The following is a 118,189-nucleotide window of genomic DNA, read 5'->3' on the forward strand; positions in this document are numbered from 1 at the left end:
ATATTTAACAGCAATTATCAATGAGGTATATGCAGGGAGCAAACTGTCAGTGTGGACGGGTATGAAACATCGTGACAGTCTGGTATATGGCAGGAAGCTTACTAAGAACTTCAAAAAAGTAAACGAAATGAATGAAACATGATCGTGCCATGCACGTATACCTGCAGTATATTCCCATATATGATTTTGGATCTAAGATACTTATTTTCTTAAGATTTGCATATTGATACTGCCAAAGTGAATAAAGTATTGTGCTTCTCAAATCAATCGTTTGAAGAAGCAGCATCACATGTAAAACACTCCGCAAAAGGACAAAAAAGGATACGTTTATACATGTGCAGAGGATCATTGGCAGCACAACTTAGTCCTCAGTCATAGGATGATCCTGGTTCTTTTCTTCTTCTTTGTCCTGATTCTTTTTTGGTCAATTTGTAAGCATGACTTATATGGAGGAGTTGAACAAAAGAAGACAAGTGCAATGTTATCCACTGAGACCCCTCTCTGACTTCTGGACATATTGATCAAGTCCGAAAAACGGACCTTTACATTTGGTCACTTGAGCTCACTGCACTGGGACACAACTCAGCTCTGAGGTGTTTAAACTGGTCTTTACCCAGAATTGGACATCTGGCCACATACAAAAAAGATGCCAGTTGCTTTCTTTAGTTATGTGTGTATGTCATTAATTGCCTATTTTCAAGGAAGCATAGCAACTGTGCATGCGGCGACCATTGAAGAGTAAAGTGAAGCAATGATTTCTGTTAATACATGTCACTTGCTGCATCTAAATAGGCTTAGGCTAATGAGCTACCAACACTAAAAATCCTGGAACTACTAATACATGTGATAGCTGTCATCTGGACAATAACTATCCATACGAAACATATAATCAGCCCTAGGCAATGTAATCATGCCCACCCAACGCCCCGAGGTTCATCAAGCCTGCAGTAACATACTGTACATACCCGAAAATCTAAACCACACAGAGTAGAAAATAGTAAATAGAGCGGAGAAAGCTTTTTGAAGAGGCTGTTAAGAGCTCAACGCATTCTCTAATTATAGATCTCACTTGCTCTCTTTTGAAGAGACCTGTAAATGGGAGCACGCCAAGGTTTTAGATTACTACAAGCCTTATAAAAATGAGGAAAAGTAGCCTATTGTGGACCACATCGCAGCAGTACAGCAGCTTTTTTTTTTTACCTCCCCTCTAATTTCACTTAAATGTAAAACATAAAGCACTGATGAACTCTACGAAGATAAGGAACAGTCCACTTAAAGACTTCCACCAGTAACACATCATGTGTCAAATGAGAGGGGAAAGAAATGCTCAAGAAAGTGTGAAAAGATTGCCACGTATCTGAGGATTTGAGCATGAGACTGCATGTCCACAGGAAACTTTATTGCTCACATTTAGATAGATAGATAGCAGGTGTTGTAATCTCCCGTGACATTTTGCCCTCTGGTTTATATGACTGCAAGCGCAATCCTGTAGGAGTGTGTGACAGTGTAAACTACTGCATGTAGCAGCCTTTGTTCTTCTACTCACACCCTTTCTGGAATAAGAAAATAAAGCGATGAAGGTCAGTTGGAGAGCAGACTGCCAAATATAGCCGCTGTGTTCATGTGAGGGCCAGACTCTCCAGAACGACAAGCCCAGCTCTGACCATGCCCTGTAATTGAGGAGAAAATAAGGACAGAAATTATATGTTTATTTTTGACAACAATTTTAATCTTCTGTGCTCTCCTTCAGAGAACGAGACGCCCACAAAAAGGCGCTGAGAATCTGTCTTACTCGAGACTGAAAGTTGAATTTTTTGAACTTTTTCAACGAATGAACGGAATTCTAAAATGAACCTGATATACCTGACCTCAGCTGCAGTAAAATCTATTAAAGCATAACTTCAGTTTATGAGCCTCACACAGTTAAATAACACATTACATAAAACAACTAGAAACGTCTGAAATAAAAGCATATTTTTCCTCACTAAATATAGATTCATTTCCCCAAATTCTTAGGATTGGGATCGATTAGTCTTTTCACTCTGTGCAAAGATTTTTTCCTCCTCCATGTGTTCACTGAAACACTTTTTTAACCTCATTTTAAATCTAACTTACACATTCTTTATATTTCTATTATGATGTGTATGAAAATATGAAATATGTGAATTTATGCAAGAAAGAAAATGCATCAGCTAACAAACAAAAACAATAAAGCCTAAATGGGTTTATGATGGTGCATTGTTGAATGTAGCTGTTAAAGAAAAATAAAAGCTGAATAGTTTTCTGGAGCATTTGGCAACATTTTATAAAGAATCTCTGCGGAGTTGTGAGTCTTGCTGGTCTTTTAATATGGGTTACAGCAGTTTTAACAACCAAAAAAAACCCAAAAAGACCACTGCCATTAGCTTCCATGCATGCAGCAGCTTAAGGACAAATCTTTAAACTGGTAGGTCAGCTAACTCAGGCCAATACATATTTCCTCTGACAGACTTTCATCCCAGACCAGAAAATCAATAATGACAAACGCCTTTGAAACACCGCCGTCATTGGAAAAACTTTATACTCTTACATTTTCAAACTTCCTCTTTAATTTTTGCTTCTTTTTTATCAAACGTCTTACTTGAGGAAACTATCTCTGCTCGTCTCTCTCCCTCCTCCCTCGTGAACCCGCCGTTTGAATTCGTTTTATTTGATGCGATAATCTCTTCTTTATTTTATTTAATGACTTGATCCTTTTCTTCTTCGCTTGTCTCTGTAGTTCAGTCTCTTTAACCATCACAGTTAATGTCTAAAAAGGCAGTTAACTGCATTTAAGAATATTGAAAACAGAGTGAGGGTTGAAACCAGAATAATAAAATCTCGGATGGAAACCACAGACTTGGTGAGCTTAATTTTTTTTTTCTTTTATTTGATTTATGTGGCGCAGGCCGAGGCTACATGTTCTTTTGTTATTTTTCCTCTCTCACAGGAAAACGGAGAGCGCTTTGGTCGGGTTTTCACTTCTTATTTACAGTAACGTGTCTAATAGCAGGAATACAATTTACAGCAGCGTCTTTAAGGAGAAATCCGGCGAGATGCTGTTAGCTGTAGTCTTTCTCCCCTCAGACTCCATTGGACTAATCCCAGTGGAAAAAATAATGCCAGTGAAATTGAAATAATGTCCGCATGGTGATTGATGAGTAACCCATTCATGCATTTATCTTGAAAAATGATTCGACACCCTCCGACTGGGGAGGTGGGATGTCCTCTTTCTATCCACCAATCTCCGTCCATTCTCCTCCATCTCTGGGTTTTTTATTGCCTCTTAGCGAGTCTTCAAAGAGCCCAGAGCCTGTAATTAGGGGGCGGGCTCCCCGTGCCTCAAAACACTTCCCCGCGTTGGAGCCCAACTTCTCCCAAAGTGTCCCGGGACTCAGAGCTGCGCTTCTCCCGCTCCCCTCAGCTTCCTTAGGATTTTGTTTCTCAGGGATGGCCGCATCTATTCTGGAGGTAGGGAATGTAATTGTAAGTAGATTTTTTTTTTCCCCTTCTCATTTGTGTTTCTCCTTTTATACAATCGTCAACGTTTTATGATGTTAAAATTCCAGCTGAAGTTTGTACCAAAAGCTGTGGCGAGGAGGTCTTTGACGTCTGAAGAATAATACATGAATGACCAAACCTGTGAAATAGCGAAATGAAAATTATGATTTGCATTAATGGATAAAGATCTTAGCTCTTAAAGCTGGATAATTTGAAACAAGTTAAGGATGAGCTGCTGACAGAGTTTGACTTAGTACCATGAAACTTTACCACTCACATCTTAACCTGCGCTCATCGAAGGCTTTTTAACTCTATTTGATAACAAGTTATGGCATGGCCATGAGAGGCTCAAGATAACAGTAGGCACCGTAGGGGTAAAGAAGAGATCATAAACTCTGTGATGAAACATTATTAACCTGAAGACTCAGCTAACTCCTGGGCTTGTTGGAAGAAAAGGTGATAACCACTAATAACTTCTGAATGGAGAGGCTGCAGTTTATGTCTGAAGTTATGATCATATTTGAGCCACGGTTATAGGAGAGCCTGGACTGTAAAAGACAACTTCAAAACATATTTATACACCTATAGGATTATCACGATGATAGCACAGCAAGTACAGTAAACTTTATTGAAGAAGCACTGTAAAGTTCTACAGAATTATTATAGGATTACAATGGTGATCTAGTTAAATATGCATGTACAGTGTGTGATAGCAGCAGCAAGATGGACCTCTGAAATGCAGTGTCAGTGACCTGCACTGTGAAAAAGGGACACACTAGAAAAAGTATTACTTTAAAGCCAGATATACCCAAGAATGTGCTCACTTAAAATGTTTTGATTTCTAAAAGGGCTAATGAATGCTCTAAATGCTCCCATGAAATGTCACGTCATAAACTCAACACTCAACATGATGATAAACAGACACAATCATGCATTCAAATCGGTCGTAAACGTATGTGACGAAACGTTTGGCAAGATATGTGTGTTTGCTATAACTGAGAAACAGTTAAAGATAATAGCTCAGTGTGTATACATGATTACAATATATTTTGTTTTTTTTATGTTGGATACTGTGAAAACAAAACTTCACAGCAAACATGAAACTAAAGAATGAGGGCTTTCCTCCTTTGCTGAGCAGGGCAGAGCTTTCCCATGCACAAACATTCAGTGCTTTAAATTGCCCTGACCACTCTGAAAACGAAGCGAGCAGGAAAAGCCAGTGGCGGTGGCAGTCAGACATAAGTTTTTTATTAGAGTTGACACTGACAGAAGCAGAGGCAGCAAGCAGCCATTTCCTGCAGACAGACAGTCTTATTTTTCTCCCTTGTCTCCTCCTCCCCAGGAAGACGCACGCTATGGCTCCAGTCCTCTGGCTATGTTAACTGCTACCTGTAACAAATTTGGCAGCACAAGCCCCGTCAGGGATTCAGCTACACCCGGGAAGACCGGCAGTACTACTCCAGTAAAGAAGCCCTACGCCATGACCTCTGACCTTCAGACAGCTAAGAACGGGCGGACCGCAGACGGCACTGGCCTGGCGGACTCCTACACTGGCTCCTTCACTGCAGCTGGAGGAGGAGGCAGTGGGCTGCTTACCCCCACTGGAAGCCCCCCTCCTTCAGCTGGAGGCTACACTACAGAATATAACCCTTTTTCCCACTCCTTCCAGACCTCCGCCTCCCAGGACCCCTCTCTTTTAGTGTCCAAGGCCCACGCTACGGCCGACTGCCTCACCAGTGTCTATACCTCGCTGGATATGACACATCCCTATGGCTCCTGGTATAAAGCTGGCATCCATCCTGGCATTACTGCTGCTCCAGCTAATGCCACGTCCTCCTGGTGGGATGTCCACCCCAACTCCAACTGGTTGTCAGCAACCCAGCCCCAGACGGACGGAGGCCTCCAAGCCTCTCTGCAGCCTGTGGCACCCCAGGCCTCCCTTAGCCCACAGCTGCCCAGTTACAGCACCGACTTTACGCCACTCAACCCAGCTCCTTACCCTTCTGTGGGACTGGGCTCCTCCTCGCACCTCCTGCAGCCCTCCCAGCACATGCTGCCCCAGGACATGTACAAGCCCAAGCCTGTGCCAAGTGCAGGGCTGATTGAGAGTCCCATGGGCCTAAAGCCTGCCAGGGGATCAGGGAGCTACAGCGGAGGAAGTGCACCCACCAGGTCCTCATGTGACTGCCCCAACTGCCAGGAGCTGGAGAGGCTGGGGGCCTCAGCTGCATCCCTGAGGAAGAAGCCGGTCCACAGCTGCCACATCCCAGGCTGTGGGAAGGTCTACGGCAAGGCCTCCCACCTCAAGGCTCACTTACGCTGGCACACTGGCGAACGGCCCTTTGTTTGCAACTGGCTGTTCTGTGGGAAACGTTTCACCCGCTCAGACGAACTGGAGAGGCACGTGCGCACCCATACACGGGAGAAGAAGTTCACCTGTCTACTGTGCAACAAGCGTTTCACACGCAGCGACCACCTCTCGAAGCACCAGAAGACCCATGCAGATTCTGCAATGCAGGGGAAAGCTGTAGCTGTGGAGGGAGAAACGGATCCGCGGAGTGAAGAGACCACAGAGCTCAATGCCAGCGCCGTACCCAGCAACCCTGTCACTGACCAAATCGCCAATGGAGATGAGAAGACTGGAACACCTAATGGAGTGGAGAACAGTAGTGGACTATTGGAGATCTGACTTCATTAAGTCTTCTGTCCAATTCTATTTTGAGACATGGTGGGTTTGTTTGTTTATGGTGAAAAACTCACCTTTTAATAAAAAAAGACAGTATTTTGTTTCAAGACGTACAAAGGATATCAAACTGTCTTTGAAAAGACTTGATATGATAAACGACTAAGCATGTTGCAAGTAGCAATCTGGACCACACACACGTGCCAAAGCCTGCAAACATGCGCCAATGGACAAATGTGTGCAGACAGATACAAATAAACACAGAAATAAAAGTAACCAAGCCAGGATGTACATGATGACAAATATAACAAGCACATGTGTACGTACACATGTGCAGAAATAACCAGGAGCAAAGGTGCAAGCATATATACTGCACACACACACACACACACACGCTCATACATACAGCATCACATTTGCTGCCATTCAAACGAGACAAACCACTGGGGAAATTTAATCTGCAAAAGCAGAAGGAAAAGAGCTCTGAAGCCACAAAAGGAAAGTAGTTTGAGAAGGAGACTTATGGTTTAGAGGGGGGACGATGGAGTTTGGGCAATGGATGCCTAGAGAAAAATCTGATTTACAGCTGTACTTTGATACTTTATTCATTATTCTTGAAACAATCATTGGACAGTCTTACTTACTGCTTCTTGTTGCCAAAGACATTTTGTTGTAAAAGGTTTTGCATTTCACTTTGTTTGCTGTTTGCTTCTTTCTATGTCTAATTTAATAACATATTTACATAAATAATCTAATTTATGTCTTAAATTATACACATGGAAGATTATCTTGCACGCTGCGGGACTTATAATGCGTGACATAATGCAAGATGGTTGAAAGTTGGCCAAAATGAAAATAAAATACATTAAATTAAGATTTTTTTTTCTTATTTATTAGTTATAATGTGTTTGGGGTTTTGTTTTTAGAGATTTATTTATAGATCTTGAAGTTAGATGTGTGTGTAAACTATTTCTCTATAATCTTTTAATTGTGAAGTCTTCCACACCTGGCAAAGTAATGATTAATAAGGGCTTCTCCTTGTTTGTACATACTATATATTTACAACAGTATATAGATATTGTTAGGTGTGTTATTTTTCTACTTTATACGTATTTTCCATGTTTTGTGTAACTTTCCATGACTACAAAAAAAAAAAAAAAGATCTCTATGATGCATCAGTTAAAAGAAACAAGCATAAGAGCTTAATCTGTTGCTCGTGGTGGAACTGAACTACCACTGTTTTGTTGTGAAATGAGTGTATAAAGATACTGTAAATAGTGATAAAGCATTAAACCTCGTAAAGGTAAACATGCTGTAAAAGTTGTGGTGTGGAGCCATGACAATGTTGGTGCTTTCAAAAGTAAAGAAATTTCAAAAGCATTTTCTTTGCTGGTGTTATTCGTGTGCAATTGCGTTCTTAAAAAACAGTAGTAGATCTTGGACATCAACATTTCATCCTTTTCTCTCCCCAGTCACTGTCGTTCTTTTCATATCTTACTATATTTCCACCTCGCCATGGCCAACCAAATACTTTCATTATCTTTTGCAGCACAAACAAAGCCGTCCACTGAAGTGAAGTCTTAACTCCACACAATGACCCCTTTCAGAGAGCCACTGTAGTTACACTCAAGACAATTACTCCACTCTCCAGCTTGAGAGGGGTAATTACTGAGTGCGATGCTCCAGCAGAGCCAGTAGAGAGGAGAAGAGGGGATTAGAACAGGGGAGCTGTGGCTGTATTGTTTATTGAGGGAGGCGGTCAAACAAAGGACCCCAATTAAGGCAGGATGCAGGATGAAAGACGTGATGTGGAGATACGAATGAAGAGGAAAAGCAGTGCTGACCATTAAGTATACTTCACAGTCTGTCAAAAATCTCTGTAATTGTTCTGTAACTGACATTTTGGTGCCTTTGTGCAGAAGCTCAAGTCACAACAAGTGGCCCTTGTGTGTCTTGCGGGCCAGTTTTCTGGGGCCAGGTCACGCAGGCTAAACTGCAGACTAATAAAAATACTTGAGATGGGTGGACTGAATTAAAAGGGAGATAGCCTCAGTAATAAAGCGTACAACAGATGTGCTGTGTTCTCCAGTAGTGCCAGACAAAGAATTATTCTGTGAGAGTGACATGAAGATGTTAATAACCAGCGTGGCTAACAGGTGATGGGTAAAATAGATGATAAGAATATAAAAACAGGAATGTTAAAATTCTTCTCCACAACATCCTTTTAAACGCAGTTTTCCCTGTCTGAAAAAAAGAAAAAAATTGTTACTTTTTTTTCAAAATATAAAAGTAAAGAGTTTCATCACAGAGGTGAAGACCTGTACAGTCGGAACCCCCCTGAAGCTACTGACTCTCCTGTTGTAACATTTACACTTCCCAGGCTGCATGGTTCCAATTTAGGGCTTCTAATGAGCTGTAGTTGAGGTCAATTTATATAAAATGTCCCGGGGCCGACTCTGTCATCACGGACCGACATGTTTATGGTGGTCTGAAGTGGGCGCACATTTGAGTCCACAACATAAAAGGCAAACGGGGGGAATGGGGTATGGGTAGGGTGTGTCAGGACAGCGGGTGAGGTTGGGGAGGGGAGGTGGGGGGTGAAGAAGACGGTCAGTGGCTGCTACTGGTATTTTTCTTTTTTAAAATACACTTCCTCAGCAGCGGTGGTGGTACACTGTAGCCTTAACTTTATTTTTACTTCTTTTATTTAGAAAGCCAGGAAACATTAAGTGTTGCTTCAAATAAGGTCATAAAAAGAAAAATATACATGAAATGACACACAGGGGCAAAAGAAGACGCAGGACAATCTGTTCCATATGGTTTGCCCACATGTACCCCTGCACTCCTTTACACAGAATTAAATCACTGCAGTGCACTGACTTGTTAGGGCTAAATAGGTTATTCCAGAGGATCCCAGACACACCTGTTAAAGCCATCACACAGCCCATTTCCGACCTAACGAACAAGACGAAGCAATTTCAAAACATTCACTCGAGCAGTGTTTAGTTCAGTCATGAGACTTGATGAGTTACATAAACTTTTGCTTAATGAATTACTCCAGGGCATTCTGAGATCCCAGCTGTTTAAAATGAGGCTCGTGATGATCTGTTGGACAAAATGTTAATTAATCTCCTTTTCCTGTTATTATCTGGTCCTAACTGAGTGGTCGAGCAAAACAATAGACTGTGCTCTGACATAGCCACAGGCACAAACCTCACCAAATGAGTGCAGGGTGGGGTGGGGGTTTGTGGGAGGCATAAAGCAGGACAAAAGCACAGGTGTCTGCAGGTGTGACTAGGTCTCTGCAGAGTGGGGGGAGAAAGGGAAAAGAATGTCAGTACGCCCAGAGGCTCAGAAGTCAGGCCTTAAGTAAAAACAAGATAAGGCTTTTTGGCAAAGGGGAAAGGTGAACTGACCTGGGTGAACCATAACGTGACCTGAAGAGCCCAAGAGGTCAGGCTGAATAAAACAGGTAGTGAAGAGGAAAACATAACAGATAAGAGAGGGCAAGAGGTAAAAAGGTCACGCTGTCTTGCACATGTACTTTCTGTCTATTGCACCTGTATCATTTTTAGCCATCATTTACATTTGTCAGGAGTGAAAACAACATGCTACAAAAAAGAACAATCAATGTGATTAAGTGTTTTTTTTTTCTTCATTTAAGTAGTAAACTCAGCACACATTGTGGCAACATGGCTGATGCAACAGTCTTGTATCTTGCAGCACTACCTCCTATCTCTCCTCACTGAATCATTATCACATTGGTGATGGAGGTCAGACCACCCTCTCACTTTTGACTAAACAAAAAGCAGTCTGAGTGCCTTGCATCATCGAACTTGGAGCGCTTTTCATATTTCCAACTCTAACCATACAACACCACAGCCTCTGCTAGCCTCGAACTGCCTTTAAAGTTTAAAGGGAGTCCTCCCTTGCTGCCCAGCGCACCAAATGCGGCTCTAAATGAGGCCATTTTGTTTATAGGAACTGTGGGAGGGTTGTGGGTGACTCTGTGCCCCTTTAAAAAGATAATATGCTTCCCATTTAATGGCCTCCGGATGACAAATTGCTTCCAGGGGAAAATTAAGTTAAGAAAATTGCATGTGTGACACGTAAAGAGATATCCACTCAACTTAAGATGTTTGACATCCATAATTCAATTATACGCAGCGGTTGTTGCAGTTAGGAGTGTTTTAAATCACTACATTTGCCCATAAAGCATGAAGGAATAAAGTACCTTCTTTGACTTTTTTATCAGCGATCACAAATATTTTACATCATATAACATTAATGTGTAATTTACTAATTAGGAGATATTGTTCATTATCAAATCACATTTCATACTTAAGTTCACTTAAGAGGACATATAGTGAGAGCACATACAGTAAAGCCTGCATGGTTTACTTCATTTTAGCCACAATGCAAAGTTTTCTTTCATGGACAAGAGAAATAACCATATAACTCTTGGAGATGGTCGGAAAAACGCTTGGCCAATTATAACCTAATACCCTTAAAAATATCTAGAGCGCCCATAAACTGTTCTTTCCTTTAGAAAATGCTTACTATCTTGATGGTATTCTGACTGACATACAGCCCAAACCATTCTTGTTTGCTTTTTTTTTTTTTTTTTTTTTTTTTAGTTCAAGCCACTAAATACTTCCTTGGAACATTTTAAGTGAAGGGATTTGAAAGAGACAGTGCAGAAAAGGGGTGGTGAATATGTAAACGCACAAAATCCTCAGGAGAAAAGGTAGCAAAAACACAATCAGAGAGACCTGCCACTAAAAGCACAGCGGTAAGTGAGAAATGAGAAGGCAGCCAAATAGCAAATGAATCTGGATTTGGATCAACAGAATGAGGAAACTGAAGAGAGGAAAAAAAAAGAGTTAGAGAGAGAGAGAGGGAGAGGGAGAGCGTCAAATGCAGGAGAACTGAGTGATTTGGGTTGGAAGCGGGAGCAGGGAGCCAGGGTTGGCAGGGTTTTGGTGGAGGAGTGTGGTGGTTCAGAAGTCCTCCAGCGCGAGGCGCCAGTGTGTCCGGCGGGGGCCCTGACCATGAGCTGCCTCACCCCCCCAGAGCCACGGCCACAAACCCCCTCTCCCTCTTCACCACCAGCACCGCCACCCATCCAACCCAAAACCCACTGGCAGGCAGCGCTTCACTGAAGCTGCTGCTGCTGCTGCTGCATGTTTATTTAATATTCTGAAGAAATTGAAATATCTTTGTGGCTTAACACACATACATACACAATTACATATCACTCACCCGCACACACACACACACATACACGCACGCATACATTCACACACATTACCACCACAATATATAAATAAATAAAGTAAAGTAATAACGTTCTCTTGATCTGTGGCCAAGAATAGAGTTGGAGAAAATCTTTTTCAAATGGTGTTTTCAGAAGCGTAGAGGGAGGAGCGTGAATGTCTGACACTGCATGTTGCCTGAGCAGGCAGCATGTCTCAGACTGACTCCAGGAGAAGAGAGAGAGCATTACCAAAGGGGTTGACAAACAAGAAATAGTTCCCATGTGACAGGAGCACTGTAACTTAAAAATAAACAAATCCAAATATTTACATGTGCTGCTGGATTAGACGTCCATCAAATATGGATTTGATCAAAAAGTAAGCTAGTCATGTGCTAAGCAATTTACCAACTCTGAGTGTGTGGTCTGTGAATGAGAACATGTATATGAGGTGTTTGTGAAGTGTTAAATGAACAAATGTGCGTGCCAGCCTTTTTCGGCATATGTGTGCACACACGCACACATCCATAATGAGCCTCTGATCATTACAAAGCAATTCCTTCAGACAGAAATCCCTTAAACAGCCTCTGGTTTTTGGGCTTCATTCTATCCCCCTTCTGTCTCCTCTCTCTCCTCAACAGCCACCAACCACTGCTGCTGCCAAAAATAACACAGGAGCGCCACTCGAACCCGCGCCTCACCACAGCACAGCTCGGCCGCAAGAGAGGGATCAAAACACACACAAAAAAGGAAACACATCATATTGTGGAAGGAGGGGAAAAAGAGCATTCATACAGCTCCATGCTTGAAGATATCTCTGATGATTTTGGCAACCGAAGAACCGCACACAAATGCCCCGGGCCAAAACAGGGAAAAGGAAAGTGTGTTTGTGTGCGTGTGCCTATGTGTGCATACATGTTGGATGTAGTGTTACTTTCGAGACGACATTCATTTCTGATCTCATTCAGTCAGTGCTTTAACCACAAGCTCAATAAGAACACTTACATTATCACGTTAAAGGTCAATAAATTAGGGCTCGCGACTGACAAATGAAGGCCCACTGAACAAAGCAAATTAACGCTGAAAGCATGAATAATGAGGGGGAGGACTAGACTCTGGTTACAGATAAATCACAGTGCTTTGATTGTAGGTTTGGGAGTTCAAATCGGAGACAACTTTACTCATTGTCATGGCCAGTTCACTTTGTGTTGCACTTGGCAAAATGTGCTTATCCACACTGACACGCTGAAGCCAATGAGCGCAGCCATTGGAGTCCAAGCTCGATTTCAACAGTGGCCAGCAGGGGTTTACGAGCAAGCCATCACAGGATTAATTGTCAAGCCACAGAAATAAAGGAAATGATGGAAAGGTGGAAAATGCACTGAAATATTTTATGGAAGTGCTGCTACATTAGTTGGGCAGGAGGTTCAGAACTTGTGGATCCAAAGGATTTTAAAGGTCTGCACGACTCCTCTGGGTATTCACCGCGGGCATCATCCAAACTAAGCAAAGAAACTCCACCAAAATTAGAGTTGTCGGTCCGTAGCCTTATTCTGTAATTACCTGCATCACCATCACCACATTTTGCTTGAAACATTTCTACCCCTCCACACACAACACACATACTAAAGGGTAAAGCAATGTATAGGCTAGATAGTCATATTGTCTTTTCAACAGCGTTTCACTTATGTATTCCGATTTCACTGTCGTTTTATTTTGTTTTCACACTGTTACACCACTTTTATTTGTAAATGACTGTTTTTCTTCATTTTCTTTCATTTCAAATTTGTTTTTACTTGCCTAACTCTTGTGTTCAAACACAATAACCAATTTCCCATGTTGTCATTATTATTACTGTTTTAGAGGGGTTTATATTTCTAAGCTTTGTTATTATTAGTCACCTCACAGTTAGTCTGGGTCCAAACTCTAATGTTTAGATTTTAGGATCATCAGTTTACCAAACTCGTGAAATTTCCCGTGTTTTCATGTTGGTCACACTAGTTCATCCCCACTAATATAGTGGAATGTTAGGTGCCAGGCAACCCGGTGCCACAGTGTACAAAGTCCCAACAAAGAGGCTTGTCATACGGGCAAATCGGTGATGTATTATCGCCCCCTTCTGGTTCCAAAGAAATATTGCACATTAAGGAAAGCAATAAAAGTTAGGCCAGGCAAAACAAATTCTCCCGAGAACCTCGTGTCTTCTAGAGAAACAACTACATTTACTCAGGTACTGGCACATTTACTCAGGTGCTGGCACTCACTCGAGTACCTCCATTTTCTGGTACTTTTTCATCCTCTAGGACTTAGTGGAAAACATAGATCTTATCCTTTTGGTTCTGTATTTACGCTGAATAAATTATTACTGTACTAGACAGGTACGCAAATCTTAACTTTACTTACCAGTTACTTCAAATTTATGCTCAACCATAAATGGAATTCTACTTTTGATGTTTACGTTGTGATAGTGTTACACTTTTCCACCACTACAAAACTAAATTCTCAATTTAATGTAAATAATTTTTCACCTGTGTCTAATGTTGTGATTAAACCATCGTCCATGAGGTCGATGCATATAGATACCTGGATAATTACCTTTTGCCCTGCATAGGGTTTGTACCTGGATTTGAAAACTCAGTGTCGGTGTTTTCCGGTGTACGAAACGAACTAACCGAAGGGCCTATGGACCAATTACAATTCGAGTTTCACGGGGTTCCGTTTACGTCATCTACGTGCGTCGAGAGGACTTGGTTGCATGTCGAAGCGAAAAGGGGGCTTCGTCTGCTCTTCACATGTCGTTGCCTCATTATCTGTCTGGAAAAATACCGTCAAATGAAAGCAAGTGTCTGTTCTGGTGGGGGGATTAACCATCCGAAACCGATCGGCTCTGTCTGCGTGAAATAGGGAATGAACGACGAGACAGCATCGGACAGCTGGAAGAGAAACTCCGGGTGCTCCAGGTGAAGCCGCACAGAAGCTAAGCCACCATAGCACAGTGGCTAGCTGGGGTGCCAGTGTCAGAATTAACCCTCTATATTTACAGATTGTGTCGAGTGTCCGCGATAACACAGCAAAACTTAATTCTGACTAAAACACTGACACTTCGCCCGTGTAACCACTTGTTACTGTTATCAGTTAATAACTTTTTTTGTTTTGTTTACTACTATATATTTACTGGTTTCCTGATGTACACAGTTCCCAGAGGACATGTATAAACTTAAAAGCAATAAGCAGTTCTGATTATAGTTTTTTAGGAACACGTAGCTAAAAGTAATGCAACCTCACTGATTTAAACTGGGGGAACAAAGTAATAGAAACACCTGTCAGTATAACACAATGCAATTCTACAGCCTGCAAAATGACTGTAAAATTTAATCAACATGTTTCTAAAAATGAACAGCAAGGGAGGATTTCACGCAGGACTGTTGAAACAAAATGCATTAGTTTTTGCAAGGTTTTCTAAATAAACTGGTTTTGTATGTGCTACCATGCATGTCTGACTGCCCATCTTTGTACTTTTTAAGTGGTTTAATTACCAGTTGATAAGAGTTTATCTAAGATCAGTCAGATTTCTGTTGCAACGATATAAAGGTGGTAATGAGAGCTGTGGTTACTTTCAGAGTGAGTTTTATGGATTCAAGCAAGCTGCTGAATCCCGTCTATTTTCTATTGGGATGGCGGTTTTGAATGCTCAACCATTTGTAATGTGGATGTACCAAGTCCTGGCATCGGTTTAGTGCAGTAATGATAAAAGTAGTAGAAAACATGTCTAAATTAAGCAGTCATGCAACAATCTATATTATGTTTCTCAACGAGAACTTCTTAAGTCCTTTGTAAGTGATTCAACAGTTGCTCAGCGGTCCTCTTCACGCGTTTTTATTTTGTTTAGTATTGAGCAAATGCTGGCTGTGAATCCCGGAAAGACGCCCATCAGTCTGCTGCAGGAGTATGGAACGCGGATAGGCAAGACCCCAGTTTACGACCTGCTGAAGGCCGAGGGACAGGCCCACCAGCCCAACTTCACGTTCCGCGTCTCCGTCGGAGAGATCAGCTGCACCGGCCAAGGGCCCAGCAAGAAGGCAGCCAAGCACAAAGCAGCTGAGGCTGCTCTGAAGATGCTCAAGGGAGGCCTTGGAGGTCCCGCTGGAGTTGCCGTTGGAGTAGACGGGTTTATTGGAGTTGATGGGTCCACTGATGGAGACGGGTCAGTTTCCTGTTTAGTTTTTTACATGTCTTTTTGCTGTCTCTAAAGTTGAAATGATGCAAAGACAGCCACGATGTGATTAAAAAACATGGCCAGCATCAGCTAATGTCAGCATGTCAACGTGTTGAACAAATCTGAGACAGAGATCTGTGTGGTTTTGTTACTTCTTCCTCTGTGTTTTATCTCATCTTATGCTCAGCTCCCAGTCAGAGATGAAGACCTCAGGCAGTTCTCAGCAGTCTGAATGCAACCCTGTAGGAGCTCTGCAGGTGAATAAATAATGATAACTACTGCAGTTTAAGGCTTTGTTGTGCTGTTTGGCTTGTCTATTAATAAATGCCCTCATTGTCTGCTCAGTCTCATTAACAACTTATGCACTTTTTTTAATCCTCAGAAGTATTTTCTTTGTGTTTTTGTGCCAGGAATTAGTGGTGCAGAAAGGATGGCGTTTGCCCGAGTACACAGTCACCCAGGAATCTGGTCCAGCACACCGCAAAGAGTTCACCATGACCTGCAGGGTCGAGAGATTTGTCGAAATCGGTAGAACACATAATGTTTCATTCTTGGAGATGTGTGCTGTGTGTGTTTATTGGTGTTGATTAAATCCACTTGTTGCAATGTTTAAACTTATGTTAACATGCCACATGACCACTGTCCTCATAAATACCATGGAGTTGGCCATCAGTGATGAAACATTTCAGCACAGAAACAGCTCATTGAAACTGAAGAAAGTTACATGTACTGCCTTCTAAAAGGATGCCAAATAATTTCTCACCGTCACTGACCTACACTCATAGGTCTAATTTATAGTCCTATGAGTTTTTATAGACCTATTATTTATATTATCGTCCCATTTAACAACATACAAATATGCTTGCCAAATTAGAGCAGATATGCTTATCAAAGTCTTAATAAGTGAATATCAGTTACTCAGTATCTTGCTTCTCTCCAGGAAGTGGAACCTCCAAGAAGCTAGCGAAGAGGAACGCAGCAGCTAAGATGTTATCACGTATACACGACGTCCCGGTGGACCTGAGGGCCAGCAATGATGCTGATGCAGAAGATGACACGTTCACCATGGTGAGAAATAAACAGAAATAAACTTTTATCTGTGCACCAGCCTGTGAAGATCCTGCACGTTACAGGAAAAGATGCACAACACTGCATAACATGTAAAAACCCAAATACTTACCACATCCGGAATTATGGTCCCTTAATACATGCAAATGCTGTATTTGCATTACATGGTGCTTAATCATGTCTGCCATTTTCAGTTGTTTGTCTTTCAAATGTTATGCCGAACACAAAGGCAATGTACCTGGCACCATATTAGCTTTTATCTTACACATAAGTCTTATTGGCAGATAATAATAATAACTCCGTCTCCTCTGCACACACAGCACATGGGGAGCAGAGCTGAGTCGGGCAAAAGTAAAGGCTTCAGCTGCACTTGGGACTCCCTGCGTAACTCTGCTGGAGAAAAGATCCTCCAGCTCCGCAGCCACCCTCTGGGCATCCCCACTGACTCCAACTTCTGCTCTTTGCTGAGCGACCTGTCCGTGGAGCAGCGCTTTGACGTCAGTTACCTGGATCTAGGTGAGCACACAGGCAGCAGCAGTTTAACAATGAAAGGTTAAAAAGAAATACAGAGTCAATAGACATCACTGGTTACATGCACAGGGAGTTGCATCTTAGTTAGGAGTATGTAAAGTTAACAAAAGAGGTGAGTTTACACCGTGCATATGATGAATCTCATTACAGTGCAGATTATTGTGTGTGTTGTAGACGCTGTAGTACGTGGTAAGAGCATTTTCACATGTTGTTTACACCAACACTTTCACAGCATTATTATCTAACAATTAATATGCCGACATTTCAACAGGAAGTTTAAACTTAGACTCGTAGCCTAAAAGTAAGAAAATACTCAGAAAGTGTTGAGCACAATTTAATCTATAAGGTTAAACATTGTTTAGAAAATATTGCCTTCATTGAAAGAGACATTTGAAACCGTTAATCACATTCTTCAGGAACATCTTAGACACAACTGTTAACTGGCGTTGTTGACATTAGTTACAGATGCACATTTTTTAGGAAGAAACATTTGAATAGGAAGAGATGACATTTCAGAGGAAACGGAATTAAAATATGTACTGACACTTAAAGCCACCAAGGACTCACTCTAGAAATAGCTCCTCTATGTGCATTAATAGAATAAAGATAAATAGTTTAATAACGTGGTGAGAACTAGTGAGAGTGTATGAAAGTTTAATTAACTGGTGGACTACCTGTGCACATCCCTACCACAACTCAGAAAGGCAGTGGTTCAGTCCGCAACCCCTGCAGACATTGGGTGCCAAATTGTGGTGAACACATGTGCTTTGAGTGGTTGGTCAGGCTTGAAAAAGTACTACATAAATCCAGTCAGTTTACCATACCCCCAACAAACGGCATGCTGGGTGCTTTCTGTCACTGACAACTGGTATGGAGGAAGTAGCCCGCAGCTGCATGCTGTCGCAGTTTCAGTATTCTACAGTGAATATTAATGATCAAATTACAATAAATGTATTAGTTCATATGAAAATAGTCAGTAGTTGCAGCCGTTACATACTGAAGAGTATTAAATGTTCCGAAATGCAAATATAAGATTGTACCTGAAGTACGGCTGGAATGTGGCTTGCTGGCACATTTGTAGTTTTGTTGTAGTAACTGTTACATTTATTGCAAGAGAGCATGAAAAGGCCCATAACTGTGGAGCCACTCGTAGGTTTATCATGTTGATAATATCTGTCAGTGAAATGACGGTGGAGGGTGAGACACATCATCTACATTGCGAATGTTGTCCTTTAACTCCAGAGGCATTTTCACAGCAACGGTGTTGGTGGAAATATATTTATAGTCAAAGTCTGCTGAATTCGGATGTTGAAGCAAACAAAACAAAACCAATGTTAAAAAAAGCAAAAACACTTGAGATATTTTGTAACTATGTCCTCTTCTTTTTTGTTTCAGAGGAGCGTAGTCTGAGCGGCCTGTGCCAATGTCTAGTGGAGCTGTCCACACAGCCAATCACGGTGTGCCACGGCTTTGCTCCAAGCATAGACGCCGCTCGAGCCAATGCAGCCCACAATGCACTTCAGTACCTCAAAATCATGGCTGGAGGAAAGTGATATCATCTGTCTCCTCACAGACGTTACCTCGTCACTACCCCACTACCCATCGCCGTGACAGATTTCCACTTTGGATGAAGGAGTCACTTTTGCGATGAGTTCAAATAACGTGAATTACCTCAAATCACAAATTTGGAAATAGAGACATTTTCTGTCCCCAGATGAACCCCTGCAGCTTTTTTTTTTTTTTTTGGTCATGTCAATCTCTTATTGTTGCCATTGAAGATTTAGCCCAAAAACTCATGCACTTGAGATTTTGCGTTTTTGTCAGAAATTATTTAAAAATGCTTTTTCTGTCAGTGTTTCACGTTTTGTTTGCTTAGCATATGCAGCACTGTATTTTCCACAAATCAAAAGTTTAGAAAGTCTTAATATTATATCAGTAATGGTGCTCTCGCATGAGTTCCCAGATAACTGCAAATTCTGATGCAACAACAAGTGCAAAAGGTCAAAGGGGTTTGTAGAAATTGGACCACGGATTCGCCGAGTATTGGTGCTTTGTTTAATCCCATCCACGGTCATGTCTTGGATTAACAGAGGAAAAATTTCCAGCCGTGAGCAGAAACATGGAGAGAAAAGGACTCTGCTGATTCGCTGTCAAAGGATTATTATTTTAAAGACTGCCCCGTTTTCAGATGAGCTTGAAGGAGCATTGAAAACACGGCAAAACATCTCAGACTGTCATCTGTGATGTTCTTAATGTTGGGCCTCTAAGATTTGAATTTTGGACATTTTTTTTCCCGGTTTAGAACTCACCATGTTATCTTTTTTTAACAGTATGCACTCAAATAAGGTTTAAATTTAGAAATTGCTCCTGTCACTCTTTGGTGTTCCTAAAGGAGAAACTGAGAGGAGTTTCGGTAGAATCGGATGACAGAATACGATGATATGAACTGTCTGGTAATGTGTGCAGTTTTTCCCTTTTATAGACTTTCTTTCAAGATCTGGCCTGTTTAGGAAGGTCCTCACAATTACAAACACCAAGAGGGAAAACTCACACTATGTCTCTTTGGAGTGTGAATTTAAAAAAATATTGCTATTAAATTTAAAATCAACTTATTGGTTCAGTTAACTCCCGAATGTGCAAACCACATTGTAAAGTTTAATTAACTGCTTTAAAACTTTTTCTGATTACATTTCTTTTAGCACACGGACTTTGCTTGAAGAGCTTCACCAGTCCATTTTAGGGTAAAACAAACAAGGTAAGGTAATCAGGTCTTATGATAAAGCGTTGCTCAAACTATAATCATTAAGCTGCTAAAACCTTCATTTGGACTTTCAAATGTTGTGCTCTCTTTTTCCTTTATTGTTTCATTTCTAATTTTAAGCGTTGCCATTTTTTTTCTGTCAGTGCGACTATGATTCCCGTTGTAACATTTAAAAATCTTTTTTCCAGCTACCTGTTGTGTTGTGCTGCACAGATTCATTTCTGCACAACTTACTGTACAACTTGCATACAACTTGCATATGGGTACATACACTGCCTTGCACTCATTTGAAATCAGTACTGAAAACAGAAAACGGTTTGCACTACATGAAAAGATGTCCTTTGCACAATGCAGGCTGACCAGGTTTCTGTTCGTCTCTTCTCCCCAGTATACATACAGTGTGTTTGATGTAACCTCATTCTGTAAAAAGGCTGATCTGCATAATCTTTTTCCTGATTAGTGAAATAAGGAACTGAACCTCTGATTTTAGTGAATTTTAGGTGCTGACACTGTTGACGTCAATGCTGACATTTAGACGTTTGAGACTTTTTGTTGTGGTGGTAGAAAATGTTGCCCAGAACAATGAACTACAATGTGAGCTCCATGTGAAATTGAATTTGTTTCCAATAAAACATTTTTGTAACCTTTACTGCCAAATGTTGTCATAATGACTTCAACATGCTTTCATTTTAAGAAGAATTAGAGGCAGATTCCTTCTGATGTCAGTGTTTTTAATTTATCTGGTTACGCAACTGACTCGCGGAAATGTCTCCTTTTGAAGAGTTCCCTGTGTTTGTTGTACTTTGTCCCCTTTTGTGTTTTCTGTCTGTAAGTGTGTGTGTTTATGTGGCTAATGGCAGCCCCCCTTGAAACGGAGGTTCATAAGGGGCACTCCCGGTTAAATAAATAAATAAATAAATAAAATTCCTGATTGAATTACCATTCTATTAAAAAGTTGTCCCCACAGTATTACATCAAGACAGTTTCACGTTTACCGATTCACAATATGCTCTGTTCAGCGTCGGGTGACCCAGTCCAAAGAAATCTTTTGGGCCTGGTTGGAGTTCCTTGCATGGATGCACTTTGCTAATCCTTAGTTGAACAAGTTCAGTCTTCAGTGGAAGAAAAACTCCACAGGCGTGAAAACATTTAATTGGAGCTCTGGCTTTTCTGTCATCTGTTATGTGAGGGACTGACTTCTTCGTCCGCGTAGCCGCTGCTGTCTGACTGCATGCTGTCGCCTCGCACCACTTCACCTGCACAAGGACACACACACATACACACACACGCACACAGTCAGGCAACAACTCTGTACACAGCTGCTCAAATACAGCTGCAGTCTGACCTGAATAGAAACACAGGGGCACACACAGTATGTTTCTAGTGACAGACACACCTACTCAATGACCTGTATACACACATCCTCACACATTCATCCTTTTCTACATGCATTTGTCTCAACTATTCAATTCCTCACATCATGTCTGCCCTCAATGCAAGACTCCCTAATGCAAAATAAACTCCCTAAAGTCAAATATTCAGGTTTAGAATGAATTTTTCTCTCACAAACACACACACACACACACACACGCTGTGTAAGCACTGAGGGACAGCGTTCTGGATGCAGCAGCTGTGACAGTGTTGACTGGCAACATCCTTTTCTCACTTTTAGAGATGTTCGAAATGGGTGGATGCTGTTTTTGTTGTTAACTTGCTGTTAACACTCACACAAATAAAATATAAATATACCATGACATACCATACCACACAGTACCTTTGTACTGACGTTTTTTCAACAGCGGAGAAGTTCTTATAGTTCTTGTAGTCTCTGATTGTCCAAAATCTTCCTCTTCTCCACTATGCACCTTTGGAGACAAAAGGCATGAAATATTCATTATTTATGGTTTACATACAAACACACTATTTGTATGTTTGATTTTTGTATTATTGGAATTTAAATAAATGTGAAAAATTATGTATTGTTTTATCAGTGGTTTGGTATTAAAAACAGTCTAATTCATGTCATAAATAACTAAATACATTACATTTGGATTGATGTAACTTTGTTATTAATATTGAAATTTATACAGTAAAAAATAAAAATATCTCTTGTGTCATTCAGCCCTAAATGACAGTAACTGCACTGTGCAATACTGTTGTAACTACTGTACCTCCTCCAGCTCAAAGGAGTTAACCTGTTGCAGGTTATTCGAGACCTGCCCCAGGTTCTGATTTGCCAGTGGATTGAGGTACTGGCTTTTCCCCTCGTTGAAAGACTCTTCAGAAGTCTGGACGGTTGAAGTATGGCTGGAATCCGGTGTGTTCAGAGAACAGGAAGAAACATCTTGCTCCTCCCAGCCAGTCACCGTGATGTAGCACTGGGCGAAGCTACCAGTGGAGGCCATGACAGGAAGTGACCTGGTTGCACCTGTGTGAGAGTTCTCATCAGGCTCAGAGGCAGCCGTTTGCATTTGTGATCCAGGACTTGGTCTGTCTGAGGGTACTGTCTCACAGCAGACAGCAGTGTATGTTTTAGGACTATGAGTGCAGAAAGGTGTCTGGTGTACGCTCTCAACTATCCGTGGGCAGATTAGATCAAATGTAACCTTGGCAACTGGTTTCAGATGCGCAGTATCACTCTGAGTTGAGCATGAGCTCAGCTCTGGCTGACATGAAAGAAACTGATGATCTGCTTCTATCACAGTTTCTCCTGATACTGACGACGCAAGAGATGTTCTTACACTGTGAGTCCTACTGTCAAGGCCAACTGCTTTGATGCTGTTTTCATCGGCATCAACATCATCTGTTTGTTTACTGCCCAACATCTCCCGATGACAGACTTTTATTACATTGTGAAGTGTCTCTGTGTCCATCGTGGTCTGCTCTGGTCGTTCCTCTTTCCCACCGTCACAGGATTTATCACCGCCCGTAACCAATCTCACACACACAGCTGAATTTCTCCTATTATAGTCACCCAAGTCCAACTTCTTGGACACCCCAGTCTTGACATTATCCAGCACTATGTCCACGACATCAGGGAGGCTGGACCTTTTTTTGGGTGAGGGCTGTGGAGAGGTGGAGTCAGACCCTCGTGGAGAGCCCGTGTAAAGACACATCTTAGAGACGGTGTCCTTCAGTCTCTCCACAGGAGACCGTGGTTCACTGCGAACGCTGCTCCTGAAGCGTCCAATCCTCTCCACGGGCGACGAAGAGAAGGTAAACTCTGGTGTTGCCAATTTCTGGAGTGGAGTGCGGGAAACGTGAGAGTAGAGGGAGTAGAAAGCGTTGGCCATTGCTGTGAGCACTTGTACTTGTCTGAAGCGACCTGTAGAAAGAATGAAATGTCAGTTAATACATGTAAAACTGATCTCATTTGCTACATCCCAGAATTATTTCACCTGATTACGACTTCATGGTCTTACTAGCGAGAGAGAGGCTGGGGTCTTCCTCTCGTATCCGCCGTAGCTGCGAGTCCAGGAAGAGGCGGAAGTTGATGCCCTGAGCCAGAGAGGGGAAAGTGAAGAAGCGAGGAGGGATGCGAACGGTGACCTGTGGTTCATCGCAGCCGAAGCCAAGCTCGTACAGCGTCTCCTCTGCATCCTCCGAGCACAACTGCAGAACCTCCGATACACTGGTGCGCAAACGAGGGGGGGAAAAAAGGAGGGAAACAGTTTCTTTTCTGTTAAAGGCTACTGAAGAAAAACTGTAATTTGGAGCTTAAGTTTAAAGTTGTAGTCAAGCATGTATGCTGCTTATTATTAGAGTTACAAAGTACTTTGCCATATAATGAAACGTGAGACAAATAAGCAGTGCATACATGTGGAAAAAAAGAATGAAATACTATTAGATAGAATAAAGACATAAAAAGACATAAAAACTGAAATGTTAAGAAGGAAAATGTATCTGGAAAGCTGTGACTTGTCCAGCAAGTCAGTCTGCTTATCAGTCTTAATACCTACAAAATAATAAACCTTTTTAACGTGTCAAAGCCTCACCTTGATGCAGTTTTACAGGTGGAGGAGGAGAGGCAGCTGGAGGCCATGCTGTGGCCCAAGTTCAGCGATGGCAGACAAAGTGTCTGACGAGGTGTGCTGTGGACGAGACGTACGACAAGTTAGAATGAATACGACCAACAATCAGACCGGATCAAACAGTAATTTTAAGTAATAACCTTAATAAGAAAAGCAAACACAAAGCCTCGCGGATTTACATTTGCTCGAGGAACAGGGCGGCCACTGACCTGCTGCTGAGTCTCTTGTGACCTTGATTGATGGAACAATGTCGGACGAGGCTTCATGGTCAACAGAGTGAGGAAAAAGAGAAAAACAACAATTATCCATTCTTTTAAATGTTATATCGGGTTTACAAATTCAGAAGGCCGAATCTCTTTGAATACTCTTTCAAAACTTAGAAGGTGTCCACATGATGGACTGTACTTTACCCAGCAGTCAAGTGATAAATGAATGCCATCATGTCTCATTTACACCTCTGAACCATTTCAGCAGAAAAGCCAGAGGTGTGAACACAAGCTGATGACATTAGAGCAGACGCTGCTGTGATGGTGTTGGTGGTGGGTGGGGGAGTTAAACTGTGCATGCACTGTGGGTGTAGCTAATATGCGACCAGAGTGTGTGTTCTTATGCAAAAATAGGAAATGGAGTCCAAAATACAGAATAACCGCTGGTAGTGCAACGATTAAAGCAACTTGGATTCATATTCACTAACATTCACTAATACTATAGCACAACATTCTTCATGTCTTGTTGTTTTCATGATTAACGCAACTAGAAGACGACAGTTGCTACTCACCCAGCTTCATCCGTAAATTCTCTACCATTCAACACAGACGCTGAAACGAAGAAGAACAATACGTTGGCATGAATCTGAATTCATATGTCATGTTTAGAAGACATATAAATGAAAAACAGAATTAAAATTAAAATCATTATGTACTTCATTACCCTTCTGTAACACCCAGTGATATCACCCTTAACCTGTAAAATAAGGTGTTGTTTTGACCTTACAGTAATTATATTATGGAATATAACTTCTCTTCTCATGTAAAGACTGTACAAGTGGCCCTGAAAGGCTATGTGTGTAAACACAGTTCAACTTCATATAAAATCTTTCAGGAGTTACACATCTTGAGGTATTAAAAAAAAAAATAAAAATTTCACACCCTACACTTCCGCTTCTCCAAAAATATCCTCCTTGGCAGGAGTACAGTAACATTGCATAACACTGGACATCTCTGTGACATAACACAAATGATATGCACAATGCTTCCCTCTCTGTGTCCTCGTCACCACTATTACAAAGCTTAGGTTTGTTGAACATTCATGATGCAACCCTCATTTTCCTGCAGGGACATTTCCTGCTTTGTTAGTTCTCTTGTGTGTGTGTGTGTGTGTGTGTGTGTACTTACCGTCAGCACCAAGACTCAGCTCATCATCAAAATGGTTAGTTTTCAGGCCATACTCTGAAGAAAAGGCACGCAGTCAATATTTAAAGTCATTTCATATTTAGTATATATTTAATATCTTAATTTCCTGAAAATTATCTGCTAAAAATAAAAAAAAATCTTCTCTTGATTTACATGCTGACAAACTTTAACTTAAGAGATATTTTCAATGTAGGCCTTTTACTTTTAACCGTCTATTTCTATACTGCAGTAATACCACTTTTACTGATGTAAAAATAGGTTCTAGACACTTCCTCCACCACTGGCCATGTGGCTGGATATTGGAGTTGATCTGCATTCACAGTACTACATGCAAACACTAAATATGCTAAATACATCGCAGATACCAAAATTGACTGATTGTAAATGGGACCCACTTGTTCATGACAAGGCCAGGTTTCAACTCATACTCACCGAAACTCAGCTGACCAGAGTTTTCTGAGCAGGCCTCTGACCTGTGAGATATAAGCCAACATGACACGCTTAAACACACACACACACACATCCGGTCAGCGACATTTGCATGCTTCTTCCATCAACTAAGTGGCTTTGCATAGATAGCCTCATTTGCAGCAAGATAGCAACCTTGCTACAGTACACGCTTCTTAGAGCCACTTAGATCTGTTCCCTGATCAGCTCTCAAAAGGCCACTGAAGTCGATCAACTTCCTCTTAAAACGTTCACACGCAGAGCACCATTAAGGCCAACACCTCCAAACCGATCTAGTCATTTTCATGCTGAGTTCTCAGAATTGTTAGCCATCACGCCACCCCTATCACTGTATTCTTTCTTAGTGTTGGGAGCCATTTACATGCTGACACTCTGCGCGTCACCGACTGCCAACAATGCAGCTTACTTTTCAATGCCTGAAATAAGGGGCATTAAATAATGTCTGTATGTGTGCTGACCTTGTTCCTCCAGTCAGTTTGATAACAGCAAGAGGGAACTGATATTTCCCTGTACTAATATAATTATTTTAATTACTGTAAACCACAAACAAATTCTGAAAACGTCAAAGAAATCAAGTTGTCTGTTTTCTTGAAAAAAAAGAAAAAGACTGGATGGCTTGCTGAAACGTTTCCATCTATATCTTGTTGGTAACATGTTTTACTATAATGCTGTCTGCATACTAACACTGTGGTTTTAAAGAACTTGAATGAGCTTGTTTTTCCAACTGAGCTGTACGTGCATCATGTAAGGCTATTGTGGTGAAAACAATACTGTCACTGCCTCACCACAGCATCATCCTGAAACACCTGACCTCAGAGAGTTTCCACTTTCTACTGTTTGTTTAACCAGTTCCGAGTGAGTGACACCTTGTCCTTCAAGACCCTGTTGCTGCACTAAAAACATCATCTTACACAACAAAACAAAGTAGCAACAAAGCCAGCTGACTCACCCGCAGCCCAGGAGCCAGTTCTCAATCTTTCCTGTGAAGCATCCTGTGGAAATTACACAATTTCTGTTATGATAAACTGGGCACAAAATCTCTCACTACTACCTAAAATCAATACTTGATCCTGGACATCCTGGAGCTCAAAGAATCTTTTCTTTCCTAAGCCGGGACTCACCGTCGGAAAAGACATCATCGTCTGCTATCGAGGTAGAGGGGAAGATGCACGGCGGTCCTTCAGAGTCCAGCTCCTCCAGAGTGGGCCACTGGCGGCTGCTGTTGATCCAGGCTCGCCGCCTCACTGTGGATGACGGGCTCTCCATCGCCTCAGTTCACGGACAGCTGGGGAACGTGGTGGGGTCGAAGCTACAGACACACAAAGACGATAAAACATTTTTCAACTTGGTGCAAAAGGCTGAGCCTGATAACATCTTGCACCATTTTTTTTTTTATGACTTCAGCTTTTTTTTATATATTAACAGATCTTCCTCATAACTTACATGCTTTGACAAGTTTGGCAAGTCTTTGAAAAACTGATACTGACATTTTTTATGTGGATTACCTCTGAGGTAGATGCTTTTCTCAATTACTGCCTTTAAATTTGTGTTTTCCAACTAAAAACATTACTGAACTACTGATTAAGCACGACCACCTTTTGAAAGCCAAATATCAGTCCAACCATAATATGAAACTAGAACAAACACAACAACACTGCATCAAGTTCCTGTTGAAAGTCGAACGTATGTTAACTGTAAAAATAAAGATATAGTTACAATTAAATATTATTTCTTCAGGAGAAGAATGTCAATGACAAAACATAAAAGTGCCAAGACGAACACATCAAATGTCTCATGGTGTAATAAAATATCTGAGCAGGATATGTTTAAACAAGGTGCATACAGCAGAATAAAATGATAAATAACTCTGTATACGTTCACATTAACAGACAGACATATAAACAAAGTGACAGATAGAGCCACCCAAAGCCACTGCTACACGAAGCCAGAGATAAATGAAAAGAAAACTTGCATTATAGCCTATTAATGAATGAAAGAGTATTTTGAGAAAAGATTCTTGTATGTCAATCATATATGAAATAATATTTACATTTACATTTATTTAATTTAAATCAGACGATGTGTTGTGTTGTGTGTAAAATGACGATGAAAGAGACCAAAACTGGTGCATCCAGTTTGTGTTAATTGTAAAGTTTTTTTTTTAGCTGAATTAAATCGACCGAAAAGCAGTAAATAAACTCGACACAAAGAAAAGCAGCCTTTACCTTCATCGATGCAGTAGTTTCACTTCTGTCCCTCTGGCGCTCTCTCGTTTCCTGTTGTCGCAGGTTGAGGTGTCTGAAACGTCTCTGCTGCTGCTGCAGTCTTCAGCAAACCCTCAAAGTGCCTCCAGCCTGCTCTGTTCTGCCTTTGGTTTACCGATGATCACGACTTTCTGGTAAATTCCCTCTGATTCACGTCCACGTGTGTGCTGGAAGCTGCGCGGATACGCACTGTGTGTGAGATGTGTGCAGACTGGTAGGAAGTGACTTTGCATCTCATCTGAAATACAGCAGTTTAATCAGCGTGGGACGCAGCTGCGGCACATCCTGCAGAGGCAAGAGCACGCTGGGGCGAGCAGCTTTCTGGAAATGTCACGCGTATGGCTGATTACACAACACAAAATATCTCTATTCACAATAACTTTATTCTCAAGGCAGACAAACAGGGTGCAAATGGCACGCGCAAAAAAAAAAAAAAAGTTAAATTATGAATTGAATTCAAGACCATATTCTCAAACAGCTTTTACATTAAAATAATCTGATATCATCATGTCAGGAAACACGCAGCTTAGAGTTAATTAATCATTCACTGATGTTTTATAGATCAGTTATAAACAGACTATAGACAACTTTTCAGTTGGTCCTCCTTCACCATCACACTTATGTTGATCTCTTTAGTTTGTCATGAAGCGTCCACCAATGGCCTGTTTGACCTCTTCATTACTAACACCTAGAAATGTCTACTTTAAGGTCTATTACCTGTCGTTAAGGACTTACTGAGGTGACTGCAGACATAAGGGCTTAAGAGAAAGGGAGAAACTCATGACTAATGACTTGATTTTATTAATCATTCAAAAGGTCAGAGAAGCTGTTTCAATTAATGCTTTTTGTTAAATTCCAACCTACCACCTATGAGAGTGCTGTATGTTTACTTAAAGTTTATATCTGACTTAATGTCTTTGACACATGCAGTTCCACGTATTGGGTTTTCTGAGGGTCTTGTGAATAGTGTCTTGTAAGGGTGTGAGGGTCATTCATAATAATGCTTAAAGCTGATCTGAAAAGCATTCGTTCATGTTGATAAAGCCATTAGTTACAACTTACAGACCCTTATCAGACTCTTTAATGGAGGTAAAACAAAAATGGTAGACCATCAACCTGAGCTTTAGTGGTGATGGGGAGGAACTAAGGGACAGTGGAAGGAAGTAAGTACATGAAATACTGTACTCAGTGGTGATTTTGAGGTATTTTTTTTTCTATTTCATGCTACTTTATAGGCCCACTACTAGCAAGACTTATTACATCACTAAATGAATTTGACAGTAAAGGTTAGTTGTTATTTTCTCACAACAGAAAAAAAAACTTCAAACATTTAGTTTAAATAACAATGTCATTAAGGACTGAAATCCATTTGTTTGCATCAACTACAGTTTCAAGGTGCCTGCAAACTGTCATGGCTTGTTGGTTGCACTTGAACACACTCCAAGATGAAATATCTGCAGTGAAAAGGACCCAATATACATACAAAACAGTGGTACACTTCCAGAATATGTTACTTTAGTATGGATTAAAATACCCCAAAATGTATATATTTTGTATTTATGTATGTATTCTGTAGGTTTGCTCCAACCGTTTCATTTTACATATACAGTGACAATAAAGATGTTATCTTATATTATATTATATTGCATTTTATTATATTATATAGGCATAATAACACAGGGTACATTCTGCTGCAACACGCTATGGTACTCCTACTTAAATAAATGGTCTAAACACTTTTTCCACTGCTAAAGGGAGTTCCTTCATCATGCAGAGCAGCCAAGATGTGATATAGTGAAAAAATACAAAAACAATTGTCAGTATTAACTGGGTTTGCATTTGTTTGGAGGGGCAGATGGGAGAGAGAAATGGGAGAAACAGTCACAGGTAAGACTAAGTCAAATAACATCAGATTATGTCACTTCAGATGGAGCTGGGTGGATGCAGGCTTGGCCTGAGAATGGACTCCACCCTCTGTCCTGTTTACATGGGCACATGTGCTACTTCACTGACAGCCCCCTCGTACATCCCAATAATAAAAGCCCTCCCACAGGCAAGCCATTTTCTCCTCCCAGCGCGGTTACAGCCAGTGTGTGAGTGTGATGGGGTCTCTTCTCCTCCACCCTGAATGACTCCTCCCGCCTCCTTGCCGTATCCCAGCCCACATGGCGCCACCAGGGAGTGGCCAGTGGCCACGGAGGCAAGACTTGAATTCGGAATACGCCTTCCTCACTTCTCGCCTCCTTGTTCAGTGGGGCAAAAGCAGATGATGGGACATGACATCGTCACAGTATGAAATGATATGACAATATCACAGACGGAGTCAGGGGAAATTTCAGCGTTTATGTGAACAACACTTACTCATGGCGCCTTTTATGCGGAAAACAGATAAGCAAACGTCAATCATACTCAGTGCTACAACCTACCATGCTTGGTCCCGCCCAATTGCCCGCATTTGGTCCAATTGCATTGGCTGGCTGATTCTCTTTGGCAGAAACGGCCTTTTTCATTGGTAGGAAGCAGCAATCCTTCGGAAGTAGCTCTCAGAGGTGTGCGCTTCTTTTCATGTAGGACAGGGCCGTATAGTATAGTTAAGAGGTGTCACATATTCACAAATTAGGTTGGATTTCTGCAATGCAAAGTTCATTCTTTCATACCGTTACGTAATGCGATCCAATTTCGGCATGTTGTTTGCTATTGTGACTAGCGGAGTTTGTGACAGTTGTGTGTTACAAGAGACGTAGTTATCAGTTATCAGTACGTCAAATTGCCTGTTAAACGAAAAGGGCGTGCTAGATTTGTTTTTTGTGAAATACCTTTGGGTGTGATAGTTAATGTTAGTTACTAGTACAAACAGCAGGTTGAAAGAACTTATATCGACTAGAAGAGCTAAATCAAAAGCACACAGACTGGCGTTGGTTCTAAATGAATACTATGATGAGGAACTAAACCTCAAAACTTCATGGCAAACGCATTTGACTGAGTACGACCTGGATAAATGTGAATATTCTCATACAAGCCACATTAGTACTTAGAGTGGTGAGCTCTGTCCGGAGACGGGCATTGGTTGGTTATGGTTGAAATCTGGTAAAGGGGACATGAATGATGATATTGTGTTAAACTGTAATGTCAGCGTTTGAAATTTAGCAGTTTTAAAAGCTATCCGCTGGTCTGTTTTCCTGTTCAACGTTGGTAAGCTAACCAGGTACTTAAATCGAACGCACCCGTCTTTCTCCTTCATAGGGGGAGGCCATCAAGTTTCTGTGAAGTTGTGAAAAGTTGTCAACTCGAAAAAAGCCTAGAGAAACTCCTCCCGTCTTCAAATTATGAGCAGTAAGTGAACTTTTTCAAACTCAGAAGCATGTTTTGAACGTAGTGTTAGGTTAACAGTGAACTCGGAACACGTGATTTGAAATGTATTCCCTGTTGTAAGCATGATAATATATTGTTTAGCTAGCGTCTCAAGCAGTTTAAAAGTGTCCAAGTACTTCACTGCTAATTGACGGTAGTTAGCTAACAACATTGAGCCAACTAACTAAAGCTAACCAACTGCTTCAGTCACACAACTTATATTATTTGAAAGTACCTGCTCATACAAGAATTTAACTTTGTCCAGTTCCCGTGCGCTAGCTAACTAGTCATGTTTAGTTGAGCAACTGGAAATATGGCTGGCTCTGGAGCCAGTATTTAACGCTAGAACTTTTTCTCAACATAACTTGTGGTGAGTTCATGTTAGCTTAGCCAACGCGCTCGTTGGCCTGCGAGTACTTTCTGCATGAATTTCCTTGAATTTCTTGTCTCAATCGCTTCACGTTTTTACACAGATCCCTACAGTTCAGTTATTTTGCGAGCTCGACCATGCGTGATACGTTTGTGTTAACATGTTTTCCCAAAGTAGTTGAATCTAATGCTAACTCGTTTTGATGGTCTGCCGTTTCAGCGTAACTTTTTTTTAAGATAAGTCATCTTGCAAATTCTTCTTCCGCAGATCAGCAGCAAGGTGAAATGGCCGCTGTGGAGAGCGGTGGAGGCTTCAGTCAAAAGCGAAACACAAATTCACAAGTAGGTTAACTGGATTTGCGGTTGTTATCAAATCGGAAGACTGTCATCCGAGAAATATTAGCCATACTCCCCACTCATATCCTCCTGGAACTCTTATGTAGTCTTGATTCGTTTGTTTGATTCTGTAGTTCATTTGTGTCTGGACTTTTATGGGTTGTTGATTTTCTCACCAGAGCACATGTCGCTGGGGTGGGGAATGGGCAGGTAAATTTCGCCCACACGGGGTGTTACCGTCAAACCCCGGCACTTCATGTGTATTTCGCTCGGCCCATTTGGCTGGCCTTGGAGGGGGTGGCTAGAGGAGTGTGTCAGTTTATAGGGCAAAATAAAGTGTGGGAGGGAGATGGGTGGGTTTGGGGGGAGGGGAAGCCGATCCCGCCGTTGCTTTGGAAAAAATGTAGCCCCTCCCTCACTCTCCCACCCTGCTTCCCCCTGGACTTCTCCAGCTCCACTCTGTGTGAAGTGCTGAAGATACTCGCATGACGAAAAATAGGTTCTAGTATAGCGCTTTGTGAGTGTGACTGTATATCATTCACAAAGCCAGTGAGCCAGGTTATTTTGAAGCATTTTTTCCTTTTACATTTTAATCTAAACTCCATCTTGTGTACACACACACATTTGTCACAGCTGCAGTATTAGCATGTATGTTAGAGAGTACGGTGTATTTTTACTATATAAGTTCCTATATTTTCTTTCAGGACTCACAGCAGCCATCTCCTCTTGCCCTGTTGGCAGCCACTTGCAGTCGAATTGACACTCCTGGGGAGAACGATTCACCCTCAGACCAACAAAACCAGCAGCAGCAGCTGGACCTAAACCAGGGTGTATTCACCTCTAATGCCAATGGCTGGCAGGTTATCCCCCTGAGCGTTCAAGCATCCTCAGGCACTAACACCATCACCACTGACTCCTCAGGAATGATGACAGGAGGAGACGCTGGCAAGAGCAGACAGGTGCTGTCACCATCAGTAGCTGCTGTAAGCAGTCAGGGACAGCAGCAGCAACAGCAGCCACAACAATATGTAGTAGCTCAAGCTCCATCGATGCCAGGTCAGCAGGTCCTTACCACCATATCAGGTGTCATGCCCAACATTCAGTACCAGATTATTCCCCAGTTTCAGACAGTAGATGGCCAGCCACTGCAGCTGGCACATACTCAGCAGGATTCTGGTGTGCCTGCAGCTGCAGCACCGGGACAACAGTTTCAGATAGTGTCCTCTCCTAATGGCCAACAGGTCATAGCTGCAACCAACAGAGCTGGTGCTGCAGGAAACATTATAACGATGCCCAGTCTCCTTCAGGGGGCCATCCCCATTCAAAATATAAGCTTAGGCAACAGCGTGTTACAAAACCAGCCCCAGTTCCTGGCAAATATGCCTGTGTCGCTAAATGGAAACATCACTTTGTTGCCCGTCAGTAGTGGAACAAGTGGCACAGGGGGAGATGCCGCAGGTGGAGGGGATGCAGGGGGAAACCAACTTACGCAGCAACAGCAATCACAACGGCCAGTGGCTTCCAACAGTGGAGCAGGTTACATGACAAGTGCGTCCACTGTTACCACGCAGACTTCCACTTCTTATGGAATCACCCAAACACAGAGCAGCAATGGAGTGATGACGGGAACATTCCAGCAGAACACAGCATCTGCACTGGGTGTCCCAATTCAGCCAGACAGCAGAGATGGGCAGCAACCACAGCAGATCCTTATCCAGCCTCAACAGGTTATCCAAGGTGGAACACCCCTCCAGACTATCCAGGCTGGAACTGTTGCATCCGCTGGCGGTCAGGTATTTGCAGCTCCTACACTCAGCCAGGAAGGGCTTCAAAATCTTCAAATTATGCCAAACACAGGCCCCATCCTCCTGCGCACTGTAGGCCCCAACGGCCAGGTGAGCTGGCAGACCATTCAGATCCAGAGTCCAGCGGGCCCACAGATCACGCTGGCTCCAATGCAGCCTCTGCCCCAACTAGCACAGGCTCAGGGAGCTGCCGCAGGTGGAGGAGTATCTGTCAACACTGTGCAGATCCCAGGCATCCAGACCATAAATCTCAATACACTTGGAAGCTCCGGGCTGCAGATGCACCAGCTGCAGACTGTTCCCATCACCATCGCCAGCACAGGAGGTTAGTCAGTATATATGTGTATGTATATACACAAAGATATATATATATATATGTATGTATCCTTATATACTTTACAAATTTTAATTTGCATTGCCTTATACTGTATTTGACAATTTTCAGACATGATCAGATAAGAGGTCGAACAGAAGACAGACAGACAGACTTTTAATGTCCAGCAAATACAGTACACAGTAATTGTTAAGCAGTAGACTAACTGGCAGTTGGGCTGAACAAATATGTTAAGTAGTCCACAATAGGCTGTTAAGCCTTTGCAGACTTTCCCCCCCTGATGTTTGCCCTGAAATGCAAAGTGTCCTTTATCTCTGCATTTGATCTCTTTTGCTCTTTGTGTGTCAAGTGCTCTATACTGGTTTAACCAGTTCAGTTGGCCCGGTGATTGCCTGAGCTCTTTACTGTATTGCATGTGTTTGTGTTGTTTTTTTTCTTTGTGACACTGTAGCCATGTGACCAACTCGAGAGATGGTCATTTGGCCACAACTTCTGTATCACAGTAGGGGTGTAACCCAACTTCTCCCATCTTATAACAACCTTTATCATGTCTAAACCCTGCTCAAGTTCTGTTGTGGCCATTTCTCCCACTAAGTTTATAGGGTTGCCTGCCCAAATATGATCAAATAATAACATATGACAGCATTCATTGATCCAGTTTTTAATGTATGTATTTTGCTTTGTTATCCTTATTACTGTATAAACTCACATGCTTGGACTGTATGGACTTCATACAGTTAAGACTAGCACACATTGGTAACTGGTTGACTCCTTTGGTGCACATGTTGTTTTTAAAAGCAGTCATTAAAGGTTCCTGTGCTAGTGTGCAAAATCTGTAATTGGAATACATATGAATATGAATATTCTCTATTCCATTGCTACAGGAGAGCAGGCCTTACAGACAGGCGGAGAAAGTTTAGATGATAGCACAGCTATGGATGATGAGGATATAAGCCCACCACCTCAAGGACGACGTAACCGCAGGGAAGCCTGTACCTGCCCCTTCTGCAAGGATGGAGAAGGACGGTATGTCACTGAACCATGTCATCAGGCACACCCTACACTCTAATACAATCCAACATAACTGTTCTGCCATAAATTAAACATTTATATGTTTTAGCTCAGGCTCATTGTTAGTTGTGTGTCATGCTGGAGTGCATCATGTTGAGTTGTTTGTAATATAATGGAAACACTACATTTCCATTTCAGCTACGTGGTAGGTGGTGTCCTCACTGAGAACCCAGTAACTCTCCAAATCTGATGCATGTTTTTTACATCTAGCAGTGATCCAACTAAAAAGAAGCAGCATATATGTCACATTTCTGGTTGTGGGAAGATCTATGGCAAGACATCCCACCTGAGGGCCCACCTCCGTTGGCACACTGGAGAGCGACCCTTCGTCTGCAGTTGGTCTTTCTGTGGCAAAAGATTCACCCGTTCAGATGAGCTTCAGCGACATAAGAGGACGCACACAGGTGACATTGAGGATTATAATTTAAAATTAGGAGACACACATCACACAACCACAAAGTGCCTTAATGTAAGAATAATAAAGGATAAGATATGTGCATATGGAAACATCTTACAGACAGGCACCACATATTAGCAACATAGCTTTCTAGGGAATCTATATTTTTTTTCGCTCTTAAGGTCTTCTGTGATATTAAAGGAAATATCTTTTGGACAAGTATTTGTCATTGCATGGCTTTGAGAAATTGTGCTTTTATTTTGCTATTTCTTACATTTTATGGGCCAAACAAATTGAGATAATAGTGATCACTACAATAATGAACATAAGCAAAGCTTAACAACACCCCCCCCCCCCCCCCCAAAAAAAAAAAAACAGCACTATAGTACAATGCTTAAATCCTTCCTAAATGGCCAGTAGTCTGTTGTGGTCTGATAATACTGCAATACATTATACATATATTTGTCTCTGCTTTTCAGGTGAGAAAAAGTTTGTTTGCCCAGAGTGTCCCAAACGCTTCATGCGCAGCGATCATCTCTCAAAACACATCAAAACTCACTTAAACAAGAAAGCAGCAGCTGCCGCCGCTGCCAGCAATGTAGGCTCGACTGACACTGCTTCCCCTCAAGCTGGAACAAAAGTTGAACCGGGAGCAGTTTCAGCCAGTGACCAGCACACCATCGTCACCATGGAAACCTTATCTGTAGAGAGCCTGGCTCGATTAACTAACAGTGGGATCAACATGATGCAGGTGGACCTTCAACAAATCAACGGCAACAACTATTAAGGACGGTGGAGGAGCAGGAAGATGGCCTTGGTGGATGATACATTGGGACATTTGGGAGTAAAAAGGGCATGTTTGACTGCAGATGAGCAACTTCTTCTCAAAGCGAGGAGAGTCAGGAGAGGTGGTGACAGATGCAACACCAGCAGACACTATTCAATATGAGAACTGAGGCAAGAATATGATATTCCAACATGCATTTAGATATCTGCAGCATTTAGGGGTCGGAGTTGGATTAAAATGTTAGACTTACCATGAAATCTTATTTCCCCCAAATGGAAGTGGCAATGCACTAACATTTGTTCCACAAAAGGACCGATTCTTACTTGATAGTCAGATTAGAGGAAAACACACAGATCAGCACTTTCAGTGTCATGTTGGTAGCAGGTATTATTCTCTGTACAAGTTTCTTGTGTAAAGAGATGACACTACCAAGTCAGACTCTCACCCTTGTTTCCATGGCTGTGAGCTTCGCTGCTTATCCCTTTTAGCCTCAGGTGTCTCCTGCCCTCTTAAACTGGCCTGCTGTATCAGACATCATGCCCTTCAGGCTAACTGGCCCGTTGTACTAAATTCACCCCTAATACTGAAATTGCAATGACCTTGAGCAGCAAATATCTGGTTCTCACATTTCTGTTGTTGTTTTAGAAGAACCCAGCAGGTTCAAACTAACAATCCTAGTGTCATACAAATAATATGTAAAGGGTTTGAGGGCAGACCATTTAGAGGAGGGCTGGAATACATGTGGTAACGAACAGGTGAGAGCCAGAAGCACTAATAAGTGTGAGGATATAGGTGTGTCAGGACACTGAAATCCTGAGAATAACTTCGTAACCTCTTATGTAGGTACACTCATTCAAGCCATCATGCTTTGATGTATTTATCATGGCAAAAACATTTTGATTTTTCTATGTATGTATGTATATATTTTTTGGCAATGTTAAGCCTGCAGAAATTCTTAGCTTAGGCAGGATCCTCTTACATGTTTGCAAGAGATTGCCTTTCAGTTGTATGGACCTCTCATGCACAATCAATCTTAATCCTATGTTATTACTTTTATATATGTAGATGAAATGTGCTAATTTACAAGCCTTTCAGTCATAGAATAATGCATTCTATATAGTCCAGATCTTCCAGTATGTTTTTCTGTGGTACACTTATCATCTGAGACTTTGCCTTGCAGTCCCTTCAGTTTTTGTTTTCTTTCTGTGGAAAAGTTTATCTTGTTCTGTAATAATGTCCAGACAGCATAAATATGTAAGCTCAATACCAAAGGTTCATACTCCGTTTATAAACAAAACTATGAAATCTTTCTTTGGTCCATGAACTTTGTAGTAATTTTTACTCTTGTAAGGTATATGTTAAAGTTCTAACTGGAAAAGATCCAGCTTGAGGCAAACCTCGGACACACATCCCTTTGTTGTCCAAATAAGTTGCAAAATGTGTTAAGGGTCAAAGTTTTTCTGAAAATATGCGTCCTACGTGTTGAAATTTTCTTTGCTTTTGAATTCTGCTTTAAGAAAGAATTGTAACTTGTATAATGTCAAAATGTACATTTAAAAGCCCTCCTTGGAAACTCTATCAAAGAAATTCTTTGGACTACAAGTGCTCTTATTTTTTTTTTTTGCCCCGTTTTAAATAAGGGATTTTATATTGTGTGTGTATACAACTACTGCAAATGCCAACAGCTGGATTAAAATTATAAATATACTCTGCCATTTCTTTGAAGACTTGTGATCAAAAAAATGTTTTATTCATTTAAAATCACATCACAAGGACTAAAATAAAGCATCAAAATTTTAGTACACAGAAAATAATAGAAACAGTTTGAACATTTGCTCCCCTAGTGTTGACATCACATCTCTACATCGTTGTCCTCATTCTTCAGTTTGTTTTGGAGGCTGTAAGGAGAGTAATAATATACACGTCAGAGTGCAGAGTGCAACATTTTTGATAAATTGTATTGGATCCTACCCCTGGAATGCATGATGTGCTGCCTCTTTTTTCTGCAAGCACCGCACCCTGGGCTTTGTGTAGCAATATGCAATATTTATGTTGTAATGGAAACATACATGTCTGTTAAAATATACATGGGTATGTATGTTTCTATTACAGAAGTCAGAACCTTGAGAACATCTGAACTGGTCAAATAAAATATTATGATGTTGTCCCCCACCTGCTGAGGTAAGAGTGGACGTCAGAGAAGCCGTGGTACTGAGCCAGGGGGAAGAGGATGCCAGTTGGGCAGCGGCCGTCGCGCTGGCGGCAGAAGCTGCAGTTACAAATGCCACGACAGGGAGGGCACTTCCACTCCTAAAGAAATAACCACATGGATGAACAGTAAACTGACTGGAATCAATGAAAGACCCTGACTGCAACTTTCTTGGCTCATTCCGATTTCTGATTTCTTGAAAGATTTCTGAAGCCTCTATTTTCAACTATGGACAACAGCTGATCACACAGGCTTGCAAATTCCATAATTTTCCTCGTAACTGCTTTGGTCTTTTCACCAAGGAAAGAGAGGAGAGGCTGCTGGCTTGTGTCTGGCACTGAGCTCTAGCTAGCATTAGCTTTAGCCGCTTGTCCTTTGCTTCTTCAAACTGGGCATGTTCAGCTGGGTGGTGGGGTTTGCTTAAGTTTGTTGTACTAAATATTTTTGTGTCCTTACAGTTTACTTTGGCCTTATGTGTATTATAAATTGCGAGCTTTGTGTCTTTTTCACTCACAGTGAACAACTTGGTAGTGTGTGGCTGTGCATACAACATGTGGTGCATATGGTAAAAGGACCAGATTGGAATTGGAAATACAGAAGACTGGCTGACTGACTCCGGCCCCGGGCCAGAAGATCAGTGCAACTCTAAAAAGTACATAAGAAGATTTTTTTTTTAAACCAACAGTATTTAACTTTACAGTACAAATGCTAGGGCACAGAACTCAGCATGGGATGAAGGGGAGTTGCACCCCCTAATAAATCATTTCTAGATAGATTATTTAATGAAAAATATATATTTAACAGAGGATAACATCACTTGAAATAATTAAGACATAAACATGACACTTTTTGTAGGTTTAGTTTATATCCCCCATGTATCCTGCTCCATGGTCTGAATGATTGCAGACTAGGCATACATCGCAAGCTCGATACCTTTTGGGTGAAAACAAGCACTATTAAAGTGCTGGTGATAAATTATAAAAGGAGAAATCTGTGGCATCAGGCCACCTGCAGTGAGGATCAAAACTGTGAACTGAAAGTTGCTGGTAAAACAATGTCACTTCTGCATGACCTACAAGAACAATAAATTGGCAGACATTGACTAGCTGCTGTTTACCTTGCTAAACTGTTTGATGGTGAAATGCCATACAAAATGTAGTCCACTGATCAAAGTGTGAAAGTACAGCAGCGTTGCTTAGGCAACCAATTAAAGTTGATGCTTGAAATGGAAAGTATGAAAAAGCTGTGCTTCTACTGAATTGAATATCTTTAAGTCACAGGTAATGTGCCACTCTCAATGTGGATGCAAACCCTGACCCTAACTTGATTTTAATAATGTTCACATTTCACACTTTTAAACCAAACAAAAATGGACTGATAATCATTTTTAAACTGCATCTGTATTAAACCCTGCCCTTGCATATATATTATGTGATATACAGAGATAGAGGTGTGTGTGCTGGTCTGTCAGCAGTCTGACCGGATCAAGCAATGCCTTCTTGACATCCTCTCCGTATCGGTTCCTCAGACAAGGCCCACAGAACTGACCCTGAATCCCTCGGCAGTCCTCACTGCGGCAGCATGTCTTGGTGTCAACAGTTTTCTGACGGCACTGATGACATGTGGAGCCCTGAAAACAGACAAAGAAACCTCAGAGATAGTGGACCGGTATGTTTACCTTCTTATTTATTTTAAATTGCATCTTGGTAGATTTCTGGACTTCAGTAAAGGAAAAAAATGCCATCAGGTACTGGCTTCCTCTAATAATAGGATCCTGTGAAACACATTGTTCCATGTATTGTATAATTCCCATATATTGTACTGATAAAGAACTGCAGAGCCTGGCTGAGAAATTACTGTGACTCTGTTGTAGACTTTATCCGTCATGTTATCTGCGACCAGCTGAATCTCATCCTCCGTGATGTCCTCCACAGGACGGATGACATGAGGTTTGCTCTGATTGGGCCGTGGCCCACCTCGGCGCTGCGGGGCTCGGCGTACCTGGAACAAAAATAAAACAAACAAAAATAACAAATTATTTAGCTTAAAGTTTTACACAGGATAGAGTTTAAGTTAGCTAAACACAGACCAACACAAATTCTAATACAATACAAATTACAAACATCAAACAGATCTCATTACTCATCCCAATCAGTTTTGGTGAATACATCTATGCACTTTTTTTTTTTTTTTTTTGAACAGATTTACTGCACAAAAATGTAACCCTACGAGGATTAAACCAAAAGAAATCTTGTGACATAAAATTATTTTTCAAGCCAAGTCCTATTCCCCACACCCCACACATAATCATTGCTGCTATTTGCTAATACAGTCACCAAGTTATAGAGGCTTTAACCTAAACTCTATGTAAATACTAAAGACAATAGCATTTTAAGGAAAGAAGATCCTTCTGAACTAATTGTTTTTACATAATTTCAGTTCTGTTTTCAATATATGAAATAGAAATGTTTCTCTTTGTTTGCAGGGCTTAACTCAGTTTCAGTTTTATAAATAATGAACCATCTACATAACTTTTCTGTGCACGTTTGTATTTATCCAATACATCACTTTTTTTGTAAAACAATAGTTAACTCACTCTTATTTCTACCTGTGCATGCATGATGCAGGAAGAGTCCCTGACTGAGATGAAATTACAGTATACCGTAACACATTTGTGTATCCCTTTTTGCCCCCTGATGCTCTGAATAACTTGACAGGTTTGTGACTAATCGCTTTTTAGAAGAAGATTGACTGTATTTGTAGATCGGGTGGTAGCCTACATCCAAGTAGACTGTGCACCTACACAAATCAGCTACCGGTCACCTGGTAAGGTGATTCCCAACACCTGATACATGTCCTATCTGGAAACCAAATGACACAAATCTGTCAAGTGACGGAGAACTTTAATGCCAGTGCATGAAGAGCCTTTGTGACTCGTGAATCTTTTCCCCAATTTCAAATTTTTCAGTCCTTTATAAAGGGCAGATCTGACCTCCAGCAGCTCCTCCTCCAAGCTGAGCTCCAGCTGTTCCTCCTTAAGGGCTGAAGAATCCTCACCTCCGCCCATAGAGCGGGTCTGTCTGCGAGATGCCCGCTCGGGGTTCTTCCTGAACTCTCCTCCAGAACGTGGTGGACGCTGCAGGCGATGTTGAGTAAGAGCACCTCAGCACATACATATATTTATAAATATTATTATTCTGAGCTGTACTGAATTCCAAAGACAACAAAAAGGATGTTGGTCACCTTGTTAGACGAGTTTAACTTAGACTTTGAGAAAAAAGGGGGGGATTTTTGTCTACCATAACGTGTTAACAATGAACAATTTCCTTTGGGATTTTTCATCATCTTTTACTCACAGAACTTCTCTCTTTAGTCTTCTGTTTGTCTGCTTGTTTTTTCAAAAACCCTGCACCTCCTGGCATCTTCTGTAGGTCTGCCATCAGCTGAGCCAACTGTTAGAATAAAGGATAAAGTGTAAAAGTGTAAAACAATCAAGCTTGCAATGTTTTTCTTGTGACACAATTAAAATCATTTATCATTTCTGGGCCTAATTTTTTGCACACTGCCATCCACAGCAGCATCTCTGACAGCAGCCTTACTGTAAGCAATACGGATAAATATTGTAGACCTTTCTGTGGAGCAACATGCAAAGAAAATTGTTTGTTTGTTTGTTGGGAACCGTGGGTATTCTAAGGCGCTAATTTGGGGAAAAGTCACGCTGGTCGTTACACCAGTCAGTCAGTTTCCAAATATCGCTTTACTGTATATGACTGTATATTTCTGGTTTACCATTGCTTTATTGGCCTTGATGTTCTGTTCTCTCTTGGCCAGGAAAGAATCGGCTACGTCTTCTGCTGAGTCAGATCCACGCTGCTCAGACGGAGCCCGCTGATCCACTGCTGTCCCTTTATGTTTGTCTTCAAATTTAACACGTCTCATCCTCTTTGCTTGACTAGTATTGTCCGTCCTCATAGCACCTCTCTTTTTTGCCCTCGGTTGTTCTTCCTCCTCAGCCTCCTCCTCATCCTCATCAGTAGACTGCTGGCTATAGCGAGAGGGGCGGAGAGCCACCCTCAGTCTGAAGGTGTGGGTGCCAGACGTGGCTTTCTGCTCCTTGGGAAAAAGTTCATGCTGGCCTTCATCTTCATCTCCCATACCTGAATTCTGAAGGACAAAAAGAGAGATCACATCTTATGATATGAGTGATTTAAGTTAAACATAATTTTGTTTGTTACATCATAACGATAGTCAGTCAGATGCATTTAAGCCAAAATGACAGTCAATTTAAACTAAGAAATAGGTTGATGTCATACTTACAGTGTGAAGACCTTAATTTAAGTCAGATTACTCACCTTATCGCAGAGGTCGCTGATTTCGTTGTCAGAAAAGCCGTAAAATGTTCGCTCATCTTCAGATTCCTCGGCAAAAATCTCAACTAACGCCAGCTCTGCTGTGACGGACTGCATCCCTAAACCTCCTGTCTGAGGAGAGATATGACAACAAAGTTCCCTTAAAAATATTCAGGTGTAAGTTAATACGTATTTCACCTGATAAATGAGTAACTGTTAGGCCTGCTTTTACTCCAGGTGACCGTGAGATGCAGGGATTCACTGTCTTCTGAAGTTTAGCTCGGTCAGCTCGCGCCCAGGTAACCTGCCCAATTAATCTGATTGAACATCATGTGATTGTTGTCTATGGCAGCACGAATGCAAAGACGCCCACAATGTCACTCCGCCCTCCGGGGGAGACCTCAATACCTAAACATGCAGCATTTCAAGACACAAAAAATAGTGCCAGAGTATTCCTTACCTTTTTAAGTGTGTTATTGTTGTTAGGGATTTTTGAAGTGAAATGCACACATTTAACAAAAAATGCATCCAAAGCTTTTGTCCAAGTGTTTTGTGGGTGAAGTGAAGGTTTAACTGGGGTGAAAAGTGAAAAATTAAAAATACTCATATTGACAAAATTATGTTGTTTCAGTCAATATGTAGATGTTAAGAAACATTTTAGTTTGGCTCTAAGAAAAAGCTGAGAAAATCAAAATTCAGATTTTTTAAGACAAAAATATGAGACTATAAAAGTCTGCAGTAGCTTTTTGAGTCTCAGCTAAATACTAACATTAGCATGCTATTATGGTCATAATGACAAAGTTAAAATTCTGCTGCTAAGCTGAAATGATAAAACCGTGATCATTGTGACTGATCACTTGACTGTCTTAGTTTTGTGTGTTAGCATGCTAACAAACACAAAATTCAGCTGAGGATGATGAGAATGTAATGAGTTTCTAAGGTATTTGATCATAAACCAAATAAAAATAACTTTGACCTGACAATGGTGCAAGATGGCAAAGTCGGGAGGATTCATCCTCATGAGGTGATCACCTGACTATGATCACTTACAAAGTAATTCAAATCTCATAATTATGATCTAGTAAGTCTAATCTAATCATGACAAAGTTGAAATTTGAAAAAGTTATAAACTTGGATTTTAGTGTCTCAGATTTCGACTTGAGTATTTTTACTATTGTCTTTCACATATTAAAGATATCCTCTAATTTTCCTTTCATAATTTGGCTTCCACCCTTTTTAAGGACTACAATAAATGAGAAGAAAAAACAAACAGTCACTGTATGTTGTCAGTGTCTCCTTAATTTGTGTGGAACCTCTTTGCTCATTTGAGTTTACCTGTGGCTCTGAAGAACTGAGTCAGTTGCAGACAACAGCCTACTTGAATGCGGGTGATATTGCTGGTGTGGGAGATGATTATGTTGTTAAATGTTCTATATTCCCACAGCCCATTATACAGGAGAGAGTGTGTGTTGTACATGCAGGTGTGAGGTGGTGGGAGTTATGCTGGGAATCGCAGAGATCTCCTCCCACATTCCCAGGACTGATAAATATTCACTTTCTGCCTGGAAGTCTGACTTCAGAGTGACCATGATCCTAAAATCGTGGCGGCTGCTTTTGGCTGTGGGTGAGTGCATTTATTATTAAAAGAACATTTTCCTCCATGCATTTCAGTCTTTTGGTTTTTTTTCTGTGACAGCTTTTGATTGGTTAAAGGTCTCTGATTTGCTCTGTGACAGCTGATGGTAATTAGTTGCTGTGTTACTGAAGCATTGTCTGATGTGATGCGAAAGTGGTAGTTAAAGTGTGCCTACTATAACTACTAAACCTTAAAAATGAAATAATCCCCTGTTAGATGATGAAAATTAAAACAAAAATAGATTTTAAGATTTAAATATTAAGTATTTAGTCACTCATTTGATACAGTGCCAACCCACCGTACAAACTAGACTTTCGTCATTACAGGAAGTTGCAGACTAATATAGTCATGAATATTTCTTGCTTTTGCCCTGAATGAATGCTGTATAGGTCAATAAACAAATGATTCAAAATGCTTAGAGGAAGAGATGGGCGCACTATCAGTATATGTACTGTCACTGTCACAAGTGCTGATGAAATGTTCCTGGAAAAGGTGTTTCTTTAGTGGATATCACCACCATCACATACGCTGGGGAGCTCTTGAGGAGAACATATGATTTGAACAGTAATTCTCTCAAATTATTTTTTGAAGAAATTTCTCCAACAATGTAACAACATTAAACTGCTGTGTGCTGAGGAGTATTTTGTCGATCCTGATAAGATGTACATTTAGGCTTGTCCTTGACTTACCCAAAAACAAATCATAGAGTACACAGTCATTACATCAACTTTTTTTTAGTTTTACTTGTAAATACAATATTAGATTATAGAGAGGATAATTTATTTTTGTCCCATTAAATCACATTTACAGCAGCATTTTATTCTGTCCTCTTCCTCCCAGAATGCATCTTTATACGTATCTCCAGTCAGTCTTCTCCACAGAAGAGACAGTGTACATTCCAAGTTACTCCCCAAGGTGACAGATACTCAACTGCTGGCAATGTGAGCGGGTCAGTGCAGCTCTGTGAGAACACCCGATGCTGTGTGGGCTATTATATGATTGTCAATGGAAAACCAAAGGTTGACATTCTTGGTAAGAAACTATAAATTAAGCTGTGGTTTAGTCCGACTAATCTGGATTCTGCTCTTGTAGTCAATAATCTGACTAATATTGGTATGGACAATATAATAAAATTGATTATTCACTGTAATGTATGTTACACAGTATGTAATAAATATGGGTGAGGCTGCAGACTTATTATCCATGTTTTTGTAATTGTCCATTACGTTACTGATTGTTGCAGCTTGTGATATAGCTGAAAAGTCTTGCCCAGATGCAACATGCAAGGCACAAATACGTTTCAGTGGTCGCGTCATTAAGTGTGTGTGCAACACCGACCTCTGCAACAGCAACATCACTTGGGCCCCAGAGTCAGAAGAGCCTCAACTCACCCGCTATTCTGGAGGTATGAAATTATAAGATTGCTAAGTAATAATAGAGTATCATTTGCGACCCACATTTTAAAACATGTCTGTTTTCTGTACCCATGCACTTCCACCAATGTCTTCTTCAAATAATCCACCTTTGACTACCTTTTAATTTGAAATTTGACATTTGGAAGATTACAGTGATTGTATGTGTTCTCTCTTCTACCATCACTCAATTGTGAAATATGGACTGGCTGAAAACGTGCATGTTTTGTTTTTTTAGGTGATATTGTGAAAACTGCATTAACTCTGGTAGGAATGCTGCTGGTCCTGTGCTTCATGATTGCTGCCAAATGGATAAGCCTCTCGAAAAGTAAGGTCTTTTTTGTTTTTAGCATCATAGCAATAGATAAAAATGTTTGTAACTATAACTGGATTCAAATCAAGATATGTATCTTTTTTCCCTTAAGAGGTTAAAAAGATTTATACCATATAGCCTCACTGGACTGGAGAAAAACATCCTTCAATTATGTTTCCACGTTTTCTAAACACAGAGTCAATTCTCATGATGTCTTTGACCTTGGAACCTTTCATTCTCTCTGCTGGACTGGCCTTGGTGTTTATCTCTGCTATAACACTCCCTTTTACTCCCTGTCCTTTGTTTGTTATTTTTCAATCAGATTTCTGTGACTTTCCTGTGGCTATTCAGTCAGGCAAAGTTTCAAATTAAAAGTTGCTTTATTCACTAATTTTCTGAAGTTTTTCTGACAGTGGGATCTGGACTTTCAAAAATAAAATATGTAATTTATTTAGGACAGACCCCTAACAAACATGCAAAATGCATAATGATAACTAGAAACTTAGATGCTCTCACGCCTCCACCATTTAGGCAGTCAGTGCTCAATACAAATCCCAATGTTCAACCAATGAATGTATGGAGCACTGTTTAATTCAAAATGAAACAAAAGTACAAAATTTCCATTACATGTCAAAATGGTGTCTGCTGACAACCCATGTTGATAAATTTCAGCAACTAAGGTCAGCATGCTATCTCTGACATCTGTAACCTTCCTATCTGCACAATGGCTTGACAATCTTGTGCTTTTGTTTTGGCCTAAAGATAACCACACCCCTCATTTGCATATTAGAAATGGAAATAAATAGAGAATATGGCATTATGAAATAAAATTCCTGTGAAATAATTAAATGTAATCATATGAAAAACATCATTTTGAAATAATTAAATGTATTTATTTATTGGGTTTATTTCATAGCCATATTTATTTATTTCATTTTGAATAAAACAGCTCTCCATAGAGTACAGGGGATGGAATCAGAAAATAATCTGATTGGGAGTAAACTATGAATTATGGACTTTTTAGTTGGCAAGCTGTTTGTCAGACTGTGGCTCTCCCACTAGTGAGAAACATTAGATCTGCACATTTTCTCAATCCATATTCCACACACCAGATGGTTAGTTTTTGTTGGCTGGATGTGGACTAAGGCCTGACAGCTGCTAATTGCTGTTATAGAGTCAGATCACCTTAAGTGAGTGTGCTTCAACGACAAGATCTGTCTGCTTTCATTATTTCAGAGAAGAATCCACCCTCCCTTGATGATTACAGTGCCTCACAAGTGTGTTCCTGCCAAACAACAAAACACTCTGAGGTTGATGTTACTAACATTGAACTACAGCAGGTAAACCAAGCCATTGAGTGGATTTATTCTGTATGACCAGCAATGTGCAAAATTTTGGTTCATCATTCAGTTAAGTGTTCTCTCTTATCATGTTCTGTCATTTTACCTGAGCAGATTGTGAGCCATGGAGATTTTGCAACTGTTTGGCAGGGGAAATACCAGGGGTCCATGGTGGCTGTGAAGGTTTTCCCTGAAGGGTGGAAACAGAAATTTACTACAGAGAGGGAGGTTTATGAGCTACCATTAATGAAGCATCCTGGCATTGTCCACTTCCTGGGCGCTGGGTGGAAACCAGATGGAGGCAGATGGCTCATTGTGCTGCAATTTGCTGAATGTGTAAGTGACAGCCAGACATTAAAGAAAAACTGTGCGTTTTGCCATTCTCAGAGAGATCAAAAGGACAGGGAGCAGAAGAAACAGTCAGGTTCAGAGATTTTATGAGCAACTGAATAAATAATTGTGAACTTAAACAATTAAAAAAAATAACAACTAAAGTTTGCTCAAAGCTGCTATAAACAATATTTTATAACAAAATCAAGTGTGAAGACAATGTGTCATGAATCACAATGACAACTCTAGCTGTATGTATAAGTAACTGTTTGCTAACCAGTTTACCAAATTAATCTAAAATATCTTGGCAAGTTGTTGAATTTCAAAAACATAAGGGCTTTTTATATATATTTATATATATATATTTATATTTATATTATAAACTCAGATTGAAAATTTAAATTTCCAGTGTACAAAAAAAAAAAAAAAAAAAGATTTTCGATTGCTCAGATTGGTCAGTTGGTCATTTTCATATCTAAACCTCAAGTCAGTTGCTAAAATTTGACCGGTGAAATTCATAAGTAAATAAAAAATCAGTTGTTTTGTAAATTCAGATTATTATGATGAGGGTGGTGGATCCCATGCACAGTACTTTTACATGAATTATTAAATGTGGTACATTTTCTACAGTCTATCACACCACATTCTCTCACACTCATATCCTTATTTCCTACCTCAGAAGTCAAGGTAATTTATTCATTTATCTTTATAGCCTACACATGTAAGCCTACACATATACACAAAGTAAATAATATTAGGATTTTTTTAAATTTGCATCTGGGTAATTATGAACCTCATCAGCAAATGGTGATGATAAAATAATCGATATCTTTGCATTAAAAGTTCAGCATCTAGGCACCAAGCATCATTGATTTAAACGCAGAGTCTGCCTCCCCTCCTCTGGATTCCATTTTGTTCATTTAATTTTCCAATGGCCAATGTGGCCGAAGGCTTCAGACTTACATAAATAACTGAACATAAATAACTGCTATCCCTCTGATTTCAGGGTTCTCTCCACTCTTTTCTGTGTGAAAACACCACCAGCTGGATGTCATCACTGAAGCTGTGCCAGTCCTTATTGCAGGGACTTTCTTATCTCCACTCTGACCTTCACAGATATGGTATTGGTTTAGGATGTTAATTGATGATTGATAATGAGGATAAAAATACAATGAAGATAACTGTGAACAAATGTGCGTGTGTCTGTGCATGCCATAGCCTACATATGTAGAAAGCGTTCCTGTATTACCATGTGGATATATCGGCACATTACACTTAAAACGTGATCAATACACTGCACACACTTCACTACATCATTTGTACAGTATCAAAGGTGAGTATTCTTCCAGTTTTGAGTTTTGGTTTAAAAGAAAAGAAAGCATACAAACAGCTGATATATTAAACAGATTCACAATTATAATAGTGAAGCAGGCTTCCTAGTTGAACAGCATTGCAGCGAGGGAAAGGAATTTCAGTCGTCTTGGGTAGTTGCTGCATCTCTTTCCGGCCACTAGGAGGCCCATAGGTTTTATGAATGAAGTGTGAGTCTTTCTTGATTCATGAAGTCAACTGTGGTAAAATATCCAAACAAATCAGAATCTTCTTGTATCTTTTCTTGCAGATGCGCATAAACCTCCTGTGGCCCACAGAGACTTAAGCAGCTCCAATGTGCTTGTGAGAGCAGATGGTACATGTGCCCTGTGTGATTTTGGATGCTCCACCATCCTGCGTTCTTTTTCAGGACATCGTGGCAGACAGAGCCACACAGCAAATATGATGGTAAGATCCAGGCCACAACTTAATGTTGTTGACTGACGGTACAGTGAAATCATAAAAAAGTGAGCAGTCATCTCATTATGAAAATTCAATGCAGGCAAAGAGAACAATTGAAAAGCGGTACCAGTTCACTTTTCTGTCGATCTACAGGATCATGCTCAGCGGGGCACGCTGCGCTACATGTCTCCTGAGATCCTGGAAGGATCTGTGAACCTGAAAAACACTGGGAGTTTCATGCAGGGCGACATCTATGCTTTGGCACTGCTGCTGTGGGAGATCTGGATGCGCTGCTCTGATTTATTTGAAGGTGAACTTCCTAGATTAGATACATACATACTAGAGTTAAGTAGGTACTCAGCTGAAAGAGTGTCTGGTACAGATAATTCATCATCAGAGTAAAATGTATTAATATTGATATTTGTGATGTGGAAACTCTCACCTTTATTGACATCTAACCATTCTGAATTATGAACCTTATTCATAATAATAATTGAAAACTAATAAACCTTCAGTTAGTTTCTTTTGCAGTTGAGCTGTGTACCTCTCTGATTCGCTTTGACACACTTCACCTGTGTTGTCATACTAAAGCTTTCTATTCATATATTTTTATATTTAATTTAATATTTCATATTTTTATATTTAATTTAATATTTAATATTTTTATATTTCATTTTTACTTACCTATTTTTTGGTAGCAGGGACATAAAGAATTTCACTGCACATTGTACTGTGTATAATTGTGTGTGTGACAAATAAACCTATCTTGTATCTTGTATCTTGTAAATGGATGTTTGGATTCATACAGATGTCTCCATCTGTAGGCGGAATTGTTCCACAGCATCAGCTACCTTACAAATCTGAGCTTGGAGCCAATGTAACCAAGGAGAGACTAATCCTGTATGTGTGTCATATGGACAAGAGACCCTCCATACCTCAGCACTGGAAACTGCTTCCACAGGTATTCTTGCACCAGACACTTCTTATTTGTATGTACAGTCTTTTTTTAGTAGCAATCAAAATAAATGTACTGGATAGTTTCCAAAAAAAATGATCACAGTATTTCACAACTTTCAGGGATCTGCGCTGGAGGAGATCCTGACAGACTGCTGGGACTGTGACCCGGATGCCCGACTGACTGCTCAGTGCATTGTCAACAGACTGGTCTCTCTTCAATCTTGTCACAATCTCCATATCAAGCATTTACACTGTTCTCTTTGTGTCACTAGTGTTTAGCTTTTTAGTATATTTTCATGGTTTGAACTGTGTAAGTAGCCTCTTGACTTGGGCATGTTTCCATCACTCTCTTTCTTTCTTTCTATTTACTATTACTAACTCATTAACTGGGTCAATGAATTGTAATCCAGGTACATTAAAGTCTTAAAGTGTATGCACAATGGCATAAAGGGATTTAATGTTTTTGAGAAAGAGCAAAATTCAATACTTCATGCTCAGCGTCAGGTTTGTTTGTACTGTTTGCATAATTTTATGTAACTGATATCTGATTTTGCTTTCATGTTTAAACAATATATTTTTTTTTTACTGCACACATTTTGACTTGTCAGAGAAGAAAAATTAGGTAGGACTAATACCTTTAATGGTGACTCTGTGTAAGTACTCCAATCCGAGCCAGGGAGCTCACATGAGGGAATGTTTTCTTTTTCATTGAAAATTTTGCTGGCTTGCTGTCACACTGTCATGGCACAGTAATTATATGTTGGGGTGACTGTATCTCCCCTAATATTCAACCCCCCCTCCCCATATATTGATATAAAAATATACATTAAAAAAAAATGTTATGACAGGTGACCAGAAATCACCATGTGGATTAATCATTGAGCCTCTAATATTACAGTATACTGACAGATCTGCATGGTTTGACTAAGTGGTGTTGCTGCACCCCAGCAGATCAAATTTGGTCCCATCAATACAGACTCCATGGTCACCTGAATACAACAGTTAAAATTATTAGTTAACACCTGTGGAAAAAAACTAAAAATGTTGCATGTTGATTGGTTTGGTTATGTAGGTGCGACAAAACAAATCTTTGATTTTTTTTTCTTTTTTTTTTGGTTCAAATGAAATTTAATAAAACTCTAGAAAGCCATGTGTTGTATATCTTTTTGTTTACATAATAGGTGTTCCATGATGTAATGTGTGATGGCGGAGTATGAATCATAGCATTGTCATGTCGGGATTGTATATGTGTCATGGGTAAACCTCTCTTTAACACACAGTATCTCATGGTTGGGAGTCAACACGTGTTCCATTATGATCGTCCTTTGTATTAAAGGAACTGGAAGATCAACTTATCACTCAAAGTTTCCAGTACTGAGGCCAATAATGTGCGTAGTCTTTAACATTGGGCGTGGCTTCCTGATGCTTTTTTTTTATTACTTCCGTGCAGCTCAATGCGGAAGAGAAAACAGGGAGCTCAGTATTCCTGACGAACTTGACCAAACCTGAGGCAAGTTTGCAAGGTAAGCATCACTGACAAACAGCGATTATATGTAGTTTGTGTGGAACAAACCAATACGTAACCACAATAATTCGACGATTTAGACCTGTTTTTGTGGTTTCTGTCATGGTGCCTGTAAAGCAGAGTTAAAAGGAGAAAGTGCTGCGAAATGACTGGTATTTGTTGAGACATTAAACCACAGTTTAGACATGAGCCGCGTTTCCACTCAAGTGCTTCCTGTACCCTTGTAACACGTAATCAGTACAGGCTTATCTAAATCTCACTTTTGTTTTGCATTGCCACCGCAGACAGTTATTTTATATTTCTGTACGTTGAATACTTTTGGTTTTTGAAATTTTTGTTGGACTCAACAAGTAATTAGAAGTCATCCTGTTGACAGTTGATACTGCAACATAAAGGCCAGTCTACTGACAAAAGATGTTACAGTAGTGGAAATATTTATTGACATTTTTGGGAGCTTTGGTTGAACATTTGTATGCAGCATATGTTACACATAACCCACATACAGTGTTGTTACCTTCTTAATAAAATCATCCCTTTTACATGTAAATTAATTTTACTTCATTAAATTTTTATTTCATTTTAATTTTGGTATTTACTGTCTCACTGTTTCCTCAGGAAGTTTGTGCAAGATCTGAGGTGTTTGAATTGTTGGGTCAAAAAACAGCCATGTGGCCAAATCAAGGTGAGATATCGTACATAACCTACAATGTAACTATTTTTTTCTGTAACCTTGTTAATAATGCAATTGTTCTGAAGGCTAAGTTTTTAAGCTTTTATTTATACTAGGTCCTCCCCATCCGGTGGGCCCACCAAACCCTGTCTATCCTCCTGGTTACAACCCTGCATATCCTGCTGCACCTGCACCAGGAGTCTTCCCCCAGCCTGGCCAATACCCAGTTGGTCTGAACCCACCTCCCATGGTACCCAATGCACCTCCAGGGGCAATGCCTTATGGAGCTCCAGGACCTCAACCTTATCCTATGGCTCCAGGTGGATATCCAGCATGCCCACCTGCAGGTGTTTACCCAGGTCCATACCCACGCTCTCCAAAACAGGGTCACCACAAAGGTCATCATCATCATGGAGGAGTAAATCCCATGACCGGAGCGTTAGCTGGAGGATTGGCAGGAATGGGAGTGGGGTTGGTCGGACATAAAGCCCACAAAAAGATGAAGAAGAAGATGAAGAAAGCGCATAAGGTGCACAAACATGGGCACCATAAACATGGCAAGGTGAGAATGGGTTTAAAGATAAACCTCGCAAGTTGTTTAGAATGGCTCCTCCTCTCCTTCAGGTGAAATATCAGTACTAGATAAAAAAAAAAAAGGAACTTGAACGTCCCTACACTATTCAGGCCCCAGGCCCCAAATTAATTTCCATAAGTGCACGCACACACACTTTGACCATGCAACAGAAATATAGTAGTATAGAAGTGAATACAGCCTAGCTAAAGAGACACAGTACTCTGAGGAATCAACATGGTTTACATTCTACTAAAAGAGGAATACAGACTTTTATAATTAAGATTAAGTATATTGCCATGTCACATTAAAGCAAACAATAACCAATCACTACACTGTATTATGAAAGATGACAATGGCTTGTACAAGCACAGACAGTGTGCACAGTGAGTAGCTTGTAAATAGTGCTTAAGGAAAGTGAAGTCATATGCTCTCTATATTCCTTGTGGTAAATATAGTGCTGAAACTGCTAATATATAATATAATAATATACTATTTTTTCTATTAATCAGTTAGTTTGGTCTTTAAGGTTCAGGTTCCTGGGGCCAGTCAGTTGTTTCAGCTTGACTTAGATATATATGCTTTGGGTAAATATTTACAGAAGGGATGAGAAAAGAAAGACAACTTGAAATTGTATCAGATTTTAGAAAGTGATTCACAATTGCTCAGCCAGTTGGTCATGCCAAACTGTGCCAGCCTCGATTAGTTTAGTGTATAAACATATCGGTGGCAGTATGTGTCACAACTACAGATTTTAGCCTTGCTCTGTCCGTCTGGGTTTTGGATTCAGTTAAGGCTAGTGTTGTAAGTAAAAGTAGTTGAAATCAGCATCAGCTTTAAAACCACAGATAGGATGACCTCTAAAGGCAACTGTGGGACACGGCAAGTGGGTTTGTAAACATAGCTGTGCATGAGAATACAAGAGTCAGGTTTAAGACAATGTTACATCTTCGGGAAAACACCTTTAATTCATCTGAACCTCTCGAATACAGCTTTTAAAAAGCCCTATTAGAATCCAGTGTGCTTTGCCTTTCACAGGTGTAACACAGGTGAGATATTGGATATGTTTTAGGCTTGGACTAGCTTGACATTTTTGAATATGGTTGAACCTGAAAAGTGATGGTCAACTGGATGGCATTGACCTTTATAAATGACACCTTGACACTTCACTGCAAGTACTGCAAATGCAAAAAAAACAAACAAACAAACAAAAAAAAAAAAACAAAGTGTGCATATAACACCCACAACACAGTTAGCTCTTGTTGCTATCAAGTTTAGATGCACCTATTTCAAGTTGGTGTGAAAGTGTATGCCAAATGCATTTATTTCAGCAACGGATTTCAAGATCCTTTGAGGGTAACAGGAGGTGATTCTCAACCTTTCACCTAATTAAGAAAGGCTTAATTACAAATTTTGCAATTATAAAATGCAGCTTAATTGAAAATAAAAATGACTTGTTTGTGTTTAAACCTCCAAGATATTATATTGTGGATACATAAATATTTTTCTTTTTCTCTCCACAGTCCTCCAGCAGCAGCAGCAGCAGCAGCAGTGACTCAGACTGAGCTGTGGTTTATTACAAGGATTTCACAAGGGCACCCTGACTATTAACAATAATAAACACTGAAAATTCATACTTTTAACAGGTTTCTGTGAAAATGCGGTGTTTTCTCATATCTAGCATGGAGTCTATATACACTAGAAATATGTGCATAAGGTGTTGCCTGTTAGCATCTCTGCAGTGTTTTGGCTGTATTGTCATTCCATTTTGTCTTTTCTTTTTTGCCTTTTTATTTTTTTTTAATGGTTTGTGGTTTATGTTCTGTACACTAGTGTATAAACATCTTGAAATAATTTGTTGAGAATGTGCAATCTTTCAATTTAGACCTACTGTTTTTTCTTTGTTTATTTTCTAATTTTATATTCACTGTTGCATATGACTGCAACGTTATTCTACATTGCATTTATCTACACTAAACCTAATTATGTTTAAAGGATCTTAAATTAATCCTGCTCATTAAACTGATACAAATGAAACGTTGCATGATACATGTGTCGTTCTTTGGATCTGCATTAAGTTATGAACCGAGTTGCAGTGCACTTTATGCCCACTAGTGTTCTTATAAATAAGTCTTTTATTTAAGTTTCAACATACGAGCATATTAGAATTAACGGTAAAGCATACACCTATTTGATAATCGGTTATTGAACACATACCAACACGTGGGCTATCGGCTATTTCCAATAACTTCCTATTGTGACGTTTCAAATCAATGCAACAATGTTTCTGTTATACGCAATAACTCTTATCTTTAAATACTATCCTGTCATTTAAACTGCCACATTGTAGCATAATGTCTCACAATTGTGTTACTACAACTTTTTCATAGATGTGAATTTGGGGCATCTTCGGGTCATGTCAAGATGGGGGTTTGGGTTAGGTGAAAGGGGAAAGTTCAGAGGTGATAATTTTGTTGTCTTTGTGTAAAGGAGTGGAGCTCGATCTCACATCACTCTTCCCTCTTCCCCGAGTCCTTTCTAAACTCTCCCCCGGGTTTCTACCCTCCCGAACCTCTCCCCTTCTACCCTTACAACCCCAACCCTCCCCCCGATCACTTACCAGCACACGAATCAGGTGAGTTCTGTTTTGATGTTTTGTGTTTCTACATTTTTGTTGTGATCAGAAGTAGCGGAAAGAAATTGCGCTCAGCGGCTAGCCGCTTCTTGTCCAGCATGCTAACAGGCCGCGTGATGATGAGCACGCAGTCTCCGTACAGAGACATTTGGCTAGCTTAGCTAGGTCAGAGGAAGTACGCTTTAAATGTGGCGTTAATAACGCCTATCTGCTTTTTAGTGCCTGTGATCTATCTAAAGAAGACCAAACTACCACGACATGAGGGCTGCTGATATTTGGTTAGCTATTAATAACGTATTTGGCTAACTGACTAGCTTTGCTAGTTAGCGCTCTCATGCTTCATTCATTTCCCCAGCACGGTGAGCGACCGAAGTGCTAAAACGGCTAACAGAATTACAACCAGCTTTAATAGTTAAATGTACTTCTGTAAACCAAACAACACGAGCGAAGTAAGAACTCAAATTTATACATTTTATACTCAACATACTTGTCAATGTATTTCAGGAAATATAGGTCTAACTGTGGTAATGAGGGAATTATTGCACACACATTTGTTGATAAACTTGATCCAGAGCTAATGACGAAGTCATCGTTAGCGTACAAGTCATGTTTTTCAGTTAGCATTGCGATGGATTCAGTGCTAATTTACTTGTTTGAAGTCAGATAACTTGGGTAGGAGCAGCATTCAGATGTTTGAGAATAAATGTACGCGCGTGTAAGTTTGTTGGCACTGAGAAAGTGAACCGATTTCTATGATTCATCGAGATACGAATTGGTTTTCATTAGCATTAAGGTTAGCATTAGCTGTGACACACATTTATCATATTCCTTGTGATTGGGTTCGTTTTATGTGCGACAGGGTAACTTGTTAAATGCAAAGCCAAGCATAGACATCATCAACGTATATTTGCACTTTTTCATAGAAATTTTAATACGCATTAAGCCATAGGCTGTGACGTGGTCTGGTGTGATTTAACAGAATGTTAAAGTTTGTCATAGAAGAAATTGCTGAACAAAATGGCTAAATGGCATCCAATGGTTTTTAATACGATATTAATACGATAGATATGTTGCCTATCGTAACGGTATGTTTAAATAATCTCAGTAGGTCAGAAAATTGCACATTAGACTATGCTTCCATCTTAATATCATGAATGTAATTTTCAGTCACAGTGGCATGGAATGTTGCTGTAACTTAAAACTGAAGAAAGGTATATAGCTTTTACCGGTTCGTTGACCATGTTTCAGTCACCTTTAATTGACCACTTGTATATAAAATGTACATAAAACAAGAGGCACATAGTGTATTAATTTTGTTATTTCTGATCTGCACGCGTCTCCATGTTGTCTTTTTTTCCCTTTACAGAGTTCTAATTCTGTCTCGTCTCTTGATCATCCTTGGTATATGATTTCTTATCTGCTTTGTCTGTATGTCCCTTTAGATCCATCTCCGTGACAAAAGACCCCAGTTCTGTACAAACAGCTAGATCGCAGTTATGGACTCCGGTGTGATTGAAGGAGGGCTCAATGTCACCCTTACCATCAGGCTGCTCATGCATGGCAAGGTGAGATCACTCATCAGCTAGTTGTGCCAGCAATACCATTTTTAGGGCTTTGAAGCTTCAGTGAGAATTAACCACAAATAGTCAACGGTGGGGGTTTTCGCAGATTGCAATTGTATCTTTTCATTCTCCCAACAGGATTCAAGGAGCTTTATTGTCATTTCACACATGTAGAAACATGAGGTGGAAATAAGTTGGTTTCCCTGGTCCCGGTATAAGCCCAATTATCTAACAAAATACCTAATGCAAATAAATATAAACAACACTATATAAAAAAACAATCAGAACAGGCTGACATAATTGGTCTATGATCTAAAGCTAACTAGTTATCTCTGTTCTTCTGAACACACAATCACATACACACAGTCCAGGTTTCTCACAACAAAAGTGTTTTGGGTAAGGTAGCTGTCCTGATAAATCTTGATCTCCATCAGAGCTGTCTAAATATTTTTTTCAGAAGCTAAATGATTATTTCTTTTTCCTCTGTCTTGTCAAGCTTATAACTACCTATTTTAGTTTTGCATTTAGCATTTGCTGCAGTGACATCACTGCAAACATAGAAACATTTAAACCACTGAAAGAAGCCTCTGTAATCACTAAAGTAATATGTTAAAGAAAACATTCTAACATGAGTACAATAGATTTAAAGGTCTGGAAAGTTTGTGCTGCTCCATATAATTTGAAAGGCAGTATAGCCAATAGGATCCAGTATATTTGCATCAACATGTCCATGTCGGTGTGAGTCTTAGATCCTAGAAAGTAATCCATTCACATAGATAGTGGGAGAATGAAAATTTAGCCTATTCATGAACGTGGATAACCTTAGAGCCACCACCTTAAGCTATTATACTGAGAGATGAAGACAGGAGGGGAGACATCAGTGACTGTCCCTGCCTCAGCCTCTCGCTCACTGGACTGCATTTGTGTCAGCTGGGCATAAATTCTTGCAAATACTGTCATGTGTGTTTGTATCATGTGTGCACACTTTGTTTTTCTTTGCGCCAGTTAATGTACTAATAGAGGAGCTCAATTTCTCTCGCTTTATTCGTCTTTTGCCTCTTTTTCGGTGTAACTGATGCAACATCTCCTTTGAATTCTGATTTGGACGTTGATTACCATGGCAACAATCCAAGATTCTGGTCAGCTCTAATGTTTATTGAAAAGAAAGTTTCTTTGATGTGATGAGAGGCTAAACTCAGAGATGGGTTCCTGTACCTCAAAACAAAATGGCATGGTGTTTTTGCGTGTTTTACAGAGGAGACCGTGTTTGTCTTATGTTTAAAAGTGTTATTTTCCAAGTCAGACTCACTTTGGTAAATATTGATATATATAATCAATATTAATTAATATTAAGTAAGTAAGTTCTTGTTTACTACTATTTTGTTGCAATTTAAATATTTCAGAAAACATATATTTAATTTATGCTGTTTTACTGAGAGAAGAGTTATACTCCCCCATTATATCCTTTTTATGCATTCAGAATTGCAGAGAGGTTTGCCTCTCTGCTTTCCTCTCTGAGTGGTCACAGATTAAATAATTTTATCAACAGTTATTTCTTAATTTCTGTCACTCAGGAGGCATGACATTGCATTTGGCATTGTCACTTATCCATCTGGCTTTCACAGCAGCGGTATAGCCACACATTTGTTGCATCTTGATTCCCACATTGGCCTGTTGTTATTGTGTTTTCAAATGCTGAGATGCCATGTGGCATGAAGCGGCTGAAATCTGACACTGAGGAGTGAGCTTATACTGTGAACATAGCAAACTGCGATATATCCAAAAAGCTATCCTTCCAAAGCTCTGCTAGCTCATAGTATCCTAAAACAACCCCCAGCACTAACTAGGAATTAGCACTTTATAGATACAGTGTGCTTGATTGGATCTCACCATGGTGAACAGCACATCTTCAGTCTGTGTGGGATTAGACAGAAGCAAAAGCTGCCTGTGGTGAAGACCTGTGGAATCTTAAACTTCAAACCTTTTTTGTCACTATATTTTTACATACGCTGAAATTCTTCTCTGCATTTAACCCATCACTGATGGAACACACACATGCAACATGCACTGAAACACACAGGAGCAGTGGGCTGCCTATTGCTATTGAAGGTTTTTCCATTGTCTAATAAACTAGGAAAGCTGTAAGCTAGAGAAGGTAGATGGGTGCAACTCTATGGTAAAAAATGGCAGGCATTAAAGATTATTAATTAACCTAATGGGTATCTGTTTTTTTTAATTCTAGGAGGTTGGAAGTATTATTGGAAAGGTAAGCTCCTGTTTAACTGAAAATTTGATTGTCTATTTTTATTTGAAGGTTGTTCTGTTTTAAATTGTAATGAGTTTACTTCGATGTGTATTCTTTGCTAACAGAAAGGTGAATCAGTGAAGAAGATGAGAGAAGAGGTGAGATCTTTTTCTTTCTTTGTTCTTTACCCTAGTTATGGCAAAGTACAACAGAGTGTGATATTGTAATTGCTAAGAGGCCACAGTTAACCGATTTGCAAAGTGTATCTTTACCATAAGAAGTTTTACAAATTTCTTCTCTGAATTCCTTTATTGTCTTTTTGCCTGTAGAGTGGTGCTCGCATCAACATCTCTGAGGGCAATTGTCCTGAGAGGATCATTACTTTGGCAGGTCCAACCACCGCCATCTTTAAAGCATTCTCCATGATCATTGAAAAGCTGGAAGAGGTAGATCACAATTTATGCTGACTAATAGACTCACAGGTCAACAGTAATTGTCTCAAACATGAACTAGATTAACATGCATGCTCATATATTTTCCAGGACATAAGCAGCTCAATGACAAACAGCACAGCTACCAGCAAACCCCCAGTGACCCTTCGCATTGTGGTCCCTGCCAGCCAGTGCGGCTCCCTCATTGGGAAAGGTGGCTGCAAAATCAAGGAAATTCGAGAGGTATGCTTAGAGTAGAGAATAAAGTACAAAACATATGAAACAAAAGCATGCAAGTAGTAGCTGACTGTCATCTTTCTACCTGTGACATTTCCTACATCAAGCACACACATCAAACAGCAGGTCTTGAATACATGTCTCATTTTACTCCGGTTGTGTATTGCAGTCAACTGGTGCTCAGGTTCAAGTGGCAGGAGACATGCTCCCCAACTCCACGGAGCGAGCCATCACCATCGCTGGCACTCCCCAGTCGATAATTGAGTGTGTAAAGCAAATCTGTGTGGTCATGCTTGAGGTAAGTGGAATTATGTGGCAACTGTTAAGTTATAAATTAATTATGTGAAGTAGCGTAATCTCTTTGCCCTAAAATATTTGAACACTTCCCAAAATAAAGCTGTACATGTGCACACACTTCGAGCAGGGCTGGGCCGCCCTATATGTTCACTATGGCCCCTGACTTTCCCTCATGTCAAAGTGGGAGTCAGTGCTTGCAGCTTTGATTAGAAGATGAAACGGAGCTATCCTCCTTGTCTTGAAAAGAATAAAAAAAAAAAAGGACATCCAGAGTCTGAATTGCTGTCTGGTAAAGTTGTGCTCTATCATCTCAAGGCTGATGTCAGTAACAATAACAGAAACTCTAAGTTGATGTGCTCGCTTGCAGTGCGTCTCTCTCTAGTTCTGTCTGTTTTGCCAACCTCACTAGACAGTGCATCTCTGTTAGTCTTGCATCCAGGCTTTTCTGTGACTTTATGGCTGAGAAAGTTGTGGGTGAAATAATAAAAACAATTTATTACTTTTGATAAATGCCAACGGGCGGCAGTGTTTATAAGCTGCAGTTCAGATAAGATAACTGTGTTGCGTCTGAGCCTGCATTCTCATGCATGTACACGAAATGAAGCTCAAATGACAGGACAAAATGAAGCTTTCCAGCAGCAACCTCTTTGGGGACCAGGCAGTCCAGACAATATATGGACTCCTCATAGGTGCACATAATTTTAAAGCAACAGTGATTAACTGGTATTTCGGTAAAGGTTTATTTACAACTCTATAGCCACTAATTACCAGGCAGCAGAATCAGAGCTCAGTATTTTATTTTTTCCACATTTTACAATGTGGATAGCCTCTTAATCTAGCTGTCTAATTGTACCAAATTGATGCATTTAACTTCATAATGTGCAAAAATTTCTGCTGGGGAGGATGCCCCTGGACTCCCCCTAGATTGTCCAAGGTCCTTCCATCAGAGTTTCATAAAATCCTTTGGAAAACACTTCACTTGTATTTTATTTGTATTTATATTTTAAAAACCATTCTACCACTATTAAGATTTTTGAGCAATTTTTGAAAAATGGGTAGTGATGTAATTGCACATTCACCTGCTTTCGTTTCCTCTACAGTCTCCCCCCAAGGGTGTCACTATTCCCTACCGACCCAAGCCTTCAGGATCCCCCGTCATCTTTGCAGGCGGACAGGTATATACAACACCTCAGAAGCATACAGGATCCCACCGTTTTTATTCATGATGCTTTGGGGAGTGGTTGTATTGAATGTATTAGATTGTACACGTACACATGCCCAATGGAGTGGCATCTTATCGGACAAGATCGCAATAGTTAGAGAAGCTGTAGGGAGTATTGAAGTTTAGAAGAAAACATTGAAACTAGTTGGAAGAGAGTATCGACAGCTTTAGTAGTCTGATGACCATACAGCCAGCCTGTTACGTGGCCTTCTCTCTCTGTGTGTTTACTCAGAATTTGCTTCATTGTTTTAGTGGTTTGGTGGCTTATTTCCCACTGCCGTTGGTCTGGACGAAAATGCTTTCTGATTCTGGTTGGCTTAACATTACAAGGTCTTTTATCTCACTAAATATCTTTGAATAGAAAATTTCTCCTTCTGGTTTTCCTTAATTCCACTATAATGGATCTAAAGATTTCTCTTTTCCCTCCCAGAAGTGTGGAGACTTTGGACAAGACATACATGATATTCTGAAAAGATTAGTTTAGAATAGACTTTGGTGTGTTAGTCTTCAGAAGCTAAATATGTATTAGAGAGAGCTGAAGAGGTAACTTGACCAAACTTAAAATCAGATGTGAGGCCTATGAAAGCTTTGTTTTCATTTGTTTCAGGCATATGCCGTACAAGGACAGCACGCGATTCCACAGCCAGATGTAAGTGCAGTAGACATTTTTACATGATCCCCACCACTCCCATCCATAATTACAACTGTCCTCTTCCAAAATGTGCAACCACCCACCCACCCACCTACCCACGCCTTCTTTTACAGCCTGTAATTGTAGCTGAACTTGCCCCTATTTGCTGGCCTACTATTCTGATTTTGTGACCATTTAGAGAGCAGCACTGTTGGTGCTTGATGTTTGTATAGTTCTGCACTTAACTGGCAGTTGGTTTTTAATTAAAATGACATTTGCTGTTTGTGTTTGTCCAGACTCTCCACTGTTCCATCATGAATAATAATCTGTTCCTCCTGCTCATTCTTTTCTGTTTTTTTTCTTTTTGTTCTGTTATGTTTTTACATGCCTCGTTCATTAGCCTGTCCCGGATTAAAATGTCGTTCCTTCTCCCTCCACTTCAGTAACTCTTCTTTATAACTTTGTGCTCTGCCCCTTGCTTCTTGACTCAAAGAATCTTTCTCTCTTTTTTTTTTTTTTTTTTAGAATGAACTTTAGATGTTCCATTAGGAGCATTGGATGTCATAGATATATTATTAGGATTACCTGCCACTCATTATTGGCAACAAAGCAAGGAAGTACCACCCAGATATCATGCAAATATGGTATCATTTACACAGTTTAAATTTGTGTTTAATTTTTCCTCAGACCATTAAGCAGTTTATACACAATTAGTTTGTGATTGCTTATGGTATTTTTTTATTTCTGTATATCAGGGTCACACAGAAAGCTGTTGTTGCTTCTGTAAATTTTGCCTTCCAGCTACAGAGGTGATAACTGTTGGTCTCAACTCATGATGTGTATTGAGAGCTTCCTCCCTTGTGTATTATAACTTTGACTTTACCCTGAAGACTGCAAGAAAGCATTACCAAGAGATGCAGCCTGCATTTTGGAGGAATATCTATGGGGTACCCAACATAGACACATCATAAAACACACTAACTGTCAGACACCAGTAATCGGTGTAGAACTTTGTGAAAGGATAATACACAGCAGTGTTGAGTGGGGCTTTTCTGTGTTGCTGTCTGTACTGACTGTCATGTTTTTGTTCTGTTTTTCCCTCTTCCTGTGTTTTCCATTTCCTCCATTTCTCTCCCTGTCTCCTCTGTCACTCTCACAGTCTTCCTCTGCTGCTATCTCTCCACAGCTCACCAAGCTTCACCAGCTGGCTATGCAGCAGAGCCCGTTCCCCATCGCACCAAGCAACCAGGGATTCACTGGTATGCAGTGCAACATTTGGTCAACTTGTCTGCCTTAAAAGTCAGAATTTCTTGGACACAACCATAAAATCATCTATTGGTTTGGTCTTTAAACATATTTGACTCATGTTAAGATAAGATAAGAGAGACCTTTATTAGTCCCGCAGAGGGAAATTCTCAATATTATAATCCAACACTGAAAACACTCCAAACCAGGAAAAATGAGGGTAGATCTTAAGTAACTGGTAAATATGGAAGTGCATGCAGTGAAAACACTGAATATACTCATGCTCTATCTGTCATATCCTTTCATTCCTATAATCACTAGATTAGTGTTAGTTTTATTTGCTGTGTTCATTGTCTGATTCAGCGATATGATCACTCCATATCTAGGACTTCTTTTGGAGTTTGGATGCCTTTTGAAGCTTATTGGCTCAATTCCTTTTTGGATTGGTTACTAACATTTGTTCCACACACTGTGACCCAAATATTGCATGTATTGCATTTTGTTTTGGTTGTTTCTGTCACTGAAGCTTATCTTTTTTTTTTTTTTTTTTTTGTAGGGATAGATGCCTCTGCTCAAACCAGTTCCCATGAGATGACCATTCCAAATGATGTAAGTGCATCAAAAAGTCAAAGTTTTGTAGCCGTTAAAATGTTAAAGTTAAGGCATGTTTTCTCACTTACCATTCATTCAGCCACGAAATGGTTGTATCTTAATGATAAGGCAGGCTGTTTGATGGAATCAAAAACATAAACAAGTTTCAGAAAATGACCACTCATTGTGTGGAAAATGCTTCATTGAGGCTTTTTAATGACAAGTTGTTAACCTTGACAGAGCATGTGATCATTATGTCATTTATTGTCTGGTAAGCAGTCCTATCACTTTGCTACTCCTCTCCGTTACAGCTTATTGGGTGCATCATTGGCCGCCAGGGAGCCAAGATCAACGAGATCAGGCAAATGTCGGGCGCCCAGATCAAGATTGCAAATCCTGTGGATGGATCGACTGACCGCCAGGTCACCATCACAGGCTCACCTGCCAGCATCAGTTTGGCAGAGTACCTCATCAATGCCAGGTGAGATAATCCATTATATAATGTGTTGGCTCCCAAAAGGCCACTCAGTCACAGGCTTTAAAAAATCAAAATACTGCAGTAGATATTTGTCTGCATCAGTTTAGTCTGATGAAAGAAGATATAAATTTTTAAAAAAAGTTTATTCATTTTAATTTTCACAATACTGCAGTAATCTATTAATAATATAACAGAATATTTGTGTGCCTGCTATCCTATGCAAATACATAACAGGTGTAACTGCTGCATTGACTTTTCTAATTTGGATTTGTTTTCAAACATGGTTAAATTTATATTTTTTTTATTTACTTGAGTTTTGACTCCTGCTACTCATCACTTTGGTGTTGCTCACTCTTTGTCAGCCTGCATGTGTTTTCCCCCTTATCTTGCTGCTTACTTTGCTCTGCATTGATTCATGAATTTTTTTCCCTCATTTTTTTGAATTTCTGGATTGACCCTATCACTTCTAATGAAGCTTTTTGTCTTGTGTTTTGATCACAACCATGAATGATTCCCCCCCACACCCCCTTCACCCCTCCCCCAACACCCAACCTCCAACCTCCCCACCCATTGCTCACCAGCCTGCCCTGTGATCCATCCCGACTGTGTTGTCCCTCTCTCCTTGTCTCTCTTTCTACAGTGTAGAGTCCTCTAAACCTCCTCCCTCCTCCTCCTCCTTGAACCCTGAACAGACCAGCCCGTGCCCTCCCTCCACCTCTACTACTACTACTACCACTACTACTACTACTACCACCACCACCACCTCCTCTGCTGCTACTTCCTCCTTCTCTTCCTCCTCCTCCTCCTCCTCCTCTTCCTCCTGTGTGGTGCCCCCCTCAGCCTCCATCCCTCTGTCCTTGTTGGCTCCAGGGCCGCCTCCTCCTTCCTCTTCCTCCTCCTCTTCCTCCTCCTCCACTGATTCCCTGCTCCCCAGCTCTCCTGCCTGTGTGTCGAGTCTCCTCAGTCTCAAGCCCCTCCCCCTCCTGGCCCTCCATGTTGTCAGCGGGGCCAGTAATCCCACACACCCAATCCCTACTGAGCCCAAAATCGCCCCAGAGCTGAGCTCCAAGTCTAAAAGACGAAGGCTTTCCCCTTACTAACGAAGGAAATATAAGTCATCTGCTATACTGACAATGCTCTCTGTTGTCCGTACCTGCACTTGCTTTTGTATCTGGCTGTGCCACGCCACGCTTATACAGAGATCAAATTCGCACACACTGGTGTTACGCAGCCAGAGGGATGGTTGTGGCCATATTTATAAAATAGATAAATGTAGCTTGATTTGGGCTGTCTCTTAAAGAAATGACATGTTGAGTGCATTATATTTTTAAATGACTTTGAACTTAAGCATGGACAGTGAATACTGACACATTTCTCTCTTTGTGTAAGCTCTGCTCAGGTAGCGGCTCTCTTTAAGATGTCACATTGTATTCATGGGATTAGTTTTGTTTTTTGTTATGTAAGAAGCAATTTTTATTTCAATTCCTAGGAAATCTGCCCTCAGGTATCAAAGGCACCAAACCACCCTTTTTGGATCGTATTATTTTTGAAAAATACTAAAAACATTCAGCCAGTTAAGCTCTACTTTAAAGGAAAGGTTTGGCAATGTGAGCAGTGCTTATTTGTTTTCTTGTTGAGAGTTAGATGAGAAGATGAATACCGGGGTTAAACAAATGAGATACAGTGTGTTAATCAGTGAGCTTTGGAGGTACTAGCGGTCAGATTTTGTTACTTTTGGACAGAGCCAGGCCTGCTGTTTCCACGTGTTCTTTATGCTAAGCTAAGCTGACGGCCTGTTGTGGAGCTTTTCATCTGTCTCTTGGCAAGAATGCAAGTGAGAGTGTTCCTATGATGTTAAACTCTCTATTTGACACAGCATCATTAACAATCCATTAAGTTTTGGTTTGAGATCTGTCTCTGAACCAGCTGTTGATTGAAAAAATTTATCATTGACAAGGGGAATGGCCAAACTTGGCTGATCGTCTTTTTTAATATATATATATATATATATATCTATGTATATATATCAGAGCATAGATTTCCTGTTTAATAAATCCAGTTGTTCTTCTTATCTAGCATTTTATTATAGTCATGTAATGTACAGTAAATGCTATTTATCTTGTCTGTCTGATTGCATGCCTTATTCTCTTTTCTTCCTGGTCTCCCGGGGTCTTTGTCTGTTTCTCCAGGCTTTCCTCTGAGGCCACAGGACTGGCAGCCAACTGATAAGACACTGCATCTGCACTAAATCTCACTTTTATATCATCGGCTATCATAAAGCAGTCAATGCAACTTATCAATTTAAGAGTTTATATATTATACCGCCTCTTCCTCATTTGAAATCATGTAATTTGCCTCTCATTTGATCCGCTGAGTTCATTATTTATTTTCTTTGTTTTGGTTTTAGTCAAAGGAAGCAAACAATTAGGTTTTTAATTCCCTTTTTGAGTGGAGTTGGGAGGTTTTAATGATTTGTTATTAGATCTTTTTTTTTTCTTTTTTTTTTGATGGATCCCTTGCTCTCTTCCCTTTTTCTTTCTTTACTATCACAGAGGAGTAGAGTTGGAAAACTCTGAATAGGCATATAGATTTAGTTCTGTACAGTCAGTTTTTTCTTTAAAAAGGACAAAAAAAGGAAAAGGAAGACAAAAAAGGAAAAATAAAAAAGTATCAAAAATAAGAATAGAGTGACTGTTTTATTCTGTGATTATATACACGGCCCCCCTTTTCGTCACCCAGTTCCATAAGTCAGTCTGTCAATTTTATGTCCATACTCACTTAAAAGATACACAACATTCTCCCCCTTTGTTAACTTTCCAAATGAAGTGCTTGTAACATGGATTACACTCGTGTCACTGAGAGTACGTAGCTGTACCTGCACTGTCACTGATTATATTTGGTTTTGATAAATGTTCTAACACTCACAACTGAATTTATCCAGACACTTTAAAATGTGTATTCCTACGCCTGTCACTTTTCACCCCTCTACATGTCATTCCTGTCGTCTCCCCCCCCCCCGTTCCTGAGATCATGTGTGGATATTTTGCTGGGATGGGAGGTTTTGGGGGTTTGGGCTTGGTTCTCGGGGTTGAAAGCAGAGGGTTCTCCTCGCTTTTTTTGTAAAGACTGATATATACTAAAAAATGTTGGAATATTTGTTTTAAATGGAGGAAATATTTTTTTTTAAACTACCAAAGGGGGATTAACTCCTGGACACTGACTGATCTGTCTATTAAATGTGATGAGGCTGAAAACTGAAATCACTGAAGCTCTGGAACTAGACAAAGAAAGGGTTGTGAGTTAACACTAGTTTCCTGGTCTTTGCTTTGCTCAAGTCAGAATTTATTTTTTATTTGCAGGAAAGAAAAACTTTTGTGCACGTTTTTGAGATTGTAGACCTGGGTGCCACAACATTGTTTAAAAAATACAGAAATAAAGATGTGAAATGCTCAAACCACAACTTGTCTTGAGAGTTTTATCACCATCTGAAGAATACTGAACACATACTGAGATTTTACTGGTTTGATTTTATTTTAAATTGTTTCTTAAATATATTTATTGTACAGTTACAATAATGCAGTATAAAAAGCAAACGTTTCAGTTCATACAGGATTGTTTTGGTCAGCATTATGGGAAACATAAGTACCTCCACGGTCGAGACACTAGAGGGCAGTAGGTTTGCTTTTGGCAACATTTTCATCCTGCTGGAGGATTTCTTGCTTAAAATCATGGGGGTGCAATCGATTTAAAATTATTGAGAAACTTAAAGTTAAAACTTAACACCAGTTTAAAAAAAAATACTAAAACAAGCTGCCATTTCTAGCTTATTGAATGGAACCTGATCAGTCATAAATTAATAAAACAAGGTGTGCTGTTGAACAGTCAGATTGATCCATGTGCACACAAGAAAGCTTGTCAAGGGCCACAAGTACATGAAAACCAGAGTTTTATGTATCATACTGTCCATTATGAAGGTGCCTAGCTGCATTAGTGAATAACTTGGACAAAATTTCATGTGGTGAATAACCTTTCTGTAAAAAAATGGATTTGTAAATGTTAACCTTTTACAAGTAGGCAAGAAAAGCTGATAATTTGAGGTATAAAGTTTTCGGTCACCCAGCCCCACCCCAACATAATTTCTGTCATATGATGTGAGCCAGATTGTTGGCAAAGTTTGAATTAGGTCAGAGAAGAAAACCATAAATGCAATTTTATTTTACAGTGGTTCCAAGATCTATTTTGGTGTTTGTGTCCCTGTCAACCACATGCCTTCAGTCAGTAAACTGGAGTCTTTCAATGTCTGCCAGAAACCTACAATCTTAATTTTGTTGCATTATTTTCATTTGTGGATAGATCTACTATTTCATTTTGATCTGAGTCAAACAGCAATCAATAGGCTGTCTGCACTTCCACAAGCATGCTCCTCTGATGCTATATACACCCACTGATGCTCACAAAGGGATTTTCAAACTGGTATTGCATTTTAATACAATAGACACTGCAATACTACTACAAAAAAGCCTGTCTGCCCTGAATGAACTCAACTGTGGTTCTTTTGACCTGTGACAGGGTCAAACAATACCAGAGCAGACATATTGCTTTTTCATTGTTCACTCTTTTCCTCTTTTATCTGTATTTTGATGCTCAGACATGAAGAGCAGCTACAGTACATTCTACTACCATAAGCTTTTTTTTGAGGTTCAAACAGAGTAGCGCCACCTAATTAGAAACATCAGCACCTTTAAATTATATAATCTCACATTTTAAAAAATTTGTTCATTTTACAACATCACATATTTACATTTGTTAAAACAGGAGTAGAAAAGGAAAACAAAATCTATGACACAAATATAAATAAAAAATGTAAACACAAATGACAACTGTAAACATTGTTTTTGATCGATGACTTCATATTGTAAAATAACAATAAATTATTCAGTGCATAACGTTTTGAGAGGAGATCCAGTATGACACGATGATCATGAGGAAATTGTACATTTCATCAGTTAAGTGCAAGCAGCAACATCAGTGGCTGTCACAGTCACGTTGACAACGGAAACAATAAGATAAAATGAAAGCCCTGATGGGATTTCATGATGTGAAATAACATGACACATTTTGATGACGATGAAAAAACAAATACAAATTGACTTCAGAGATGAGAAAAGACAATCGAGTAGGTGGCCTCCGACCGAGACCTCTGTCGCTGAGGTGTCATTTGAAGTGTTTTTTGCAAAGCTCATCTTGGGCCAGCGGCTATGGAGGGACTGGAGCTGCTGTTAACCTTCAGTGTGGCTAATGTCCCATTTCAGTTTCACATCAATGTGGCGCTTTCATCTCTAAAGGAATAGTTGAATTTTCCAGGATATTTTTTGAGAACTCTCACCAAGGATTTCTTTTGTGTTCCTGCTTGTGATGAAGGACATTGGCCTTCATTTCCTGCCTCTCTGCAATGTCCCTGATAAGGACTTTCTGTATTCTGTGGTCTGTATGAATCAAAGAGGCATTCACAGACTGGATCTGCCAGTGTTCGAGTGGGCTCAGGTGTCAGATTTTCACCAGTTGTTTGGAGGTTGGCTGGGCTCTGCGCTGCCTGAATGGTCCAGCTCTGCACTGTCACAGTCAGAGTCATCATACAGGCCCTAATTTGGAGGAAAAACAATAAATTATTAATTTGAGTTAGAACAGCAAGGAGACTCTTTGTATGCCTCTATATATCTATCCATATCATGTATTCCCCTTCATTCCCTCTCTGCAGCCTACCTCGTAAGTATGGTCATTACTAGCAAGTTGGGTCTTGACTTGTCGAAGAATAGCTTCCTTCTCAGACAACCCGTCAGAGCCCAGCTGGGTGGGGTCAGATGGGTCGGCGGGAATCTCCGAGCCCTGAGACAGCAGGTCATCGCTCTTGTCGTCCAGACGCTCGTCTGTGTTGGTGCTGACCACGTCTGGCGTGCCGCTGTGGGAATGGTCGGTGGTGTTTCCCTCCTCGCCGTCCGAGACCGACAAGTTCTCTGAGCTGAAGGTGGACAGTGACTGACACTTGGTCATGGTCACAGGACGCCTGAATGGGAATACATTAGGAGAGAGTACATATACAGTATATTGACTATTACTGACTTGTTGTATATTAAAAGGTTTATTCAAGATTGTGTTATAAGTTAATAAGTCTCACACTAGCATAACTATTGCTAATGTTCAAACAATGACATCTAATCAGACTAAATAAGCTGTAACGTGTGTGGATGTACCATAGATGTGAGAGGGTTTCAATATGTCATTTTGGATTTGTGTCGGGAAAATGAACATATCAAGTGTTTTGTATGGATACACAGATAAAAATGTGACTAGAGTAGGTATTTGATAATTATTTAATTCTTACCTTCTTCTTGGCAACTCCACTTCACTGTCTACCTCTCCTTCTTCTTCCTCTGATGACACTCCACGTCTCTTTGGAGAAAAGTAACAGTATGTATGAAACCTCAGTATTTCCCAGTGACTATGCACACAAATTAAGCAATTAACTACTAATTAATAGCCATGTACTTAAACACTTTAATCTAGTCTTTCTACGTATCTATAAAAATTTGTACTGTACTTAATAGAGAGATGGTGATTATATTTGGCAGAATATATTCAGCCAAGTAGATACTATCAGGATTTCAGTGACACAAAAATAGTATGGCATGGCATTTTTCCTTTGTTTGACATCTCTATCTCTATCTCTCTGGATTGTACAGCAGGTTCAGTTAAGATGGAGACAAAAAAGTAAAATATTGTGCTCAGTGTATGTTGTTTTACTGGCAAAAAAAAATGAAAGGTCTGATTTCCCCAAAGCCTTTCACTAATTAATTTTAGTTCTCTTTTAATTCTTTTTTTAATCTTTTAATTCACAATTAGACTGTTAGTCTCACCTGACTGCGTGTGACAGCTGCCCTGTAGAGCAGTGCTGCAGGTGTGAGGCGTTGACTTCTGGGTGAGCGCGTGATCACCGTCCCGTCCTCCTTCTCCTCGCCCTCGTGGGAAACACGAGGATTCCCGAGCACAGACGCCCTCCCTGCAGTCGCTCCCCTGCCACACGGCGAGTCAGGGCTACTGGAGAACGGAATGGAAGCTGCATCCTCACTGGGTGTGTCACTGCGTGGAGGTGTTTCCGCTAGATCATCAGTCCCCACACCCACATCTGGCCCCTCCTCCTGCCCTCCAGTCCTTCTACTCTCTCCGAGCCCAGCTGAGGCGCTTTGGCTGCCCGCTCTGTCCAACCCTGGCCTGACCTGCCCCTTCCTCCGGCCTTCAGCCTCCAAGGTGGTTGAAATGAGATCCGGGCTTGAAGAGTACATTTTCTTCAGCAGCAGATCATGCTGCAGGCCCCTGAGGGCTGCACTGGGGTCCAGACGCTGCTTGCTGCTAGGAACAGATGTGGTGGAGTTGACCATGGCTAATGAAGAGGAGAGAGTGGCTTTCAGCTGAGCCAAGTCCCCGGTGCTACCTTTACCGGCCTTCCTGTAGCGGGGTTTTCCTCGTCGTGAGCGGCCTGGTGAGGTGGAACCCTTGTTGGGGATTGTGACCTGGGTCATGGAAGAGTCTAGTTTGGGTAGGATGACCTCTGACTTCAGTAGGTCTGGCCTGAAAAGGACAGGAGCAGAACTGATAACAAAAGAAGGGGGGAAAAAAAAAAAACGTCACTGGCTGTGGCTCTCATCCTACTGAGCATTTAACAGATTAACATGTAATCTAAAAAATTATTACTTTTTTTTAATTAAAAAGTAAAATGTTGTTTTAAAAAGGTTAAATACTAAATACAGGAATCAGTTTTTAGCAAACATTACTCAAACAGGAGTAAATAGTATACTTGTTGGGGACTATTTTCAGTTGTAGAGTAGGTGTGCTAATGAGTATTTACAGCCATAGGTCAGTGTTTACAGGAGGCACTCAAAATAAACTACATTGGCCTCCCTCATGGTAATAAAGGAAAATGTCACCCAGCTCAGCAGTGTGCCAAAGTGATGTGGTGGCTGGAGAGCAACTTGATCAAACCATCCACGGGTGTATGCTGAATGCTCAAAATGTAGATAACTCCTTGTCGTCTCACCTCTTGCTGTGTGAGGGCAGTTTCTGCGGCACGTTGCGTTTCTTCATGAGTTTCTCCATCGAGTTGGAGGAGGCTGACTGTCTGGAGCTGTGGTGCTTAAAGCAGCCCGGGTACTTCTTGTCCAGTGACTGCTCCCGCCTGATGTTTTAATACAAAGCAAGTACTTGTTTAATGGATGTCAGTGCATACTTGGCATAGCAGTTTGTTACATGCAATGGCCCTGTGTGACTAGATGTAATGGCCATTCACTTCACATTAAAGATGAACTTTTCCATGCTCTTAACCAATGTTGTTCGGTAAAGCTATTAGTAGCAAAGTATTTGAATGATTGCAACCCTCGTTTTCCTGTTGTTAGAGTGCAATACATTTTGCAGTAACTAGAAAGTGACTACACTATGCTCAACCACGTCTACCTGATTTCTAGTCATTACTGTGTCACCTTTGGCTCAAATTGAAAAAGGCTTTTCAGTCAGACTGCCAATGCAACGTGGCATTACTTATGCAGACATATATTTTGTATTCTATGCTTTTAATTAATTTAGATCACTTTGTGGAAACCTATTTTTACTTTGACATGAAAGAGTATTTTTAAGTCCATCGGTATCTTAAAAGCCAAATTACATTCAATGTTGTAAAACAATAAAACATAAAAACTTGTGGCAGTCAGTGGCAGTTTTCATACTTATGCAGTTCTTTCTCTTTGATCTCCAGCTGCAGCATGATGGCGTTGAGCTCCATATAGAGATTGTTGGCTCTTTCCAGTTTCCTCTCGTAGTGCTCCCGGATGTCCAGCGCGTGTCTGCACGCAAAGAGCGAAAAATGAGCAGGACATCAATACATTTATCTTCTGCCATCATAAGTATACAGGCTTCTCAAGCTTACCCTGATGTCTTTGTTTGTGGTGGAGATATTTTCTATGCATCTCCTCATCTGTATTTCATGGTGTTCATTCTATTTGTGTGTTCATGTTACAACTTCTTTGCTAACCTGAGTTCTTCTCTTCGTCGTTTGATCAGCTCCTCGTCCAACCTGTGAAGACACGTCCCCTCAGACTTGATCTTCTCAAAGTGGTGTCTCACCTCGTCCCTCCATTCCACCTGGCAAGACACATAAAGACACATCCATCACAGTACATCAACCACATTATGTTACTGTACTATACTGATACTTACAGCACATTAACGTAACATTTTACCACTTTACAGGTACAAATAAAAAGACGTCTGTGAGTTCAGATTATTTTAGTGTTTTGCATCTTCAACCATTTCTACTACAATCAATAATTCTACTACTAATACCTCTGCCACCAATATGATACGACCTCTATCTCTGTATCACTTTGTACGTTGTGTGTTTTGTTTTGACATTTACATTTAGAAAATGCTGACACTCCTCTTTTTTCCATTGGAATAACAAAGTATGACTGGACTTGAGTGAGAATATTAACAATATGTGATACTAATATTGAGAATAAACTTCATTGCACCTTGATCTTGATAAAAAATTAAAAAAAGCTCTTAATTTGCAGAGGTTCATGTGTATCATCGAAGCAAAACCCATTAAGCTGTCATATGACAATCAACAAACATGGAGTGAAACTGAACATGAACTGACATGACACGAGCACAAAAAAATGCAGCGTGGGTATTTTCTTTTGCACAGTGGAGCGTGACAGGTGTTATCTGATACCTGTCATATCAAAGGACAAAGGAAGTCAGATAAATGACTGTGTGCACACACATGCATGTGCGTGTACCACAAGTTGTATGCGTGTATATTTCTGTCTGTGCATGGCTGATGCTGTTCTTATTAAGCTAATGGACTCTGTGTGTACTCCTCTGTGTGTCTCCGGTCCCCTCTTTCTCCACTCTCTTTGCTCTCTGCTCCCTGCCATTAAAGCAATCAATACACTCCAGCAGCAAATACTTTTTTCTAACGTCACAAGAAAAATCCATTATAGGGCAGAGAGGAGAGAAACTGGGGAGGGCTGTGGGGGGTAGAGAAATAAAGGATCAAGGATAAGTGGAGAGAGTGAAAGAGGTTTGTATGTTGCATCGTGACATAGAGATGTTGGAGGCAGCAGTGCGAAAATGAAATAAAATAGTATTCATTTTGTGTGTTTTTGTGCACAAGCGTGTCTCATATTTATACATGGATGAGTTCTAAATGGATATGTGGTTCTGCATGGCTGAGTAAACACATCCTCCACACAATTATACTCTTTCTTCTAAATCTCCTGTCCTTCATCTGTTTGGGTTTGCAGCAGTCTAACGTATTTGTCATGCCCCCCCATCCCCCACGCTATCACAGGGAGTAACACACACACACCCTCCTGCTCCATCGCGCAGACCTTCTCCATCATGCTTTGATATGATGGGGGGGATGAAAAAGGTTCTTTTTTAGACCACAAATCAGCACTCATATGTGATAAGGCACAAAGACCAAGGAACCAACAACAATATGTTGTGACTGAGAGCACAGGTATTATTAGTGGGCTCCCAGGAGGCCTGGGGCCCCAGAGCAGCTGCACACTCTGCACTGCCTGTAGTTACACCAGCAGACTGGAAACAAAAGGCGATGGTGCGACAGCAAAATGACTAAAATGATACTGGCTGCTGTTGACAGGAGGTTTTTTACTAAGCGACATTAAGAGCTCATGCTTATCTGATCCACTGTCTATTTTGTATTTAACTGACAAGGGAGAATTGAGAAAATGACAGTTCTCACTTCTATTGTCCCTTAATTCCACATGTAGTGTGCAAACAAGATTTTGATTTCTTCTCCTAGACTAAACTAGAACTGATAAACATTTTAAAAAAAACTAATAAATAAACAGAATAAAATTTAGCAGCTTTTGATTTGGTCCTGTTGACAGAGATAGAGGAAACTTACCTGAGACTGAAAGTAAGTTTCCTGTGGAGTCGATAGGATATCTGCTGACGCGATATCCAGATGCAGGAGGATCTGCCGGAAGGAAGGCCTGTTTCTTGGTTTGCAGTTCCTGTGAACAATTTAAACAAATGTCAGGAATAAAAGGGACACGGAAGATTTCCTCTCCTCCTCACCTTTCCTTCCTTCTAAAATATCTTTTTACATTTTTCTTTCTTTCTGACTTTCACACTCTCACCCTTCTTAAAACTTCTAACATTATCATACTCTCTTAAAGGTGATGCTTCGACTGTCATTTTACATAACATTCTTCTTTCCTGCATCTTTCTCTCTACCTCCTCCCCTCCCATCTGCTCACCAGCATTGCCTCAGGAGCAGCTTGAAGCTGTCGGGACAGCTATCAGGCACGGGCAGCTGCAGACTGTTGTTGCCCACTCCCCAGATGATAGCAGAGGAGTCCACGTCCTTATAGGGCACCTCTCCTGTCAGCATCTCCCACAGCACGACGCCGAAGGACCTACACAGAGATGTGGCATAATATGTTCAAACGTGGTGATAAAGATGCGAAGTGAGGCAATAAAAAGAAGCCTGACTGAAATGTCACACTTTTAACTTTTCGGAAATAAATATTGAGATTTAGATTACCACAACCATAATATCTGATGGAAACTTTATAAAGGCTTTGATGCTAATGGCTTCTGAGCAGTCTTTGGTAGCTTAAACTCATTATTACCAAGGTTTAATCAGATGCTATGAAAATGTTGTCACTGCTGTTAACACAGAATGTAATTTCTGCAGCTCAGGGTCTCAAAATGGATTGTATGATGTAGCCTGGGATCACGGGAGCTGTTGTCTTCGATGTTAAACAACTACCATTGCTGACGAAGATCTATCTGAAGTGACTCAGACAGAAATGTCCATGGATGAGATAATGTCTTAAAATTTGATTCACATGACTGTCAGTCACGTCCTCTCTCATTCTCGGACTCTCCCACAAGCTCTAAGTTATATAATGTAATGAAATGCACTAAACCTTTGAATGGAGTCAATCATGGATTTCTCTGGGTGTGAACACTGTTGGAAGTCAACAAAATATATAACAATGGTCAAGTCATTTTTAGACATGTTAATTTGGTAACGTTATGTACTATACCCTTAATGAATGCTTAACAGTTACTCTGGTACTGGCCAAAATATACGTACATACGTATACGTACCACGATTGTGGAAGGAAAAAAAATCTGATTTTTGTCAAAACGTGTTTTATTTTGCTGCAGTTCAGTGCTTCATTGATGAGCTTCAGCTCTACGTTTGTTTGTGAGGAGAGCAAGAGAGCAGCACCCATGGGGACGGTAACTAAGCAAAGCGTGTTGTCGATGACTCTCTGGGTTGCCGTGGTGACCATGTACAGTATCCAAGGTTCTAATAGCATCACGTGCAGCATTGAGAGGGGGTGTGTGTGTGTGAGATGTTGCATTTAAATGTATATTTTTTTTCTCCATCTCCTTGATTATGAGTTGTGACAGCACAGGAAGCGACACCTGATTTCGAGGCAATGCACATTTGTTAATCTGTGTTTGTCAAGATGTTAAATTCTACCTGTAGCTATTTTACTGTAGTCCTTGCATGACAATCTGTAGTACCAGCAGGGAAAATATGTCAGCACAAAACAAAAATGAATCCTTACAAGCTAAAACTTTACCAATCTCTTCCGTGGTGTGGATTACTACACAATTTACATACAGTTAAACAAAACTGTACAGTATACACCCACGCTTTGCTTTCTTTTCACATCAAAAGCTTTTTAATCCTATTTTCACTTTCTCTGCTAATGCACTGCTGGCTCCAGGCCAGACAATCGGCAGGCGCAGAAGGTTACTCCAGCCTCTCCTGAGCACTGCAGCATCTGGCAAATCAATTATTAAATTAGCCAGCGTTCCTTTCAGGACGAAGAGCAAAAGTGATGGAGGGATGTAGGATGGAGAGAGGTGAATGTAATGGAAGAGATCAGGGCTTAACACAGGGCAACCCATCGGATATGGCAGGGGCCCTATAGAATTTCATGTAATGAGAGATGATACATAACACATAACACTGAATAGATTTTCTGGAAACCAGATCCTGTGCTCTATACTTCAGTAGGCTCTAGCTAATGAGATTCTATGACGGATAAGACAAACCAAAAGGGCAAATTGCAAAGGTTGACCTACCAAATATCCACCTTCTCTGAGACAGGTTCGTTGCGGATGACCTCCGGAGCCATCCAGGCCACCGTACCAGCAAAGGACATTTTGGTGCTCTTGTCACTGAGCTCTTTGGATGTGCCGAAATCAGAAATCTTCACAGAGTCATCATAGGTGATTAGCATGCTGGAAAGAAACATTGAACATTGAAGTTTATATTAACACGTCTTCGTGAAAACAGTTAAGACAGCTGCTGTCGAAACCTGAACAGTGGTGGGGCAGATAGAGCTTTTCAGAGTAAGACATTTAGTACAGTACAGCAATGAGTAAGGCAATAGGACCCAACCTGTGGCTCAGGAACCCTACTGCAGGTCACAAGATAAATCTGTGGATTTGCGAGGTGATCAAAAACATGGGAAAGGAGAAAACCCAAATATCTGTTTAGTTTTACCTCTAATCTTTGTTTAAGGAAACCAATGTTCTACAGGTTGGAACAAAACTATTCACCATCACTCCAATTTTCATTCAAGTCACACTGACCATGTCTGACATATCACCTCAGATAAAGATTAAAGAAGGACACAAACCTTCATCCTCACCTGCACAGCATTATACTTTTACTAGTTAAACTTCTAGCTCTAACATCACCATTTAAACTTTAATTACAGAATTGTAATCACACATTTAATTTTCAGCAGTCCTGCAAAACTCACTTGGGCGACTTGAGGTCTCTGTGGATGATCTTGTGGAGATGAAGATAGTTCATGCCCCCGGCGATGCCCATGGCCCAGTCCATGAGCAAGGATGGCTGAATCTTCCTGCCTGCTCTCAGCACCTCATACAGCTGTCCCTGGGCACAGTACTCCATGATGATGCAGTAACATGGAGCCTGGGTACAAATACCTCTGGGAATGTAAAGAGGCATGTATGTTAGGTCAGAACTCATTAGAGTTGCCAGCAATAAACAGAAAAATTGAAACTACCAGTTTATAGACATTTTTTACATTATAGTGTGATTTGAAATGTTACATGATTATTTTGGGGTTGAGAAAATTTCACAATCATACAACCTTTTCATACTGTATTAAAACATAATAAACAATAGACTCAAAAGCTCTTAAGGGACAAGAGTAAACCTGGCATGTAGGCAACAAAGCTTTTACTTCATGAAGTGAAAAATCCATCATATTCTATGTAAAATTGCAATTTCAGAGCAATGCTCTGACATATGATCTGATAAGCCTGCTGATAATTTCTACTTACTTGAAAGTGATGATGTTGGGATGTTTGAGCTTGCGCAGGTGTTTGATGTCCGTCTCTTTGATGTTCCGCACTTTCTTGACAGCCACTTCCTGCCCGTGCAGTTTTCCCAGGAAGACGGCACCCTGGGCTCCACTGCCCACCCACTGCAGGTCAGAGATCTCCTCAAATGGGACCTCCCATGTCTCTGAGATTGGGGATAAGACACAGGGAAAGTAATTAGCGAGTTTATTGATACAGTAACATTTCAGTTATGGATATACGTACAATAGAGATTGATTGTCATATTAATCTTTACCAATTGCAGGTTATTCTCACTAACTTGGCTACAAACTCATATTCCTTATCTGTTATTTTCATTATTTCATAATATGATGTTGATGATGATTTATTTTGCTTTACTGTAGACATTTTACCTCTTGTCTAGATACATACTTTATTCTTCATTCTTTAAAGGAATAGTTTGACACTTTGGGAAATACATTAATTTGCTTTCTTGTCGAGAATTAGATTAGAAGATTGAGTGTGTATTGATCTTCTGCACCAAACTCTCAGCAGGAAAGGAAATATGCTTACTTGGCTAAATGCTACAGCATGGTAGCAGGGTATGCTGTTCTGCACTAATAAACTTGTAACAGTAAAACCTGTTGTAAGCCCCATCTCTCACAGTCAACACAGAGCCTGAGCTGATATCTTGTTCGGCAGTTGAACCTCCCCTCAACCTAAGACTCGGGGTGTGCAGGCAGACAGACAGGAAGTGCTAATCTCCTGTGGGTAATTCTCCCTCAGCCTCCTAAATCCTGATTAGTGCCATTGTGGGGCTGACGCGAAACAGGGGTCCAACACTCAGGAGTGGTTTGGAAGAAGGAGGGGATTTGAGAGCTGCTAATGTAGCTGTATGGCTAATGGGGAGGTGGAGGGGTAGTGATGGTAGTGGTGGTTGTAGCGCTGTGTGTGAAAGAAAGGAGGGGGATTCCCCAAGGGTCGGCAGGGGTCCATGTGGCCGAAGACAGACTGTTAATATAGAGAAAATATACAGCCTGCAGTGCGCCTGTTCTGAACCCCAGAAAAGAAGATTCAGACGCATTTATCATACTAATAAGGATGGTATGAATGATTAATGCTCTCCAGTTACAGAGTGAGGGCTCTGTCCCTAATAAGCCCCTCAAATGTAAAGACATAAGGCTGCATGTGACACACCAAAATAACTCCAGGTCTGAAACATTGAGGAAATGTAGAGCATCACCTAGTAGCTCACCGTCCTTCACAATCAAATAAGGATGGACGATGTTCCTGCTTTCTATTGTGCTACATTGTGCCTTCCAGTCAAAGCTTGAGAATAGAGCATTGTGATGTGACAGACAGGCATTCAGTTGCAATACCGCTATTTATTTCACTTTTATAATATCCATTTTGCTCTCGTCAGTATGTGTGACTCCCTGTGATGCTGAGGAGCAAAGAGGTGCAGATGGGCTGGGAGTGATAAGAGCACAGGATGAAAAGGAGAGGAAAGGAGACAATGAGAGATGGAGGGAGGAGGGGAGCTGAGGGGAGACATGGAAGTCAAACGGGTGATAAAATATCAGCAGGCTACAAAGACAAGAAAACATATTAATCCACCGCCTTCAAGCCTGATGTGTGATGCTATATTTATTTTATCAAGTTTGATTTTGGCATCTTATCTGACTTTATGCATTTGTGTCAGGGCTAGATATTAAATGTTTCTATTTGTGGGTGTGTTTATGTGTGCTGCAGTAATCCCTGGGCGCGTGCTCATGTGCGTGCGTGCGTGTGTGTCAGGTTTGCGTTAATAGAGATGAGAGGCACAGGGTCAGAGCGTGGCCATGCATAATTCATGAAGCAGATTTGGCAGAGGAGTCCCAGGGGAGCCCTGCGCTATTGTAGTGGCTGCAGACATAAACAACACAACGTTATGGGGAGCTACTTTCATTGGGGGGGGGTTGTAGTGAGAAGAAGGTGGGGTTGGCACAAACAGGCCAAAGGATGGGGGGAAAATATCAGGGGAAAAGAAGCCCTTTGCAGCTTTGATAGAGTCTCTCGCTCTGGCTGCAGCTCTTTCACGTCAAGGTAAGTGTTTGTTTACAACATGGCTTTTGTGGGAGTCATTTTTATTGACTGTTTAATTACATTAAACAGCTGGGATAATTTAATCAGCATATCAAAGATTCAGACCGGAATCACATTAGAGCTAGTTGATGCGCAACCATTAAAGGTGCAATGTGTAGGATATTTGTAAAATACAGACACTTTGGGTTGGTGACTAGCCTCACCCACCAACCCAAAGCACCCAAATCTGACAACCTGAGAAAGAGACCCGACAGTCAACAGTCAATCTATCTTATGCCTTGCCCCTTTAAAAGCAGCCATTGATATCTGTATGTATCAGATGTGTTGTATGTAGATGTGTTTAAGTGTTTCCAATGAAGTGTTAGACTTACCATCAAGGTCATGTTTGTGCTCTGTGGAGTACGCTTTGCCAATCATAGTCCAGACAGGCCTCAGACAACCAAACAAGCCCTCCAGAAACCCCCCTCCCCCTCCGGTAGACTGGCATTGTAGCCTGGCGTCATCCGCCTGGCTCCTGACCACGTTGCTGTCCAGGTCCTGGCCTTCTCCTTCTGTCCTTCCAGGACTCCCATCATGCTCATGGAGCTTCAGGACACTGTTGGCAAAGTGCTCTTGATGTTCCTCGCCTGACGTCTGGTTGTGCCCAGTTTTCTGACCCTCTCCTCCTCCATCCCCAGGCTCAACAGCACCTCCGGTGTCTATGGAGAGGACGTTGCGAAGGACGCACTGGGTCGGGGTCAGGTCCATTTCTGGGGTGCAGGGTGTTTCAGCATCGAGACGACGAAAAGATGGAGGATCAGAGAGGGGTGTGTTGAAGCCGGACAGAGAAGGAGAGGGGGCACGAGGTTCGTGAACAAGCGCCATCAGTGACTGTGGTCATCAGAACAACTAGAGAACTGGGAGCCTTGACGAGATCAAACAGACAGAGAGAGACAGAGAGAGAGAGAGAGAGGGAGAGAGGAAGAAAGAGAAACAGGATGGAAATTGTTATAAATCAAATCAAAATTTGAGTCACATCTGGAAGGTGATTATTTTGGTCCCCTGTAAGTAGAACCTTTAGCTATAGTTGCTGTTCTGCACTCAGAGAAGCCCAGATCGGAGCCATGCAGTTCTGCACTATCTGTAAATGCAGACAGACAAAAAGGCACATCTCCCTTGAGCTGTGATCAGTATCAAAGAAATGCACATTCATAGCTTCTATACTTCTCTGGCTCATGTCAGTTTTTTGTTCTGTTTTATCTCCAATACAGTGAAGTGAAGCGTTTTATAAAGAGAGACTTTAAGGATTGTTCATTGGTTTGTTGGTCTAAGGATCACAGAGTATGCAAGATCAGTCTGAGTTCACCATCAGCACAGAAGAGAAATATTATTTAAAAAAGATTGCATATAATTCAAAATATCATTAAAATTTAACATTCTCCACAACTCGGAAGTGACATTTTATTGTTTGTTGCACCACTGATGCAATTTGTAAAATCAAATATAGGTGAAGAGTAAAGTGGTTATCACTCTACATGTGCCTAGTGATCACAGCAACGACACTAACTTATGAGTCACAAAGCCTGATTATATGATATCAAATCAATACTAGAATGTGAAACATGATTCAGGACGTGTGGACAAAGGACCAAAGGGCAGCCTGTCTGGGTCATAAATCTAAGAAAGCTGAAGCTTTCAGGACAACCTTTGATGAAGTGTGCTGCAAACATAAAGACCCCCTTCTTAGTCAGAATATTACATACACAGTATTCCTTTTGGTTTAGTATGGTAATGATTAACAAACCAATGATCTGTAGGCAGACTGGTGCCCCAGCTGGTTATTTACATCCTGCTCGAGCAATAGCACTGGTGTATTAAAATGGATGAGATCAAATGATGGCTGTATAATAATGACAGAAGTCTGCGAGCCTCCTCAAAGCTTGTCATCTCTCCAAGGAGGACAGCATATACATGCTGTGCAGAGAATGAAAATGCATTATTTCATGTCAGAGCCTTTTCAAGTGATACAGTCTGACAGCAAGAGGTTTTACCTGCTTTGCAAAAACAATTATACAAACCAAAATCCTTAACAGTACCAGCATCATCCTGTTGTTGTACAAACAGATGTTTCCTTTCCAAGGTTATCATCTAGTCAGTGTGAGGGACGCTTAACATCTGCTGTCCTGTTAAGGTTACTGAGCCTAAATGTGTCTACACGCAACTAACACTCTTATATCGACCAGGCTACTGTGACAATTACTCACAATAAAAGCAATGTGCATCTGACGTACGTATGAGGCCCACTGTGTCGTGTTCCCACTACCTATTGCTGTTTACCACCATCTACAAAATTAAAATCGGAAGAGAGAAATCATGCCCAAAACAAGACAAGGCAGTACCTGGAGGATTCATTAACCAATCCACAACCGTCAAAGTCAAAGTCTGGAAAAATCATCCTCATTATAATTTTGTGTGCAGGGAGAAACCGGAGCAGTGAGACACATCTGGTGTCTGAAACTGGAATAATCACACATCCTTCACATCCGACTGATCCTGTACTGCTAATACTCCTGCTCCGGCTCTCACTTTATTTATTTGGAGGTATCAGCTGCGGGAGCTGCGGGAGCAGGCTACGCTCTGTTACAGGCCACTGCATTGTGGATGTGTCGGAGGGATTTCCTGTGCGCATCACCGCTTCTCCTCCCACCTCCTGCGGTTAAGACAGCCCGGTGCATCCCTGACAACACTCGAGTTCCAGTCAAACACAGTATTGCGATTTATATTTGAATAATAAAGGATGAGTTGTTTGGGGATTAGATCAGCTAGAGACCGGCTGCCTTCTCCTTGCTGCTTCTGACGCGGGCTAAACGCTGCCAGTGTAGAACAAACGTTTTCCTACCTCAGTGTCGACAGCTGAACTCCATCGCCGGTGAGCGCAAAAGCTTATTCCACTTTATACTTTATGATTACTTATATTAACCAGCTAATAATTGTCCCTTCCTGGATTTTGTCGGCACAATCAGCATCCACACTTCTTCTCGAGCCTCCTCCTCCTCCTCCTCCTCCTCTCTCTCTCTGCATCCACTAAGGTTTCTCCGCCCTGGATGGCAGGCAGTCTGCGTTTTCTCCTGCGTTTGTCCCGTTAACGATCTGTAAACACAGCTATAGCTACGCTCCCCTTTGGTTCGCTTGTTTTCCTGCGCCTATACCTCCTCCCTCTTTTCCATTCTCCTCTGAGGATGAGATCTGCGCACACTCAGGAATTTATACGGCTATCTCACCTAGAGTAAACACGACCGGAGAGGAGAGGATGGGGAGGAGGAGGAGGAAAGGAGGGAGGCAGTGTTGGTGCCCTCCTATCAGAGAAGAAATGCGCTGTGACGAGCTCAGTCCGGTGAGACGCGGGACAACCGCAGGTAAACGGGTTTACAAGCGAGTGAGGCGGGAGGGTGGGGGGTCAGCCGGTATGTGAGGTGATCAAAAATGATGTCATCCCCAAAGCATGCAGCATTTGACTGGACAGCGCCGTGTAAATCCCTTCAAACCCTATTAATTCCCTGCGTATCCAGTGCAATTGGTGCATAATCTGTGTGCGCTGCCCCGTCTGCCACAGAAGGGGCAAGCAAGAAGGACGGCGAGACACTTTTTATTATTATCATCTCCAATCTCTACTGACCCATTTCTCACATAGCAAGAGTGGGACGGCACAGGACCTAAATGGGACTTTCCCCAGGCGTGACTTGTTTCCCTCAGCGACTTCAATTAACCTGACTGAAATAAAATATCACACTACTAATTTGCACGACTGTCATTCATCACAAATCTCATTTTGTGTGTTTGAGGACCCATAATACACGCAATATAGCCAGCCTTCATCTTCCTCAGTCCTTGTTTAAGAATAGTTGATTTTCAGAGTAATATTTCCAAGGCTTGGCCACCATGCAGCAATTAGTAAAGTTTATACTAATGTGTGCGTCATGCATACAGGTCACGCACACAAGGGTCTGCACCACAAAGGCATAAATTAAGAATTTTAACTTTTCAAACAAAACCAACCTACCAAAGTGATGAAGAATTTCAGACCTGTATGTCTACAATAAAATCCATAAATCACTATTTATTCTAGATTCACGTACAACACAAAGCAAAATAGGACTCACTCCTCCCCAGTCACACACACACACAGCTAACATATTTAAGTCCTGCGTGATGAACGGATGTCAGTGCATAAAATCACTGTCAACACTGGGGAATCCTCCAAAAGTCAAACTATTTGGCTGACACAGAGGAAGACATGAGTTTGTTGAATAGCTGGGGATCCCATGTCTGAGCAGTGTATTTACTGAGTCTAAATGGTATGTGACCCTTTTTGAGTGCTAAATCCAAATCCAGCCCTCATCTCCCAGATTAAGCTCATGCTGAGCTTAAACCCTAACAGTGACCTCATCGTGCTGCTTGTAGACAGTAGGGAAACTCCAACTAGTGCGCAGACCGACCCATGTGAGGCTGACGAGCCGGCATGATACACAAGTATTCAACGTCTCCCCTTCTTCTTCTTCTCTCTGCAGAGCTTTATGAAATTCTGCTGAAAAAAAAAACACCACTGCACTGACTGAGCTGGATACCTCCAGAGAAATTATATTTAGGAAAAAAAAATTCCTGTTTTCTTTGTTTCTTTCTTTTTCTTTTTCTTTTTTTTTAACAGTCATTCTCAGCCTCCTGCTTGCACCTGAAGCCTTGCCAAAAGAAAATAAGCATTTTTTTCTTTCTGATCACTTTGTATCGTGTTTCTTTCTGAGATAGAATGATTACAAATGAGGGTTTTTTTTATAACTCTATACTTTTAGACCCACTGAGGGGAAACAGAAAGCAGCAGCAAAATAATAATGGGCCTTCAACTAGTTAAATGTTTAGCTACCTTTTTGGGGTTTAAAAAGCATTAGAAAAATTAGGGACACTGTCAGAGAATTGTTGCATTCCTAAAATAATTTTTGACAGCAGATTTGGATGCTTAACTTTTAATTTAACAGTCATATGGAACTTCAACTTTAAGTTCTCAACTGAAGAAACTCAAGCCAAAAATGTGGTTTATGAATGTTTAATGATGGTTTTAATATCACATGAAACAGTGGGGGAAAAAAATCAGCAGCTAAGATCATTCTTATTATTTTATGCCATCCATATCTGCAAGCCCTCTCCCTACTCTGTCTCAAGGCAGTCTGAATGGAGCAGTACAGTTCTCTGTTCTATTTCTATCTTTTTCTTAAAACTTTCTTCATGATTTATTTATTAGAGCTTCTAGTTGCAGTATGGCTCCTCATCAGGGATGTTCATTGCTCAGAGGGTCTGTGCTGCTGCTTCTGATGTCCACCAACAGCTTTTGCTTCTTTGTGGTTACTCCAGCAGAAACAAGCACAGAATGAACACCGCAGGGTATCACTCCTTATCAAATAAAAACTTCAAATCTACAAAGCGACAGCTTTAGTCTAAAAAAAAAACAAAAAAAACATGCACTGGGACCCTCATTGATTTTTAAAGACTGCACGGTGGATTCAGAATGAGATACGTGCAATCTCTTGTATGTACCCACTACATACATGCAAAAATCATTTTGTAATTCAGGAAAAAAATAAAGAAAATGTGCACAATAAGAACCAGCAGAGCTTTAACCTGACTACTAGAGGAATGACTGCATGATGGCATGAACCAGTCTGATGTAAAATGCTGCATTGTTTGGCAACATGCCTCGTAATCTGTAGGAGGGAATTAACATAAGCCTGCAGTGAAGGATGTAAGAGGAATGTGTGTGTGCATGTGTGTATACATGCCTTTGACTATGAGTGCACAGTGTGCTGTGAAAGGCCTGGTGCCAAGTGGTCACAGATTGTCCCAGTCTGATTAAGGGGGAATAGTATAGGTGTGTGTGTGTGTCGGCGGGGATGGGGGGTGGGGGGTGCTCCTGGCCCTATTTATGGATCCTCATCCAGAGACCCTTGTGTTACTCATTGTCACTTTCACTCATACACTGCTGAATAGGTGGCCAATCATCAGATCCACTCAACTCTGTTCCTAAAGGAAATGTGAACAAAAGAAGCAAAGATAATTGGTACTCCGCTCCAACATCACATTGACTGAAAGCCAACAACGGCAGAGACATTCTTTTAGGTTTCAGATGAACGAAAACAGGTAAGTGTGGGTCTATATTTGTGTGTGCTGCTGCTGCTGTTGTGCCAACACACAATGATGTGATCCCTTCCTGTCTGCTGTGTGAAGTTGATATTGGACAGTACTGAAATCAGTCAAGTTGCCACCACTATGTGTTTCATCCATATTGCACACCGAAGGGCTTCATTAAGACTGGCGCCGACCAGCACTGGTGGGTGTGTAAGAGTGTTGGTGGGTGGGTGGGGGATTCTCCATTTCAACAAGATGATCTCACCTCCTGTCTGCAGCTCAGGAAGAAGATTTTTCATTCATAAAGTTCACCCATTCACACATGCGTGCGTTCATGCGCGTGCATACACAAACACAGCCAACATATCTCCCAATGGGGGAGGAAGAAACAGTGGAGCCAGTGAGGCAATAGTCAGGTGAGATCACTGCCGGACGCCAAGGTTACTCCTTTCACTTAAAAACTCCATAAAGGATGGGTGTTTGATGCCTTTCATCCTTTGGCCCTGCCTGCATTACAGCACCGCATACTCAGGAGCGGCAAGAAGACGTCATGATACAAACTTGACAAAACTGGGGGATTAAAGGTAAACAAGTTTTTAGTCATATACTATATGTGCACATTTACAGGTATCACTCATTTAGAGTCATGATTCTGGTCACCTGATTGATGAGTATTCACAAATATTCACTCTCATTTTAGTTCTGTTTCTGGTCTTCACCAATTCCTAACGGAAATATGTGACTCTTCTAAATCCTCCATTATGTTCACCAGCTAGCCACTAACTGTGTCTGACTGCTGTTTGATGCTGAGCAGGGCGGCGTAGACCTTTTTCACCTGCTGTGGCTAAAAACAGCAGTGATAAGAGTGATGAGATTGAACCAGAACAGTAAATATGCAAGCCAAACCAAAACAATAAGGTGACAGTCTTCATTAAACTCTACAGCTAAGGGGAACTTCAGGATTGGGTTATACAGTTGTGGGTTTATCACTGCCAGCAAAATCCTTAGAAGTAGTCACGTGATCTGTTGTTATTGTGATAAATATTGACTATTGCCGATTTACACTTTATCGATCGCTCGCTTGTTGACAAGATGAGTCCCAGACAACTGAAGAAACATATTGACTCATTCTGGTGTGCTCTAAAATATGCAAATCCAACATTTAGATCAAGCGCTACTTTGATCCTCCAAGGAGATTAGCGATGCGTCTGATTTCCCTTTGAAACCTCAGAGAGGCGAGGATCCAGCCAGGCATCCCGCTGTGAAGAGCCTCTGGCAGCGGTCCGGTCAGGAGAGGGTTAATAACAATAAAGGGGAGGTTGGAGAAACCTTCCTGAAAGTCACGTGGTCTGTGCCGGGAAGGGGAGGGTGGTGGAGAGGAGGGGGGTGGAGTCTGGAGCGTGTTGCCGTAGAAACAGAATCCTCAGTTGGCCAGTGTGAAGTCAGAGGCGTAATGTTAGACGGTGACTGCTGGTGGTGTGAGGTGGGTGGATGGGTGGGGAAGGAGGTGGCAAGTGGGTGGGTGACTCACACTGCGGGATGCATTCTGCATTCTAATGTTTGGACACACGTGTGGACACACGCACGCACACACACACACACAGATACAGTACTCTCTCCAGACTGTCATTGGCTACAGCACCTGAAACCCTCAACCCACTGCTCCTCTCTCATGTTAGAACGTCCCGTGTCTCTCCACTTCATCTACAGCATGGTTCAGCTTTATGCTGCACCACTCCGCATCAGAACATATAATTAATTCATTATGTTGATGGACCATCCATTAGTGTTATGTCTTGGTGGTTTCACTTGCATGTGTTGATAAAGGGCATCTATTAGAGGGAACTGAATGTTTAGACAGGCTAGTAAACTATAGCCGCGTAATTGGTGACGGCATAATTGCATAGCAAACGTAGCAATTAAAGCGATAATATGTGTAAACCATGTTCAAGATTATCATTGGATTAACTACACTTCCCAAATGCCCTTGAGTGCAGAGGCTCACCAGCTGTTACGGGGAAATGTTAATAATTATGCTGACAATTTTTAGGGCTGTTGTTTTGAGGCTCTTTTCTTTTGGCTGCAGGGGAATCTGTTTGTATCTCATTAGTCAAGTTGGTGAATTTTCTCTTTCAGGGTTTAATATCATGTAATTATTTTACGTGAAAGATATAAGCATCGACCTGACAACATAATATGTATATAATCTATCATTCAGTAAATATTTTTGAGTTATTTAAAATGTGTACACTGTGTACAATAATGTTTGTGCCTAAAACCATTATCAAGTTTACCATTTGACATCCACAAATGCTGTTTACTATTTGATATTCACAGTCAAGACAGCATACTTTCCTCTGTTCAAAGCAGCCACTGCAGGGTTACAACACAGAGGAATGTGACGTACACTCACCCTACAGCAAATAATTGACTTTTTGATTGAAGTCTGTGTTGAGCTTCCTTTTAAGGAAAGCTAGGGCAGGTTCATTTCCCATCATTGCTGCATGTAAAACTGGAAGCAGCAGGGGAAAAAAAAAAAAAATCACAGGCAGTGTGACGTTTTCTCTGTCACCACCCACAACTGTGTCTCATGGTTTGGGGCAAGCCAATGACGGGGGGAAGCTGGAGGTATGATACAGCGCTTGCTGGTCAGCAATGGAGGAGGCTGACCGATAAACATTAACTTTAGGCTTGTTTATTTCAGCTTGACTGTGACCATGACTCATCTGATGTTTGGGAAAAAGGGGCAGCTACAGTACCCCCAAGGCAAAAACAAAGAAACCGGATAGCCTGATTGTTTTTGTTTTACGCCAGTGGTGCCACTAATGACCACTTACTGCCTTGAGCGTGCACATGAGTTTGAGTAGTAAAATCATAGAGTGATAATTCCTTCTCAGATTATTTAAAGGATTTTTACAATCATGACCCTGAAGACATAACAGAGATTACTATATTTCACAAAGGAAAAAACTACATTAAAGTCAGAAAAAATGTACTGTATTTTGTGTAATGGAACAGCAGAGTACTTGCCAAAGTATTCTTTAAATCACCCATTGATGATTAAATTAATTTTGCTTTGAGAGTCAGATAAGTCAATAAATTAGGGGTCTTTTTGTAGAATGTTCTTCCTTTGTTAAGTACTTTATGTTGTACCTCATTCCCACAGGATGCCCCTGCTTTGCTGGGATTTTTGTTTGTACTCCATACCACACTGTTTTGGCTTTGAGTCAATAAATCTAAATCTTTGCTTCTTCCATTGCATGTCTGTTCAATCAGGCAGATGGAGATGTCCACAGTGCTCTGTCAATGTACACACCTTGTTAAAGATGAGATCAGCCTTTCCTCATTTGCCTAATATATTCAGAATAATAAGAGGTAATGGCATTGTTTCTCAAATTTGTATTCTGGAGGAATACCAGTCACCAATTATACAGAATTATGCTAATTACCCACTTGAATGGATCACATATTACCTGTATTAAGAGTCATTAATTATCATATCATACTAAACTGTGATGGAAGTGATGGCATATTTAGAATAAGAGGATATAATCAGAAGTTAGAAAGACTATTGTTGCCTAGAAACAAGTAGCCACCATAAAAGAATAAATGATGGTCCAACCTCACCAAGTGAGTTCAGCCTGTGTTAGTGCAGTCGCTGTCCGTGGTGCTGATCATACTGATCATGAGGCCCCGACAGCAGTTGGTACCAAATATGTTTACTCATTCTAACTGTGACTGTGAATAGGCATAAGTAAGTGCTGAAAATGGTGGAAAGTTGGAATAAAATGTTTCACTTGTTTGTTCTAAATTTGCATAAGTGTGCAGTTGAATTATTCTGAGGCAAATAAAATTACACTTTTTAAAACCATATATTAAATGATTTGTTTAGAGCATATCAAGGGTGAAATGTTGGGTTATCAAAACGCGTAGATGGGCGTCTTTGTCAAGAGAAACCCTACATCCTGTCCTCTCAGGAAAATGGAAGCCCCCCTCCTCAAATCAATGCTTATTGATTTCATTTGGCTGAAATAAAGACCTGTCAATGTGCCTGGTGAGCTGGTGATAGGCGACCAACACCAACCAGTTCGGAAGAATGACTGACTTTCAGCGCCACCTGGCTGTTGTAAATGTAACCTACATCTTACCAAATGTTCTCCAGTTAACTTTACTGATTCAAATCTTGTTCCGAGATTGTGCCATTATCCAGAGAAACCGAAATTGCATTTCTAAAACTTGCACATTATCTACCTGTGCGCTACTGCAACATGTGCACACAATATCACAAAAATGCATTGAATTGCATGGTCAGCATCTGAGGGATGAATCATGCCCTGCAGGAAACAGATTGTGCAATCATAATTATAACAGAAAAACCTACCTTTTGCAGGCTCTGTAATGTTGCATGCAGGGACTCGCCGGACTATTTGGTTTCCACAGACCGGACGATTTGTAAATAATATAAGATCCGATTTCCACACGAGAAAACCCTGGAAGACGTGCTGCCTCCCTCCAGCGTAACGACAGAGTCCCATCTGGCTAATTACTTCGTCAATAAATCTTAGGGGTGATACCGCGAGAATGGGAGTTGGGGCCGAGAACTGAGTCTGATCAGAGAATTTCAAGACAAGAGACGGGCTTCTTCCGTGGTCGGACTCTCCGTAATCATCCCAGCCTAGTTTTGTGCGGTAGAAAGATTCAGATAGTGTACTATACTACAGTAGTAGAGAAAATACTCGGATGTTTTACTTCAGTAAAAGTGATAATACCATGTAAAAATGGTGTAAAAATACTCTGTTACAAGTAAAAGTATTGCATTCAAGATCTCGCTAAACTGAAAGTACCAAAAGTAAGAGCACTTTTTTTTTATTTATTTATTTATGTAATTTATTTAAATCGCCCATTTTCGAATAACGTATATAACACCCCTGGATTAGGCTGTAATTTTTGAAGAAAAGTGTAAGAATAATGTTGAAACTGGTAAGCATGCACTAAGTTCAACTACTTTACATAATGGGTAGTTTAATTCATAATAATACAGAGTAAAGTATTAAATTGATATGTATAATCTGAATCTGCAAAGCAGCTACTTAGTAGTAAGTAATTCTGTGAAATAAATGTATTGGAGCAGAAAGTACAATATTTTGCTATAAAATACACGAAGTAATATAAAACACCATAAAATAAAAACACTCCAGTAAATAGTATCTCAAAATTGTACTTAAGTTGTAGATAAGTAGAGTATTTGAGTTAACAAGTATAGTTACATTCCACCTGTACTCTACAAATGACAAGCGAACTGACAGCCACAGCTCTTCCTGTGAGGGTTTCAGCGCCCCCTGCTGTCACAGAATTTCGGTTAGAATAAAAATGCATCCTCTTTCACAGATATCATTTGTGCTCCAGTTTACTTAAATTAAATCATTAATATTACAAAGACTTTTAAATAACATTTAAATATAATATAATAGTATCATATGTATTGATAAACCCCTTCCACCACTGACTTTATACACCATTATAAGTTTCTCCGGTTCACAAAAGAGGCGCACCATATCCGGTCCGACTGTTAAATCTTTCCGCTACGAGCGGGCAGTATCTCCGGTCTCGTGTGAAATTGTACATGTATGTGGCAGGTACGTGCAGCAGCGTTTTTAACAAAGATCATACCACAGACAAGTTTAAGCAAAGCAGCAAGTGGGTTTCGTCTGTTAAATTCACATGCTAGCTGCCGTTCACCTTTTGTAGACGTTACTCGCATAGAGCAGAGATACATGTCAAGTCAGCCCAAGAGACTCTGCACTGAAAACATGACCGTTAAAAAGATTGGAACCCACAACGGAACTTTTCATTGCGACGAGGTCTTGGCCTGTTTCTTCCTTCGTCAGCTACCCGAGTACAAGGTAGGTTCAGCACGCTGTAATGGGCATAATGGGTATCTATTTTGTTCATAGAAGCACGGCTCTTTAAGTTTACATTTTGTGTTGTTGCTGCTTTAAATTAAACCCTCTTGATAGAACTGCGTCTTAAAGGTGTTCTTTAAGTTTGCTCTGACCGTTAATTTTTCTTTTAACTTTATTCTTCTGTCAGAGATTCCTTGTCACGTTTTAACACTCCTAAAGGGGGTGCTGCTGCACAGATAGATGGAGCTAAAGGAGCCATGACATACACTATAGACCTGTAATAATTCTAGGATATTCATACATTTTAGATTTTAGGAGAAAATGCCACATCTTCAGTATCATGTCATCCAGAAAATAAATGTAAAACTTGAGCTGCCAATTGAAGTTGTTCCTGCACTTCCCTGAAGAGTTTTAGTGACACTGTAAGTCATTTGTTGTCTGTAACGACTGACAGTCAGTGTCTGTAACAGTTAAACATCAGAGTTGCACCCTCTTCAGATGCTTGATTGCAGATCTGCAAAACGATCTATTTATTGCACAGGATGCCGAGATCATTCGGACCAGGGACCCCGCACAGCTGGCCGAGTGTGACGTTGTGGTGGATGTGGGAGGAGAGTTTGACCCAAAGAGGCATCGTTACGACCATCATCAGAGGTATGACTTTGTGACTTATAAGATGCTGCATTAAGTTTGTTATTATTATTATTATTTTTAACTTTGATAGTTGGCTGGATCTAACACTGAAGAATATACTGATGTTTTGTGCTTCGTGTCCAGAACACAATTACATTTTCATTGTCTAGAGAGAAAATAAATTTCTCTGTGGCTCCTGTTCTGATATCACTGAAGCTCCCTAATTGCATGAATCATCTTTTCTACTTAATCTCCTTCCTAAATTCTTGCTTTCACTCAAAATATCATGACATTGCGTAATCAACCTATTCCAGGTGTCTTGTCAGCTTAATGTCCTGATGATAATCAGCGGTAGCTTTTATGACCACGGTGGTAAAGATATGCCAGGGCTCTCTTCCTGGCAGGTGGTTAGTGATAATTAGTGCTCCTTCAATTGAATGGCCCCCTGCTGTTGGTTCACGAGGCGCAGAGAGTGCCACGACACTGTCAGGGGCCAGGAGAATGCGGCTGTCACTCACATGTGCGTATGGGGGAAAGATGGTTGTGATGGCGCAGATGAATGTAAGTGGGCTCGGGTGCTCAAGGAAGTTGGAGAGGCAGCTGACAAGAACAATTTGTCCTCGTTTCAATGGCACTTTTTCAAAACTGTGACAGTGTGCAGATGAACTTGACAGCAGTACAAATACATTATAGTAAGATGTAAAATAAGAACATGAAATGAAACTGTTAAAGGAGTAGTTTAACATTTTAGGAGATATGCTTATTTGCCTCTTTCTTGTTGATTGTTTGGTCTAAACGAATAGTATGTCTGTCATCCTGTGTGGTTTTACCATCTGCCAGGCCAGGAGTGTTTTGATCACTGTAACGTACGTAGGCGAATACGAGCTTTTTATCGATATGAACTTGGAGGTCAGGGATTGTAGTTCATCAGAGTACTTGGGTGGTGGAGGCATAGGGTTCATACAGAACAAGAAATTCAGTCTGCCGACATCTTGAAATCCGACCACCTTTTAATGTCTGATGATGTCTGATTTTATAACCAGAAAAAAGACTAAACTTTTAGTATTTGAGGTACAGACTCAGAAATGTTAGTAAAAACAAAACAAAAAAAAAAGGTAATACATCGTTCGCATAAAACAAAATTTTATGTTGTGTACCTTGTATGAAATGTGAAATATGCGGGTCTAATCTGATTGTCTGGGCTAGCGGTTCGAGTGACAAAGCAAAAAGGAGCGGGGCGAGTGGGCAGCCTTGCAGAGTTCCAGTTGTGTTTTTTTAATACTCTAAGACAACTTGTGATGTGAGAAACCTCTGCAGAGTTGTAAAACTTTGAGGTAGTAAAATTAAAGAGAAAATGTCAGTAAGAGTAGCATGAGATATGTTCTCTAAACACAGACTGAGGGTTAATAAAGCACAACAGATTAGATCTGGCGGGGATTATGTTTGTGGTTGTTCACACTAGAAATGCACTCGCTGCTCCCACTCGGCAAATAAATAAAAGCAAGCAAATATATTTTTGCATCAGTGACACAGTGATGAATGTGGTCTGCATCTCACAGATAAAGCCTATTGGGACATAGTTTAAGTTGCTTACACTTGCTGTGTGTTATTTGCAGGCCAGCAAAGGATTCGTGAACACAGCTGCCACCACCACCTTAACATGGCCAGAAGTCATTCATTTAATTTTGCATTAAACTAATGCAAAGCCAGCATGTGCTGGCTTTGGAGTGGTGGGAAATTCCTGGTCAATAAAATAATTTTTATAAAGCCTTTGAATTTATATTGATGCTTTGTACAGCGTAAAGATTCATGAAGCACAGTTTTTCACGTCTTAGATAGAAAGCAATAAAGTTATAGGCAGTAGTCACAAAGTGCTTCATAGAGAAATAAAGAAGAGTAATCAATGAACAGCAGATTAAATATGCAAAGAGATCATACATAAGATAAGTTAAAGCATAAAATACCACATGCTACCTGAAATCCTGTTTGAACAGACTGGATTTTAGCTGCTTTTTCAGAGTCCACAAAGTCCAAAGACCTCCAGCTTGAAAGCACAAGTCTTAACATGTGTCTGAGGTACGCTTCAAAAGCCATAGGACGAGGCCCTAAGAGCTTAGCTTGTTTTGTGCTTGTCCAAAAGTCCCATTATATATTGTGGAGCCCAGCAGTGTAGATAATTGAGCGCCAAAATACTAATACTTTCGTTCCCTCTTCATTTTATGTTCTGCTTCACTGACTTACCTTGAGTTAGTTCTGTGTGGTAAATGCTAATTTGCTAGGGAATATAACCATCTTTGATTTCACACAAACAGTTTGATGACTTCTCTTTTGGTAAGCACTTCTTTCTCTGCCATTCTCCATTTCACTGTGTAATTTTCTCCTCGCTCATTCACTCCCATCTCCTGATAATCAGCATAGAAATGCCTCAGCTTGGCCAATTAGCCCTTTTAATGGCTGTGATTACCCCCTGCTTCTCCAGCATGTCACTCATTCATTTGACGATCTTTTTTCCGCTGTGCTGCAACCCAAGCATCCTAATTAAGCCTGAATTAAATGACCAGCAGTGGCTGGAAGCTGGAGCCCACCCATCTCAGCACGTGGCTGAGGAGAAACCTCCGGTGGCTTTTATTTATGTGCTCACGCTTACTAACACGCTGGAGCACGCTTTCTCTCTGCGGTCAATGCAGACTCACTCTCTGAAACTGAAGAGAATATTTATGGATGCAAGTTTCTTTTATTGATATCTGATATGCAGCCAGTCATGTGCAGCATACATCTGAATGCAGCAGACATTTTATTGAAGAGGCCAGTTGCAGGAAAAATGTGAATGGTGTGTTTATGAGCGGAACACTAATGTTTCATCTCCCAAGCCTTTGCTTTTGTATTGAGTGCTGGATATCATCTGGCCATAGAACAGTGTGTGTCTTTCAGCTTTGGTATTGATAAAAGCTGATTCCCATTTACTTTGTGTGTTGCATGGCTCTTGTTGCTACGCAAGAATGCTGCTCTGACAGTTGAATACTTCAGCCTCAACTTAATTAGATTTTTTTAAAAATATAAACAAAGATACTCAGTATTTTAACGTCACTACAACATTTATTAAGGTAGGGATTGGTTTCAGTTCTTGTTGTTGATTGATCTGATGAGAAATTTCTTAAGTAATTAATTAAAAGTGAAAAAATAGAAAAAACACAGCTTCCCAAAGCCCAAGGTGACATTTTCAGGTTTCTTGCTTTGTTCAACCAACAGTCCGTAACTCACAGAAATTCAGTTTACATTGATATCCTCACAAATCTTTAGTTTCTTTGTTTGTTAGTTAGGCTGAGTTGAAACGATTAATTTATTGATCGATTAGTCAGTTGACAGACAATAGGTTTTGTCAAGCAAAAACAGGCAATGTGAGGATTTTACTCTGCAATTAAAAAAGATATTTACAGCCTTATTTTAGTTTAATTCTAAAATGCCACTCATGTGTTAGCCGGTTACAGACCCTGATACATAGGGGCTGTTCTGGGCACAAGTAAGGGTGTATAAAATGGAAGGCATGAGTATCAAAACATCATGCGCACAGCTCAGTAAGCTATATGATGACCTTTTCACCCACTGTGAAAAGAATTTTAAAGGCCATTTCTGGTTGTGGGCAGTCAGCTAACAGAAAGTCTTCCTTCTGCTCAGGACCTTTTCAGAGAGCTTTCACAGCCTGTGTCCAGAGAAGCGGTGGGTGACCAAGCTCAGCTCAGCTGGCCTAGTCTACGTACACTTTGGTCGTCAGCTGCTGGCCCAGCTGACGCAGCTGAAGGAGGATGACGGGCAGCTGGAGGTGCTGTATGACAAGGTGAGAGGGGAAAGACAACAGATTTATACCGGCTAGTGGATTAGAAACCATTGTGTTTTCTGCGCAAGATGGAATCAGATGTTTTTATCACGTCACTCATATCAAAAACATTTCCTCTGTCAATGAAATGAGTCGAAACGCCATCGATTTTTTTTTTTCATGGAATTGGAAGACAGAGCAGAAAAGACTATTCAGATGTAAGGAAAGGTTGCTTGTTGGTTATTTTGCTAAAAGAAATTACAATGGATTTACTTACTCCATGTTGGTTCCTTTAAAAACAGAAACTGCAGTCGTTCTCTGTTGTTCTCTGAATGATGAATGTGTTTGTTCAGGTTTATTTCATGACATTCAGCCTTCATCAGTCAGTTGGCAGTAGAGTGCGGTTAGAATTAAAAGGAGATAGACAGGGATATGGCCAAGTTCCTCTTGCTACATTCAAACCTAAGACCCTGCAGTTATATTTAAAGCATTTCAGACAGCCGGCCAGCAGGAGGCCTTGGCACTCTGCGCAGTTTTGATGTCCAGGCACATTAAGCCAGCCAAATCTTAGGTCACCATTAATATTAGCTCTGTTCACTCATATTATCATTGGCCTTTTGATGTGCGAGTTTGTTTAAAGTCCCAAGTAATCCTTTTACTTATGACTTTATTTAAAGATGTTGCATGTCTCGTCCTCTGCCAGTTCTGAGGAACTGAACCGGACCTCTATTTTTGCCCCAAAACTTAGTTCCACTTCTAAGGCGCTTGCAAAATGTCAACTCTTTGGTGACTGACCTTTCAAAGTACTGAGGAGTGGACTTCTCAGGACTAAATATGTCTCCACGTCTCTGTTCCTCCTCCAACTCTTTTCAGAGTTTTGCTATTGAACTGTAAAATAGCAGCAATTTGAATTTTCATTAATGACCTACTGTAGCTGTGCACTGAGGTCTTCAGTAACTGCCCACACACTGTGACCAGAGGGACTTCAATCAGGATAATTGACTCACAGGACATTTATCTCTTCTTAACTTCCCTTCCTTGAATGAGTACAATGATAAAGCAGCGGGTTCCCGAGATGTTACACATTCATAACCTGTCCTGTCACATCTGACTCTCAATTCCCTGATTCCCTGCAGTTGTACGAAAACTTTGTGGAGGAGGTGGATGCTGTAGACAACGGCATTTCACAGTGTGACGGGGAGGCCCGCTACTCGGTCACCACCACGCTGAGTGCACGTGTCAGCTACCTCAACCCATGCTGGAACAGCAAGAGTCAGGATACTGAGGTGAGGGACTGCGAGTGAGTGCAAACCCACAGGGGTTGGTCTGATGCTGCACGTTTACGATGTATCAGGCTGATGAGATTGTGTATGTGTCTTTGTCTGTGATATAAGATTATTTGTGTCTTTCAGTTTTTTAAGGACCACGTGACTTCACAATGAATAAAACACGAATACCTCTCAAATTGCAGATATTTCCACAGCCGGGGTTTTGATTTTACTATTACGGGGTTAGGTTTAGTGGCATCTAGTGAATGTCTTCACTTACACAGAAAAGAAATAGTTATGTCAAGTGCAGCAGCATCCCAACATTTAAATAACAACACAATTCATTAGAAGGAGATGGAAGAACATTTGTGTTTGTGGCCACACAAACAGTCGTGGATCAGCGGTTAGGGTGTCGGACCCGTAACCGGTGGATCGCTGGTTCGATTCCCCGTACCGGTGTCCATGACTGAGGTACCCTTGAGCAAGGTACCTAACCCTCACTGCTCCCCGGGCGCTGCACGCGGTCGCCCACTGCCCCGGGTTTGCTGTGTGTGTGTGCACGTCACTTGGGTGGGTTAAATGCAGAGAACAAATTTCGTTGGAGTGAGTTCCCTCCAATGACAAGATATGTCACTTTAACTTTAACTTTAACTTTAACAACAACTATAAATCAGGTGCTTCTATGTACAGTACACATCAGGATATCCTGAAACTCCATATGTGTGACAAGTGAACCCTGTTTGGTTGCACATTAGTGTGTCACACTGCTCTGTAGATACACAAAACGTGTTTTATCATTGCGTGGAAATGAAAATTTTCCCATCACATAAACAGTGAATATGTCTTCTTCTCTTTTCGGTTTGCTCTGATCGGATTAAAAGTAACATTTAACATTTATTTAACATAACGTTTCAGAATGTTGATTTATTTGTTGTGGTCTATACAGTGGCTTGCGAAACTATTTGGCCCCCTTGAACTTTGTGACCTTTTGACACATTTCAGGCTTCAAACATAAAGATATAAAACTGTAATTTTTTGTGAAGAAACAACAACAAGTGGGACACAATCATGAAGTGGAACAAAATTTATTGGATAATTTTAAATTTTTTAACAAATAAAAAATGAAAAATTGGGTGTGCAAAATCATTCAGCCCCATTGAGTTAATACTTTGTAGCGCCACCTTTTGCTGCGATTACAGCTGCAAGTCGCTTGGGGTATGTCTCTATCAGTTTTGCACATCGAGAAACTGATATTTTTGCCCATTCCTCCTTGCAAAACAGCTCGAGCTCAGTGAGGTTGGATGGAGAGCGTTTGTGAACAGCAGTTTTCAGTTCTTTCCACAGATTCTCAATTGGATTGAGGTCTGGACTTTGACTTGGCCATTCTAACACCTTGATATGTTTTTTGGTGAACCATTCCATTGTAGCTTTTGCTTTATGTTTTGGATCATTGTCTTGTTGGAAGACAAATCTCCGTCCCAGTCTCAGGTCTTTTGCGGACTCCATCAGGTTTTCTTCCAGAATGGTCCTGTATTTGGCTCCATCCATCTTCCCATCAATTTTAACCATCTTCCCTGTCCCTGCTGAAGAAAAGCAGGCCCAAACCATGATGCTGCCACCACCATGTTTGACAGTGGGGATGGTGTGTTGAGGGTGATGAGCTGTGCTGCTTTTACACCAAACATAACGTCTTGCATTGTTGCCAAAAAGTTCGATTTTGGTCTCATCTGACCAGAGCACCTTCTTCCACATGTTTGGTGTGTCTCCCAGGTGGCTTGTGGCAAACTTTAAACGACACTTTTTATGGATATCTTTAAGAAATGGCTTCCTTCTTGCCACTCTTCCATAAAGGCCAGATTTGTGCAGTATACGACTGATTGTTGTCCTATGGACAGATTCTCCCACCTCAGCTGTAGACCTCTGCAGTTCATCCAGAGTGATCATGGGCCTCTTGGCTGCATCTCTGATCAGTCTTCTCCTTGTATGAGCTGAAAGTTTAGGGGGACGGCCAGATCTTGGTAGATTTGCAGTGGTCTGATACTCCTTCCATTTCAATATTATTGCTTGCACAGTGCTCCTTGGGATGTTTAAAGCTTGGGAAATCTTTTTGTATCCAAATCCAGCTTTAAACTTCTCCACAACAGTATCTCGGACCTGCCTGGTGTGTTCCTTGTTCTTCATGATGCTCTCTGCGCTTTAAACAGACCTCTGAGACTATCACAGTGCAGGTGCATTTATACAGAGACTTGATTACACACAGGTGGATTCCATTTATCATCGTTAGTCATTTAGGTCAACATTGAATCATTCAGAGATCCTCACTGAACTTCTGGACAGAGTTTGCTGCACTGAAAGTAAAGGGGCTGAATAATTTTGCACGCCCAATTTTTCGTTTTTTTATTTGTTAAAAAAGTTTAAAATATCCAATAAAGTGTGTTCCACTTCATGATTGTGTCCCACTTGTTGTTGATTCTTCACAAGAAATTACAGTTTTATATCTTTATGTTTGAAGCCTGAAATGTGGAAAAAGGTCACAAAGTTCAAGGGGGCCAAATAGTTTCGCAAGCCACTGTATATATCTATCTATATATATATAAAATCATAGATACATTTTAACATTGAGAGGCAGAATATCACATAAAAATCCGGAATAACAACATCATATAATTGTTATTAATTTATTATCATATTTTTGCATGAAATAAATATTTGATCCCCTACCAACCAATAATAATTCTGGCTCCCACAGACCAGTTACTTTTCTATTAAGAACCACTCCTAATCTCAACTCATTACCCAAAACACCTGTGTCAATTTACATCGTTATGTAGCTGTATAAAAGACACATGTCCATGCAATCAATCACAATCAACGTTTCCACCATGGCCAAGACAAAGAAGCTGTCTAAGGACATCAGGGACAAAGTCGCTGCCAATCTCCTTCGGTCTGGGGCTCCATGCAAGATCTTGCCTCATGGGATATCAATGGTCATGAGAAAAGGAGGTCAGCCCAGTACTACACAGGAGGAGCTTGTTAATGACCTGAAGGCAGTTGGGACCACAGTCACAAAGAGAACCATCAGTAACACACTACACCGCGAAGGATTAAAATCCTGCTGCGTGCGCAAGGTTCCTCTGCTGATAAAGGCACATGTACAGGCCTGTCTGAAGTTTGCCAAAGAACACCTGGACGATCCAGAGGAGGCTTGTGAGAAGGTGTTGTGGTCAGATGAGACCTAAATCGAGGTATTTGGCATCAAGTTCACTGTGTTTGGAGGAAGATGCTTTGGGAATGTTTGTCAGCTAAGGGGACAGGACGACTTCACTGTATCAAAGGGAGGATGAATGGGGCCATGTTCTGGAACATGTTGGGCGACAACCTCTTTCCCTCATTGAGAACACTGAAAATGGGTCATGGATGGGTCTTCCAGCATGACAATGACCCAAAACATATGGCCAAGGCAACAAAGAAGTGGCTCAAAAAGAAGCATATTAAGGTCCTGGAGTGGCCTAGCCAGTCTCCAGACCTCAACCCATTGAAAATCTGTGGAGGGAGCTGAAACTTCAAGTTGCCAAGCGACATCCTCAGAACCTTAAGGATCTGGAGAGGATCTGCTAAGAGGAGTGGACCAAAATCCCTCCCAAGATCTGTGCAAACCTGGTGCAAACTGCAACAAATGTCTGAGCTATGTGCTTGCCAACAAAGGTTTCTCCACCAAGTATTATGTCCTATTGTCCAGGGATCAAATATTTATTTCATGCAAAAATTTGATAATAAATTAATAAAATGTTTATGATGTTGTTATTCTGGATTTTTTTTTGTGATATTCTGTCTCTCAATGTCACAACGTACCTATGCAGCGAGGGGAAGGGTCCTCGCTGTAGGGAAACTGCACTTGTTTTCTGCAAACTTTTTTTCTGCAAGTTTTTTTTCCCCATCTCCGAGGAGTAGCAATTTGTTTTTTCACATTTCAATTCACATGATCACGTCAATATTCCTTGTCCTCGCACTTTCATCCAATTTTCCCCACTAACTCACTCTGTGAGGCAAGACAGCTCTAGATATCAGAAAGTGTGAAAGATTTGTATTAAAAAGTGTTTGGCAGGCAACTTGATGGTAGACTGACCTGGTGAGCTCGCAGCAGTGCCTGTTAGTGATAATTGAAAAAACTAATGGTTTTTCATCTCCTCCATCCACAACTGTTAAAATTCAGCGACACCACAGCGCCCTCAGTCAGATGCACACAGATCTGACTTCCGCCTGACAAACAGCATGTACAAGTGTTTGTGATATCATGTCTTTGTGCCTGTATCTGTGTCTGTAGCTCTTTCTTGAGTTTCTGCTCACAAGACTTGGAGAGAGAGTGTGAGGTCAGACTGGGATTTGTTCAGCTTTATTCAACACACAGTTTCACTTATTGTTTTAGGCATCAGTGTTGGAATCCAGAGGTGGTGCAGCAGTGACTTGCATGATCATGAACTCAATTTTGAGTTCATGAGGATTTCTCTCACCAAATGACATCTAAAATTAGTTGTCAAAAACAATATTTCTGACTGACCAATATGACGCAGTATTTCACTCGCATTCTTACACTGTATTTAACAGTAGCATGTATACTGTATGTACACATTATTTTATAGGAGGGTTTCAAAAAAGCTATGAAGATGGTTGGGCAGGAGTTCCTGGACCGGCTGGAGTTCTGCCAGTCATCCTGGTTGCCAGCTCGTGCAGTGGTGGAAGAAGCTGTTAAGGGGAGGCATCAGGTACAAACCCTTACCCAGTGTCTCTCTGTTGCTCTCAGTGGATTGGCAGAAATGGTGAAATTGTAGTTTAGTATGGAGCCAGGCCTTGGAAGAAAAAATTTAACATTGAAAAACTTGTATCGTTGTTGAAAAAAATTTTGTATTGCCAATGAAACAGTTATTTCAACAAAAACTTAATCAAAAACTGTTCCACTGGGGAAAAAAAACAATACATATGCATCACTCTCACTGCCACCCCCAAAAACAACTTAAAGAAGAACTCTGGGTTTTCTTCATGCCTAATTTCTTCTATCTCAGGTGCTGCATGATTTTCATTTTTGATGGTCCCATGTTTTTTTTTCCCCCCAGTTGAACATTTTTAATCTTTTCCGTTTTTGCAGTACAGGTTTTTCAATGCCAGTGTTTATTCTTTCGGTTCAAATTTTCATTTCAGTCGTATATTGTTTCTTTTTATAATGCCAAAAATTGACTGTTCTCATGTTGAGAAGCTTGATTATGAAGCTGTAAAAAAATCAAGCCATTGTTAGACTATTCTTTCTCTTTGTCTTTATTTTCAAAGAAATCCTAAATTACACAGAAAACTGCTGTTGTTTCTGAAGGTCCCCATTCTTTGTGTCTGCCGTTTACCTTGCACATTAGTAACACATGATTTTCTGGTTCTCTTCACATTTCCAGGTAGATCCCAGTGGGGAGGTGGTGATGTTCTCCCAGGGTGGGTGTCCATGGAAGGAGCATCTGTTTGCCCTGGAGATCGAGCTTCAGGTGGAGACGCCTATCAAGTTTGTCCTTTACCCTGACCAGAATGGACAATGGAGGGTCCAGTGTGTCCCCGCTGGGCTCAACACCTTCCAGAACAGGTGTGACTTCTATTTTTAGTTACATTTTATTAAAGGTTATTTAAATGCCATTTCTGCTTCATGGGGGTACAGCTTGTGATTCCATATGTGGAGGGAGACTCTTGCATGAGTTACCTTAGCATAAATCTAACATATAGAACGTGCTGAGATGTGGCGACGCTCACTCACACACACAAAATCCTCCCACCGGATTTTTTTTTTTAAACATTTGAGGAAAACACAGTGACAGGCACAGATCTGGAGTGTCCCACACATGCTGAATTGAGTTGCATTCTGGTGACAAAGATGAATCATGGTGTATGCTACAACTTTCATGCTTACTGGACCATTTGACAGCTACTCGCAGAGGGTTGATGTGTCATCCAGTGAGAGAATAACTCCTGTTTGGATGGAAATATTTGTTTTCAGGACGAGGATTATCTTTTGTTGTTCTCACATTCCTCTCTGAGGAGTTGAAAGGATGTAAACACTCCCAGAATCTCAACAGAGACACCTGAGCCCTTTCTCCATGCCTACCACTCTAACTCACTCTCGTTTTTATTTTCCTTTCCCAAATGTAGCAAATTTGGCAGACAGTACACGCTGGTTTGCTAGTTTGCTTCTAACTTAAACGTACTCCAGGATTTTTATGAGGTTGAATTTTGATTAAGTTTAGATTGTTCTGTTGTATAAGCAGCAATGTATACACACAGCTGTCACGTAATATGAATGAATCAATGATTTAGGCCTCTGAGAAGTTATTTGCATTATTGACTGTTTACAGTCCCATTTGATCTTTAGATAATAACACTGGACAAATCTGCGGTTCAATGTGCTGTGTTAAAGAAAAATCTTTTCTGTTGCATGGGAAGAATTGTCAGATGATCAATGTTCATCTTTCATTCATCAGTTTCTCTGACAACTGAAAACAAATTCAGCAAATTTGATGTAGTTAAAAAAAAAATTTAACAGCCAATTGAGACAAACTTACTCCTGCACCCAGTAGACAATTTGAGGGAGGTAATGGGTGATGCCTTCCCCCTTGTAACCAAAATGCTTAGAACTAAAGACTAATGTAACAGATTCTCCTGTGTTTATGTCTTTGTATATGCGAAATGGTTTGTCCCCTGAGAATTGCAGTAAAGCTGCTCAAAGGCAGTGGCAGTCGGCAGAGTCGTGTTGACACATGTAGAAGAGGAATAAAAGGAAGCTGTTCCTGGTCATTCTAATAGTTGTTTATTAATTTATCGTTAAATCTACCTTGTTAGGCAAATCCACTTGGTTACACTTAGCTACATTGTTGGCAGCTTTGTTTTGTTTCAGTGGGCCACTGTTAGTGTGTTTGTCACGCAGTTGTGATTTGTGCTGTGGTGCAGAGACAAGGGCCCTTTTAAATTCAGCATGGTGATTTATACTGATCAGGCACAAAAGTAAATCCAAAAACCTAAAATTGTGTGTTGTATGTTCCTTTCAAGCCGCTAAGGTAGCTCCAACCTCTCAAGGCATGGACATAAGGCATCTGGGGGTATCCTGCTGTGACACCAGGACATTGATGGCAGGTCCTTCAGGTTCTGTGTGTGGCAAGGTGGGACCTCCACTGACTTGATTTGTTCCAGAGAATCCTGTGAATGCTTGAACAGATTGAGATTTTATTTTTATTTTTCTCAAGGAAATGTATCACCTTTCACTGGCTCCTTGCTTTACAAAGCAGCACCCTGCTGTATAAATAAGACCTGCAATCATTAAGGCTACCGCTGGGGAAACCTAGTAGTGGAAAAGGTCCTGGACTGTGTTCCCATGAAAAAAGCTGCATTAGAATCTGTCATCTTGAGGGACTTGGGACTTGAAGGGTTAGGGCCAAGGGGGAGAGCTCTTTCTTTGGTGCCACCCAGGGTCTTGTTGTTCTTGAATGTTTTTTATTGTGTGGGTGAGGGTGCATTGTCCTGGGGAGTTAGGGGTCATTGACATGAATGACAGGACCCAAGGTTTCCCAGCAAAACGTTGCTTTGTTATGAGATGATCAGTTTTATTCACCTTACCTGTCAAAGCTCGCTGGCAGGATGTGACGAAAGCCAGTATTTTCTTGGCTGGATGAGAAAGGTGGAGATTGCCGTCAGACCCAGAGTGGCAGGCGATGAAGACTACAATAGTGACCTGGTGAGGTTTCTCCCTAATCTCTTGAGCAAGTCAGCTTTTCTGCTGTGGGACAGCCTTTCTGGTACATTAATAATTAGACTGTACTGCTCTTAAAGAGAAACTGGAAGCAGTGTTTGGACGGAGATGGTTCACAGAATGTTTCAGCGCCATCCTTTCAACTCACATACATGCTAATGGATCTTGGTGGCGTATTACGCTGATGTGAATCAGCTGTTCATGGAGGCATTCCCAGACTCTGGGACTGTTGCGCAGAGAGAGTGTTTTGTTGCTTCCTTGCTGGCCTGGATCTGACCCTGAAGGCAAAATGCCCTGGAGGAGGCGTTGGCTGTCGCGGAGCAGTGTGAAAATATCAGGGAGGCTCTGCAGAGAGAGTGTGTGAGTACCTATCTAGGCACTCATCTGGTCACAGGGGGCTTCTTCTGTGCATTCTTTGTCCGTTACAGATATCTTACAGAGAGCTGTTGATAAATTGAAAGAGGAGATGTGCTTTATGAGGATGAGATTAAAGAAACCTATAAGAACCAGAGACTAGGGGCCTGTTATGCTGGAGAGTGTGGGTTCCACTCTTCCTATTGGTACGCTGTAGGTGCACCTATGCTGAGATGGGGTTCCAGACGAGAGGGTCCTGTGATGGACACTAGGGTCGTTCTCATGATCATGAGCAATTTCTGCTTCAAGGGGTGATCCTTGCCTGAGCTTCTTCAGCAGCCTAGACTGTGGGTTGGATAGTGTAGAACCTGCCAGACTTGCAGGTCCCTGATTCCCAAGCTGAGGTGTACTGTGCGGTTGTCCCAGGTTGGACTGCAGAGGGTGGCTGCAGATGTTCTGGAGCCGCGTGTGACATTGCAGGACATCGGGTGTATTTTGGTGGTGGAAGACTACTTTACTAAGTTTGTTAACCTATATGCCCTGCAGGAACAGCAATAAGAATAAGCAGAAGTGATTCAGAGCCTCTGTTGGGGATTATGAAGGACTTGAGGCATTGGTTTCAGCTAATGTACTTGTGCCCACCTGTGTGTTGGACTCTGAGATTGCTGGATCTCTGGTGTTTTGTCTATGGTCATGAGGCTGTCACTGAGTCAGTCACTAGGCTCAAGTCTGCTGAGAGACAGAAACTGTATTATGACAAAGATATTTTCCACCTTCTCTGGCCCCCACATATTGTTTTGACACTCCTCTCTCTGGAAACCGCAAACCCCTCAGGCCCTCCAACCTCTGGAGTAACAATGAGTCTTCTGGAGTTTGTCATGTTTTGTTGTTTGTCATGTTGAGTTTCCTATATGTTTGGGCATGTTTCTTTTTCATATTTCTTTTCGGGTGTATCTCTGGTTTATGCTTTGGCGAGTAAGGGACCTCAGTGTTGTTTTGGTAGTGGCTAAGATATGCATGACCAGCTGTGAATCTGTATGTCCCATTTGTTATTTTATCATTAAATCTACCCCATTAGGCAAACCCAAGAAAGCTCACCAACAATCTGACATTACCATCCCTTTAGCAACAGCTCTACCTCTACCATGGCTAAAAAGCCTGTCCATGCATTTGTTGTGAGCATTGTATATTTTATTGGGCAGCCATGACTCATTCAGAACACTATTGGTCAAGTTCTCACGAAAAAACTAAGAAATTGGGATGCACAACTTTGGTTCTCAGACCTCTGCACAGTCTACATACTTGTCAAAGTACCAAATAACTGTTACTTGTTTATAAAGCCCTAAATTGATAACAGACAGTCAGTCTGCTTCTGTGCCGCAATTCTTCAGAAGTCTTACATTATGGGTAGAAGTATTAGGTCACCTGACCATTACACCAGCAGGGAACTTAATGACATGCAGTAGAGCATCCATTCCAGTTGATCCCTAAGGTGTTGGATGGGTTTGAGTTCAGGGCTCTCTGAGGGTCAGTCAAGTCCTTCCACACCAAACTCATCCAATCATGTCTTTATGGATCTTTTTTTGAAAAGGGCCTTCCACAAACTGTTGCCACAAAGTTGTAGCATTGTCCAAAATGTCTTGGTATGCTTGGTAAGCATTCAGATTTAGGGGTGTACCCCTCACTTCCAGTGAACCCCTGAAAAACAGCCCCATAAAGAGGTGTGTCTGGATATCTTGTCAATACAGACTGATCTGCTTATAAAAAACAGTGGAGTAGCATTTAGTTTCTACGCATAATATATTTGGAGATAATTTCCTGAATATCTGAGTTTTGCACCAACTTTAAATGTTTAAATTTTATGTTTGCTGTTACTATTCTTAAATTTTCAGACAATTTATTTCTGAAACTGTACTACTTTTATTCTTTGTATTTTTCTTCACTTCATGATATGCTGATTTATTCTTTCCTTGTGTAAATCACTTTGAATTGTGTTTGTGCAACACATGCCCTTCCTTGCCTTGTGCATCATTATGTGCAATGCTGGTTTTGTCGAGCCTTTTCCTTCTTTTAGTAATAATGAGGTCTCTCAAGCCTGAGATTTAAAGATGCCTCATCTGTGCTCATTAAATCACGTTGGTATCCTTGTCTTGTCTCTCCACATAATGACAGTGATAACAAGACGAAGAGCCTCTGTGTAAATTTGTCAGATGATTAACACCTCTCGAGTTTGTGTTTGTTGCCTCTAGTGAAATCGTTTACCTGAGGAGCCTCTCGCTCTCCGACCTGCAATGCTGCTCTCAAAACGCCATCAGCATTCCCACTGGAGTCCTGTAGTTGGTGTGTTGTTTGACTGGTGCCCTAAATCCCACAGTACAGCACACATCATGAATGTATGGCCAAGGAAATGTGCTCCAGGCTTTTCATGCACAACACATTTTCAGTTTCATCTTTCACCAGATACTGACTGAATCCTCATTTTACATTTGGAACAGAACATCTCTTCAGCAGCCATGTTGCAGCTCCATATTGTGGTTCCAGTCGGCACAGTACCCACATTCGTTAAGTGCTGTGACTCTAATGAATCTCATATTTTTAGTAAAGAGCAATACAGAGTATATAGGTAGTAGCCTTCTCAGTGTTATCTGGTTGTTGCTGGTTTAGATAACAGACATCACATTAGATCAGCTGTAGCTAATTAGCTGTAATTTGGTACTGGCGGAAATGGAAATTTTAGACGTTTTCTGGTTAATGTGCTCCATGCAGCTGGTGTGTTTATTTAGCAAAAGATTGTGAGTGACAAGATGCACCATCGCACAGCGCCATGAGCACGAGTTCAGTGACTTGTAGGTCAGAAGGGACCATTAGAGCAGTGACTCATCTTTTAGATGCTTTAAATGAACATTATATTACAGTGCAAATCACATGTTCAGGTTATGACCATGAATTAGGCTGCCAGTAAAACCAAAACTTGTAACTGCACTGCTTCTGCCCTCTCAGCTAGTCAAAGTGGTTAGACATTTTGGAGTTGTAGTTATTTGAGCCTTTAGTTACTTCAAAATGGGAAAATCGTATAACATTTGACGGCATTCTAAAGATAAGCAGATTCAGTAATGGATTTCAATCTGATTAAAATGCAGTCACATCTATTGCTACACCTGAGGCTGCAAATTGTAGCTCTGTGAAAATTATTTGCTTGTGAATCATCTAAGTTTTGTGTGTGTTTGTGTCGTAGCAGGATGAATCATAGAAAACTGAAATACATTTTATTTTACCTCTATCTTTGGTCTTGTGGACGTCACACTTTTCTCTCACTCCACTCACTCAAATTACTAGATTATAAAGAATTCTGCAAATCTTTGTACATAATATGTTCAGCAGCAGTTCAGGGTCATTCAGCTCTGTAGCAAATGATAAATTGTCTATCATATGAAATTAAATGCCACCCTATTGTCTGACTTCTCCATTCTTATTAGCTATCTTATTAGTTATTTTCCCTGGAGCACAAATCATCATTTGAGCAACTAATTATTATTGTGACTTCTGTTTTGTCTGTTTATCCCAACCCCCCATCTTGATGATTTTAGGGAGCAATTTTCCTTCATGTTGAATGCAGATATTTTTTGGTACCGTAGAACATGTTCTATGTAGTTTCCACCCCATGGATTTAAGGCATTTATTTGTTTGAAGTGTTGAAATATAAGTGATATGAATCTGACACTTTTTTTAATCCACGAAGACTGAGCTTACCTAACCATAAGTAAATGTACTTTGTGTAATAATGACCTCAGTGACAAACACATTCCATTTGTCACTGTGTTAGTGACTGCTTCAAAATAAAAGCGGCCTTGTGTTTCGCCAGTTGAATATGTTTTTGAGACATAGCAACGGTTGGAATTGTTTAGTTTGCGTTGGCAGTAACCTGGAACAACTTTAATATAGAATTAGGACAGTCAACAGTAAAGACTGAAGCTGATATCAATGAGATAACATTAAAAACCCTAACACTGAGTTACAGTCATGTTTCCTGTTTTTTACTGTGGCGGACACAGCCACTAACAATGAAAATTGTAGGGAGGTAATACATTGAATGGCTGTCCATAAATAGCTCTAAGGCGTGTTTTGATCTTATGAAAATGTAGTGATTATAACTCTTATTCTCCACATGTTGATTATACTATGGCTACTTCTGCCTGGTCTAAAGATTGAAAGTGCCATATATTGTACAGATTGTAGAGCTCTCTTAGATAAATAGTGATTTGGTCTATAAATCCAAGTTACTTCACAAATGTGATATCTTGGATATACTTCATGGCTTGAGGCCTCATTGCAACTAGTGCACCTGTCCACCCTTAAAACGTCTTGTTAGCCTTGACAGCATGAGTCATTATGCTGTTATCTTGGTTTGACATGTCTCATTATTGTTATACTGGGTTGCCCAAAGACGAGGGAAAAAAGAGAAATGGCTTTTCGATTCAGTCCTGATCTGACTAGTGGCTGCTCGGTTACATGTCTTCTATTGTTACCTCTTTCTATTAGGTCCTCTCATTCTCTCTCTCGCAATCTCTCTCTCTCTCGTGCAGTATTTCTGTCTCTGTCCTATTATCAGTTTCCATTTCATCACCTTTTTTCCTATCCTTCTCACTGTCTTCCCCATTAGCCCTACCCTCCCATCATCTTCCCATCATCCACCCTCCTCCTATCTTGCTGTCTCACCTTTCACACATTCCACCTTATCCTTTCTCTAGACTTGTTCCTCTCCACTGCAAAATCTCATCAGAGGCTTTCAGCTAAAACGCAGACACCTGATTTGTGGTCATAGAGCACTTTGGAGATTTAATTTAATGCACACATGACAGTTGTTGTGAAGCTGCATGACAACAATGGCCTGTGAGGTGGATAAAAAAAAAAACATAGCTACAGATGGCTCTTAGCTCTGGGTGGCCTGCTTCCTCCCAGTGGGCATGTGCAGACTCTGCGAAAGGGTTGTTGTTATCACCTGTGTCCCTGCTACTGCACCTTTGGGGAAACAGGTCTATTTTTATCAGGATCACATCGCTAAGGAAATGTGAGCTGGGAAGAAGAGGAGCGGAAGCAGTTCTTCCTTGGAGATGTACTGTGTAGGATAATGCAGAAGGTTGACTACAATATGAGCTGAACCAGAACATAAACCTGTTTTACTAGAAAACAACACACTGGCTGCTGTCATTGTTATCTCCTGTGCCTTTGTGTTACAGTCACAATTGATGATTTTTATTTTTCAAAGAATAATTTGATCAGTAAAAGGTCAGAAAATACTGAAAAATGCCCATCACAACTTCCAACAGCACTAGGTGACATCTTCTGGTCATTCCTCATGTCTGACATACAGGCCAAAAGCTAAAGATATTCAATTAACTGTCACAAGTGAAAGAGCAGCAAATTTTTAGTTCATGAGAAGCTGGAGCTTGAATATATTTTGACATACTTTGTTCTCAGAAAAATGTTGAAAATGATTTGTTGAAAATGGTTTCTAATTATGTATTTCTTAACTAACCAGTCAATTAAATTAATTATTTCAGAGTTAATCAATGTGACATCGTAAATTAAAGGTGGATAAAAAATCATCTTCTTTGGCCTGGAAATATGAGCATTATAGTCACATTGAAATAACTCATGTAATTTCCCTTCAAATAGGCCCTCTGGTAATATCGCTTGTCTAGATCACCAGTATGGCCCACATTGAAAAGATAAGAAAAAATGTGTCAAGTGTGTAAAAGCTCAAGCGCAGAGATGAATGAATTATGAGTCGGCAAGCTGCAGGAGGATTGAACTCCTCTGCATGTACACATGTGTGTCTTATCATTTTGGAGAGGAAGACTGAGCAGAAGGTTGAAACTCTGCACAGTTCCAAAGCAATGTGGTGGATATTTTATGTTTTAATGACCCGTTATCTCCAACATATCTAATCTTGAGTAACATTTTTTCTCCTAATGAAGCACTAATTCCCAGTATCTGTCTCATTATGGTATATAAAGATCTTGGGGGCGAGTGAGAACTTAATTTGCTAATTGTCTGCTTATTTTTAGACAGATAATTTGGAGAATCAGGGCTTCCTGGCCTGTCATAACAACAAGCCCCCCCCCCCCCCCCCCCCTTCCCTCATTACCAGCCCTGTTGACCTTTCCTCTTGAGCTCGTTTTCCAGCCATACTGTGGAGCTATCGATTGGCTGATTCATTTAAGAGGGATTAGGGGTTTGCCATGCTTTCCTCTCCATGTTGTCCAGTGACAGTCTTAACAACAATAATAATAAAACTGTGTGGAGCTGACATAATGGCATGGAGAGCAGACCTGGAGAAGAATTACGGGTTGCAGTACACATATGCATGTCAATTATTTGATATTATGGTTCACTCTTGCACTAGTGAAGCTCCTCATTGTCTGGCTATTATAAGTTTGACGGAAATATTACAGAATAGCATTAGATATTCAAAGGGAAGCAGAATCTCTGGTTAAATAACCCTTCAAAATGAAGAACAAGGGAAGACACTTAACTCATTTCAAACTGCAGCTGTGTTTGACAACCTTGTCACTTTATTTCTGACAAGTTAGAATTCTATAATTCATCAAGCATATGACAAAGAGGAAGACAAGGCTGAGGTTGGTGTGACATTCTTTTTTGTGTAGATTTAGCCTGTTTTTAAGGCATTTCAAGTTTATTTCAGAAGCAGCGGAGGAGCGAGAGGTGAGCGATGAAGGGATGAATCAGAATGAAATCAGAATCGGAATGAAACATTGCTAAATATATCATTACTTTGAGAGGAATATAACAGAGATAATAACACCTATCAAGGTATGAACACATACACATGCACAAACAGCGAGGAGAAAGGGTGATGTGATTTAAATGATGTGCAGAGGTGTATACTACATGCAGCAGGTGGTAAGTGAGCTGCTCTACATTTTTATGAATTTTCAGCCTCTGAACGCTTCATCCTGAGACACTTTGTCGAGGTCAGCTCGTAAACCCTTGCAGAGCCAATCTTTTAACTACTTCGTAAGATTGCCTTTTGAATCGGTTGTCATCATATGGCCTCCCAACTACTGTGGCAATCTCTGATTTTCCGCATTACTGGAGAAAAATGAAGCTGCCTTGTATTGGTCTATTTGCTGGGGCTGATTGTGGAGGTGCTGTGTGTGAGGGTTACTTCACTTTACCTTTGACAGCAGGAGTTTTTCCGGTCATGAAATCTGAAAAGAGCCATCTTTGTGCCAAGAAGTAAAGAAGAGAATTATCATAATCTCACAATGTCTTTAAAAATGTTGTTTTTGTTGCATTTGGGATTAGTGATTCATAGTTTTCTATTTAGATTTTTAGTTATCTATTATTCTACTATTGTTTTTCTCTTTTAATTGATTAATAAAATGTCAGAAACATGTTGCAGCTGCATTTAGTTTTATTTTCTTCTATTACTGGAATTTTGTTCACATTATTTATCAGTCCAGGGCTGGTTTTATAATTGCAGTTTTTCCTGGCTGTGCACACTTGTACAGCACAGTGTGTTTTTCAAAAGCAACGTGTCAGCAGGAAGTGAGCAGCTGACTACATAGTCTCCATCTCTAAGCCAACTTGCCCTTCTGTCTTCCTGTCCCAGGCTGTCCCTGCTCGAAGAGTGGCGCGGCGTTCGTGACGAAGCACTGTCGGAGCTCAGCGGGATTAAAGGCTGCATCTTCGTCCACGCTTCAGGCTTTATTGGCGGGAACAAGAACCGGGAAGGAGCCCTGGAGATGGCCCGGAGGACCCTGCAGGCCGCAGCCCAGTCCCCTGCAAATGGAAGCAGCTGAAGAGCCAGAGAGGACAGCCAACAGCACATTTTGTTCTGGGGTTCAGTCTTTAGAGAGGATAGCAGAGCTTGTTAGTATGCTAGCTTGTTTGTCCCAGCCAGGGCTAATGTTGTTTTGTTCTGCCTTGCCAGGGTGGAAATGGTATGGAAATGGAAGCCAAATAACCTTGACCCACCTCCCCAAATACCTATATTCCAACAGGAACTCTCTCTGAATTGTAAGGTTTGCTCATGTCATTCTCCTGCTCTGTGTTCTAAATTTTCAGTCAGTTTGGTTCTTCATTTGTAATAAAAAATTGCAGATATTTAGATTGTAAACATTTGGTTAAATCCATCAATAAATTTTTGCTGAGTCTGCACATATCTCTCTTTTTCTTATTGCCCTTTTCAAGGGAATATGATGCACACATTTGGTCTGAACAACATCTTCAAAGCCTGTGAATGCCACAGTCTTACCTTTCAAGGGTCAATTTATATAGACACCTGGACAGTGGTTCATCCTTTCATTTCCAACACGCTGACATTAAACGTAGCACTACAAAGAGCGGCAGAGGCTACTTCCGCCTGGCTACAAGATCAAAGCGTCAATAATGAGGCCTGATTAATTCTGAGAAATTAAATTTTCAAATGGCACAAAGAGGTGCTCCTTATGGCAGCCGGTGTCGTGACAAGGTTACCGACAGCGGGATGAGCCGCACAGTCAGTTTCCCTGTAATAAAGTCACGGGATGTGCCTTGAATTTCCTCATCAGTACTCAATATTACATATTTTCTCCCTCTTATCTCAACCTGTTATTCCTCCCTTATTGCAGTCTGCCCTCCTGCTGCCCCAACGTAACATATTGTCTCTACAATTTGATTGCTGTGTATTTTATTTCCATCAGTGCCAGTGTCATTGTGCAGACGCCACAGCAAACAAATAGAACAAATGTTGTTACTTACAGCTGCTAATGTTGCTCTGCTTCTTTTCTTTTTTCCTTATTTGTCTGTTCAACGGACTGTGCTCTGACTGAATCCTACTCAGAAATACAAACATTTAATACCTTTAAATTGAGCAGTTTACAAAGATAGCACAATGTCATAAAGATACAGCTAATCTATATTTAGTCTCAAATTTCAGCTACTGCCTTATTGTTTCCTTTTTAGATTGCATTGGCTATTTTTGTTGCATCTTATTTTTCACACTACCTTTGTCTCTCTCACTCACTCACACTCACACACACACACACACATACACACACAAACACACACACGCAAACACTTAAGAGTTATTACTTTCCTCTGTATTGTGCTGGACCTCAGCCAAGGTCTCAATCCAATTTATACACATTTTTGACAGCCTTTTATAGTCAAATGGTTCATATTGTAATCTCTGCCAACCAGTGCTCTGTTGTTTAGGGAGATACAGAAGATGACCCTCCTTTCCTTGTATTTACCTCACTGACTGAGGCAGCAAATGTGTATTCACCACAGCTGTGTAATTGCAGACACTTTGAGAAAAACATCAGACTTGAAAGGAGGAAAAACTGACTCAGAGGCTAATATGTATTGATCTGAATTTCCAGCCACCACTTTACCTTTGAACTCACAATTTCAGGATTATTCCTGATCAAGTGCACTTGCCTGCATGCTGTGCACTGGAAATCACAAGATGCTCTGAATTTTAAAATTCAGAGCATCCTCAAAAGCTTTTTTCCTGTCTCTTCATATTTTTTAGCCTATGGTCTGGTTTTTCCTCCTACACAATCAGACAAACTTGCCAGCACTAAGTCCTTTACTGTCATCCAAATTACCTACAAAGCAACATTTTTTTAATACTTTGTTTTGTCAGCAGGGAGGCTTTTCCGTTTGCGTTGTGGTTTCTAATGACACAGCAACAGACCAAACCTCTGTGTTGGTCCTGGACTGTAAGCAGTTTTAAACGACCAAAGCCCTGGCAAGTCCCAGTTGGTCACACTGTGGAAAAATGGCTACTGAGAGCCTCAGCAGAACACCTGCCCCCAGTCTGACCTGTTGTTAGTGGATTCAATCCCAGGAGAATAACAGGCTAGTTACAAGAATTGCTCTGCTGCTTTTATATCTCTCTCCCACTCCATCGTACTCGACATGCAGTTTGTGCTTTTTGTCCTCCTCCTCCTTTCTTTTCATGACACAGTTAATAGGCAAAATCATAGCTTGGATGTGCTCTCTGTCTTAGAGGAGTAAATTTCTGCCACTGGCTGTCAGATATTTTCCATTGCCTCTATCAGTTTACAAAGTTACTTATGGTTCGTTCACTCTTCCCCTCGCACGACTGCAACCAAACCAAACAGATGATGCCAAACTGCTTCACTTTGCTGAAATCAGGTTTTCCAGTAGAGTTCACATCGTCAACATTGCCATCAACAAACTGTTCCAAGGCTTCTACATCTTTTAGAACGGTTTCCTCTGAGAACCTCTCAGACAGACATGGAACAACCAGTGCAGTCAACTCATATATTCCCATTTCTATTTTTCTTGCTTTAAACTGAGCTTCTCACCCATCATTATGCCATTCACTTTAAGCTCTGGGACCTAAAAAACAGACAGTGTTTTGTGGGGTTGGATTTTTCTCTCCACAATCGTGTCTTCTCATTATGCACCTCTTTGTCCCCTGTTTTGT

At 40.8% G+C, this 118,189-nt stretch overlaps 10 protein-coding genes across 23 annotated transcripts; 7 read left to right on the forward strand and 3 right to left on the reverse strand.

Annotated features, from left to right (window-relative positions):
• The first annotated feature begins 3,128 nt into the window (after nucleotides 1-3,128).
• On the forward strand, nucleotides 3,129-7,582 carry sp7 (Sp7 transcription factor). Of its 2 annotated transcripts, none has more exons than XM_046383260.1 (2): nucleotides 3,129-3,504; nucleotides 4,862-7,582. In XM_046383260.1, exons 1-2 carry the CDS (start codon nucleotides 3,241-3,243, stop codon nucleotides 6,206-6,208), a joined length of 1,611 nt encoding a protein of 536 aa, XP_046239216.1. In that variant the 5' UTR covers nucleotides 3,129-3,240; the 3' UTR covers nucleotides 6,209-7,582. The 2 variants fall into 2 exon arrangements, with proteins under 2 accessions (XP_046239216.1, XP_046239217.1); XM_046383261.1 differs by having other exon boundaries at nucleotides 3,129-3,489.
• Nucleotides 7,583-14,171: 6,589 nt separating this feature from the next.
• Nucleotides 14,172-20,689, forward strand: tarbp2 (TAR (HIV) RNA binding protein 2). 2 transcript variants are annotated; one of them, XR_006842955.1, is made up of 8 exons: nucleotides 14,172-14,416; nucleotides 15,346-15,660; nucleotides 15,860-15,929; nucleotides 16,083-16,200; nucleotides 16,613-16,740; nucleotides 17,061-17,256; nucleotides 18,667-20,026; nucleotides 20,221-20,689. XR_006842955.1 is itself a non-coding variant. In XM_046383265.1 (7 exons), exons 1-7 carry the CDS (start codon nucleotides 14,364-14,366, stop codon nucleotides 18,822-18,824), a joined length of 1,038 nt encoding a protein of 345 aa, XP_046239221.1. In that variant the 5' UTR covers nucleotides 14,172-14,363; the 3' UTR covers nucleotides 18,825-20,689. The 2 variants fall into 2 exon arrangements, 1 of the variants encoding a protein (XP_046239221.1); XM_046383265.1 differs by having other exon boundaries at nucleotides 18,667-20,689.
• Nucleotides 18,990-28,534, reverse strand: tespa1 (thymocyte expressed, positive selection associated 1). Of its 2 annotated transcripts, none has more exons than XM_046383256.1 (12): nucleotides 28,169-28,534; nucleotides 27,065-27,252; nucleotides 26,893-26,935; nucleotides 25,908-25,948; nucleotides 25,458-25,511; nucleotides 24,842-24,881; nucleotides 24,273-24,323; nucleotides 24,028-24,123; nucleotides 23,455-23,663; nucleotides 22,204-23,357; nucleotides 21,792-21,897; nucleotides 18,990-21,288 (listed from the first exon to the last, which is right to left on the reverse strand). In XM_046383256.1, exons 2-12 carry the CDS (start codon nucleotides 27,207-27,209, stop codon nucleotides 21,206-21,208), a joined length of 2,022 nt encoding a protein of 673 aa, XP_046239212.1. In that variant the 5' UTR covers nucleotides 27,210-27,252; nucleotides 28,169-28,534; the 3' UTR covers nucleotides 18,990-21,205. The 2 variants fall into 2 exon arrangements, with proteins under 2 accessions (XP_046239212.1, XP_046239213.1); XM_046383257.1 differs by having other exon boundaries at nucleotides 21,807-21,897; nucleotides 28,169-28,531.
• Nucleotides 28,535-31,031: 2,497 nt separating this feature from the next.
• Nucleotides 31,032-38,364, forward strand: sp1 (sp1 transcription factor). Of its 3 annotated transcripts, none has more exons than XM_046383253.1 (7): nucleotides 31,032-31,190; nucleotides 31,451-31,540; nucleotides 32,196-32,269; nucleotides 32,968-34,393; nucleotides 35,287-35,428; nucleotides 35,684-35,877; nucleotides 36,350-38,364. In XM_046383253.1, exons 2-7 carry the CDS (start codon nucleotides 31,534-31,536, stop codon nucleotides 36,655-36,657), a joined length of 2,151 nt encoding a protein of 716 aa, XP_046239209.1. In that variant the 5' UTR covers nucleotides 31,032-31,190; nucleotides 31,451-31,533; the 3' UTR covers nucleotides 36,658-38,364. The 3 variants fall into 3 exon arrangements, with proteins under 3 accessions (XP_046239209.1, XP_046239210.1, XP_046239211.1); XM_046383254.1 differs by having other exon boundaries at nucleotides 35,687-35,877; XM_046383255.1 differs by lacking the exons at nucleotides 31,032-31,190; nucleotides 31,451-31,540 and adding an exon at nucleotides 31,562-31,928.
• Nucleotides 38,365-38,385: 21 nt separating this feature from the next.
• On the reverse strand, nucleotides 38,386-43,596 carry LOC124056132 (cell division cycle-associated protein 7-like). 2 transcript variants are annotated; one of them, XM_046383264.1, is made up of 9 exons: nucleotides 43,448-43,596; nucleotides 43,219-43,347; nucleotides 42,656-43,030; nucleotides 42,223-42,318; nucleotides 41,859-42,002; nucleotides 40,724-40,867; nucleotides 40,347-40,496; nucleotides 38,831-38,967; nucleotides 38,386-38,555 (listed from the first exon to the last, which is right to left on the reverse strand). In XM_046383264.1, the coding sequence occupies exons 2-9, from the start codon at nucleotides 43,330-43,332 to the stop codon at nucleotides 38,510-38,512; spliced, it is 1,206 nt and encodes a 401-aa protein (XP_046239220.1). In that variant the 5' UTR covers nucleotides 43,333-43,347; nucleotides 43,448-43,596; the 3' UTR covers nucleotides 38,386-38,509. The 2 variants fall into 2 exon arrangements, with proteins under 2 accessions (XP_046239220.1, XP_046239219.1); XM_046383263.1 differs by having other exon boundaries at nucleotides 43,219-43,542.
• A 1,102-nt stretch (nucleotides 43,597-44,698) lies between these two features.
• LOC124056130 (anti-Muellerian hormone type-2 receptor-like) lies at nucleotides 44,699-52,124 on the forward strand. 2 transcript variants are annotated; one of them, XM_046383258.1, is made up of 11 exons: nucleotides 44,699-44,839; nucleotides 45,692-45,883; nucleotides 46,095-46,256; nucleotides 46,502-46,591; nucleotides 47,813-47,916; nucleotides 48,031-48,252; nucleotides 49,253-49,367; nucleotides 49,868-50,025; nucleotides 50,173-50,329; nucleotides 50,844-50,980; nucleotides 51,097-52,124. In XM_046383258.1, exons 1-11 carry the CDS (start codon nucleotides 44,716-44,718, stop codon nucleotides 51,253-51,255), a joined length of 1,620 nt encoding a protein of 539 aa, XP_046239214.1. In that variant the 5' UTR covers nucleotides 44,699-44,715; the 3' UTR covers nucleotides 51,256-52,124. The 2 variants fall into 2 exon arrangements, with proteins under 2 accessions (XP_046239214.1, XP_046239215.1); XM_046383259.1 differs by having other exon boundaries at nucleotides 48,067-48,252.
• Nucleotides 52,125-52,367: 243 nt separating this feature from the next.
• Nucleotides 52,368-55,779, forward strand: prr13 (proline rich 13). Its single transcript, XM_046383272.1, has 4 exons — nucleotides 52,368-52,499; nucleotides 53,117-53,183; nucleotides 53,288-53,733; nucleotides 55,266-55,779. The coding sequence occupies exons 2-4, from the start codon at nucleotides 53,168-53,170 to the stop codon at nucleotides 55,305-55,307; spliced, it is 504 nt and encodes a 167-aa protein (XP_046239228.1). The 5' UTR covers nucleotides 52,368-52,499; nucleotides 53,117-53,167; the 3' UTR covers nucleotides 55,308-55,779.
• Nucleotides 55,780-56,195: 416 nt separating this feature from the next.
• Nucleotides 56,196-68,773, forward strand: LOC124056134 (poly(rC)-binding protein 2). Of its 6 annotated transcripts, none has more exons than XM_046383269.1 (13): nucleotides 56,199-56,377; nucleotides 57,820-57,942; nucleotides 60,182-60,205; nucleotides 60,310-60,342; nucleotides 60,514-60,630; nucleotides 60,727-60,858; nucleotides 61,022-61,150; nucleotides 62,250-62,324; nucleotides 62,979-63,020; nucleotides 64,189-64,261; nucleotides 64,804-64,856; nucleotides 65,150-65,319; nucleotides 67,506-68,773. In XM_046383269.1, exons 2-13 carry the CDS (start codon nucleotides 57,874-57,876, stop codon nucleotides 67,540-67,542), a joined length of 954 nt encoding a protein of 317 aa, XP_046239225.1. In that variant the 5' UTR covers nucleotides 56,199-56,377; nucleotides 57,820-57,873; the 3' UTR covers nucleotides 67,543-68,773. The 6 variants fall into 6 exon arrangements, with proteins under 6 accessions (XP_046239227.1, XP_046239225.1, XP_046239226.1 ...); XM_046383266.1 differs by having other exon boundaries at nucleotides 56,200-56,377; nucleotides 64,162-64,261; XM_046383267.1 differs by lacking the exon at nucleotides 56,199-56,377 and adding an exon at nucleotides 56,450-56,826 and having other exon boundaries at nucleotides 64,162-64,261.
• A 50-nt stretch (nucleotides 68,774-68,823) lies between these two features.
• On the reverse strand, nucleotides 68,824-85,271 carry LOC124056126 (mitogen-activated protein kinase kinase kinase 12-like). Of its 2 annotated transcripts, none has more exons than XM_046383250.1 (14): nucleotides 84,707-85,271; nucleotides 82,200-82,732; nucleotides 79,744-79,927; nucleotides 79,194-79,385; nucleotides 78,508-78,666; nucleotides 76,656-76,814; nucleotides 76,301-76,409; nucleotides 74,396-74,505; nucleotides 74,091-74,207; nucleotides 73,409-73,546; nucleotides 72,231-72,963; nucleotides 71,699-71,766; nucleotides 71,080-71,380; nucleotides 68,824-70,958 (listed from the first exon to the last, which is right to left on the reverse strand). In XM_046383250.1, exons 2-14 carry the CDS (start codon nucleotides 82,690-82,692, stop codon nucleotides 70,872-70,874), a joined length of 2,850 nt encoding a protein of 949 aa, XP_046239206.1. In that variant the 5' UTR covers nucleotides 82,693-82,732; nucleotides 84,707-85,271; the 3' UTR covers nucleotides 68,824-70,871. The 2 variants fall into 2 exon arrangements, with proteins under 2 accessions (XP_046239206.1, XP_046239207.1); XM_046383251.1 differs by having other exon boundaries at nucleotides 72,231-72,942; nucleotides 84,707-85,270.
• Nucleotides 85,272-93,532: 8,261 nt separating this feature from the next.
• Nucleotides 93,533-115,910, forward strand: myg1 (myg1 exonuclease). Its single transcript, XM_046383273.1, has 7 exons — nucleotides 93,533-93,884; nucleotides 94,426-94,538; nucleotides 98,193-98,352; nucleotides 99,468-99,617; nucleotides 104,240-104,362; nucleotides 105,038-105,219; nucleotides 115,361-115,910. Exons 1-7 carry the CDS (start codon nucleotides 93,609-93,611, stop codon nucleotides 115,548-115,550), a joined length of 1,194 nt encoding a protein of 397 aa, XP_046239229.1. The 5' UTR covers nucleotides 93,533-93,608; the 3' UTR covers nucleotides 115,551-115,910.
• The last annotated feature ends 2,279 nt before the right edge of the window (nucleotides 115,911-118,189 follow it).

The sequence above is a fragment of the Scatophagus argus genome, chromosome 3, assembly GCF_020382885.2.
Source record: "Scatophagus argus isolate fScaArg1 chromosome 3, fScaArg1.pri, whole genome shotgun sequence".
Lineage (NCBI taxonomy): Eukaryota > Metazoa > Chordata > Actinopteri > Scatophagidae > Scatophagus > Scatophagus argus.

What these genes read in the sequence shown, in the direction of transcription:
- sp7 (XM_046383260.1), top strand. Translation starts at nt 3,241, where the DNA reads ATGTCCTCTTTCTATCCACCAATCTCCGTCCATTCTCCTCCATCTCTG. An exon ending in TGGAGGTAGGGAATGTAATT is followed by an intron (nt 3,505 to 4,861) that starts GTAAGTAGATTT and finishes CCTCCTCCCCAG; the next exon opens with GAAGACGCACGCTATGGCTC.
- tarbp2 (XM_046383265.1), top strand. Translation starts at nt 14,364, where the DNA reads ATGAACGACGAGACAGCATCGGACAGCTGGAAGAGAAACTCCGGGTGC. An exon ending in AGAAACTCCGGGTGCTCCAG is followed by an intron (nt 14,417 to 15,345) that starts GTGAAGCCGCAC and finishes TATTTTGTTTAG; the next exon opens with TATTGAGCAAATGCTGGCTG. An exon ending in AAGATGACACGTTCACCATG is followed by an intron (nt 16,741 to 17,060) that starts GTGAGAAATAAA and finishes CTGCACACACAG; the next exon opens with CACATGGGGAGCAGAGCTGA.
- tespa1 (XM_046383256.1), bottom strand. Translation starts at nt 27,209, where the DNA reads ATGGAGAGCCCGTCATCCACAGTGAGGCGGCGAGCCTGGATCAACAGC. An exon ending in CCCCAGCCTCTCTCTCGCTA is followed by an intron (nt 23,358 to 23,454) that starts GTAAGACCATGA and finishes TTCTTTCTACAG; the next exon opens with GTCGCTTCAGACAAGTACAA. An exon ending in CAAAGGTACTGTGTGGTATG is followed by an intron (nt 21,289 to 21,791) that starts GTATGTCATGGT and finishes GTCCTTGTGCAG; the next exon opens with GTGAAGTGGTGCGAGGCGAC.
- sp1 (XM_046383253.1), top strand. An exon ending in AGCGAAACACAAATTCACAA is followed by an intron (nt 32,270 to 32,967) that starts GTAGGTTAACTG and finishes ATTTTCTTTCAG; the next exon opens with GACTCACAGCAGCCATCTCC. An exon ending in CACCATCGCCAGCACAGGAG is followed by an intron (nt 34,394 to 35,286) that starts GTTAGTCAGTAT and finishes CCATTGCTACAG; the next exon opens with GAGAGCAGGCCTTACAGACA.
- LOC124056132 (XM_046383264.1), bottom strand. Translation starts at nt 43,332, where the DNA reads ATGCAGTCCGTCACAGCAGAGCTGGCGTTAGTTGAGATTTTTGCCGAG. An exon ending in TCAGCGACCTCTGCGATAAG is followed by an intron (nt 43,031 to 43,218) that starts GTGAGTAATCTG and finishes TTTGTCCTTCAG; the next exon opens with AATTCAGGTATGGGAGATGA. An exon ending in GTCCACTCTTACCTCAGCAG is followed by an intron (nt 38,556 to 38,830) that starts GTGGGGGACAAC and finishes CTCTCCTTACAG; the next exon opens with CCTCCAAAACAAACTGAAGA.
- LOC124056130 (XM_046383258.1), top strand. Translation starts at nt 44,716, where the DNA reads ATGCTGGGAATCGCAGAGATCTCCTCCCACATTCCCAGGACTGATAAA. An exon ending in ACCAAAGGTTGACATTCTTG is followed by an intron (nt 45,884 to 46,094) that starts GTAAGAAACTAT and finishes TGATTGTTGCAG; the next exon opens with CTTGTGATATAGCTGAAAAG. An exon ending in TGCTGCAATTTGCTGAATGT is followed by an intron (nt 48,253 to 49,252) that starts GTAAGTGACAGC and finishes CTCTGATTTCAG; the next exon opens with GGTTCTCTCCACTCTTTTCT.
- prr13 (XM_046383272.1), top strand. An exon ending in GGCACCATAAACATGGCAAG is followed by an intron (nt 53,734 to 55,265) that starts GTGAGAATGGGT and finishes TTCTCTCCACAG; the next exon opens with TCCTCCAGCAGCAGCAGCAG.
- LOC124056134 (XM_046383266.1), top strand. Translation starts at nt 57,874, where the DNA reads ATGGACTCCGGTGTGATTGAAGGAGGGCTCAATGTCACCCTTACCATC. An exon ending in TTGGAAGTATTATTGGAAAG is followed by an intron (nt 60,206 to 60,309) that starts GTAAGCTCCTGT and finishes CTTTGCTAACAG; the next exon opens with AAAGGTGAATCAGTGAAGAA. An exon ending in GAGTACCTCATCAATGCCAG is followed by an intron (nt 65,320 to 67,505) that starts GTGAGATAATCC and finishes CTGTTTCTCCAG; the next exon opens with GCTTTCCTCTGAGGCCACAG.
- LOC124056126 (XM_046383250.1), bottom strand. Translation starts at nt 82,692, where the DNA reads ATGGCGCTTGTTCACGAACCTCGTGCCCCCTCTCCTTCTCTGTCCGGC. An exon ending in GCACAAACATGACCTTGATG is followed by an intron (nt 79,928 to 82,199) that starts GTAAGTCTAACA and finishes CCCCAATCTCAG; the next exon opens with AGACATGGGAGGTCCCATTT. An exon ending in AAAGAGAAAGAACTGCATAA is followed by an intron (nt 73,547 to 74,090) that starts GTATGAAAACTG and finishes TTAAAACATCAG; the next exon opens with GCGGGAGCAGTCACTGGACA.
- myg1 (XM_046383273.1), top strand. Translation starts at nt 93,609, where the DNA reads ATGTGGCAGGTACGTGCAGCAGCGTTTTTAACAAAGATCATACCACAG. An exon ending in CGTTACGACCATCATCAGAG is followed by an intron (nt 94,539 to 98,192) that starts GTATGACTTTGT and finishes CCTTCTGCTCAG; the next exon opens with GACCTTTTCAGAGAGCTTTC. An exon ending in CTCAACACCTTCCAGAACAG is followed by an intron (nt 105,220 to 115,360) that starts GTGTGACTTCTA and finishes TTCCTGTCCCAG; the next exon opens with GCTGTCCCTGCTCGAAGAGT.